This window comes from Brachycentrus maculatus, unplaced genomic scaffold (genome assembly GCF_059751285.1).
Source record: "Brachycentrus maculatus isolate JH-2025_06_01 unplaced genomic scaffold, ASM5975128v1 h1tg000010l, whole genome shotgun sequence".
Classification (NCBI taxonomy): Eukaryota; Metazoa; Arthropoda; class Insecta; order Trichoptera; family Brachycentridae; genus Brachycentrus; species Brachycentrus maculatus.
This window is the reverse complement of record NW_028280764.1, coordinates 1,713,987-1,858,165: the sequence shown is the minus strand read 5'-3', so window position 1 is coordinate 1,858,165 and position 144,179 is coordinate 1,713,987. Positions and strand designations below refer to the sequence as shown.

At 33.2% G+C, this 144,179-nt stretch overlaps 7 protein-coding genes across 8 annotated transcripts; 4 read left to right on the top strand and 3 right to left on the bottom strand.

Annotated features, from left to right (window-relative positions):
- Positions 1-51,452: 51,452 nt before the first annotated feature.
- Positions 51,453-61,148, bottom strand: LOC148313559 (endoplasmic reticulum transmembrane helix translocase). Its single transcript, XM_088261755.1, has 10 exons — positions 60,864-61,148; positions 60,702-60,791; positions 59,507-59,707; positions 56,959-58,914; positions 56,285-56,606; positions 55,304-55,500; positions 53,967-54,109; positions 53,161-53,293; positions 52,430-52,573; positions 51,453-51,866 (listed from the first exon to the last, which is right to left on the bottom strand). Exons 1-10 carry the CDS (start codon positions 61,131-61,133, stop codon positions 51,759-51,761), a joined length of 3,564 nt encoding a protein of 1,187 aa, XP_088117881.1. The 5' UTR covers positions 61,134-61,148; the 3' UTR covers positions 51,453-51,758.
- Positions 61,149-62,073: 925 nt separating this feature from the next.
- Positions 62,074-68,191, top strand: Tmem18 (transmembrane protein 18). The gene is made up of 4 exons (XM_088262020.1): positions 62,074-62,240; positions 62,610-62,727; positions 63,526-63,674; positions 64,714-68,191. Exons 1-4 carry the CDS (start codon positions 62,169-62,171, stop codon positions 64,831-64,833), a joined length of 459 nt encoding a protein of 152 aa, XP_088118146.1. The 5' UTR covers positions 62,074-62,168; the 3' UTR covers positions 64,834-68,191.
- Positions 68,192-71,766: 3,575 nt separating this feature from the next.
- On the top strand, positions 71,767-79,557 carry mRNA-cap (RNA guanylyltransferase and 5'-phosphatase mRNA capping enzyme). 2 transcript variants are annotated; one of them, XM_088261705.1, is made up of 13 exons: positions 71,767-71,936; positions 72,041-72,236; positions 72,814-72,950; positions 73,068-73,235; positions 73,882-73,985; positions 74,110-74,179; positions 74,747-75,001; positions 76,244-76,379; positions 76,796-76,941; positions 77,380-77,545; positions 78,418-78,518; positions 78,603-78,793; positions 78,879-79,557. In XM_088261705.1, the coding sequence occupies exons 2-13, from the start codon at positions 72,057-72,059 to the stop codon at positions 78,992-78,994; spliced, it is 1,770 nt and encodes a 589-aa protein (XP_088117831.1). In that variant the 5' UTR covers positions 71,767-71,936; positions 72,041-72,056; the 3' UTR covers positions 78,995-79,557. The 2 variants fall into 2 exon arrangements, with proteins under 2 accessions (XP_088117831.1, XP_088117825.1); XM_088261699.1 differs by having other exon boundaries at positions 71,767-71,941.
- Positions 79,509-81,495, bottom strand: LOC148313556 (beta-lactamase-like protein 2 homolog). The gene is made up of 4 exons (XM_088261742.1): positions 81,239-81,495; positions 81,002-81,162; positions 80,604-80,929; positions 79,509-79,815 (listed from the first exon to the last, which is right to left on the bottom strand). The coding sequence occupies exons 1-4, from the start codon at positions 81,358-81,360 to the stop codon at positions 79,546-79,548; spliced, it is 879 nt and encodes a 292-aa protein (XP_088117868.1). The 5' UTR covers positions 81,361-81,495; the 3' UTR covers positions 79,509-79,545.
- A 112-nt stretch (positions 81,496-81,607) lies between these two features.
- Positions 81,608-89,215, top strand: ND-51 (NADH dehydrogenase (ubiquinone) 51 kDa subunit). The gene is made up of 8 exons (XM_088261718.1): positions 81,608-81,674; positions 81,907-82,104; positions 83,002-83,294; positions 83,839-84,069; positions 84,555-84,787; positions 85,251-85,454; positions 86,526-86,593; positions 87,778-89,215. The coding sequence occupies exons 1-8, from the start codon at positions 81,629-81,631 to the stop codon at positions 87,909-87,911; spliced, it is 1,407 nt and encodes a 468-aa protein (XP_088117844.1). The 5' UTR covers positions 81,608-81,628; the 3' UTR covers positions 87,912-89,215.
- Positions 89,216-90,046: 831 nt separating this feature from the next.
- Positions 90,047-128,146, bottom strand: LOC148313554 (tribbles homolog 2-like). The gene is made up of 5 exons (XM_088261730.1): positions 127,939-128,146; positions 127,228-127,692; positions 120,000-120,289; positions 93,148-93,339; positions 90,047-91,697 (listed from the first exon to the last, which is right to left on the bottom strand). Exons 2-5 carry the CDS (start codon positions 127,510-127,512, stop codon positions 91,436-91,438), a joined length of 1,029 nt encoding a protein of 342 aa, XP_088117856.1. The 5' UTR covers positions 127,513-127,692; positions 127,939-128,146; the 3' UTR covers positions 90,047-91,435.
- Positions 128,147-130,422: 2,276 nt separating this feature from the next.
- On the top strand, positions 130,423-137,527 carry TfIIB (transcription factor IIB). Its single transcript, XM_088261683.1, has 5 exons — positions 130,423-130,519; positions 130,730-130,840; positions 134,697-134,997; positions 135,351-135,707; positions 136,251-137,527. The coding sequence occupies exons 1-5, from the start codon at positions 130,503-130,505 to the stop codon at positions 136,410-136,412; spliced, it is 948 nt and encodes a 315-aa protein (XP_088117809.1). The 5' UTR covers positions 130,423-130,502; the 3' UTR covers positions 136,413-137,527.
- The last annotated feature ends 6,652 nt before the right edge of the window (positions 137,528-144,179 follow it).

Sequence of the window (144,179 nt, the reverse complement as noted above, 5' to 3'; positions counted from 1 at the left end):
AGCGAAAGAAAACTTTATAAATCAAGACTAACAATATTTCACGGTACGTAGATTCAAATAGCGTGAAATTCCTCAGTAACTGACCATTTTCATTCAAAGTAATATTTATCCCGAAATATCTCGATATCAAATATACGAACAATTTTCGCAAGAATTATTTTTAGGAGTTATCCGACGCAATCATTCGTGACATGTTTCTTTCCTTTTGTATAATAAGCCAAGGACTAGTTTGTGTACCGTTAGATTCTGGACCGTATATAATGGCTACACGCGAGTGCCCTACCTGTTCCCTCCAGTGACCATTATGATACCTGAAGATGGAAGGAATCGCCGAAGCATAAAGAGCAACTGCCCATTCTGCCGGACAATATTTACATACACATTCTTTCGCCCAGTTGGACTTTACGCCAATTTTTCCTGTTTATTGTTTAGAAAGAAGTCACCCTTGCAAAAGAGATGACCGGATACGTGGAGCGGAAGCGTACCCAGCAACCCTGCTACACCACTGGGATCCTGACTCGACTCCCGCCGGCCCACGACTCACGCGAGCGCGATACACTCGACAAATTCTCACAAGAAACCTTCATAATGTAATCACTAAAAGTAAATTGAGATTTTTTATGACATTTATTTATAAGAGTGATTGAAATTGATTTTATTTTTAGTAAGTATGTATGTGTTGATGAGACGTCATTACAAAATGTCCCTCATTTAATATGTATTTGACAAATTTATGAAAATGAAAGATTTAAATTGGAAACAGAGTAGGCCAAGAAAACGGTCACTGTACACACCCCTAGTGTTTATGTTTCTTATTGTTTTCTAGCACGATGAGAGGAAAAAATAGAGCAAAGGAAAGAATTTTATTATAATGAAATACCTTTTCGAAAATACTCCCCGTTACTTTTCGGATGTGTATTATTACTGTTATATGTATTGCATTCGAGAACCAACCCTTAGTATCGTTATAATGACCTTAGGGCACCCCATTGTACTAAATCTTCGACTTTTTATGTTACTTCTGAAAATATTATCTATACATATCTTATATGTAAATCAAGACAACCCGATAACAACCAAATTCTACGGCTTTATTTAAAAATGTATATTTATGTAAGTGTGTGTTTGCATATCTACATATATATATATGTATATATATATATATATATATATATATATGTATATATATATATATATATACATATATATATATATATATCTATATATATAAATATATATATAAAAATATAAATATATATATTGATATAAATAAATATATATAAGCACTATATTTATATATATCTACATACATACATATTTAACTATCTTCAATTCCACTTAATTTTATTTTTAACACGTTATTTCTTTTAATCATTTTAATTTTGCTTTCTTATTTTAAATTGTATTTTATAAAATGTATGTGCCGTATAAACTGTAGAAAGCACACTTCACCGAAACGTTAAGTATATAGAGAAATCAAGTAAAAATAAATTAATTGATTAAACTGTTTAATGTTAGGTTTTCGTTAATTGACAATAAAAATCTATGTACTTATTTTTTTTATTTACTGAGGTTTAGTAATGTACCTATACGAAATATTAAAAAGATTCAACAATAAAGCGACCATCAGTGATAAATACTCTGAATCCACCTTTGTTGTGCAAGAGTACTAAGTCTAAAATTATTACGGTTAAAGTTCTTGGTGTCGCGGTGGGTTGGTGTTATGCTTACACCACTTTATTTTAAAACGGAGCGCAACCCTTCAATTTAATCACAGCTTAATAATATAAGTAAGACACGTACAACAAAATAATCAAATCCTTATTTTTTGTGGAATTGATCAGTTATATAGTATAATATAGTATAATAATAACATTAATTTCATAATCCGTAGAGAACATCATTCGTCTGTGAAATTAAAAAATATAAATGTGTGATATGTATACCAGATATAATAAAGTAGAGATTTGTAATCCGTCATCTTTGGGACCTGTCACGAATGGTCGGATTATCAGAAATTATAGAAAAATACGAATTTACAGTATTACAAACATAGCCATAAACCGTACAAAAGTTGTTATTATTATTGATTCGTGGTTTGTAGTTTATGCTTCTCTGCATATACGAGTAGGTACGTAAATAGCACCATTAAAGTCATAAAATTTGATGGATTTTAAATTCTAAATCCATACTGTTTCTCCCATATAATTATATTACGTATAAGTATGATACAAGTACAAGTATGTCCGTACACTAAATAAGGTTTTCCTTTTCTAGCCCTTTCGTATTCTCGCTCCTTTCCCCTATCCTCTTTCCTCCTCCCTAGCCGACCACCCCTGACCGCCCTCACCCCTAGAAAGCTACAATGCAGATCCAATTATGATGCGAATATTTTACTGGACAATACTGCGTGTACCTAACCATAACAAGCTCGTACCAAAGCCTTACATGTTCATATTGCTAACGATATGGCTCAAATAGGAAGAATTTTAATAATGGCATAGCATTATACATTTTTAAAAAAAGACCAAAGTATTTTCACAAAATATGATACACTTATTTTTAAATTTAATTTTATATAGTGACCAAACTATCAATGTAAAACAACTATCCCCGATTTTCTTCCAACGCCGAAACGGTTAATAAAAGCTCGTTTTTTATGAACTCCTCACTAGGCAGAACCCGTGACGTGGCGTTTATGTACATTATAAAAAATATTTTGAAATTACAAATATTACAGCATAATGTATAAAATAAAGTAATGTTAACATAAGCGTAGTTTAGCACAGTGATTAATTGATAAGTAGGCAACAATAATAATAAAATTAGCTAACTTTATTTAAGTGGGACAACTTTAGACATCTCTTGTGTCCCATATCAAGAAGCCACTTTTTAACGTTTTTTTTTTAATTATTTTTAATTTTATTATATGTGTCGCAACATTGTACAGTTTGGTGCTAAATATAAGTGGCTTCTCTGATCAAATACGGTTAACATTTTTGGTACATTACATATAATATTATTGGTGGAGTTTTCGTTTATCTGCATTTATTCCATTTTTACCAGATTTATGCACTTATAACTTATGCTTAAAATGTAAAAAAATAGCACATCCTCGTAACATGTAACTTTCAAAAGGAGAAATCTATAGTTTGATCAAATATTTAGGTACTTACAATGACAATTGATTTTGGTGGAACCTTTCAGATTTTTTTTTGACATTTTAATTTTCACACACATGTCAGTAATAACAAGAATCACAAAAGTACCAATTTTTGTACCAAAATCTAAGGAATCTGACATACATTTTAATTTCTTAGAAATGTATAATTAAGAAAATTCAATTTAAAAAATGACGGATACCTATTTTTACAAACACAAACACCACTAATTGACAATTATTTTAGCCATAGATTTTTAAATAAACGATACCCACACTGGAAAAATGTTTTGTTCGTGAACTTTATTATAAACTAATACATGTATAATAAAATACGAATAAAAAAGCGATGTAAAATTGTGAAACAATTAATGAAATGCCAATTAAAATATTTAATAAAAGGAGGGTGAATTTGGACTGCTCGTACCTACGCGGGAAAGAAATAAAAAAGTTCAGATGGTTAAATAGATTATTTATACATAAGTATATATATATATATGTATTTCGTTCATACTTAAGTTTTCTATCAACTTGCATTATTCAAATTTACTTTAAATAAATAAATATTTTAATGGGTTTGTATCATTGATACAAAAACGCATTAAATAATCCATGAAAAAATATGAACAGAAAATACTCGGTGCTACTAATGAATAATTTTCTAAGAAAAAACAGAATATAAGTTTTCTTCGACATTTTTTGCACTTTCATCAATAAAGCATACTTTTAAATTTGTAACATATTACAATGTATCCAATATCATATATATTTGATTATGTGAATATCATAGACTGTGTAATTTTTGGTTCAAATTATTAAATACATACTTCTGCTGAAAGTTGGCCTTCCATCTATTTCCACTGCACCTTTCCAACATTTTTGTAGGCAAACTTTTTAATGAAATATCTAATCATGTAAGCGGAGCTGTGCGCTGGATATATTTGAAATTTTTGTATTTCACGTTTTGAAGTATCTGATTTACGGGAGATCATGGATGATAATTTTGTCTGAATCTGTGTTACATATCACATAATATAATATAATATATGCACAGATGCACTATCATTCCAAGTTGTATCTTCTGTATTGATTTATAAACATGGGTTTTAAAAATTAATCTTGCTGGTTTTTATTCAGTTTTTCAGTATGTAAACTATTCAATTAGATAAAAAGTGCAACTATCTTATAAATTTTGAATAAAGTATTTTAAGCCAATACAACTCATATTTTCTTTAATGTTCGCATACAAATAGTCTATTTCATTGGAATAGGAATTAGAAAAATTAAAACTAAAAAAAATAACCGAAAAATGAGAAATAAGAGCTTTAAAAAGCACCCAAATAATAAATATTACCACACTCTTTTCAAAGGATTAATATTAAATATCGCATTAGACATTGATTTATCTCACGCATCCAAAAGTGTGTACTAAAGCACAGATTTTTTTTTATATTAAGGGTAAGTATTAATACTTGGAATAATTTGGAATACGTGTTTTTTAACTTTGAAAACTTTTTTTCCTTGTATTTTTATCTTCTTTCTATGCTTTGAGCTACGATAAATATCGCACATTCAGTCAAAAAATAAATATAACTTTTTAAATTTGATATTAAATTTATTTCGATAATTAAAATAACGTAAGCCTTTGAAAATGGGTAAAATTGTATTGAAAAGAAATAAAATATAAAGTGAGGTGGAATAACGTATAAAATACAGTTCCAAGAAGAAATGTCAAAAGAAAAATTAAATCCATTGAAATATATTGAATTGTTAGCAAACACTTATATTATATGTTATATTATACTCGTCAACATCCCCGGCAACATACTCGTAAATAGCCAAACTCGTTAAAAATATAACTTTTTTTTTCAGTTCATTTTAAGACATTTTTAATTTTATGCTGTATACGTATAGGTATATGTATACTGTACATCGATGAAAATCTAATTTTAACATTAAAAAAAAGTTATAAGGGTTTTTTTATTCGAGATTTTTAAAAAACGTTTAAAAGTGAATAAATCCTTTTTATTTTGATTTTTTGTGAATATTTATTTAGTAAATAAAATAATTTAAGGCACCATTAAAAAGTTTATTATTTAATTAGAATAACTTTAGTGTAAATGTGTGTGTACCTTTTTGAAAAGAAAATGCTTCATAAGCCCAACCTACATGTTGAAAATAATAGGAATTAAAAAAGGTTGAATGTGAAATGTCTCGATTATTCCAGAGTTTGAGGTTCCAGGAGAATGTAGAGGAGATTCTGTCTGGAGAGCAGTATTTTAGCAGAGCCGGATGGTATATTTAGGGCGCGGGCGGCGCAGTTGGGCACTGCCTTTAATTAACAGAAAGTGGTTCATTAAAGCTTATTCATTAAAGCAAGGAGTAATTAGCGAACTCTAATGAATGCCGTAATAATCTAACTGTCGGTACGTTCTTGTTCCACCCCCCTCGCCTCGGGCGCCCCCCGCGCCTCCACCCCCGCACCCTGTGTAGCAGCCCCGCGGGAGGGAGAGGGTTGTTTTGTATTTTTCAGCAGCTTATTGCTTTATTATTTGTCAATTAAAATTATACTCAGTTTACAATTTATGCTTTTAAGCCTAAAAATACATTTAATTTCGGAAAGTAATTTGTACCCAATTATGTTCACAATTATAATAAGATTTAGTCATTTGACTCAATTGAGGCTGCCTTCGTAGTATAATTGGGTTATTTTACATTCTTGAAAACAAAAGTAGTCTTTTTTTATTGACATTTTCATGTTTACGATAGTATGTTGCAAACAAGAGAAAACCGACACAGCTAACTTTACGCCTGGCGCAAAATCCGTTTTTAAAGAAGTCAATTTTCTTTTCTCTTAAGTCTTCATTCATCGTTAAATTACATCAAACTTATATATTTCGTAGTCATATAGAATAAAGTGACCAAGTGCATTTTTTACAAAAACGTGATTATTGACTGTTTGATATCTTACTAGCTCAATATTGCCCTGAAAAAATATCACAGCGATTTTAAACTCGGAATTATAATAAATTGACTTTAAAAATTTCTAACTGCATGATGATGGATGGAACGTTTCACTATCCTGACTCCTTCACATCCATACATCTACTCATACACGCCCTCCGATTACGTAGACATTCGATATCAGCAGATTTTAGATTCTGATTCATTAGTCCTCGTTCTCTCTTCTCGTTCACATTTCCCAAATACACTTTCTTGGTCAAAATATGACAAAAAATATTAACACTACCCCAGGCTGTATTTAAATGATAGATGTTTCGAATTGCTAACGCATGGGGCTAACTCTGATTTTTTAAACGAATCCCTTATATCGATCTCAGTAATTAAATTTCTGAGATTTTACAACGAATTAGCACGATAATCCTTTGAAAAATACAGCCTATTGCCATTTTGCCGGGACCTCTTCTACCCTCCTCCCCCCGTCCCCCTCCTTCTCTGGTTCCACCAACCACCCCCTCTACTCCGCCCGCCTCACTAGGACCCTTACACTAATAAGGTTGCGCTTTATTGTAAGAACAAACTGGAGCGAATTGAAGTAATGAAATAAGCTATTCATCTTAATTAGAGATATTTTTGTGATAATTTTTTTTGCCAACACTGTGAATTTTATCGATTTCTTTTGCAAACCTTTTTGATCAAACCCTCACCCGCACCCGATGGTGCATAGGGGACTACATCATATAAACGCAATGTTATTTTGATCGCTTAACACATAAAGGGAAGGTGCCCTCCGCTTCAGGTACCAGTCCAGGGTAATATGGAATAAATATATTAGACTGAATAAATCACGTTTATTTATTTGACCCTGCCATAGCAATCGAACCCGGGACGTCCAGTACAGTAGCCGAGCTTGCTGACCATTACACTACGGAGGCGGACAAAAAAAACCTAAGATGATATTTTTTTGTTAACAGTTTATTAACAATATTTTATTTTATGAATTCTTTGACTGTTATTTTTTTTTTAAATCAATTTTAATACTTAATGACCCATGTACGTCCACGGTTGCCGCTTTATAATTTAATATTATTTTTTAGTTATGGAGACAAGCATTTTAGTAAATAAATAATAAAACAGCATTACAATTGAATTATTGGCTAAATGGGAATACGATTCGACTCTTTGGCTATTGATATTTACTTTCTATCATTAGATTCCTAACTGTCCGTCAAACCTCTTCCCTGATTTTTCCCTCTACCTCTTTCTCAAACTCTCTATTTTCTGTCCCTTCCTCATTATCGTGAACTTGTAATTTGTTTTTTTTTAATGTTCAAGCACTATCTACCCCCTGATTGCAAACAGCTACATACAGTATCAAACGTTTTGACCAATATCACTAGTCTGTTTTTGGTTGGTTGGAAGATATTTCTTTTTAGCAATAAGTCCGCCAATGTACTTATTTATTTTCTGTACATGAAATATAAATAAAAAGAAAAAAATATTTCCGAGTTTTAAATGGTATTTATGATAAATAGTCATGTCTTTTTAAAAAGTTAAAATAAAAAATCTTATGTTGCTGTTATTATTTTATGATATCTCATCAAAGATGAAGAAGAATATGGAAGTCTGGGCATTTACGGGGCTGACGATCGTCATAGACTGTAATTGGAGATAATCCAGATTTGTGAACAATTATTTGGACACACTTAAAATGTTGTTGTTGTTAATAATCAGCGTGTGCCGAAACTAAGATAAAAGTATAAAAACTAATACAAAAATTTGAATTCAATACCTTGAAAGCGTATCGGTAGTATAAGCTCTGAGGCGAGATTTAATCACGTTTTGGTATCCAGAATGTAAAGTAAATTACCTGATAAACAAGATGTTCAGAAACTGATCGTCATCACTGGCCGGCAGATAGCCTGCACTAGAGGGATCGAATGTATCGGAAGTACTCGGAAGGGTGGTTTGCCTTATAGCCAGCATCCCTTGTACGGTGCACGTACAGTGTATATAGTGTATAGCAGTCCTCTGCAACCGGTGTGCCGTGAGCCAGATACAGATACGTGTGCCGCGATCAAATTCAATATATTTGACATTTTACAATATTTCATTATGTATTTAATAATAATAATAATAAAAATAAAGACCTTATCCGCACCCCAATGGTGCATAGGGCACTGCTTTATATAAATGCAGTGTTTTCTTGATCGTTTACACATAAAGAAAAGGTGATCAGCCCTCCGCTTCAGGTACCAGTCCAGGGTAATATTGAATAAATATTAGAGTGAAAAAATCACTTATATTTACTTGACCTCACTAGGAATCGAACCCGGGACCTACAGAACGGTAGCCGAGCGTGCTGACCATTACACTACGGAGGCGGATAATATGGTGGTATTTAATAAACTATGACAATTTTTTTTTCATAATGTAGGATATAATAACTCTCTCTCTCTCTCTCAACCCTTATCCGCACCCCAATAGTGCATGGGGCTTATATTGAATAAATATTACAGTGAAAAAATGATTTATATTTATTTGACCCCCTCCCCCTGGACACCGAGCACAGGACCTCCAGAACGGTACCTGAGCGTGCTGACCATTACACTACGGAGGCGGATAATCAATACAATCAAATAATTTTTCAATAGTCCATATACTTAAGCTTTTGGCGTGCCGCGGAATACTAGGAAGAATTTTTGTGTTTCGTAGGTGAGAAAAGGTTGCAGAGCTCTGGTGTATAGTGTACCTACATTATACTCCATGTTTACACGTTCTAATTTATTAGACGTTTCCGTGTTCTTGAACCCCGCCGCTGCCGCCGATTTCTGCAATCTCCCTTCGTAACAACGACCTTAGTAATGGACCCTATTACCGACGCATTTCAATAAATCTAAACTCCTGTTTATTACAATTTTTTCAATCTGTTTAGAGACAATTTTTAACATTTGGTTAAATTTATTGTTAATTTGATAATCCGTCAAAAAAGGTCGAACCCGTTTCAAGATATTTTACAATATATTGGATTATTGAAAAGGTATACTGTATGTTATAAATTTCATAATATGCAAAACTACGAGTACGTACCTACTTATTATTTCAATGTAGCGCTTATTTCATTGTATGATTGGATTATATGAATTAAAAACGATGATATAAGAAAGGAATGAAAGGCTAAACAAGGGATAGTTGAAAAGATTAAGAGTTCTTCAATTAAGAGTTATTAAGTTCTTTATGGATATGTGGAGCGAATAGATAACGAGAGAATGACTTATAAAATATATGTGGCGAATATGAGAAGATGAATAGAACGAGGACAGCCGAAAAAGACTAAGCACGATCAGATCAATTTAAACCTAAAATCTGGTGATATCAAATGTCTGTGTAATCGGAGGGCATGTATGACTAGATGTATGGATGAGAAAAAAGCGAGGAGAGTATGTCAGAACAGAAGAGTGTGGCGTTCCATCCTTTTTGCATACGGTGTTATGGTGTAGTAGTAGTAGTTGGAATACACGATAATGGCAGCGCATATATGTATTTGCATGATACGATATGAGGCAACTGAACCTCAGTCATCTAAACATACAACCACACGTATGTTTGTACGTACTGTACATGTGTTAAATTATACCTGTAGGTACTGGTTTATATTTTACGAAATTGCTAAGTCATTACATTTTTAGTCCAATATTTACAATCAGCCTAATAAAACAATTTTATGGGCAGTTTAGCCCCAACGAATCAAAAATATGGTATTTGACTTCTGCAAAAGCAATCATTAAATTCCTCCTAATAAATGCATGTTGAAAATGTATTAATATATTTATAATAAATACTACTCTGTTCAGCAAAAAATAATAGAAATATAATTTTTTTGCTTTTCCAAGATAATTTAAATTGAAAATGTAGTACGATTTTTGTATTGGTAATTTACAGAAGAAATACATAATATAAAACAGTCGAACTCGGTTATTTCAAGAACGGTTATAGCGAGATCTCGGATATAACGATGAAACATTCATTGACATTTTGGTTTCTGATTTTCTCCATACATTTATTTATTCACGGTTATAACGAGCAACTTCTCGGCTGTAGCGAGCAAAAAGAGATCGTCTTTTTTAATGTTTTAAATACATATTTTACAATAATATGTTCCTATGAAAAAAAAATATTCCTATTTTGCTATTATTTTTTATTATTGTGTAAAATCACAATAATGTGTTCCTTTGAAAGCTTACTTATTTTAAATATTTTAATTGTTATTGTTATTATATTTACGCATTCAAATTCAAAAACATACACAGGTGTATAGTTGAGCATCAGTTGGTATGACTGTTGGTATATTAAAGCAAAATGTGTTTAAAAAAATATTTTTAATTTATAATGAAAAGTAGGGTCCAACTCAATTTTTAATGAAATTAATCTAAGACTAACTACCCTACCACGCGCGGCTGTCGCCCAGTTTGTTTAAATTGAAAAGAAAGATATGAGTATATCAAAACACGCCAGTATTCAAATACAATGTTGTGTCGAAATTTCAATGCAATCGGTGTACAAAATTCAGGTGAAATAATATATTGAACAATTCCATAATAAATGTTTTTGATTTTATTAATTTATTTTAAGTATTTGTATTTTTTTAAATTTTCTATTTTATTTTCTATTTGCAAAACATTAACATCATTACCTAATCATTATACATTAAAGGCAAAATAGAAGGTCGACGAGGTATGGGCAGAAGACAGATATCCTTACTCCGGAATACAAGAGGTTAGACGGAGACCAGAACCGCCGAGGCACTGTATGGAGCTGCCCAAGGCAAGGACAATTACTGTCTAATCTAAGTGATAGTGGACGTCAGGGAGACCTGACATGACATGCACAGAAGAAGAAGAAACAACACTGAGTGAGAAAATAAATTCAACAATTTTAAAAAATTATTTAATATTCCTAAAAACTCTATTTTTTTAGGTATATTTTCTCATTATTTACATTTTTTGTAGCTAAATACTTGAACTTATTATTTTTTGACATCTCATCAAAGATGAAGAAGAATATGGAAGTCTGGGGCTGACGACCGTCATAGGCTGGTTTAAGAGTTTTCAGTTTACACACGTGTAACATTCACCATTATTGACAACCACACTACTCAAATTCTTGAAAGTTCTATATTTACGAACTATTTTTATTCTATTTTTTAAACATTATTCTTGAATCACTAGAACTTCACTAGATACATCTATTGGTGAGACGGTCGTCAGCCCCGTAAATCTCCAGACTTCCATATTCTTCTTCATCTTTGATGAGACGTCAAAAAATAATATGAAAATAACAAGTGGAATTGGAGATAATCCAGATTTTGTGGACACACTCAAAATGTTGTAAATACTTAAACAATGTTTTGACGTGACTTTATTGTTAGAATTAAAAATATATTATATGAAAACTTATAGACTGAATTAACATGCTGCGCATCCCTATTCAACCCTCGCCATTCGGGATGCAGGAATATTCCCAGTTCTACTGCATGATTAATAGAAGGGCAATTCATCTTCCACCTTGGAGTATGTACTATCTGATCGTTCTATTACTTCAATTGAAATTTACTACTAAACATCGTACGGCACGATTGGTTAGTGGGTGCATTAGGATTAAATTAAACTTATTGAGATACATGTTTAAACGTAGACGACGTAGTAAATGGATGGAGAATGATTGAATTTCGAAGTCATGTAAGTACCTAACGACGAAATTATGCAAATATGCAATTTTTTCCTTTCAATGAATATAGGCCCTTAGGCATTGTTTTAGTTACTGTCGTCATGCATTCAACAAAATATTATGAAAAAGTCCCATGCGTTTCCAAATATATATATTGTATGTATGTTTTACGCATGGTCTCCAACTAAAGAGTCTATCTGCCTGACTGTCCGGCTTACAGATTCTTACTCCCTGTTCCCGCGAACGACTTTGATTTGTATGGAGTGTCCACCATAAAATGAAATGCGTACACCATATATCATCTGCATATATAGATAACAAAATAATATAGCATAGGTACATATTTGTACCATAGAACATTTTAGATATATATATATATATATATATATATATATATATATATATATATATATATATATATATATATATATATATATATATATATATATATATATATATATATATATATATATATATATATATATATATATGTATATATATATATATATATATATATATATATATATATATATATACATATATATATATATATATATATATATATATATACATATATATATATTTAAAAATATATTTATATATATATATATATATATATATATATATATATATATATATATATATATATATATATATATATATATATATATATATATATATATATGTATAAATATATATATATATATATATATATATATATATATATATATATATATATATATATATATATATATATATATATATATATATACATATATATATATTTAAAAATATATTTATATATATATATATATATATATATATATATATATATATATATATATATATATATATATATATATATACATATATATATATATATATATATATATATATATATATATATATATATATATATATATATATATATATATATATATATATATATATATATATATATATATATATATAAAATACATTTATTCTGCCATGCAGAATTCAAATCATTACTAGCTTTTTTACCACTCAAAGGCATGTTAAGTATAATAAATGAACTAACTTTATTTGTTTGATACCATTTTAATCTTTAACATATTTCCTTATCTGTTACGATTTTTTTAACAGAAAATATTAACTCATCACCTTCTTTCTGAAATAAAATCAGCTGTATACCATATAAACCATTCTTAGAACTTTGGTTATATTTTATTTTATTTACATTTTTAAGCCATTTAAGGGTTCCTTAAATAACCCTTATTATTTTTTCTTGTTTCAATAATTGACTTGTTTCGATAATTGAATTTATCGCAAATGGTCAAATCAATATATTAGATTAGGTACTTTTACACATATATATTTTTTCTTAAGTCGCAATTCACAAACATTTTTTTGTCAGCAGAGACAATTATTTTAGGCAACCAATTAATATTATCTGGACCCTTCGGTAGACGTATTTATGTACATATATCGTCGATAGTATAATGTAAGTGAAGTACGACTATATACTAGAATGTACGTACGTACTTCCGCAAGTAAGCTGCTAGTAATGATGCATCCCTCGGCGCCCTTTATTTATTTTTCTTCTATGTACTCACGTAAGTAGGTACTTATGAGAGACAGTAAATATAATTTTTACTGAACCCGGCCACGAGTCGCTGTGGCTCAGTCTGCTTAAATGGAAGAGAATGAAAGTAGAAAGCGCACATTTTTAATACCTATATTCATTTTCTTGTTTACTTTATCTTATGCTATGTATCAACTCAACACTTTATTTGCCAACAACTTTTTTTTAAATTTACTCATAAAACTAAAAATGACGTGTGTATAGTGAAACCGTATGATGAAACAGCTGTTAAGAAACTAAAGATGATAACTGAGTACTGAAAAACTTATTTTTGTAAACAATATACACACGAGTGCGTCCTGGAAATATGTGTATGTGGATTCATGGATCGCAAACCATATTTAGAAACATTTTTTGATACGAAAATAAAAATTATCAATGCTCAAATTAAAAATCACTTCTAAGTGGTGAAAACCCAGTTATGTGAACAAGTACCTATTTGGACACACTCAAAATTTAACATATGTTTGGAAAATATTCAAATGCTAGTTAAAGTAAACTTCATTTGTAATTTAGTAACAATAACACTAGCCGGCGTGAAATAGCCCTCACTCGAGAACGTATGGTTTAACATGTGCCAGTTAAAATTATGAGCATAAATCGCTCACTCCTTTCAAGAACGTCATAAATCAAAAAACTTGATTTTTCAGGAGAACGTTTTTAAAGTTTAAAAATATAATACAATGGATTAAAAATAAATATCAAGCCACTTATTGAACTTTTTACTGTGCAACAGATCTTTTTAGGTATAACCTAAGGTTTTTTCTCCATTTGTAAAATATTTAGTATATTTTAAAAAAAATATTAAACAACACCTTTTCTTCAAAATGCAAAAACAACACTTTCTGCCCTGTAGCGGGTAAATATTATGTTAAAAATATGTCTCTTTTGCTGGGATAAAGTACATTTTCTGGGCATTCTGAAAACATGCACAGCTAAAAATTTACGAATTTTGATTTATGACGTTTTTGAAAGGAGTGAGCGAAATATCTTCTCGTGATTCATTCTAGAAACATTTCCTATTTATTCAAAATATATGTCACTACCTGCTAAAGACGCATGAGATAACAATTAAATAATATATATATATATATATATATATATATATATATATATATATATATATATATATATATATATATATATATATATATATATATATATATATATATATATATATATATATATTGTATATATATATATATATATATATACATATATATATATATATATATATATATATATATATATATATATATATATATATATATATATATATATATATATATATATATATATATATATATATATATATATATATAAGTATATATTTTTTTCAGATTTTTAAAGACTTGAAAGCACTTGCAAGTGGCTATAGCATCAAAGCCCGAGTGATTTCATCTTTTCTTTTACCCTTTATTCGCACCAAATGTTGCATAATGTTGCACTGCATCGTAGCGACGCAGTGTTATCTTGATCGTTAATTGCATGAAGGCAGGGGATCAGCCCTGAGCTTATTAAACCAGTCCAGGGTGATAATAAATAAATAAAAGAGTGAAAATCACCCATGTATATTTTAACCCTCCTGGGAATCGAAACCGGGACCTTCGGCCAAGCGCCCCGACCACTTCACTACGGAGGTGGACATAAAAAATGTAAATCAACTAATTTAGTAAATTTTACTAAATCATTTAATAAATAATGGTATTAACTAATTTCTTAGTAATATTGAAAATTGAAATTACATTTCGACTGACAAGTAAATAATACAAGTGGAATCGAACCCGGGACCTCCAGCATGGTAGCCAAGCGCGCTCACTACTACACTACGAAGGTGGACAAAGCCCAAGTAATTTAGTTACATGATAAACGGTGTTGCATTAATCGTAGCCAGATCATGAAGGCACTGAGACGCCAGGAATGCAGAACAATGATGGAGATAATGAACATAGAGCTCCTCCGTACGTATTAGATCGGATGAACCGCGATTAAAGTAAACAACATATCGGATTTAGTATGAAAACGAGTGTGTTATTTTCGAGTGGTCGGTATAAGGATGCAATTAAGTTAAACCGGCCGCCATCGAGCGCTATCCATTCCCAAATTGGCAATTTGTATTACACATCTCTCCTCTGCATCGGGTCTGCGCTGGACTCTAGGGGGCCCCCACCCTCGCGGGGAGGGGTGCAGCACTAGGGGTGAGTTTTAAGGACGTAAAATGGTATTCTATGATTTAGAATTGCATTATAGAAAATAGAGTAGTGGTAGAAAATTCATAATACCAATATACATATATCGTGTTATGCTGTGGATACCTAACTTACTTATGTGATTAAATTTTGTATCATATTACTATTACTGTGCAGGAATGTATAATAAATTACATAAACAAATAAAATAAAATTGACATCTCATCAAAGGTGAAGAAGAATATGGAAGTCTGGGAATTTACGGGGCTGACGACCGTCATAGGCTGGTTTAAGTGATCACTTTACACACGTGTAACATTCACCAATTCTACCCATTATTGACAACCACACTACTCAAATTCTCAAGTTCTATATACATGAATCAATTTAGAAACCTTGTTCTCGAATCACTAGAACTTCATCAGAGACATTTATTGGCGAGATGTAAAGAAGCTTTTTTATTAAGCAGAAACTCTTATATTAGTATGTGAGGTCCGAATCCTGGATTATAATCACACACATGAGAAACACACGTGTGTAAAGTGATCACTTAAACCAGCCTATGACGGTCGTCAGCCCCGTAAATGCCCAGATTTCCATATTCTTCTTCATCTTTGATGAGATGTCAAAAAATAATATGAAAATAACTCCTGTAATTGGAGATAATCCAGATTTTGTGAACAAGTATTTGGACACACTCAAAATGTTGTAAATTTAATGCATATATTATTTTGTACCTACATGAATCCTGTTTGTGAATATAAGGGGTAATAATTTTTTTTATCAGGAAGCTTTAAAGACTTGAAAACTTGGAACTAGTCGTAGATAAAGCTTTAAAAAATTAATTTAATAATTATATCATTTAGAAAGTTTTTTTTTCAAATCTAGTACAACATAATTGCGCAAAAATATCGTGTATTTATAACACTTGCATTATACAATCTTCTGTACAACTAACGTCCCTAATGAAACGGTGTTTAACGTTAAAGCTATATAATCATAGTAAGTTGTTCTTTAATTAAAAACTAAATTATAAAGTCTTTATTTCTCGGGGACAGCTAATTATCTCTCCCCAGACGGACCCACCCTCCCCTCCTTACCGCTCCACCCACTCCCCCGACACGCCACCCCCTCCAGCGTCGAACATCCCCCGAGAAGAGGTTAACTGTTAAATATAATTATGAAAAGTTAAAATTTAATATATTTTTAAAAGATTTATTTTTATTAAAACAATATATTAAATAAGAGGTTGTTTAATATTTTGACTGCCAAATTGATTATGTTTCAGGGCCTGAAAGTGATATCAAATTATTGTAGTATTTTTTACGATTATTTGAAAGGGAACAAACATGAAATCATTCGTTATTATTCTTATTCGTTTGTATATTTGTATTTCCAGGTAAGAAAGACTAAATGGCTTTTATTTGTTGAAAATGCTCATGTTTGCAGTTATGAAACATAATTTTCATATAGAGGACCACAGATTGTATATTCAAACGTTTATCCACACCCAAATGGTGCATAGGGCACTGTATAACATAAATGCAGTGTTCTCTTTATCGTTAACATATGAAGGAAAGGTGATCAGCCCTCCGCTTCAGATACCAGTCCAGGGTAATATTGAATAAATATTAGAGTGAAAGAATCACTCTCATTTTTGACCCCTCCCCCCCCTGGGAATCGAACTCGGAACCTTCAGAACGGTAGCCGAGAAGGTATATTAGAAGAAGGTAGTTAGATTGTATACGAGATAATATATTTACAGTATCAGAAACGAAGCTTGAGTATAATAATATAATATACAATCACAACTCTAGTTCAATTTTTATATACATGAATCATGTGATGTTCATCATGCTTATAATAAATACATCACACTTGTATCCCTATATTATTTTATAAACGAGACTTATATTTGCACGTATTTCATAAGATATTTTACAACTTCATATATAAATTAATAAATTTTATTATTAATCAATATTTTTTATAAGTATTTTTTATTAATCAATTTTCTCACTTGATAATTGAACGATGAAACTGTCTGTATAGATGTCTGTATAACTATATCTAAGCCTTGAGGATAGCTACAGTAATGTGTTCCGAAACTTTGCAAGGTCCTAAAACTTACTGCTACAAATAATATTAATAAAGGTGTTTTTCGTGTTTTTGCCGACATGGGTCGTCTAGCTGGGGTCATCTTCAGAATGAAAAAAATGTAACACGATTACTTAGTACATCATAAATTATTATATTGGTAACCATCAAAACATATTTTACCTCTGACATCTCAAAAAAAACATACATCGTAAAAAATAAATTGTAATTTATAATTTATTTCCAGAATTATCTGGAATTCGTTGAAGTTATTTTTTCGTTCTACTTCTGTTTCACGCCAGCTTAACTGCGTAGTGGAGGTGGTATTTAAAATACTAGTATTTTGACTTTCCAATTAGCAAAAGAAATTACTTTTCCGATGAGATCATTTCATATCTCTCTCCAACCAACCCCATAATATCTCTTCTCTCCCTCTTGAAAGTTTCCTTCAAACCGTATCTGTTTCATGATTTTTCGTAAGTATTTCGTTTTATGAAATTTACTCATTAATGAAAACAGGTTTTCAATTTAAAAACTAAATAAAAAAATTAATTATGAAAAATCCATGGCTAATTTTGAATCTACGTAATATATTAAAAGAAATAGAAATATTGTTTTAAAATACATTATTAAATGATTTATTGTAACATGATTAAAAGTAACTTTCTGAAGTTGTACTTACGATTTTGGTCTTCTTAATTTTCCATTTTAATGAAATTTTAAGAAAAATGTATACTTTTAATGGCATCCATAATATTATGATTTCAAAAACTTCATATCGTATATCGCTCACTTCTCTCAAGAACGTCATAAATCAAAAATCGTCAATTTTCAGTTATGCATGTTTTCGGAATGCTCAGAAAATGTACTATATTCCAGCAAAAGAGGCATATTTTTAGCTTAATATTTAACCACTACAGGGCAAAAAGTGTTGTTTTTGCATTTTGAAGAAAAGTTTAATTGTTTTTTAAATATGCAAAATATTTTTCAAATTGAGAAAAAACCTTCAGGTTCTACCTTAAAAGATCTGGTGCACAGTAAAAAGTTTAATAAGTGGCTTGATATTTATTTTGAATACATTGTATTATATTTTTAAACATTAAAAACGTTCTCCTAAAAAATGCAGTTTTTTGATTTATGACGTTCTTGAAAGGAGTGAGCGATATGATAGAGGGTAAATGGTTTATATGTCTTTGCGTTTTCTGTGTCGCGCGTTATTGGTCTTATTACATTTTTACTCAATAATAAATTTAAATTCAAAATTGGAAAAACTGTTCGCAGTCAAATGAAATGCCAGTTAAAAAGGATTTGTATTTGCTTGATACATTTAAGATGATAATCGATTTATACTTTCTTACGTATTTCAAAATTTTATCCTACATACTCCGCGGTCAATTGTTTTTACGCACGGTTGTTCAGAAAGGAATGGAATACCTGCTGGTGTTATTTGTACTAACTAACCAACACGCAACTTTCCCGCAGGGGCAGGCAGAGAGCATAGAACGCCTCACCACTATTTCTTAGCAAACATTCTTCGCCTCACGCCATAGAACACCTCACCACTATGTCTTAGCAAACATTCTTCGCCTCTTCCACATTCATGCATCTCCTCATACATACCCGTAGATTATTTCGACTCTTGACCCGGCCGCTTTCAAGTATTTGACATACCTGATAGTGTAAGTTTTCCTCGGTCTTCCTCTGCTTCTTTCATTCATACCTTCACCTTATTCACCTCGTTCACCTCATTCGTTTGTTTAACCGTTCTTTCCTCACTTATACGTTCCACATGTCCAAAAATCTCAACACACCTTTCTTAATTGTATCGATTATGCTTATCTGAGCCTTGTATTCTTTCCTTCTTTCACCATTCGAACATCTATCATACATCGTTGCGTTATATGTATGTATTAGAAGGTAATATGTTGTATCGCTCTCTGAGAAATACCGACATCCGGAGCATGTGTAAGACGGAGGATATCGTGAGGTGGGGACGACAACGAAGGCGATACTGGAGAATGATCATGTAAACAGAATGTCAGATGACAGACTTATCGTATCGCCCTCCAAAGAATCCCTGAAAGACGCAGACCCCAGGTAGACCTCCAAAAAGGTGGAAAGACAGCTGGGAGTCAATATCCCAAGAGCTACAAGCGAAGGCACAAACAGATCCTTAGGATCTAGAAAAAGAAGAAGAAGAAGAAGCTCTCTGATGATTAAAAAAAAACTATTTTTAATTAATTATTATTACCATACACGCCTTTCAAATTTCTGATTTCAATCTTTTAAAACATTTTTTTCCTTCTAGTTCATGTCGGTACCACTTGTACATGTGCTTGACGCTGTTTGCCAAAGCATACGTAAACAAAGTACACGCTTTCTGTAACGGAGCTTAGTTTGATTGGATTTTGAAGGAAGTAAATGGATTTTCATGTGTAATGGTGTATGAATATGCAAGTGTTTACCAGTGAGATATTCAAATATCCCTCGAAACAACAAACTTTTCATACATTTTAAACAGGTTCTTGTATTTTATGCAAATGTGTTAGCACCGTTTAATATTCTCTTTCCTTTTTCTCAATTTCCTTTCCAAAATAAGTTTTTTAGCTCACATTCCCATCACAATAATTTCTTCATCTACGTTTAGATATCAATTGAAATCTTAATAACAACACCGATAAGGGTTGAAATCCAGAATTTAACAAAATTTGGTAACACTCAAAATATTGTTAAAAATATTATTTTTCTAAAAAAGTTTTTTTTAATGATATTTTTGTGTATATTTTTTAAACCAATCGGGATCAAATCTCGGTAACCTTAAGAAAAAGTTTTTGTGTGAACAATGTGAAAAAAACATTTTTATTTGAAATATAAATAATTTTTAGCTTCAGTAATATGACTGTCAATCATGGAAGGAATAGTTAATGGTACACAATATTTAAAGTGATAATTTAAACCAGACCATAACATATCGCAAGACCTATAAACACCCAGACTCCCAAATTCCTATCTCAAGAACATAATCTTTGTAAAGATATCACAGAAAAACTTCATAAATTATTGTTGAGAATATTAGGTACATTTCAAAGATATATGTATGATATTTTAATTACGTTATTCGTGTATCCTTTCCCTTTTGAAAAATAATTGCTGGGCTACTCCTCATAAGGTCTTGGTTTCGATTCCTAGGTTGTAAAATGTAAAATGTTGTATTTTTTCAAATCAATGTAGTAATATGTTTATCCAAAACACCCGAAGCGCAAATATTTATTTCCTCCTGAATAATTTTAACGCTTAAATACAGTATCGCATAATTTAACGATTGACAATAAGTAATCGAAGAAAAAAGTGTTGTTTAAAAAAAATATCTGGTAAATTAGTCATTTTATGGGTAACCTCACAATATTCGCAGGACATGTCGCCGCATCAAATGTTTGTCTAGAAAAGAAGAATGGAAATTTCTGAGCGATTTTGATTTGTAGGTTTACACTGTTCTGCGCGCGTGACTGTAAAGTTTGTATGGGTGAGTTTTATTAGCTAATAGCTCCGACGGGAGAGTTCCTTACATAATATCTATAATGACATTTCCCTGTTTGCTGATTTAAACTACATTAACGGATCGGCGCCATTCCGCTCATCCTATAATACAGTCAACCAGCCATCTGAAAACTCATCAGGCAAAGTGACAACCGTAAAAGTCATGACTTAATTAATTAATTCCGGAAACGCTAATGAAAGGCATTACAGAAAATGTATACGACTTTATTTTATGGTTTTACGTGGAAGTATCTTGTTTGAAATTACCGAAAACTAAACGAAAACTAGACGTTCAATTATAATTTTACTAAAAAAAACACAGCTTATTTTTTAAGTTTCACTTTTAATAATTCTTGATTTTTTTTAAAAAGGAAATTAAGAGAATCTCCAAAGAATAATTATGAATGGGCTTTTCAAAATATTGGTTTAATGTTTGCTGCTTTGTCTTTTACTTATTTAAATATTGATAACTTACTTCGTAATAGTGATGACGATTAAAGTAATAATTAATTTTACGTAAATAAATAATTTTCTAACAAGTTTGATGGTAAAAATACTTTAAAATCATATATGAAATAAAGTAATAATGAACGTAAACATACTTTTTTTAAATATTAAACGTATTAATTAATAAATTGTGGTTTTAGTAATCAATGCCCTATTAATTTAACTAAAGTCAAAAAAATATATCACGAAAATCAATATAGAAATCGAATATCAGTTTAACTTAGTAAATACCACTATTTATAATTTAATAAATAATGGTATTTACCAAGTAAAACTTAATAGATTAACTTTGTATAATGGATATTATTACAAAGTGACTGCCGCATCAATTAGTAAAATCGAATATTATGTCTATGATATGTATTTCTCTAAAATATTAAAATACATACATATATTAGAAATGTAAACATTCACGTATTATTCTCATTGTTTACTGAAAATTTATAAACGAAGTTAAATACGTTAATTTTTATATAAGAATATAAAATATCCCCCCACATGTGAAAAAATACATTTGCCTGAATTTGAGCGCCTGAGCCATCAATCTGATTGATTTCCCATAGCTAATACTATTATTTTTCCCTTTGATTTATTTGTTTACGACGAGTTTGTCAACTGTTACATTAAAGAAATGAATAAAATCGTCAAACATTTATGGGTTTGTTCTCGCAACTACTCGTACGCCATACAATCAAGTTAACCGTTTTCGAATTTATTTCGGAGATTTTAGTGTTTTAATTTTACTGAAAGTAAATTCATTAATCCATTAGACGAATTCTATAAAAAGCGCCCATAAAAACAAAACGGTATCTTAAATCAATATTTGATTAATTAACCCTCTTTGCAATGAAATGAAGGAGAACAAAATATAGTAAATAGTCTTCTCTTCTTTTTCTTCATTTACTCTAATGAGGCATAGTACCTACCTACCGTTTATCAGATTAGGTTATCATGATCGTACTTCAATAAAAACAATGTGACGAATGAATTATTTTTACTGTAAGTTCCTACTTACATATTTTTTTCAAAAACAATCTGGAGACACCGAGATCTCCGAACTTTAATGAGAGATATTAGAAATAGTGGTATTTACTAAGTAAAACGTAAATCATTGATAGATTTTTACCACAAAGTGACTGCCGAATCAGTTAATGAAAAAATTAAAGATATCAAACAGTTATTTAAAATAGTTTATTAATTTAGACATTAAACCATAAACTTCAACCATGCTATTCACTATACTATAGGCGAAGAATATTAAACTTTACAATTTATAGGAATATTAACAATACATATGTTATGTTGGTGCGTCAAAAAAATTGTATACACATATAATATTCATCGATGTATTGTACCTTTTATCAAGACAGATATCTCAACAGAGACGAACTCATTTTAAGATAATAGGAGACTCGTCATTGACTGTTTTAAGTGATTCTGCCTATAAGTGATCATCCAAATCATTTTGAAATACTGAGAGTAAACGATTATTGTAATCAAAGTATAAATACCTTTTAATAAAGAAGTGTGGCAAGAAGAGATATGAGAAATGCATCACAAATATCCGTGAAAACCAAGAGTGGATAATTATTGAATTCACTTTGCAATAAGCGAAAATTTGAACCCGTAACGCCAGTTTTATAGTATAGCAACTGCCCAAGTATGCCTATATTTAGAAAAAAAAATATGTTTACAAAAGTACGATAATTTGGCAATATTTCCTCTTTTGTACTACGTATCGTACGGTCATGTTATAAGTAAATACGGTAGCCGCTGTGGAATATTCCAACCGTAAATAAAAAAGAATTAAAAGAGGAAAATAAACGTCCGCCGTCAGATCGTCAATAATTCAATGACTAGCTAAATGCAACAAAAAAAATCTCACAACCAATGCGAGAAAAATGTCCAACAAAAATAAAAGAAAAAATCTTGACTTTTCACACTGGTCTGATGCAGATATAAATTATTCCTTTACCTAACAGGCGGCTGTTGGCAATTCCCGAATTCGGGGAAAAATGAGCTGCTTCGGCCGCCACGCCAGCGGACTAGCGTGGTTTATTGAAAAGTTGTCAAAAGCTGCCATTTCAATTCTCGGCCATTCTTTACGCAGAGCTTTGCGGACAAATAAATATCGGGCTATTTTTCATTATGTGGTCTCGACTATCCTTCGAATCTCTCACTCAAAATTTTAAAAGTATTAATTCATTGGTATACTATCAGTATTCATCCCGTGGCATGAATATACGAATGATACTAAATTCACATTTTTCAAAACACATTAAATCTCCATGATGAATAATAGGTAATTATGATAATTTCGTCGTTTGATCAAACCAAATTCATAATAAACCGAATATTGTACTTTGTTCTCAATGTTTATCAAGTGAGTGATAGTAAGACAAATATACACCTTAAATCTGAAACAATTTTCAACATTGACATAATTAAATTTTCTGATCACCATCAGTTTAGAAATACGTATATACAATTTGTGAAATGTATAGCTTACTCCAATTAAACATAGGTGAGATTCATTCCGAATTAGTTCACATATGTTTTTTTATGGGAGAGAAATGACATTAAACTTTTCAGTTAGGAACTTCTTTTTCTTCTATTTGAAAAGTTGATTAAAAGCATTTTTAATTATTTATTCTATCAGGCACCGGATTATTCACCTTATAAGTTTTTATATACCTGCTTAAAATAATAATATTTGGAGACCAGAATGTGGAAAAGTGAAATGTTAATTATCGCACATTTTTTTCTTTGCACCCAATGATGCATTAGGCACTGCATCGCAATGTTATCTTGGTCGTTAATTGTGCAACGAGGCAATTAATAAAATATGTGCTTCAGGTGCCAAGCAAGACTGACATCAAATTAATTGTAAAGAGAAAAATCACTTATATATATTAATTTTTTGAAAGAAAAAAAATAGTATTTTTTTTATTATTTTTTTTTATTCAAAGCTCCGTAAATAATTTCCATCAGCGAACTTTATTATGTACTCGCATGTAACTGCAGAATATTTGAGTAACATCATTGGTGTAGTGAGTAACATTTTCAGTTAATACTGTACGTTCAATAAAGGCTTACATCGGTAATCATAGATTAACTGGTGATGCAATCACTTTCCCAATATCACAATATGGCTGAATTCGGGAAGATTTAAATAATGAAGTGACCGCGGGTAATAATACTCATCAAAAGTGATCCATTAAATTTGTAGGCGTTCCATTTGCTGCATTGCGATGGTTAAATCATGTTAATGGGTAAGCCTTATTTATGCATATTGTTGGTATATGCGCTGGACTTTGTATGATATCAAAAATCCACTTAAAGGACACCTAATGTATCAACTGTGATTTATTGAAAAACTAATCGTCTGCAATTGAAAAAGAGACTAATATTCATGAAAGATTTTGAACATTTGACTGTAGTGAAGATGAAAATGATTTTCTTTTTATAAATATATTTACTCTGAAAAGTGCTTTAAATAAATAACATTTGATGTAATGTGAAAGAAAGTTATGGTATGTAGGTGGTATATGAACGATAGAATTTTTTTTCATCCACAATAAAAATTCTAGTGAGTTCATAACATATTATGTTATATTGCAATGCCAAAAAAATATAATAATTTTTGGGAAAATTTTTACCTGTTTTTTAGTTTGGAAACTAAAATTACTTTTTAATAAATGCGTAAATTTATATTATTATTATTTTTTTTTATATTGTTTTTTGACATCTCATCAAAGATGAACAAGAATATGGAAGTCTGGGCATTTACGGGGCTTACGACCGTCATAGGCTGGTTTAAGTGATCACTTTACACACGTGTAACATTCACCAATTCTACCCATTATTGACAACCACACTACTCAAATTCTTGGAAGTTTTATATATATGAACCAATTTAGAAACCTTGTTCATGAATCACTAGAACTTCACTAGAGACATCTATTGGTGAGATGTAAAGAAGCTTTTTATTAAGCAGAAACTCTTATATTTTGTGAACAAGTGTTTGGACACACTCAAAATGTTGTAAATTTATATTTGTTAGATAACAGAACATCACAGGTTACGTTTATTACGTATGTTTCACAAAAACATAAAATGCTTACAACCTGACATCGGCTGGATGAAGTAATCGCTTTATACACTTGTAAAGTATCTTTATATGTATGTTTATATATAAATATATATATATATATATATATATATATATATATATATATATATATATATATATATATATATATATATATATATATATATATATATATATATTATATATATATATATATATATATATATATATATATATATATATATACATGTATATATATATATATATATATATATATATATATGTATATATATATACATATATATATATATATATATATATATATATATATATATATATATATTTATAAATATATATATATATATCATTTATCTGTTGATATCGCCTCTAACACGAATGTGGATGGCCACTTGGAAACTAAATATTTACAATTTTCAAAAATCAAGTGGGATGCATAAAACACGGGCTGAATTCTGAATGTTATACGAGCGTAAACAGGCATCATATAAGCCAATATATGTTGGTGACTGACTACCGTTCGTAAGAGCTATTAATACTTAGAACATTAATTTTCTTTTCCCCTTATCTTCCCTTGGTGAAACACAGTTTCAATTTCAACAAACACAGTTCCAGAAAACAATATACTATGTATATACTCAGAAAATTTTACACAGCCGCCCATAGATCTGAAAGCACAGATCAAATTGACTGAAATATCAGGTGGTACGTATTCAGTTCCCGTAATGCATTCGTCGAATAATATATTAAACGCATAATGGTCCAAAATGCTTTATCTCTTTGCCGATATACTCAGTCCTCACGAAACAAGAAAGCCTATTTGAACTCACCACGGAGACAAAGGGGAAATGTAACAAGTAGAATGAATATATTCAATACTCTGATTGATTGGGATCTTTTAGCAATATACAAGATTTTTCGGTCCAATTTGATTCAGGTAATACTCTATTAGGCGTTGCACTTTATTAGGTAGTGCCCTAATGCCGATCTAATGGACCATAGTATTGGCGGACAAACGAATGGAAATTCGTTTAACACATTTGAGAAAAAGCTGCGTTGGGAATACTCAACAGAATCGCCATTTTACGTTATCGATGGGCAATATCTGTTTTCAAAGGCTCTCTGTACTGCTCAGTAAAAATACACACCTTTGGCTAAATAAACCAACTCTACCACTGGAAGTGTGTGGTTCGCGGAAAATTCCTCTTTATCAGTTTTGCGTTTTTCCACTTTGCGAGCACAGTTCTTTGGTACGAGTACATTTCCAATATGTATTCTAGAAAAATTCAACCGCAGAAGCCTTTTTTCTTCATTATTCAATAAAATTTAAACGATAAATTATCTAACAATATTCTTTTATCCAAAAATACCACTAACTGCCTCTCAGTGATGAGTGTTAATTTTTTTAAATACAAAAATAAGACTACTTCTGAATGGTATTATAAAAGTGTTTTATTTTTACATTTACTTCGTTTTGTTGTTCCACAATGTATCAGCCTTAATTAGGTACTTAACAAGAATATCTACGATAAATCCATTAAATTTTTGGTTTAAAAATGTTTCATAACTTTTTTACGGTTTTTAAACCCGTTTTTACTTGTTTTTACTTTTAACCCGTTTTTACTTTTTTTTTACTTGGTTTTTAGTTGTTAATGATTTGCAACAAAAAATGAATGTTTATTTTTTTTTAATATACTTGTAATATCTTCTCCTTCCTGCTAAATCTATTATTTTATATAATACCCTTTTTTGTTTTTGTTTTTTTGTTTAATCTCTGAATGTTTTTTTAATAGTTTTATAACATAAATGTGGAATTGTTTAATTGGCTTTTTTTTACTATTTTTTGTTAATGTAATGTAATGTTTATTATTGTTAATGTAACTATTGTTTATTATATCATTTTTTATATGTAAGCTGTACAATTCCCGAATAAATAAAATAAAATTAAAAATTAATGAATATACAAATAGGAATACCTTATATGCATCATATATATGCTTTACTGTATCAGCAGTTAAAGCTGAGAGCAATTCGCTCTTTTTCACCGCTCGCTGAAAAGAACCTTTTTATGTCGTTTTTTTCGGCCATTTCGATTGAATGTGCAATTAGTCTCACATGCACTTGTCATACTCAGGCCTAGCGGACAATGGCCAGCGCTGGGTAGCGGGTAGCGGGTAGCGGGCCGAGAGGACGGACGGTGCCTAGCATTTAGTTCTGTAGTAATAGGAAAGTATCGGGCCGCGGCCTGCTCCGTGCGTAATGCATTTCACTGTGGGCAATGAAAGCACGCTGAAAAAAGACTGCACCGCGAAAACCGCCACCTCAAATAAGAGTTTTTGTCGACCGCGCGACGCGATGCCCGTTGCCGTATCCACGGATTCAAAACAGAATATTATTTAGTAAATTTAATGGAGAGATACTATGAAAACAGAAATAAATTTTTACATCATTTTGAGCGTGTCCAAATACTTGTTCACAAAATCTGGATTATCTCCAAATACAGGAGTTATTTTCATATTATTTTTTGACATCTCATCCAAGATGAAGAATAATATACCAGCCTGTGACGGTCGTCGGCCCCGTAAATTCATAGATTTCCATATTCTTCTTCATCTTTGATGAGAAATCAAAAAATTAAAATTAAATAAATTGTTCAAGTAATTAAAACAACATACATTTTTTATCATTTTCACCATTTAGTTCATTGAAATATGGTTGTGTTACGACATTTGTAGTCTAACGTAATCGATTACACTATTTTTACCTTATTACCTTATTTACCTTATTATTTTGAGTTATTAGTAACTGTGAAATTAAAGATGTGTTTTTGTATTTATTTGCTCCAATCTTCAAAAATATTATTATATATTTAAGAACTGATTAAAAAAAATTAAGGCTAAAAACAGTTCTTAATACTGATTTATCGAAATCATTTTTAAAAATAGAAGATTTCACGATGGCACATAATAACGACTGGATACGTCTAGAATTCCAAATACAAGTACCTACATATATGTCCGCCTCCGTGGCGTAATGGTTAGCGTGTTTAACTACCGCGCTTCAGGATTTCCAGGGAGGGTGAAAATAAATATTAGTGATTTTACACACCAATATTTATTTAATTTATATATATTACCACGAATCCAAATGATGTTAACGATTAACACTAGTAAATTAAATTTGGAGTAAAGTCCTTAAAATATTTTGCCTGTACCTAAATTAACCAGCTGCCTGACATATATAAAATAGGACCCATTCGGGCATCCAAAATAAATTATCTGAATAGATACTTTATGGAAAGATGTAGTGTTTAGTCATATTTTCTTATTTTATTTTTACCTTATGCTTTTTTTTATATTTTCTCATTTGTTATATTTTCTCATTTTTTATATTTTCTCATTTGTTTATTTTAAATACGCTTCTTGCCTTATGTTTTTCTCATTTATTTATTTAAAATACGCTTCTTACGCCTATTTATTATACCTGTTTATTGTTTTTATATTAGTTTTGGTTATTTTTTAAAAATCTTTAATGTAACTTTATTATTTGTGTTCCAGTCTTGTTAACCTTAATCCCATGTCCCAAAATGAGAAATATAAATTACTCATCGTGAATATTATATTGCTCACTCCTTTCAAGAGCGTCATAAATCAAAAATCGTCAATTTTCAGTTGAGCATGTTTTCGGAATGCCCAGAAAATGTTCTATATCCCAGCAAAAGCGGCATATTTTTAACTTAATATTAACCCGGTACAGAGCGGAATGTGTTGTTTTTGCATTTTTAAGAAAAGGTATTGTTTAATATTTTTTTTAAATATACTAAATATTTTTAAAATGGAGAAAAAACCTTCAGGTTTTACCCAAAATGATCTGTTGCACAGTAAAAAGTTCAATAAGTGGCTTGATATTTATTTTTAATACATTTTATTATATTTTTATGTATTTAATATGTTTTGAAAAATAAATAAATAAAATGCATATATCTAAGGTAAAACATAAGATTCTTAAATGAATGGCATGGAAATTTGAAATACTTGACACAACGAAAATTTTCTGCACTTTCTGAGCAAGTGGGTGCTGGTCAACATCACATACTCGTAATATGGTTAGTGCACATTCTGCAAAACGTACTCGCTCTCCCGTGATTTTAATGATAGCCACGTATCGATATGGCCAATTATCTTTGACACGCCAAATATGGCCACATTCCAAAGTATCAATTAAGCCGTAATCATTGGTATTTGACATCCGACCATGCAATAGGATAATTGCCACGAGAATTGACATTTACCCATTTGGTGTCAATATTTCAATCTTAATTGAGTTTGTCTCCATCGAACTTAATATAAATAAATGTACGTTTATAAAATGAAGTTGCACCAAGAAATGTAAACAGAAAATTAAAAATGTTACATTTAATTATCTTTTAAACAAGTATTTTAGTTTACAATCTCCAATTAGAAGCAATTTTATTTATTTATTTATTTTGGATATAAAAATGGAAATAGTCTGCGAAAAGCTTTCCTCATCGATCACCATGGATGGCTATTATGAACTCGCGCATACTGTGTTACGAGTTTGATCAATATATCTAGAAGTTTAAAATTTTGGGTAGTGTGGTTGTCAATCATGGCAAGAATATATATATATATATATATATATATATATATATATATATATATATATATATATATATATATATATATATATATATATATATATATATATATATATATATATATATATATATATATATATATATATATATATATATATATATATATATATATATATATATATATATATATATATATATATATATATATATATATATATATATATATATATATATATATATATATATATATATATATATATCTATATATGTATATATACATAAGTATAAATATGTTTAAACATACATAACCAGGTATCATCCAAAATTGGGTGCTTTGCCAATAAATTTTAAAAAAAAAAACATACATAAATCAAGGGCGTGCCTTCCATATAGGCAGAAAAGCAGTGCCTATCCTAACTTACCCGCATTATGTAAAAACGTATCCAGTACCTACCTTACTAAGTAGTACCAGCTTACCTTACTATGTACCTACCTCTTCTGCCTACCCTAGTACGTAGTACCTAGCTTACCTTTCTACCTACCTCTACTGCCTACCCTAGTACGTAGTACCTAACCTTTCTACCTACCTCTACTGCCTATCGTAGTACGTAGTACCTAGCTTTCCTTTCTACCTATCTCTTACTGACTACCCTAATTAATTCTCGGTGCACGCCACTGCAAACATATATATTTTTTATTCTGTCTCTCAACTGTAGTAAATACATATCCGAGTATAGTAAAATATCCGCTGCTTAAAAATGGCAGTTTCGGAAATAAATCCGACACTTGTGGTTCGAATCGATCTTTTACCAACGAAAAAGAAAATATCGCAAAAGTGATCATTAGCGAAAAGTGGCCGGACAAGGTTGTAGCTCCTACGGGGATGGAGTGTGCATGATGTACTCGCTGCTATAGGTCTGTGTATGGATGCCATTATTTCGAGTCATTGTTGTCTGAGTCAATTAGAATTGAGTCAAAATTCCCACACAAATCAAGAGTATCTTCCTAATTGAATCAAAAGGTTTTGCGCACAAAAAACATTTTGCGATTATTTTTAATAGCCCAAACATGAAACACACTTATGTATTCTACAGATGGATGAAGAAACGTTTTATTTTTTAAACATTTAACTTTAGTAAAATTTATAAGTTGACGCTCACCGTAAATAAAATATTAAATATCGGGTTTATATTTTATTTTAACCCAGATGGTTATTGATCATTGAAAAATATCAGCCTATCAAAATAAATAAATGTATTTTTTTACTGTAATATTTATTTAATATTACTCTGATACCCGAAGCACAAGACTAATAACTCGACACTGACAAGAAAACTAAAGAAGGGTGAGAAGCCATTGAAAAGAAGAAGAAGCAGAATCGTAAGAGTTTTTTTATCTATTTAATATTAGAAATATGAAATAATAAATATTTATTATTCATATATACTTAGATAAATAAATATTTATTGAAATTACAGCTTTTGATCATTGGCACGCTTTATAGAAGCTGTAAAATATATTTAACATTTTTTATGACTATTCTTCTTATTGCTATCCGCACCCTATGGTGAATAGGGCACAGGATCAAATTGATGCAACGTAAAATCTTATTTGTTGAATTGGTGTAATGTTCACTTGATCGTTTATTATATGAAAGCAAGGTGATCAGTCCTGCGCCTCTGATACCAGTCCAGGGTAATATTGAATAAATAATAAAGGGAAAAAAAACACTTATATTTATTTCCTCCGCCCCGTTGCTCAAAAACCCGAGACGTCTAGTATTGTAGCCCAATGAGCTAACCATTACACTATGGAGGCGGACAAATATATACATATATATATATAAATATATATATATATATACATATATATATATATATATATATATATATATATATATATATATATATATATATATATATATATATATATATATATATATATATATATATATATATATATATATATATATATATATATATATATATATATATATATATATATATATATATATATATACATATGTAGTACAAAGTAACATAAAATGCAATTAAAGAGTATGTTTTATGGAATGCAATATTTAATACTCATGTAGTAAATTTATTACCTTCTTATAAATGTAGGTACTTTACTTAATTAGTATCTGCTTGTTCCCACGACTTTAGAACCTTCTCTCGTCCCTCATTATTATTGTTTTATTAATTATTCCGCCGTTCGTTTAATTAATAAGTAGGTATAAAAAATTCTCGATGAAATACAATTTATACCACGACGGATTATGTAATTGATTGGAGTAAAATTACACTGCACTTTACTGAGCCGCCTCTCCTGCATACATAAATATGTGTGTGTTCCGCCATTAATGTTATTATATCTTCATAAATAAAAATGTAAGTGCTTTTTATTTCTAATTATCATTGTTATTGTAAATAAAACTGTATTTAATGTTATAAGTGAAAATATTAAATTAAATTAACATTCGTTTAAAATGCCATAACTAGGCGAAACAGTTGTCACAATATTATTTTTTATGTGTTTTTTAACAATAAATTAAAACTCAGTAGACTCATACAATTTATATTTGATTTAACGTTAAATAGGTACGTAAATATTGAATGTCCAAAAATTTTATTTATTCATATCATTTCAAAATATATATTTTTTTATATGTATTAAATTCATTCTCATATAAAATCAAGTTTTCTTACATTATAAACGATACATTTAAGCTTCTATCTTTTTCAATAATGCGTGTACTACGTTGTTAAAGTTTCTTTTTGAATGTAATTTAACTTTTTTAAGGATATATAATTGTAACTGTCCGTCCCAGAAGAAGACAAAGTATTTGTCGAATCCGGTTGGAATAATAATTGTTGGGTTATATGTCCAAAATAAGACAAGATTGGTTGGATTGAACTCTACATTTATTTATGTATATGTTAATACGTGACGGGTTTCGTCTTCTTAGGACATTATCAAACACTATTGAATGATCAAACATTATTTGAGTGAGTGTTTGATAATGTCCTAAGAAGACGAAACGCGTCACGTATTAACATATCCATAAATAAATGTAGAATTCAATCCAACAACCCTTGTTTTATTTTGGATATATTACCCAACAATTCAATATGGAATAATACCAACTGTCTGCAGTTACAAAAAATATGGAATAATAATAACTGTTACCAATAATAAAAGTGGTTGAAAACAAGGTTTGTGTTTTATTAATTATATTATTTTTTAACATAATTTTTATTTATCATTTATTTATTTATTTATCGACAAGTATTTGGGTACACTCAAAATGTTGTTTATTAATTAGGTTTATTAAATGTGCCACAAAGTAAAAACATTTTTTCAAGCTATAAAATACGTACTTTCAATTCGCCATTGAACCGGTCACAACAGCACCGCAATACTGAAACAAAAATTCAGGTGGTTACTAAGCAAGAGAGAATTACTTTTATAAGCTGATTGAGCATACCATCCCTTCTCTTTGTTTGCAGAATAATGAGCTTAATTAAAAGCTGCGGTTTGTATTGACTTAGCCAATCTACAACCACTCAAGACCTGGCTAATTAAGAGCGAGACATCATTTCCTATTTCAGTATTTCATTTTCATGATAATTATTTATATTTTAACATTTTAAGTGTGTCCAAATACTTGTTCACAAATCCGGATTATATCCAATGGATCTTTGTCAGACGGGAGGAATATCTCATTTAACATACTCAACCTATAAAGGATTGTATTAGACTCGTTTTGGGTTTATTACAGCCGATACAATAAATATTTTCATTCATCATTTTATTTTTTTATCATCCTTTTTTTACTACTTTAATTTCTCTCTTCTTCTGAACTCCTTTCAATAACTCTTTTTTTTTTTAAAATCATATAATTATTTCGAAAAAAAACTTATTTTTTCAATACGTCAAATATTACGAGTAGGTATATTCGTCCTGAAGAAAATGGAAATTCAAAATATATGATTGAATTTAATTATTTATTGATAAGTCATTAACTTTGTGGAATAACATTATTGATCCGTCTAGGACCCTGTAATTATTAAATAGGTAATTGGATGGACATAACGGTGGATATTTATTTAAAATCCTTAAAATAACCTTATTAATATAATAACAAGCGCTGTAGTGTAGTTGGGTAGACGCTATACTGCGAAACTGGCGTCGCGAGTTCGATTCCCGCCAATTGTAAAATAAATTCAAGAAAGATTTATTTTCAATTAGTTTGGGTATTTGTGATGAATTTTTCTCATTTACTTTCCCTTTCCTTACTATCCTACCTGCAGACAAGCATCTTAAATAGACGATTTGCGGGTTTTTCTTTTTTAAATTAAAAAAAAAACTTACATACCGGGTTCAATATATTGTAGTCGCACAAGAGAAAGTGACCAACTAACAAAACGTAAAATGTTCAGGGGGCCATTTAAGTCACTTTTGCTTGCCAAGAAAATAAACATCAGTGCAGTTAGTCATTTTTAACATGTCAATATATTTTACTTCCATGTTAAGAATCGCTTTGGGATTTTTTCCGGGCAATATTAAACTAGTAAGATATCAAATAGTCAATAATCACGTTTTTGTACAAAATGCACTTGGTCACATTATTCTGTATGCTTACGATATATTTACAATACAATATATATTTACATATATATTGTATTGTAAATATATCGATATATTTACAGTACAATACATAGATTTTTTTAATCTGGTAGTTGAGATGAGACCCACTCCAATAGGTTATATGTGTCGAATTGTAATACATAAAGATATGTGATAATATGTAAAGATATGTGGCACCGTGGAGGCACGTTCCACTTGGTCCGCCGATGGCAGGATCAGGACCAAATCTCGAGGCGTCCCCGAGCCGCCGCGGCCGCTCCGGGCGCTCGTTAGCGAAGAAGAGCGGTTTTGATTAGCGCAAACCGCCGTCCGATGACGCTCCAAATCTGCTTTGTATTCCGTCAGCGGGGCCGATTAAAAATGAAACGGCCGCAAACAAAGGCCGCCGCGGGCCGGGCTACTTTTTGTGCGAGGACAGCAATGCTAGACGAAGCCTAATGTCGCTAATTGGGAAAATAGAAGGACACTTAGCGGGGATTTCGGGTTGGCGCGTTCAGAAATTCTGCGGTGAGCGTACGTTAAACAAAGGGGATAAATTCAGATACGCCGGTAAATACGTAGCTACTGGTAGGGCGTTTGTGCACTACACGGAATTTTACCGTCCGGCACTTCAGTTAGCATGATAAAACAAATGATTGGCTTGTGCTTTTGTCTTTCTTTCTTCGGATCGGTGGGCTCGATCACACTAAACTGTCGTATTCGCTTTTATTTATAAAAAAACCGGACTGCCGGACGGTAAAATTCCGTGTAGTGCACAAGCGCCCTTACACTTGTATTCTTATTTTCTCAACCTAAATGAGATGATTTAGGTTTTTTTAAAAAAAAATTAAGTTTATAATTATTTTTAAACTATTTATAAACTTTAAAAAAAAATTCTTCGCAACATTTTGAGTGTGTCCAAATACTTGTTCACAAATCTGGATTATCTCTTATTACAGGAGTAATTTTTCATATTATTTTTTGACATCTCAACATACATTTTTTTATTTCCATTAATTGTATACATTTATTGAAATCACAATTTTAAATATATTTAAAGCAAATTTTTGAATGAAGAATATGAAAGTCTGGGCATTTACGGGGCTTACAACCGTCATGGTGGTTTAAATGATCACTTCCCACACGTGTAATATTTACCAATTCTACTCATGATTGACAACCATACTACTCAAATTCTTGGAACTTTTATGTACTTATATGTATTATATATATATATATATATATATATATATATATATATATATATATATATATATATATATATATATATATATATATATATATGTATATATATATATACATATACATATATATACATATATATATATATATATATATATATATATATATATATATATATATATATATATATATATATATATATATATATATATATACATACAAGTTCATAAAATGCGACTAAATCATTTATGATAATCTACGATTAAATTTACTGCATGGTACATTATTTTATCCAAAAATACGTGTAGTTCTAATGGTGCGGTCACCCGCTGTATGTACCACACGTGTACATATGTGTGTAACCTGCCCTAATTACCGACAACACAATCGAACCATTGTTCCTTCGAGTCGGAGCAGGCCTAAATCACAGTGTTATCGAAAATGCTCGCAAAATGACGCCAATGACGAACAATGAGAGTCAAATTTCAGATTCCACGATCGGGATATATGAACAGGCACCTCTAGGACCCAATTATAACGCATTCTGTCACGTCAATCAACTTATAATGGGTTTGTGATCTGCGAGTATATACAATATAATATTAAAACTAGGGAATCATGTGATTCTGGCAGTTTTCGTTCGGCTACAACAACTGCCATAGGTAAAATGATTTTCTACTCCATCTTACTCCTCATTAATGAGGGTTGTAGAAGCAATGACTTCTTCTGTTATGAACTAAGTTGTGAAATGTATAGAAAATGTGAAACAAAATTGGATTGCGATTTTACTGTGAATTTACATTTAAAGGCTTTCAATCAATTTTTTTTCAAAATAAGTTTTAAAATCACCATCAAATTTTCTAGTTGTGTCCCGGTGTAGGCAATGAAAGGAATTATTAGTTAATTAGTTCAGCTCGTCAGCTAGGACGTTGACGTTGGGCGGCGCACAGATGCCTCCACAACCACTGGTTACGGCGAAACCTGGTTCCTGGTCAAATAAAATTAATGTGGAAAAAACTACATGGTTTTTATTTTATTCCATAAAATGCAGTTCCACCAAGAAATGTCAGTACAAAACTTAAATTTTTTGTCGTGTACGTACGTGTATTTCTCTTCATGCATTTTTTTCTTTTTATGAATGCTATTCAAGGAAGGTACATGTATAGTAGTTTATATGAGATTGTAAAAAGTCGTAAATCAGATTATTCTTTCTGAAGTTATAATTTGAGGCATCGTAGAAGCCCACCATTAGCACTAAGCTCAGACAAATTATTCGATTGAGGTAACAAAAAATCTCCACAAAATATTTAATTGGTTGTAGTTAAGAATTAGACGTTATCATCTGCAACTGTATTGAAACAATTATTCAAATCTTGTGTGTTTAATAACAGCAATCATGATTTTCCCATCATTGAAAGTACAACTTATAATTTAATATAAATGTGCGAATCGCTTCAAAAATGAATCCAACGTATCATTATTATAAGTATTATGATTTTTTCTGACTTGTGAGAGATTTTCAAAAACTCCTAAACTCTCATTACAAAGTTCTGTCTATTAAACCAGTATTTACATAAATACATACCGCAAATAAATGGTACCGTAATCACAACTATTGTTTTTGGCATTACAAAACTAAACTTTTAATTCCACGATAATTAAATACGAGATGTAATTTGTATAAGTACTTATAATATTAATTATTTTAAAGATTTATTGCAGTTTGTAATTTGTTATTATCTCACCGTCACGTTCTTCTCAAGTAGTATTCGACAGTAAATAAAAATTAAATGTACGTTTTAATCACTTGATAAGAAGGGTTTTTTATTTTTATTTTAAAAATTCTATAAAATAGTGTATGATATATATTGCTGCGTCTGACTTACCCGTTCCAAGACAGAATCAAATTATTTAAATGCTTTTATCATCTAAAAATATTCGCCGACCTTTTATTGTATTTACTCAAATAGAGTGATTATTCCTATTATTGTCATGTCAAATATTATATTAAACTGCCCGACAGCTGACAGCCGATAGTCACTAAAGCGTAGTAATATCATTACTAGGTATTTGGGAGAGGCAGTATGTTTATAGTGATGACATTGAAAATATATTTTGGGGTTTGTTTTCTAAATACAAAAAATATATAAGTATATAAAGAAAAGTAGCGGCTTATTTTTTGCTATTTATATTTTTGACATCACTTTTAATATGGTATTATAGATGGGAAGACTGCTCTTCCGAAATTAGTAATGATAATTTTAAACCATAATTTAACAGTTATAGTTCGTCAATTAGTTTTTTCTTAGTAAGAAAAAAGTGAACCAAAAGTTATAAAAACATAAAATCAAATTTGGTCAAGGGAGTATTATCTATTTTATTACCACATGCAGATAACCTCTCGATTTATCAGGATTTGAATAGGATGCGGATAATTTTATGTTTTTTTTATTTTATTTTAAAAATCGCTGTAAATGTAGTAGGTTCAGATTTTTTTAATATTACACGTTATCGAATGGTCAAACACGTAATAAAGTACATACATATGTAATATTATTACCTCCTAAATGAGCATTTTTATTATTTTAGGTTTCAGTTTGTTTTTCAAGCAAAATAATTGTGATTTTTGCACTTGGTGACGTGTTGTCGTAACTTCAACTAAGATTTCGATAGAATACAGAGTAAATAGAACAGATTTGCATTTAAATGATTTTTTGTGCAATATTGGAAATGTAACATTTAGGTGCGGACCTCCACATATATGCCTGTTCTAAATTCGCTCAAATCTCTTGAAGAAGGGATGGTCGTTGGCAGGGGGTGGTGGAGTGGAGGGTAGAGGGATGAAGCCGCAAGCTCCGTATTAATGAGCTACAGATGAAGTTAATGAATCACGGTCATCATTATCGAGAGATAGTGTCATAGAGGAGAGACATAATAGCCATTTTTAGTCACATATTTCAGTTTTATATGTATATTTTAAATGGTGAAAATAACGATAAATAGATAATCCATCTAGCTTTGTAAGTATGTGTTTAATGATTATAAAATCAAGAGCCTAAATGCTCAGTAAATTCCAATTAGTCCCTTCGTTAAGACGTAGAAAGTCCCAGAATTATAAATGAGAATTCTTCACACAAATTACGGCGCAACAAGAAATGTACAAGATGTAAATTTCGACGGTTGACAAGTGTTTCGTTAAATGTTAAATTCAATCTCATCCCGAAACGCCAGGATAAAGGTACGGAATATAGGACGCTACAGGATACAGACACAGACTTACCTGAGTTCCCAGCATAAGTCAAATCTCCGTTCGCCAATCCAGCGATAATCATTTGTGTGAATACTTTTCAATACTTCAGAAGACTTTTCTCCAACCACTGATATAAAAAAAATATTATATTTTTATTTAAAGCAAGGATACCTATTGGTTATTTTTTTCTTATCTACATAGGCGAAAACCAAACAAAACTAATAAATTAAAGTGAAAAAAACATAAATGTTTCTTGATTTCTCGACAGCATTCCGTCATTAATGAAATGAATTTTCAATCTAATTATTTTAAATCGTGGTTAACCACTATTTAAAATAATAAGATTGAAAATTTTGAAATCCAAAACTTAGATTTTATAAATAATTTAATACATAATATACTATTTAAAAATTCCTCACCTTTACTTGCCATTTTCCCTTTATTATTAAACTTTACCCCCTTATTCACCTCCCCTCCCCCTCCTCACTTACAGAACAGATAATTATTTATGCTTTAGTTTATTTTTAGACCCAAAAATGGAAGCATCTGTAGCTTCCGAAACTAGTCGTTAAAATAAATACCTATAGCTCAAGTGGTAAAAAAAAAAGTGTTCATTTACAATTACATATTTTTAAAGCTAATAAACAAAAACGATATATTGACGAACAAATGACCATCTGACTCATGCCAAGGCCCTAGCGGAGGTTTGGTCTTCTCTCAAGTCAACTTTTTTTATGTGGCCGCAATGCCAATTTAATTGGTAAACTTGGTAACGTCTTTGTTTTGGCGCGATGGCGGAGTGCGGGTGGTGGCCGCGGGACATGGCGCGTCGGTGTAATGCGTTACTAGAGTAAAGGTCCCAAATATCGAACATGGCTGTAATATCGGACATCTCAATATTGAAATAAACTCAAATTTATACATATCCTTTAATACACCGCCGCCAGGTCAACTGAAAAGGAGGAATTCTTTTCAGGTTTATATTTTTCGTTCTTTCAATTAATAAAGTGAAGAATAAACAGTAGTTTTTAAGTAATCTGTTCTGTATTCTTTCCTCTGACTACCATATGCAGTCAATAGAGAATAGGCCTAGTTATACGAGTATATTTAATGGTATACAGATGTCGCGGAGGTTAGGGGAAAGGACATTATCGATAAATGGGTCAGGAAATAGAGGATGAATAAGACGAGGAGGATCTGATATTTTAGGACAATTTGAATAGTAGAAATGACACTAAAGCACCCAGAGTTGCATAATATAGTATAATTGTAACTTGGCCATGTGTAAGAATCAATTGTTTATTTCAATGGCTTATAAATTTACCAATACAAACCATTTTTCAATAAACATGACGTTTCAAATTTATTTTTTTTCAATCATTGTCAAATATAGTTTCGCAATTATGCATTTAATAACTATTGTACGCCATTATTTCAATTGTAATTATTGTACGCATTTATCAAAACATAATGAATATGTTGCTTTATTTTCTTCTCATTTTTTAAATGAAATACCATGTCAATAATGTAAATTAACATTTTTTAAAACGTGTTTGAATTTCGCTACCTTTACTCTACATAACCACAAATTTTATTGCTGTACTCAACATGTGAACGAAATACAAATCACGAGACTACTGAATCTAAGTCTGCGTACGTATTTCATGGACTCTGATTTATATGTAATTCGGGTATGGTACTCAAAAAACATCATTCAAAATAAGAATCAAGAAAATTTAATGATTGAATTTTCACAGAGGTTACAAAAAACCTTAAGATTTTCTATTTATAAATTATTCATTTAGTATCATCCATCATATGAAATTTAAAATTTTCATTAATTAATTCGGCAGTCACTTTGTGATAATAACTATTCATTTTTAATTGAAGTTTTAGTTGATTAATACACTATTTCATGTACAGACGATGTTTTTCTATAAAAATAAAAATAACCATGATTACATTAGCACTATATCCAAGACTTCGACATAATATTTCGCTCACTCCTTTCAAGAACGTCATAAATCAAAAAACTTAATTTTTCATCAGAACGTTTTTAAAGTTTAAAAATATAATACAATGTATTGAAAATAAATATCAAGCCACTTATTAAACTTTTTACTGTGCAACAGATCTTTATAGGTAAAACTTGAAGGTTTTTTTCTCCATTTGAAAAATAGTTAGTATATTTAAAAAAATAATTAAACAATACCTATTCTTCAAAATGCAAAAACAACACTTTCTGCCTTGTAGCGGGTAAATTTTATATTAAAAATTTGCCTCTTTTGCTGGGATAAAGTACATTTTTCGGGCATTCCGAAAACGTGCACTACTGAAAATTGACGATTTTTTATTTATGACGTTCTTGAAAGGAGTGAGCGATATGTGATGTTAATAAAAAAATGAAACTTAATAATATATTCGTTTCATTTTAATGGGATTGCGTAACGAACATCATTATATAACACAAATAGGGAAGACCGGCTAATTTTATATTTAAAAAATATGTATTTGTGATCTCAACTTTTGGATCAAAACTTATAGGGACGCGTTGCATTCAAACCAATCCGGTAAAACGGTAAGGTTTTTATTGTGCCTATCTCGATTTTTTTATAAAGTGTCACTACATCCACGTTAGGCATTGGGAAAACCAAGTACCAATGTAGATTCACACGGAAAACAGATACAGACACTCGTATGACGAGAAAATATATAATGTGTCTCGTTAACAAACAGTGTTCACCGTTTTCCCAAGTTCCGATGCAGAATTCCAAGGGCGTAGAATTTTTTTTTATTTGTTCGGAAATTGTACAGCTTATAAAAAAATTATATAATAAACAATAGTTACAATAACAATTATAAACATAACATTACATTAACAAAAATAGTTACGTTAAAAAAAGCCAATTAAACAATTCCACATTTATGTTATAAAACTATTAAAAAACATTCAGAGAATAAAAAAAGGGTATGGTATAAAATAACAGATTTAGCAGGATGGAGAATTATACACGTTCATTCTCCATTTGATAAATTAAATGTCACACACCATTTTTTTTTACGAAATGTAGAATAAGTGGCATTAAACGCCACAAAGATAATAATTTCCAAAAGTAAAAGATTATTTTTATTAAAAATTAGCCTCATGAAATTATATTTTTATTTCTTCGTTGTTATTATTAATAAATAATCAAATTTCTAATGCCATTTTCAGGCTCTACTCTGTATATGAAAATAAGAATGAAGTTGTGGTAAAGTGGGGATCAAACAACAACACCACGACAATTTCACAGGATGCAAGTCCAACTCTTGTTTATTTTCTCTCTTATTGAACTCATTTATATTTTTTTAATAAAAAAACAAAATCACAATGAACTACTTACATAGAATAATTTTAATTAATGTTTAGTGTTTTTTTGTCATTGATAGTATCTATAGATTTTTTATTGATACGGGTATCTTAAAATATACAAAAAAAATATGGAAGCTTACGATCTGTAATAGACTTGTTTGAGTGATAACTTTACTATACACGTGTGACATTCACCATTTTACTACTAATTTCCCACTCACTTACTGATTTCAACCATAGATGTCGCTGATAAATTACGGCTGTCCAAACTCAAAACACAGTAAGGGACATTTTTTGTAGTACGTTTTTTTTTACATTTTTGGACTAAGTAGATTCTACTAAGAACAAAAATGCAAAAAAATGTCCCTTACTGTGTTTTAAGTTTGGACAGCCGAGTAGCTTTGCAGATTTTCTTCATTTATTTGCTCCAGCGCGAAGCCCTGTGCGTCTGCACTCATACGGACGTTTCTGCTCACGAACCGCCACTGTAGACGGAAGGCGACACGAAGATAATGATACCCCTCCCCCTGCCCCCTTACCGTACCCCGCACCCGAGGGATGAATAGGTATGCGTGGACTATTTCTTATTGAACTAATTTGAACAAGCGCGGTTTAGACGGCATGATACGTGCGAACTGATCCAATTATTCCAGCCGTAATAACACTAATAAAATTGCGGCCTGAAAATATCGACGGTTTCAGTATTTCCCGAAAATACGATATAAAAAGAGGATTATTTTAGATTGTATTGGATTTTGCTTTGCGTCGAATTTGAATGGAAACTTGTCATGGACGACGATCATCGAAAATTGTATCCTCTTTGTGAGTTTATGATGAAGTTATAGTTGGTTAAAACAGTAAAACCCCCTACAACGTTGACATAGGTACCCCTTTATCATAAGGAATTTTACAATGGGTTAATATTTTTAATTGTTTTTAATTAATGTTTTACTTAGTAAATACCACTATTTCTTAAAATCTACTGTGACACGTGTTTCGATGCATTCCGCATCATTTTCAAACACCGTATTGTATTGTTACATTTTAACTAGCGAAAATTACTGTAATGGGTCATTTAAAATCGAAATACAATTTTCAAACTTTACTTTCCTATAACATCCCCTCCGATAACGGTTTACTGTTCTCGACAAATTTAGCTATCTTTAAACGAAAAATTATAAAATGTCAAAGGGTTAAATGTACAATCAAATAACATTATTTTAGTTTTACTGTTATTATTTTGAATTTTGTACATGTATATTTGCGTCCGCCTCCGTAGTGTAATGGTCAGCATGTTCGGCTACCGTTCTGGAGGTCCCGAATTCGATTACCGGGGAGGGTTCAAATAAATATAAGTCATTTTTTCACTCTAATATTTATTAAATATTACCCTGGACTGGTAACTGAAGCGAAGGTCTGATCGCCTTTCCTTCATGTGCTAACAATCAATATAACACTGCGTTTATATGATGCAGTGCCCTATGCACCATTGGGTTCGGATAAGGGTTTGAAAAAAATAATAACTCGCAATTAAAAATCAGTCGGTTTATTCAATAGGTCACTGTCAAGATAACACTGCGTTTATATGATGCAGTGTCCTATGCACCATTGGGATGTGGATTGAAAATTATTTAAATAAATTTTATTTGTATGTAACCACAACTACGAACAACCCTTCTATCCACCCATCTATCCCTCTTTAAGTACATACTATTCCTCCTCCATTTCCTTTCTCATATTGTAAAAATGTCCTTCACCCCAGTCTCCCTCACTTACGTCATTTGAATTCCATCAAGCATATTAAAATAATATGCCTTGTAAATCCTTTTGTTTAATTTATTTATTTATTTATTTACGGCATTACTGCCTTTTACAAAAAGAACATAGAAATTAGAAATTAAGATAGATTACATAGAAAATAATAACAAATGATATAAAATAAAAATAAAAATAATGAAAAACGAAAAGATAAGTGTAAGTAATAAAACAAATCGCTCACTCCTTTCAAGAACGTCATAATTCAAAAATCGTCAATTTTCAGTTGTGCATGTCTTCGGAATGCCCAGAAAATGTACTATATCCCAGCAAAAGGGGCATTTTTTTAACATAATATTTACCCGCTACAGGGCAGAAAGTGTTGTTTTTGCATTTTGAAGAAAAGGTATTGTTTTATTATTTTTTTGAACGTACTAAATATTTTTCAAATGGAGAAAAAACCTTCAGGTTTTACATAAAAAGATCTGTTGTACAGTAAAAAGTTCAATAAGTGGCTTGATGTTTATTTTTAATAATATTATTTAATAATTTTATTATATTTTTAAACTTTAAAAACGTTCTGAAAAATCAAGTTTTTTGATTTATGACGTTCTTGAAAGGAGTGAGCGAAATGCAAAACTTAGTGGAAAAAAAGGTTTAAAAAAATTGGTACAAATTAGGAGGGCTAATAATATAAATAAAATTCATACCAATATGTGCTACCTCAAGGGTGCTCCGTTCCACTCCTTTATCTATTAATCTGGACAGCAGGACCGAGCACCCTGCGGAAATATCTATCTTTGTAAACCTTACCTCGTCCTTATGTCTGTAATTGATGATGAAGATATTAATGCTACATTATCTCACGAAGTGTCCTATGCACATCAGGTGTGGATGAGGAACAAAGAAAAAGGAGAAAAAAAGATATCGCTTATTGAACAATAAAAACACTAAATATTTTTTTGACACATTTATTTAAATACAATTATAAAATATTTATTTACATTCATAAAATAATGAAAACAGTATCGAACAAAACATTCTAGTTCAAATAATAAATAATAAAATAAAGATTTTTCCACATTGAGAAGATACAAGTTCACTTGCAAACCACGTTTTGTTAGAAAATTAAGTTTTTTAGCCAGTGGCTCCAGTCGGTAGAAAATTAAAAATATTGACGTAAATATTTAACATAATCTGCCAAAACTTGTTAAAATAGGAATAAAATTGGATAGAAAAATTCATACTCTTGCAAAACTCGCTATGACAGTTCACTTTCTAAAATCTCTCAAAAAAGCTTGATTCGGTAGAAGACTTAATATTCTATCGGTTGCCGCTAATGGCTATAAAATTTAATTTTTTAACATAAATGGTTTACAAGTAGACTACTCATATAAAAGTATATAAATCCCACAATCAATAATCTAAATAACATCAATTTTCCCCAAAAAATACTTTATATGTATTTTTTTATTTAACCTAATTACCAACCTTATAAAAAAGGAAATAAAATAAAAATGTGATTTTGTAATTGGCTGCAATTAAAAATTTAATAATATAAATATTTGATTTAAATAATATATCTCCTTATAAACCTATTCGATAAAGGTAGTCTAATAGATGTCAAACAAAACATGAGTGTACGATAAATTTATTGTACATTGTGCGTGCACAAATAGTTTTAAAAACAAAACTAGGGCACATTTTTTTTAAACCAACTTACCAGCAGTTCGGAAGTGAGCAGCAGTCATCCCCCAAATTTAACATTTATTTGAATAATTCAGTAAATATTTGAGAAATTCAGTACATATTAAATGTATCCTTGAGAAAATGTTTAAACTATTTCGGGGAACCATACCATTATGAAACTATTATTATTTATCAAAATGTTAAAATGCATCATCTCAAATAAGTTACCATTAGCTATGCACATCCTTGCACATTGACAACCTGTTGATATTTGCTAATTAACTTCTATTCATTCACTCCTAATCCGAACCGCAAATGAGCAGAAGGGAGAAGAAACAGTGTATCTTAGTTCATAAAGAAATGTCCGAATTTCGCTTAGAAGCATTCTTCAAGATTGTTTCATTATTTTTCATGAATAGTTTTTTTCCAACTTTGATCCAGCGCATATTTTGTTTTGCTGTTTGTTACTTAAACAGCTTTCAGAAATTGTATAGTGTTTTAATATATTTTTCATTATTTAATTAAGTTATGTATGTGTATGTATCAATATATTAAACTACATAATATGTAAAATGCAGTCATTTTAATACTGTATATTCTAAATCAACCATGTATTATTTACCTTTTTACTATTTCTCTATCACTAATTATGATACTGATTATTTCATCCTGCTATTTATGTCATTTGTCTTATCGCTCACTCCTTTCAAGAATTTCATAAATCAAAAAACTTGATTTTTCAGGAGAACGTTTTTAAAGTATAATACAATGTATTAAAAATAAATATGAAGCCACTTACTGAACTTTTTACTAAGCAACAGATCTTTTTAGGTAAAACCTGAAGGTTTTTTCTCCATTTGAAAAATATTTATTATATTTAAAAAAAATAATTAAACAATACCTTTTCATCAAAATGCAAAAACAACATTTTCTGCCCTGTAGCGGGTAAATATTAAGTTTAAAATATGCCTCTTTTGCTGGGATATAATACATTTTCTGGGCATTCCGAAAACATGCCCAACTCAAAATTCACGGTTTTTGATTTATGACGTTCTTGAAAGGAGTGAGCGATATGTCACAATGCTAATTAGCAATTCCTGTCAATCTATTTTTTCTCTTCAATATCTGAATGTATGTACATATTATTTTATTCCGGTCTCTAAAAAAAGTTTTCCGTTATTTATTTTATTTTTATTTTTTATTTATTTTAAATTTTTTGTATCCATGTACTGCTCTACCCATGGGTGATCTATTTATGCAGCATGGCAGTCACTATTTATGCAGCCTTTGACCATAAGGAAGAGGTGACACACTCTACTTTTATTATATAAAAATGCAACAAAAAAAACCATAAATAATTTATGGTTTACATACATATTAAAACATATTTACATGCAAAACAAATAATTATTAAGATAAAAAAAATAGGGTCACTTTGTCCCCCTGTTCTGATTTTGTATTATATAACTAACTAAGGTTCTGCAAGGAAACGGTTGAAATAACAATGACGAAAAGTAAAGTAAAAAAAAAAAAACATTTTCTCCGCTGAAGTAGAAAAACAAATGAGCATAAATTAGCTTTCTAAATGTGCAATCCAATGAAACAAATATAATTTTTCATTTTTATATTTGTGTATTCGTATCATTCTAAATGTAAAAATTCACTACGCCCAAAAACAATATAAAATTTTGTATCTACTTTTACGTATTGCAAAATAAATAAATTTGGTAAGTTGAAACCATTCAGTCAATTGTAAATTATTCTATCATAAGTATTACACATTAACATGATGTTAAATTAAGAAAACATGACTAAATTCATAGGTTATTCACAGGTTTTGATTTTATTAAAATTTTTGCATGAGGAATTGATTTGTGGATAATGTCTTTGGAATGTACATGATACTTTATACATATTGTGGATGTTCACAAAAAACAGCTCAAAAAAAGTTATTTAAAAATAAAAACTTTTAGGGGAGTTGGATTTTTCAATCTTTTTTGGCTTCTAAAATTTTCATGAAAGAAAATACATAAATACTGCAAAATGTTTTGGGAATACAATACCATACATATAATATTTCCTTTCATTTCAAACATAGCTTTTGTGCTATTTTGTTTCACTTTTCTAAATAATACTGATACCTTAGCACTCAAACATACTGATTACAAAGGTGGTAAGTTAAATAATTTTTTACATTTTTATAAATTGATATTTTTTATTGGAAATATTTTTTTTCCTTTTCAATAAATATCTTTTAAATAATATATTCAATGGTCAAAGAGTAAACTAAATAACTCACACTCCTTTTGACTTTACCATACTAAACTATTAATTTTTCCCTTTATGTTTGTGCGCTAAGGCATTGACATGTCATTTTGAGTTGTCACTTTTGTGTATATTACGGTAATTGAATAATATTTACTTTAATTGAAAACACATGTAACTAAAAGTGTGCCTACACTGGCTGTGATAAAATATGTAATACCATAACATAAATAATAAATATTTTCATTTTATTTAAAATTGGTTGGGTAAAGTTATTTAATTTTGTTTACAATTTAAAAAAAGTAGAAAGTAAAAAAAGTAGACTGGGGCTATATGTAAAAAAATATATTATTTGGAGAAATAATATAACAAAAAGCATTTTAAAGTTATTTTATTTCTTCTCATTATATATTACAATGATCCACAAAGTTAGTGCTTTAAATATTCAAAATGTAAAAAAAATAACTTGTTGCACATGACGATTTGAGCAAATAAGCATGTAGTGAAAAGTCGCTCACGCAAGCGCGCAAAAAGCACAGCTCATAAAAAGATTTTTCCAGTGCAAAGTACATTTGCCTGATATGACTTGTATGTGGATGGTATACAAACAGAACCTTGGGTCATAAAATATATTCTGAAGGGAAAAAGCTTATCCGCAGTTGCAATTTTCTAAAATTATTAAAATTATTTTAAATAACCACGCCAGTCATCTGGTTTTTCTCACTATCCCTTTATTAAATTAGCATGTGAATGCATATTTCTCTTTAACAATCACTTTTTACTCTGCATATTTTTCTAACTCTTAAAAAAAAAATAAAAAAATATTGCTTCCAATATGTCAGATTGATGATGTTTTGTGTTTTGTTTGCACGCTTGTACCATGTAGCCACACATATCGCTCACTCCTTTCAACAACGTCACATATCAAAAATCATCAATATTCATTGTGCGTGTTTTCGGAATGCCAAGAAAATGTACTTCATACCAGCAAAAGCGTCATATTTTTAACTTAATATTTACCCGCTACAGGGCAGAAAATGTTGTTTTTGCATTTTGAAGAAAAGGTATTGTTTAACTATTTTTTTTAAATAAACTAAATATTTTTCTAATGGAGAAACGACATTCAGGTTTTACCTAAAAAGATCTGTTGCACAGTAAAAAGTTCAAAAAGTGGCTTAATATTTATTTTTAATACATTTTATTATATTCTTAAACTTTAAAAATGATTTCCTGAAAAATCAAGTTTTTTATAAATGTCGTTGTTGAAAGGAGTGAGCGATATACCATATAAGGTGTTTTGCAATTTTACACAAAACAAATTGCACACCAAATGGGCAAGTTGCCTTAGTACACAAGTTTAAACATACTAATAACTCAGTGAGAATTTACCATTATTTCAAAATATTATGTCCTCAACAATTACAAAATAGCCCCCAATCTCATTATGTACTTCATTTCTTTGACAGTAGTCAAATAGTATTAATTATGAATTGAAAAATTATATGAAAGAAGCTTGCGAATGAATTAAAATCACAACAAACATCAATTCCACAATATTGCATTGTGATAATTTGGTACAAATTCAACAAGTACAAATTCTAAATATTCAGCCATAACCCAGAAAATGGATTTGTATGACAACAGACATTAGTTACGTCATTGTAAAATATTACTCAATAAAATATACATATGTAGATATGAAACTTATAAGCACATTTTACAAAACTAAATAAGCCCAAGGAATGTAAGATGCGGTTAATAATATCATATATGTATCTTTGTAATTAAAAAAGGAAAAAAAAAAATTATGTGTATGTTGTCTATTCTGAATGAAAAAAATATATACATACATTCATAATAAGCCAATATCTCTATGATTATGCTTTTGTTTCACATTTTTTGCCTTGCCTGTGAATTTAGTAGGAGATATTGTTTTATCATGAGATATATTTTATTTTTGACAGTAAAATAATAATTATACATAAAATAATAGAAATTGATTAGGTACATATATTTGTTTTTAACCATAACATATCCCGTGAAAAAAAAACAAAAATAAAAAATTTATGGCAAAATCCCTAACGGGATTTAATTAACTCAGTTGAATAACCATGAAGCAGACTCAATTCAAAGGAATGAATGGCGAATAAACTTTGCAGATAATTTAAATACAATTTTAAAAAATGTCCAAAAATTTATTGTCGATTTATTATTAATAATAATTGAAAAATTATTATGATTCTTTTGCTGTTTTTCAGCAACAGAAATCTATGTTACTTCTTAAGGGACATCGTTGCAACTTAGTACGTTCATAGAAATTTCTTTCACCTTAAATTCATTACTTACAAATGATATATTATAAAATTGGATGATTAGAAAAGTACAAAAATTTGATAACCATATAATGAATTTAATTAATAAAGTAGTTTTAAAAAACCAATAATTTTTATCTTGAACGCTAATTATATTAACAACTATAAAATTATTTATGTTAACAGCATAAATAAACATCTTATTTTAAAAATACATCATTTAAAGCAGAGTTTATAGTAAAAGAAATAAGTTATACATACTACATTGTGATGCGCCTTAAACAACCAAATTTCAGCCATTTTTTTTATTGTTCTGATCTAAATAATGTGGGCTAGATGAGACAAAGAAATCGTAATCCTAAAACACTGACTGAAATATTAAATAATTACACAACAACAACAACAGTGCTCGGCCATCTTGATGCTTGAAATCGAGTGTTCGCCGTCACAAAAATGAGGAATATTTATGTTTTTTATAATTTTATAAAGCTACTTTAATGCATTTTTTCAATTATAAAACAACCCAGATAATCAGCTGTAATTTAATTTACATCTTACATACACGCTTTCCTCGAAAGGAAATCCAATATTGCAGGTGCAAGTATTTTGAGAGACTGCACTGGTCCAGTTGCAAACAATAGCCAAACATCACTTTATGACAGACACAAAGTCCACAAAGTCTTATTAAATAAATTAAACAATTTCACTCGAGAAGAATAGCCACCATTAACATAATACAATGTCACAGTTCACAAAACAGAATTTCATTTTGTAATTACGGAGCTCGTAATTTACCTTCACCGAAAAACCAGAGCGACGCTCGGTCTACTACATAAGCTAATACCATGTCGGCCACCAACACTTGTATGAGGATGTGTTTGAACTGAAAATGAAAATTTATAATATAAGTTTTTTTTTTTAAGGAATAACCCGCAAACCCTCTACTTCTAGAGGCTTATCTGCAGGTAGGATAGTAAGGAAAGGGAATGTAAATGTGAAAATCACATTACAAACACCCAGACCAATTGAAAGAAAATCTTTCTTAAATTTATTTTACAATTGGCGGGAGTCGAACCCGCGATGCCAGTTTCGCACTCGAGCATCTTCCTAACTATGCCATGGCGCCTGACAATATTTTTAAATATCAATAACAACTAATTGGATGATTTAATAATTGTATAATTTATCATGACTCATTAATTATCAAGTATTTTACATATTTTTATGTAAAATACTTGATAATTAATGAGTCATGATAAATTATACAATTATTAAATCATCCAATTAGTTGTTAATGATAATTAACAAAAGTTATTAAAGTACCGTCATATTGAAATGATACAGTGCCAAATGAAGAAATTGAGAATGTTTCAAGCCTCAGTAACATTTCTTATAATAAGTGCAAGATGAATAAAAGTTGAAATAAATAAAAATTAGAAAACATACCTCTGTTGGGAAAGGAACTATTTCGAACATATTGGATAGGTTGGGAAATGTTCCGAGGGCTAAAGCAAACACTGCTCCTCCAGTTAATAGTACGCTATACATCAGCGGTCGATTTGCTGCTATACTCTCCATGAACGGTTCACCCTGAAATATTTTATTTATTTATTTCAAAACATATTACATACATGCATAAGTCATATATATAATATTCCCGATGAGTAATTTTCATTTCTCATTTTGGGACATGGGATTAAGGTTAACAAGACTGAAACACAAATAAGAAAGTTTAAAAAAAAAATATATATATATTTTTTAAATTAAACAAAACTAACACAGGGCAAAATATAAAACAATAAACGGGTATATAAAAAACATAAGGTAATTAGCATAGTATAAAATGCAGTCCCACCAAGATTATCAGTACAAAATTTATATCTAGTAAGAAGCATGTTTAAAAGAAACAAATGAGAAAATATAACTAGTTACTAACGCAAATATCTTTCCATAACAGATGGGAATTGGGTTTACGGTTAGTTGTGATTAGTGTACGACCCTAGTTAGTATACTAGTTAGGGTCGGGTTGATGAAAAAACCACCTGACAATAATGTGTTAAGATAAAACTAAGTGTATTATGCCCAACTGACATGGTCATACACACATAGAAATTATGGTATATTATAAGAATTTGCACACGATTATAACATAGAAATATTGTGTAGTGCATACATACCCTGTAATTAATGGCAAATGTTGAAACTTGCAATGCCATTGAAATGATGTACACGGTGCTGTTAAGCAAATCTGGTACATACTCTATTTCCTCATCATCTGCCAAATCCAATGCAAGCTTTAGCTTTCCATCCCTAAAAGGAAAATATCAGTTAAGTAAAATTAACACATTTCTACGCCTACAGTTTCAATAAAATCATAATATTATAGGTGTCTCAACTTGGAAGTCTGTGTATCCCAGGGCTTACGACCTGGCATTTGGCTGGCTTAAGTGATCGCTTTATACACTCTTGAAATGTTCATCATTCTGCTCATTATTGAACATATATTGCATTAAATTTTAAAACTTGTACATATGCAATGCTGGTGAATTTCTTTCACATACTAGTTCTTACGTCATAGATTTGGAAGTATGCTGAATGTGGCGCTATCAGTTGAGAAATTTGCGAAGTATACATACAACTTCCTCTATTAGAACACCTTGAAATGAATATAACGGGTGGCAAAAAACCTTAATAATCTCTGTTATTTAAAGCTTTTAGCCTGAATAAAATACCCGCTATTAAACTTAAAGTTGAATTTACTTTTAAAACCACATATATATGACATTTCAAACTACTTAGTGTATTTTGCCAGTTTATAGAACGTTAAAAACTTTCTATTCATTTTGCATATTTTCACAATTGTATATTTTCGAGGTAACGTCTTTTGCCAGTACACCCACGATATAATATTGATATATTATATGTAGGGCGATTACTCTACTATCTTAATAAATAAGAATAAATGATCAAAAATCAAATTTACCTTGGAGGTGATCTGTCTGTCGCTTCTTTTACTAAATATATTAAACACAGAAAGTGTACACTAAATTGTAACAAAACTGTGACTATTGTGTACAAATTAAATATGTTTGGCAATGGCCTCTGCTTCGACAATTTGTTTAATGGCTAAAAACAAAAATAAAAGAACCTATAAATTACAACACAACAAAGAATGTTTCAATAACATAATATGTGGATAATACGGAAACGAATTTAATGAATCATTTCTACACATTGATAGTCTAGACGGGGATGAACATAGCCGACAGCCGTATTCAACTAGACACATTTTTATGCAGCAGTAAGTTAGTCGTATTTCTGGAAAAGATTACTTAGTGCCCTTAACATCTTTAAAAAAATAACAATCATGATGAACATTTTCAACAAAAGCTCTTTGCATTCAAGCATCACCTATGAACATTTATAAGCCATTTTAATAATCCAAATAAGATCACCACATGAAGTTTTAAAAGGGTTGAAAGATGTAAAGTTCCATTTGTCTAATCAAATTGTTAGTTATTATGAGATTATTGATATATTTGCTTTAATTGTTTTTTCATAGTAATAATAATTATTTCAAAAACAGTATTTCACTATTTTAGCATTCATTTTGAATTTCTGATGTGGCCTTTCATCAAAAAGTTTGCTTAAACTCGGTCCAGATTGTTTACCGAAATTACCTCCAATCCTAAAACTCTGTTTATAGTAATAATAATTTGGATAATTTAAAAAGCGCCATTTTTGTAAAATACTACCTCAACGGCTTATATAGACTTGGATAATAATAGGATGATGATAATGATAAAAATAAAATAAAATGAAACGTCGTAAATCAGTCTCGGGGCGTCGAGTGGGCTGGGGCTGGGTCAGGGAGTATACAAATTGTTAGGCCTTTCTCTAGATCCTCTTGGGCTGGAGAATGGCCAAGATGTTGGGTCTCAAAGTCTTAAGGCCCAGTATTCATTAAGTCGCAAACTTAATTTTCTCTAAATCAGGTAACATTTTACGTAATTATTTTTTTTCTTTTTAAAACACCGTTTTTGCATTGCAAAAATAAGTTTTTCTTCAAAATAATTATATGGTATTGAAAAGAAAAGAATTATTGAAAAGTAAAGAGATAAAAAAAGTTATACATATTTTTTTTCTTAAAAAAAACAAAAAAATATCTAATATACATACATTCTTTAAAAAATTTGGGCATGAAGAGACGTGTGACCTCTCTGGTAATCGGCCAGTGATTGAATTCTCTGTTTGCTAAGTCTTAAAATATATTTGTAAAGTGTAATTTAGTTGCGAATAAAGTTAGAAAGGCTTACAAACCTTCGACCTGGAGATGAAGAAGAAGCAGGAGGCTAGTAGTAGTCCCTGAAGCGTGGATTGAACATCACTGAACTTAATGCCCTCCAAGTACAATACAGATTGACTGTAAGCCAGAATGAGGGCGTTCAGTGCCAATATTTTGAACATTTGGAGAGTGGTCACAAGAGTGCACCTTCCCTGCTTTATTATGTGACAAACTGCAAATGAAATAAGGCAATAAGAACTTGTAAATTGATATAAAAGCGTACACGTTTAAATTGTTCAACACGAATCTGATAGAACATGAAAACATTCTAGTCCTGACAAAACATTACTTATATTATTTATTGATTCGGCATTAACTTTGTGGAATGACATGTTGATTATTTTTTTTTAAATTAAACACTAGTAATAAACCACTTAATGAGTTTTATTTTTAAACACGACTAGTTTCGAAAACTTACAGAGTTTTCATTGACAGGTGAAAATTAAAACTAGTCGCGTATAAAAATAAAACTCATTAATTGGTTTATTACAAGAGTTTAATTTTTAAAAAACATTACTTAATTTCATGAATACTTTTCGTGTAAAATTTTAAACTTTGTGTTTCGGGAAAAAAAAAAACATAAATTTATACTATCACAGTCAGCGTAGGGGTAGGGAGAGGATGGAAATAATTCTTGTCTGTCCTCTGTCCTGAGACACAGCTAGCTTCTCAACTTCCATACATCTTGCCATACGTGAACTCTTGTTACAGAGACTTTTGACATGGCCAGATTTCAGTTCTGATTGATTTGGTCATGCCAAGTGTATCGTAAATGCATAAATTACTAGAACACTTACAGAAAATTCTGAGCTATGACAATTACACTATGAAGGTGGATTATTTATATATATCGATAAAAAATGAATGCAACATTGTGTTAAGATTTCAAAGCTATCAGTAAATTTGAAGAAATTTAAGATTTTGAAGAAAGGCACATTTATATAGTTAATACTCACTACACATTATACTAGATAGACGACTAGTGAAAGGAGCTGCAATACTGGCATCTCCCAGCTTCACAACTTGGTTCTTGTCTATATCTTCTATTTCCTTGAAAAGTTTTTGTATTCTAGCTTGAACTACATCTGGAGGTGGTCCACTGCTGGAGGAGTTGGGCGATTCTGCTCTTCCTCTAGACATATAGTTTCTAAGAATCTGACTATCTCCAACGTCGGCATTCTCTAATAATCTACGTTTCTCCCTTTCCTTATCTTTCGCGATTTTCTCTTTTCTGTCTGCCATTCTCTCTGGAGCATTGGACAAGATAGCTACTCCAACCTGAAAATTACAAATAAATAATAAAATAAAAAATATATGATATATGGCAAGGGTCTACGAGACAGAATCAGAAATGCCATAATGAGGGAAATATGCGAGATCTAAGATGTCGTTAGGTGGGGAAGGCAACGAAGGAGACAATAATATGCGCATGTGAGGAGAATGGTACCATCCAGACTCCCCCACATCGCACTGTACGGCCAACCCCAAGATAGATTACTTCCGGGCAGACCACCAAAGAGATGGATCGATGGCAGGGAATCGACATCGCAGGAGGCTAATCCCTCTTAAAAACAGGCCACAAAATCCAATATCTAGATACGAATGCTTCAAGATAAAATGAGATACTTACATCTGCATGTTTTAGAGCTCCCACATCATTTGTTCCATCTCCACACATCAAAGTACTAAATCCCAAAGATTTTAATTTCAATATGACAAATTCTTTTTGTTTGGGGTCAAATCTCGCAAATACTCGAATAAAAGGTAAAACCTTGGAAAGGAAATCCTCATAGTGATCCACCAAGTAAGACAAACCCTCTCCCGTTATGCAGAGATCGTAGTTGGTAGTATATTCCTTAATGTCATTCTTGGGTTCAACAGGTAGTTTGATGGTTTCATCGATAGAATGCCAAGCCCATTTTTCTTTGACTTTTGAAAGAATTAGAGTATGCGACTTTCCTGTGAACTTGAGTTCTTTAGCGACGTGACACGCTGTGAGCGGGTTGTCTCCTGTTATCATGGTCACCACATGCGAGGCATTTATAATCTCGGCTATTGCTTTCTTAGAATCTGATTTCAATGGACAAGATATAATGACAAATCCCACAAACTTAAGTTTAGATTCAATGTCTTCTCTATTTAAATCTCTCACTTCTTGCGAGCTCAATTTTCCAAATTGCCTGTGTCCCAATGCCAAAACTCTCGCTCCGCGTCTGGATAAAGAAAGATATGTATCGTCATAATGGGGTGGAATGTTACTAAACATAGTTTTGAGAACCTCGGGCGCTCCTTTCACGGTACTGATGTAGCATGTCTCGATTGAGCCCATATGATCAACTTGGTAACCCGCAAGAACTGACATTCTCTTAAGTGCACTTGAAAAATGGTTACGTTGAAATATTTTGAGTCCGGGAGATTTACCTTTCTTGGGAATGACCGCTTCTGACTTAGTGAGATTCCATTCCACGGCGGTAAGTGTAGCCTTTTCCAACGGATCCCCTACTAAACCATCTTTCAATTGGACTAGAGAATGACAAGTAGCTAACACTTGTATGGTCTCCATAGGAGCTTCCGATAGAGGCAGAACCTTCAGAGGATTTTCCATTTGAACACCGGCCACTCCTTCCACAACTAAATTATCGCTAGTCAGCGTACCAGTTTTATCAAAACAGCAGATCTCAATTTTTCCAGCAAAAGGTATTCTGAATGGTTCTGTACAGAAAACTCCCAAGTTCGTGAGGGACATCAGAGAAGTATTGACCGCTAAAGAGAGCTCTATGGGGAGTTCTGGCGGCACCACTGAAGTCAGTATTAGTGTACATTCCAAAAATAGCTTGTACCTATTCCTTTCAGGATCTTCGCATCCCTTTATCCAAACATAAACTGCCGCAGCAATAGCGAATATTAAAAGGAATAAAATGAAACAAAATGTTTCCAAATTGTTGGCTGTAATACGTTTTACACCGAATAATATGGTTCTCAGTAATTTGCCTTGTGACGTGTTGAATCCAGTACGGACGACATATCCGATACATCCATTATCGGGTGAACGCAACCCAGAGAGAGACTGTTTACTGGGTGGAGAGTGTTGAACGATTTTCGTACCACCAAATAACAGATGAAGTTTTCCATCACCCTCGGGATCAAAATATTTGTTGGGGTTTTTATCACATTCTATCTCCAGCGGTTCTTTCATTTGCGGAACACTCTCTCCGGTCAACATCGACTCGTCAACAATACACGAACCTCTCAGTAGAATGATATCACAAGGAACAAGAGTATCGTTGAGAGATCTTATCAATGAAACTATATCTCCAGGAACGAGCTCATCCGAGTTAATGGGTCTCCATCTTCGGTTTCTATATACCGATATATTGTACGGTTTATTTCCCATTTTCCTGATCTCAGACATGTTTCTCAATTGCTGTTGTACAAGCGTACATTCAAAAATAACCAGCATGATTAGAGTAAACAAACTGTAGTACCAAAATTTATCTAGGCACCAGAGACCCACACAGAAAACTTGGAATACGAAGAAGGGAGCTGTTGCGCGTTCTTTGAACAATTCCAAAAACTCTGGAACATCCTGTAACGTAATTATTAAACTTAGTCTTATTGTCAATTTTCAAAATAAAATGAACTTGAATTTTCTTACAAGTTATAATTATTTTTTTAAATATTCATATAGGTGAAGATGAATGTAGAACATCTGATATATTGGCTTAATGACAAGTGGGACCATTCCTAAGAAATCAAAGTCTGGATAGAAACGGCAAGAAACTGCTTCATTGAAATGAGTAACCTCCTAAGTAATAGAATCTTCAATGTCAATCTCGGCATGAGAATTGTACGATGCTACATCTTTTCAATGCTTTCTTCTCTGTGGCGTTGTAAGCTGGACTCTCACATGAGCTAGGATAAGAAGTATATCCCGGCTTGTAAAAACTTGAGAGGGGTTTCACTGTAGCACTGAGCCGTTGTTAAGAGCGGCTGCAAATAATGTAAAAGTGGCCATGAAGATTGCCAACCTTCAGTATGGAGTGGCACAATAAGAAAAATGTGGAGATGAAAATAAAGCGGAATATTTACACAAGAAGTAACATCGAATAATAGAATACCTATGTTGTAAAGCTAAGCACACAAAAAAACCTACACAGTTAATATGAATTAAAAATTACCATATCCAACAGATTTTTTCCATAATCAAATTCCGCCTGTGAAATTTCTTGGTCATCTTGTAATCCTTTAGATTGTAAATACTGCTTATTTACCTTATCTATAGGAAATTCTATGGTTTTAAAGGATTTTTTATCCCAGTCATATACATACTTGATTTTTTGAAACATAAACCATATTTTTGGCAACTTCTCATCAGAGTTCTGTAACATAAAGGGAGAGTATTAAATAAAATACACGGCCTTTTCCATTTTTCAAATACATCAAATAAATTTTTAATTTGTAGATACGTATATGCATCAGCGAGGGATCCTATGTAATATTTGATAATTTGCAGATTCATTTACATTTTATTGATTTATTACAAAACAAAATAAACCCTCATTCACGTAACGTACAAATAATGTTTTCAATGGCAATTTGCAGACCCAAATCTATTTTACACGCAGTGGTTCGAGAAAACAGTTTAATGTATGTATGTTATATAGGTATATGTATAATATATGGTATATAGGATATCTAAAAATTTACTTTGGAATTCACAATGCTTTTGTGTCAGTTGTTTTTCTTAAATAACAACAATAAACAAATTAAAAAACAAAAGATTTGTTAGGGGTATTCATTGATAATTCAAGTCCAAACTCCAACCAAGTTACGTTAGGCACATCTTGAAACTAACCAACCATCACGCTGTGTAACCGCAGGGGTAGGCAGTGAAGACAGAATGCCACACCAGTTTATCTTTGCAGACATTCTTTGTTCCACATTCATACATCTCCACATATACTTGATTACTCTTGACACGTACACTTTCAAATCTTTGAAGTACTTGATCATGCCAAGTTTTCCTCAGCCTTCGCTTCATATACCTGTTTTACTGTTCTTTCTTCTTATTCGTTCCACATATCTAAACAATCACAAAACACCCTCCTGAATTTTGTGGATAATGCTAATCTCAGCCTTGCAATCTTTTCTTTTTTCACCTTTTATACATCTCATCATGCAACATTTTGCTGAATATTTATCTATCTAGATCTCTAGACGTGGAATTCATTCAAAAATATTTTAAAATTCTTTGCTTTGAAACACATTAACCAAATAGACTAATTAATTTATTACTAAGGAGGCCTAACATAAGTTGTGGTAAAAACGAAGGTTTCTGAAGGAAAATGACTGTAAAAATAATTAAACATTTACCTGTAAGTGATATAGTCTCACAATTTCTGCAAATCCATTGTTAGACGTGGGTACTACCTTCGCAATTTTGGCTTTGAAAGGATCTGTCTCCTAAAATAAAATACATTTTTTAACAGTCCATCTATAAGTGAATACTGATTACAAAAAAAAATATAAACTTACGGAAAAGCATGACAAGAAACATTGTACATGTACACTCCAATAACAACAGAGACACATTAAAATTTGTAATGCTGCTGCAAAAGCAATGGTCAAACACCCTGCTTCATAATAATCATCGAATCCGTACACGAAAATCCATGTGTACAATATGATTGGATATATTATAAGGAAGGGAAAAATTTCTCCTTGGAAAACAGGAGAAATTGGTCTGTATAATTGTACATATTTAACCAACTCGTCCAGCGACGAATTTTTCGCCGTCACCGCCATCCTTCCCAAACTGGCAAAGTAAACCACGGTGACACGGGTGACACCAAAGATTTATGGTACGCCCATAGACAAAAGCATAATTCGGAGTTTTAGGGTCCAGAATTAGGGAGATCCGGGGTGGAAAGGGGTACCGGAGCGGAACGGAAAAAAACTGTCATCGGTAGTGGGATGGTGAGGAATGAAAGACGATCGTATTTTATCACTCAGAAGCAGGCCGCATCTCATTTCATATAGTTAGTGTCGGTGCTGCATTGCACCACGTCGCGATATTCCAAATGCACTAAAATTAACACAACATTTGTAAATCGTAGCTGTTGTCTTCTGAGGCATATCGTCTCATTTTAATATTCTATTCTAATGATATTTAGTCATGTGTTTCGGTGCGTATCAAGTCTTGCATATAATATAATACCTCACGTGTCATAGAATTTTCTAAAATCGTTTTATTTGACGTCAAATTCAAACATTCATATTGAGGCAAAACGAGATGGGGAGGAATGGGATATCTCATTCTTGTCCATTTTCTTGTTCTTGATTTGTAAATTGCTACAGATGGACTCATTTACTATGAACTGACCTAGACAGTGATAATAATGATTCTGCTCCTCATAAATAATTAATAATAAGTTGAAATATAATTATAACTTAATTTAACTTTAAAATTATACTTTTGTTTTTGTTTAATATTTAAGTTGTATGTTATAGTTTTTAAAATATTTTTCTTACATCATATTGTCCAAAAATAACTAAATAATGAGAATATAAACAAAATCCAAGCACTTTTTTTTAATTCATTGTCAAATTTCACATCAAACATCAGGTATCCCGTTCCGCCCCGGGTTCCCCTATGTTGTGAGCATAAATGCCATGATAGCCTATCGGTAATTTTAACCATAGAAAAAGTCGCAAATAACTAATATGTTCTAAAATGTCATTAGATTTCTGTCAACTGAGTTGAGTTTGGCGTGAACGCCGTGAGACTGTACTGGTAGAATAAAAATACGTTTATTATTGAACTATCCAGTCAAATTTTAAATGTTATTCAACATGGATACAGATTTTATTGAAATTAACGAAATCAATGGATTTATCAAATATTTACAAAGTGTAAGTACAATTTAAAAATTTCAGCGAGCCGTGTTTCGTTGTATTTTAAATACACTCACTTTATATGTTGATATTAGTTACTGTGTTTTACCTTATTAAAATTCGAAAATCCAATTCTCAATTTACGAATTTAGCTTAATCTTTTAAAACTAGCCAGAGCTTAGCTTATTCAAGACATATTATGTTCTTTATCTTGTATTTATAGTGTTCATAGGTATATATGATGGAGTAAAAACAACACAATTTCCAGCCATAATTATACCTATTGCGGACAGACAAAAAATCTTTATTCATAGTAAATTGTTCTCTTTATGTACTTTCTTGTTTATGTACTTTGTACAGTAATACAAATATATATATTTTTTTCAGATTGAATGGAGAGATCCGTGGCTAATGGGATTAATATTTTTCCACGTTTTAATAACATTGACTTGTCTTACTACTAGAAACTATGGAAATTTTCAAATAGTTTTATTTTTTTCATTATGTAAGTAACATAGTCATATTTTTCCTCAAATGAGTTTTACACAAGTTTGTATGAATACGGTGCCCCAGTGCTGTACCCATTGCTTTTATTTTCCTTTTCCTATCTACTTTTCCTTCTCCATATATTTTCCCTTGCCGCGGAAAGCTATTTACAAAAAAAAACTATTTAGTTATGATAAATATACTGAAAGTCTCTGACATAGTAATTAAAAGTTTGCTGTACTAAATTTTATTCAGATTCTAAAGTGATGTTCTGGTGTGGAAAACTTGTTAAATATTCCTAAAAAACATTACCGCATTTAGATACAGTATTCTTTCTGCAAATAGCCAGTTTAAAAGGTTTAAATAATCAACTAAATACTAAAAGAAGTTCGTCACACAGTAATTTACAAATCTCTGCATTTTTAACCTATGCTATAAATTTTAACTCAATGTTGTATGTATTAACTAATATATATTTAGTGTTTTACATATAACCTCAGTATTGATACTGGCAAACAGAAAGGCTTGAATTTCGGTTTTAAGAATTTTGCATTCAAATAATTTACCCATAAAAAAAATATGTATTTAAGAAGAAAAAAAAAACAATTACATTTAGTTACTATTTAGTAAATTAGTCATTAATCTTCACTTAGTTATCATTTTGACACCTTTTTTTTATATAATTCCGGAGAAACTTCCTATCATGTATAACCAAATTTACGCAATGTCGCAACATTACTAGAAACACCGAAAAACTTTTGAATTACATAAAACTGGTCAATTTAATGTTGAAAAATAAACTGCATATTTTTTTTAGTGCTAATGGTATTTTTCTCTGAGAGCATCAATGAATTCGCATCCAAAAACTGGACACTCTTTTCACGACAGCAATATTTTGACAGCAAGGGTCTTTTTATCTCCATAGTGTTTTCAGTACCATTGCTTTTAAACTGCATGATAATGGTGGTAAGTAGATAATATTTTTTAAATAATAATAAAATAATAATAAAACCCTTATCCGCACCCCAATGGTGCATAGGGCACTGCGTCATATAAACGCAGTGTTATCTTGATCATTTACACATGAAGGAAAGGTGATCAGCCCTCCGCTTCAGGTACCAGTCCAGGGTAATATTGAATAAATATAACAGTGAGAAAATCACTTATATTTATTTTACCCCCCTTGGGAATTGAACCCGGGACCTCCAGAACGGTAGCCGAGCGTGCTGACCATAACACTACGGAGGCGGACTAAATAATAATATTGAAAATGTATCGATTTTAGAATGTTTATTCTAAATATATATGCATACATATACATATAACTAGTTTTATTTCATTAATTGATTCGGCAGTCAGTATGTGATAATAATTATCCATTTTAAATTTAAATTTTACTTAGTTAATACCACTATTTCTTCAAATCTGTTGTTACATGTGTTTCGATGCATTCCGCATCAATTTCAAACACTGTGTACAGTTTAAAACATTGTTTGAAAATGATGCCGAAGGCATCAAAACGCGTGTCACAATATATTTTAAGAAATAGTGGTATTTATCAAGTAAAACTGAAATTTTAAATATTTTGTATTCAATTACAATACAATTTTCAAAAGAAGTCCAAGCACAAGTTTATTAGTAAATAAATACATTAAAGTAATTTTATATTCCTTTGCATTTTACGTTCGAATGTTTTTGTCAGCAAAAATTCAAAAACTTTAAACTTTATTACAATATTCCTTATGAACAAAAGAATCATTACAAAACAGATTTTGTATGGGCCACAACATTGGTGGTCATTACAAGGGGAGGTCATTACACATATAATAAACTGTACAAGACAAGAGGTTATTTAACAAAATATGTATACTGCATATTTTATTGTGAAAGCTTCTTCTTTCCTACTCACTTTATATACTTATTTGTTCGCCTTTGAATTTATAATAATCACAAATGCAAGCATCGAGTAATGTGACTTTTTATAATTTCCTGTTTTCTTTTGTAGGGAAGTTGGCTGTACCAATCTACTCAACTTATGATGAATTTACGTAAAGCTCAATTGAGGGAGCAATTAAAACGACAAAACAGCAGAAATGTAACCAACTCGCACGAAAAATCTGATTAGTCAATTTGGCAGTAATCATCGTTGTATTTCATATTTTTCTAATAGAGAAGTATTATTGCAACAAAAATGTTAAAATTACTATCACATGTAGAAAGTCACCAAGTGCATTATCCACACTAACATATGATTATACAAATAGGCCATAGTTTTTATTTTTGATTATACGAGTGCATAATTGAGTGGAGGTCTTGCCATATATAGATTTGTACATAAAGTATTTTTAAGTATATAATTATAATATGTAATTAATTTTTAAGAAGAATAAAGTTTAGTTATCGTGTTTCTTTGTGTACCGTATATTATAGTGACACAGTTTTTCATGTTTTCTAATATCCTATTGCAAGTACAATGATTGTATATTTTTATTTCTCACATTATTGGAAGACGGCTTTTATCACCTAATTTAATGTTATACATAACGCCTTTTTGTCCCTGTGCTACAAAATGTGTTTTAATGTACAGTAAATCCTCTATTATGACGGCAATGCATGTAAATAAAATGCGTATAGAAATCGTTCATTTACATAAAGTACAAACTTAAACTTTTCTAACCGAGTAGCTATAAGTATAGGTTTGCAGCAGTTATTTTACTAAGTCCATATTTGTTGTAATGTTGATGAAAAAAAAATATTTTCATAGTCTACTGCTTTCTTGGTACTTTTCTTTCACGTAGTATCTCAAATTGCTACAGTTAGCATGATCTCTGAATGACCTTGTTTTGTTATTTGTCATTGTCATTGATACAGTTTATAACAAAATTCTACTTCTCTACCCACATCGAATTAGAAATTAAGGGCAAAAAAAGAGGTTGCTGGGATATTCAATAAAGAAGAGTTTATGATAGCAAAAATTTTCAACAATTTTTTTTTCTCAAGCCATCGGATATTGTCGCCGACGGGATTTATAATTAAAACTCCTTCCCCGACTCTTTTTTTGGTATTTTTTTTCACTAGTCATGTTATATTGATGGATTGGGCGCCATGAAAACTTTCTGCACCAGGTCCCAAATAATTTATATCATTCGATGGAAAGAGTCCGTATGGTGTAATAAGGCTCATTTAACGCATAATAATGATGCATTTCAATTCATATACTTATACCTCTATTCAAGCTAATTTCTTTAGTCAAAATAGTTTTGTGGTTATATGCCATCTTGTCTTTGGGAAAAACAATTCATAGTAATCTGAATATGGTGTAATTAAGGCCCTTAATTCTCTGATGTCTATTTGAATCTAAAAAATCACCTTCAAAATAAATTTACATAAATGGAGATCTCATAAATAATGGAATTACTGTACATTAATTACATATATTACATGTGCTGAAAAAGATGATGAGATGATCTGTCAAAGTTTTTAAATTTTTCAAAAGCAATTTTAAATATTTTTTTATCCAATCAAATAATTATTTATCCTAAAGTTGTGACATCTGTTTACCTACTATCTAAAGTGTAAGGTTTTGAGGTACCTTTTTATATTCTTAATACATTATTTTAAAAAAATTAAGTGACTGGAGCAATCCTCAATTTAACATAAAATCAATTATGTACGTGTATACATATGTGTGTGTGTATTTTACAATCAGCTTTAATAGCTTTTTTATGCATTATTTTTTAATGATTTTTTCTGTATATATATATATATATATATATATATATATATATATATATATATGTTGAATTTATAAATTCGGTTAACTTCCATGCTCAATCTGACAATATTTACGTTTATAAGATTAATTATTAAATTAATATACATGTATGCTAGGCACTAAATTTCAGATTGAATCTAGTAATGAAAATACATTTCATCCACTTTTTTATGAAAACAACCGCCTAATTCTAATGTTTTCATTAGTCATGATAATATTTTTGCAATAAGTTTAGATGTGTCTAGTCAGCCAGATTGGCAATTAAAAGTAACTTGATTTCTGCACCACAGTGTGTGAAGTCCTAATTTAAAATAGAAACAATGAAAACTCATGTGGTGCTACTACAAATGTATCTCACACGCAGGTTTTTTCTGGTTTGTTCGAACTCATGCATTCATAATATACAGGCTGTCATGTATACTACTTTTTAAATTAATTCTTATTTTGCAGTAAAGAGACCTATATCAAAATCATGTGCATTTAAAGATATATTTTTTTAAAGTCACCAATTTGTTTCTATAATTATATCTATTGATTACATTTCCAGATAAGGATTAAGTTTTTCTCAAAGTATATTTTATACTTACATTTATATGTGAGTAATCTATCATTCACAATTGACAACGAAAATATCATGCTGAAATTTTATAAAAAATCATTTTGGACATGTCAAATTGATTTCATTTAATATTTTTGTTAATTTTTAATTAGAATTGATTGATAATAATCTGTCTTCAATTGTTCTATGCTCACAATTTTTATGGTAAAAGAGTGGCTTTTATAAATCCCTTTTTTATAAAAGTGAGAAAACTTGATATCATATTAGTCACTGGTAATATGTACTGGGTAACCACTTTGATATTGAATGTATAGGACTTTGTAACACTGCAATTTCTCCTATTGAAACGCTGTGCTTGCAACAGGTGCAAACGTACTGCAGTCTACTATCTGTTCATTATTGGAGGAGAACAAACTATTTTAGATGGAACGCGAACCATTGCACTATTGGGGTATGTGAACGCATTGACTAGTTTCATTGGCATAACACTACTTGTTTGTAATCACACACAACTTAAAGTGGTACATTTTACTACCAGCTTGTAATAACTTCAATTGTATATGATTATTACCAGCTTTGTTTTCGCAATAATTAAGTATTGTATTTTAAATAATTGGGCATTAGATCTTTACGCTTACTGAATAATTAAGCACTGTAGTTTTTTTTGCACTGTAGTAAATATTTACTAGACCTTGACTACTTCAGTTAAGAACTACAATGTTTTAGATTGCGTCTTGTATTTATTTTCTTGTTCTTAGCAGCAGTGCATACTTTTAGAATATGTTTTAAATTATGTGTTTTAAATACTAAACCTGACATAAAGTGCATCCCGAAAATGAGAAAATGATGCATTTCAATTCATATACTTATTAAAACAAATTTATGTAGTCAAAATAGTTTTGTGGTTACATGCCATTTTGTCCTTGGGGAAAAAACATTTTTTACTATTATTTCATTTTAAGTACTGATACATCGATCCCATATAAATATCACTAAGATATTTATCCTCAGGTACACATTGATTACTGTACCCAATTGCAAATGTTGTGGAATCTTGATAAAATTATAGAATTCATTATTATTATTGCCTTGCCTTGACATGTACCATATATATATATATATATATATATATATATATATATATATATATATATATATATATATATATATATATATATATATATATATATATATATATATATATATATATATATATATATATATATATATATATATGTATAATATATAAATAAAACCCTTATCCGCACCACAATGGTGCATAGGGCACTGCGTCATATAAACGCAGTGTTATCTTAATCATTTACACATGAAGGAAAGGTGATCAGCCCTCCGCTTCAGGTACCAGTCCAGGGTAATATTGAATAAATATGACAGTGAAAAAAATCACTTATATTTATTTTACCCCCCTTGGGAATCGAACCCGGGACCTCCAGAACGGTAGCCGAGCGTGCTGACCATTACACTACGGAGGCAGACATATATATATATGTATATGTATATATATATATATATATATATATATATATATATATATATATATATATATATATATATATATATATATATATATATATATATATATATATATATATATTCAAGGAGCAAACAATTTGTACTTATCTTGTACTTAACATATTCTGGTTAAACATCTGTTGGTAAAGGTTAGAGGTCTCACATTTATTATTATTTGTACAAAATACTCTTTATTATCTTAAAAATAAAATGATCTTAAATATCTTATTTATCACTATTATGTAGTTGTTTTCTTGTAACCATAACATTTGTCTATTTCATTAAGCAATTTAAATTAATGGTCATATTAGATACTTAATAATCTTTTTTATTCAACCACATATTTTTGTTTTGTGTAAATGAAGTCATACTTGCTTTACTTATTTATTAAGAATCCATAGTTAGTAAAACCTTCATGTCATTTTTACTTAACTAAAAATAAGGAACTCAATCAAGGTTTTTTAGTTTACATTGAAATCAAGTTTTTTTATTCATGTATCTCAAATTTATTTATATAATATGTATACTTCAGCAAAAAAATGCATAGATAATAAATATGTTCAATTATGTAATCTTGTTCTTTGGGATAATGGATATACACAGCAATTATGTATGTATGTACATGTAAATACGTATTCGTTATTACATTCTTAACAAACAGAAACAAAAACATAATAAATATATATGAGTATTGTACAACACATTCCGATGATCTAACATTATCAGGGTTCAAAGTGGCCCAGAACAAGCTAGAACACCACTCCGGTCCATATTAGGATATTGTAATTTGCTTCGGTTAGTTTAATTTTCTATTTCGAATCATGAATATATTCAAGTAAAAATGTATTGTAATAATAAATAAGAAACATTTATTTACTATTACAAACTTATTTTTTTACCAGTTTATGTTTTTAACTAATTACAGGCATTATTTGACAAAGTATCTGAAAAGTTCTTAAGGTTAAATAATAAAAATATAAATATCATATAAAAAAAAATACAAAGTTTTTGTAATTAAATTTATTTGTATTGGTAATCTATATTAATTTGTACTAACATCCAATAAATAGGATTACTGCATTCAGTGTTTTGTTATGAATTAATAGAATAAGGATCTTTAAGGGCCTCTAAAAACATTTGGTAACCAAACATGTTCATATTACATTACATATATTTTTCATGTGTATGTGCTTACAGTTTTCTTTGGTAACCTTTGTTTTTTTGCTACCTGATATAATAGCTTCTATTTCACTCAACGTTTTACTACTCACCTGTATTCTCAGTAGAATAAGATGTACTCTACCATCTTTCCAATTTGGTATTGAAGCTGATCGTTTAACATGCTCTTGATCATCTTGCATGCAAATATGAAACAAAGATGGGTTGCTTGCAAACTTATATAGCCCTACCACTAACAATCATCCCGCTGCTTGAAATTATTGGACGTGTGAAAACCAATAAGCGAATTAATAAAATGGCCGTGTTTTATAAATGTGATATAGACATAGACTGAATGTTATTGGTTACCAAAAAGTATTTATGTATTCACATATTGATTGGAATAATAAAGTAAAATTCATGAAACACGTCTTTGCATCTAACATATAAAAATATATTTATATGTGTATACATCTATGGAATCTAATATTATACATTACTAACAAATTCGAAACAAAGTTTATTATTTAAGTTTTTTTTTTTAAATAGTGTGTACAAGAAATGAAAATAAGAGAATCAGGTCACTCGTAGGAATGTCTCTTATGAAAAATGACAGAACTTTGCTTAAACCTTTTTTTGTACAGGGTGACGAATTTGGATCTGACTTTTTGAAATATATAGTACATTAGAATGGGACATGGTGGGAGGTTCCTGACTATTTCACATTGTTTTTGACAGCGGGAAGTTTGGTAATCATAACTACCCAGTCCGTTAAACATCATGTATTTATATGGTGGAACAGAAGAAGAACACGTGTTTCTCATGATTTCAAACTTCAATTTAGTATTTTATTATACTTGAATATACGTTTCTCATGACGTCAGGCGAAACTCACTTTTATTTGGATGGGGCAGTGATTAAGCAGAATTATGGGGTGACAATAAATCAAAGAGAAGTATGTATATCAACAGCCTCTCCATAGTAATACAGTAGCGGTTTGGTGTGGAGTTTCTAAGGTGGCTGTAATTAGACCCTACTTTTTACGGTTTTGGCAGTTACAGTTACCCCTAGCATTATGTTACTATGATCGAAGAATTTCTGAGGCCACACCTGTAAGAGAATGAATACGACACCGAAACAATGCGGTTTCAACAGGATGGAGCCACTTCACATATGGCTAAAGTATCCATACAGCCCGTTAACGCTCTGTTTCCTGGACTTGTGATCTTGCGCAGAGATGTCCCTTGGCGCGCTTACTCGCTGGACTTGACGATGTGCAATTATTTTTATGGGTTTACCTCAAAGCGCTGGTCTACAAGAATAGATCAGCAATCTGGTATGAAGTTATTGCGATTCCAGTCGACATACTACAATAAGCAATGCGGAACTTTCAGAAAACGTCAATCAACTAGGATGGCATTTGACAGAAGTTATTTTCCAAAAGTAACTTGTGCCACTTAAAAAAAATCTTCATTTTAAGAGACTGAATGAATATCTATACTGGTGACCAAAGATTATATACTCTGGTGACCGTGTACTCCTCTCAAGGTCGTCCCTAGAGAAGGCGAAATCTTTATAAAAAAAATTGGGAAGCTGACAAAGAAATGAAAAGGCAGCTTCTAAAACTAACTTTTAAATTATTCTTCAATTTTCTAGCGACCGCTTTTTGGGTTTCTTTAAAATTTTGACATGATGAAACTCAACGTAGAACTGACGTAATTTAGGCTTTCTCCAAAAATTAGTGCAAGAAAGATATCGTAATTAAGGAATTCGGTAATTTTATCCTCAGCCTTTCCTTAAGCGCGAAGCCCTGTGCCGCCGCATTTGTTGCACCTCTAAGCTCAGCTTATTATAAATAGTATGAGTACTTTATATGGTCATTACTCCAACTAGTAAGCAATTGAATTTGAAAAAAAAAGTATTTTTGTAGGTAGATACTTTTTTTTAACACGTAAGTACTTGTGAATATTTTTTTTTTACCATATGGCAGGAACTTTTGACAGAAAATTATAAAATATCAACCATTTTTTTCTATGACATTTACGAATCGTCTCGTATTGTGTAGAATTTTGCATTTAAGTTTGATGGATTTAAACCGTAATGTGATTGAATTGACGTTCCGATATTTTTTATAGTTCATAGTTTTTTAAAGCCTACACAACGATTACGTTTTCGTGTGTAAGGCAAGGATTAAAGGTTTTGTGTACGGTAATGCTTACGTGTTTTGTTATATCGTCCTCCAATATACGCATCAACTTTTACGCTTAAATACAGCAGGTTATGAAAATAATACGTCTTTATTTAAAGGTGTAACCTCTGAACAATGGGCGATCCCGGTCCAATACCCAATAGGTGGTTGGGATGTCCCAGAAAAGCTACCGACCTCATTGTTGGTAAATTTCTGGCGTTTAAGACTCCTCTGTCAACAAAATTTGACGCTCAGGTACCAGAGGAATGTCGTTTTCCACCCAAGATGCTACTTATGAGTATGAAAAGTTACAAGGTAATAAGACATATCTTTGCTTTTGTGACATTATGATATAATGTTTCTTTTGAATGTATTGTACGATATATTTTACCATTATATGATTATATATTATCATTATACATCGATACATGACCATTATAAGACCCTTCCCGCCTTGGCCGCCTCCGTAGTGTAATGGTCAACACACTCGGCTACCATACTGGGGGTCCCAGGTTCAATTCCCAGGGGGGGGGTCAAATAAATTTAAGTAATTTTTTCACTCTAATATTTATTCAATATCACCCTGGACTGGTACCTGAAGTAGAAGGCTGATCACCTTTCCTTCATGTGTTAACGATCCAGATAACACTGTGTTTATTATTATGCAGTGCCCTATGCACCATCAGGTTCAGATAATAGCTTAGGCATTTTTATGTTGAATTAATTTTTTTGTTATACTTGAATATCATTGCATTTTATTTCAAGCAATCATTACTATGCACAATTAAAGATAAATTTTATCAATTGATAGTTGTGGGAACAATATTTGGAATGCTGTTGCCTCATATTTATTTTTACTGTTCTATGTTTTAATGTTATTATAAATTTTTAGGTTAAACTTGGTCTTTGGATAGATTTGACCAACACTTCAAGATTCTATAGTAAGTCTGAAGTTGAAGAAACAGGCTGCAAATATGTTAAACTCCAATGCCGAGGTCACGGAGAAACTCCTTCAGAAGATCAAACAAGGTGAATATTACAGATCCATTAAGAGAGAGAAAAATGATAATAATTTCATAAATATTGTACTTCTTTACTGTTTATTTTTAGTTAACTATTTTTTTAATACTTTTTTCTGTGTTTCAGGATGTTCATTAATATGGTTTCTATATTCATCAGGAATAATCCATTGGAAGCCATTGGTATTCATTGTACACACGGGTTTAACCGGACTGGTTTTTTAATAGTATCATACATGGTGGAACAAATGGATTGTGGTGTCGACGCTGCTATACGAGAATTTTCAAGAGCGAGGTAAGCTCGACTAGCCCAAGAAGAATAACATTACATACATACCATATATTTAAAACACATGTCGCTGTTTGTCTCGCTTTAGTCAGAGTATAGGGTAACTAAAAATATGATGCCTCTTAGTTCTTCGGCAGGCGATACCCACGCTATGTAAAATTCACTCCAACTTCTATATTCGGTGTAAATAAAAATATTGTGAATAATTTTGGTTCAAAGGATTAACTAGTCCCTAAAAACAAATTAGTGACTTTATTCTTTACTTTTTGATTGTTATTTTTAGTGATTTGGAGTTTTAAATGAAAATGTCAATTACATTTGAAATATCTCCTTTAAATATAAAGTATCTCAAAATAGATATTCCTCCATAAAATATACCATGAAAAAGTTTGCAATTTATTTTATTTTCTGTTCATAGTTCATTTTTAATTAATGTATTACTTAGTAAATACCACTTTTTCTTAAAATCTACTGTAACACGTGTTTCGATGCATTCCGCATCATTTGTACGGTGTTTTAAGAAAAAGTGGTATTTTCTAAGTAATACATTAATTAAAAATGGATAGATTTTTACCACACAGTGACTGCCGATTCAATTAATGAAAGTCATAGTTTACTTAGTATACATAGTTCATAATAATATCTCTCCTAGAGCTCCTGGGATATACAAAGCTGACTATTTAGCCGAACTCTTCAAGAGATATGATGAAGTTGAAAGTACCCCAGAACCTCCACCACTCCCATCTTGGTATACAGGTATTGCAATGTTTTACGTATATTATTTAATGCTACATCTGGTTCGAATTGTAACATAAATGATTTCCAGTATTATTTATAGATCCATTTTGTATATTTTTAATTGTTTTACTTCTTTTCTTAGAATCTGATGATAGTGAAGGGAATGGAGATGGAGGTGGTGACCTTGTTGGCTCAAATGACAAAGCTGAGAGGTAATTGTTGGCTTACAAGTTATTACATTCCTGTGATTTATCCATCTTTAAAGTATCTAATGATCAATGATTAAAGAAAACACTTTGTTTTTTACCACTTGAGTTAAAAAACTCAAGTGGTAAAAAACGAAGTGTTTTCTTTAATCATTGTAACATGTCTTACCACAAAGTTAATGCCGAAACAATAAATAAAAAGATCTAATGATCAGTGGCGTGCACACAGTTTTTAATCAGGGTAGAGAGTAGACTTGGATAGTAAGATAAGGTAGACAATACTTAATAAGGCATAGTAGGCACTTATCGTGTTTCTATATGGAATGCTGGTAATCCAGGGTAGGCACCGCTTTTCTGCCTATATAAAATGCACGCCTCTGCTAATGATGCACCAAACCAGTCTTAACCTTCAAGTACTTGCTTACAGTTGAATCGCCTGCATTGTCGGTTATTATCACAGATAAATCTTTAGGTTTTTTTAAAATGATTGTCAAATAAATTAATCTGAATTACTAAGTTATGTATTGAATACTCTTAATGCTTTAATTTATTATGATATAATTCTATTTACAGTGGGAGTTCCGGATCGAAAGGAAAAAGGCGCAGAGAGTTTGTAAATAAAAATCCCGTATTTGTGCCGGGTGTGAAGGGTGTCAGTCACTTCACAGAACAGCCGAGGTTGGAGGAGATTCAGAGGAAAATACAGCACATGTGCGGGTGGGATAAATCTGGTTTTCCGGGATCTCAACCAGTGTCCATGGACACTCAGAACATTAGGAAGTTGCACGAAAAACCATACCGTGTTTCTTGGAAAGCAGATGGAACTAGGTAACTTCATGAACCTAAAATATTACCATTTCTTAAAATAATTGCCGCAAAAAAAAATATATTTCCTTGCGCACAACTAATTTTTTTTTTTATAATGAGGAGTCTTTTTTAGGTTTTGATTTTTAAAATTTGTTTTAGCAAAAATATTTATTTTGTATTTTTTTCAATGTTAAATAAATTTTCAAAAATTTTCAAAATATAGACATTTCAAATAACCTCTAAAATGTGCACGGATTTGTCATATCTCAGTAGTTGTTTCAGATATTTCACAAAGGATTTCCACTTTTGGGAAGAAATTGGAATAATCTTACTATTCCAATTTCTCTTATTATGTTCTTATTAATAATCTTATTATTCCAATCATAATTGGAGTCATGACTCAGTCCGGACAGGGGTAGGCAGAGAGAATAGAGCGCCACACCACTCTGTCCTTGCAAACATTCTTCGCCTCTTCCACGTTCATGCATCTCCTCATACATACCCGCCGATTGTTACGACTCCTCACCTGACCACTTTCAAGTATTTGGCATACCTGATCGTGCCATGTTTTTCTCGGTCTTCCTCTGCTTCTTTTCCCACTAACATTCGCCTCATAAATTTGTTTTACCGTTCTTTCCTCACTCATGCGTTCTACATGTCCAAACCATCTCAACACACCTTTCTTAATTTTATCGATAATGCTTATCTCAGCTTTGCATTCCTTCCTTATTTCACTATTCGCACATCTATCATACATCGTTTTGTCGCACATTCTTCTGAGAGATCGCATTATTTTGATTTAACATTATTTTGATGCACAATACATAGTAACAGGATTAGGATTTTAAAATCTCCTTCAAATATTCAATACTTTTTAATTATCCACGATTAGTGAAAATGCACTATTGTGTTCTTTCAATACACACCCTTTGAAATTCGACATCAGCTCTACATATTTGGACACGCATCAACATATTTAAAACTGCTCACATTAGAACTATTTCATAGCTTAATTTGATTATAATCTCTTATCACAGTCTCACTTCGGCAAGAACATAATTTGATTACCAGTAATGCTGTGAGAATTTTGATTAATACTTTTCAAAAGTTTAATAATTTGCTAAATATGGAAAATTTTCCATGTGGCATTCGTATGGTGTGTTCTTCCCATTGTCCCTAAAACAGGTGTTGCAAAATGCACTAACAGGAGAATTAAAATTTGTATTTTAAAAGATAATATGGATTTTTTTCCTTCCTCTTAAGGTACATGATGCTTATAGATAAAGAAAATGAAGTTTATCTATTTGACAGAGATAATTGTGCCTTTCTGGTGAAAGGATTCAAATTCCCAAGGAAAAAAGATCCTAATTCTCATCTTGCCAATACACTTATTGATGGAGTAAGTAAATAAATTGTTCATTTTGTTGGATTATGTATGTATTATGTAAACTTACATTATTGCTGCCATTAGTCCGCCTCCGTAATGTAATGATAATGTTAGTAGTGTACTGGAGGTCCCGGGTTCGATTCCCAGGGGGGATCAAATAAATATAAGTGATTTTTTCACTCTTATATTTATTCAATATTACCCGGACTGGTACCTGAAGCGAAGGGCTGATCACCTTTCCTTCATGTGTTGATGATCAAGATAACACTGCGTTTTTATGGTGCAGTGCCTTATGCACCATTGGGTGCGGATAAAAGTTTGAAAAAGGAAGAATATTATTGAATCTATAAATACTGTACCTGACACTCGCAGTTCTTTCTGATTACATATGCCATATTATGATAATGAGTGATTTGATACAATTTTAGGAAATGGTTATTGATAAATTGAATGGACAAACCTTCCCTAGATATCTATGTTACGACATTATTAAATTTGAGGGACAGGATGTGGGTAAATTAGCTTTTTATCCTGACAGACTAAGATGTCTTGAAAACGAAGTCATCGGACCGAGGTAATCTTATTTGGTTATAATTTATATATTCTTCAAGTGCCTTGTCTTCTTTTGCGGAGACTGGTGATTACCATGGCTTTGGTGTCCCTGTCTAGCGCCATCCAAAATAGTTATTGGACTCCCCCAATATTTCCTCTTTGATTATTACGATAATTTTATAAAAATATATTTTTTATGTGAAAGATATTTTCATAATTTTCTGTATTTTACCTGCGTTTTTAAATTTTATAAGTTAAAAAAAAAGTTTTTTACCTGATATTGCTTGCAAAATTCAAATAATTGCCTGCGTTCTGGCCAAATTTGTCTGGAAAATATCCTGACAAAATGTGTTAATGTCAACATTTCAAATGCATCAAGACAATTTTTTCAATGCAATGAAATAAATCCACAATTATTTTGGTAAACGTGCTTTTCATTCCATGAATTATGTTATTTCAGAACCCAAGCAAATATGGATGGACGAATTGATAAACTCAAAGAACCTTTTAGTATAAGACCAAAACAATTTTGGGATTTGACACAATCTGCTTCATTATTAGGAGAAAAATTTGCTAAAATGTTGCTTCATGAACCGGATGGCTTAATATTCCAACCATCCAAAGAAGTGAGTATCATTATTCCATATTCTTCTTCTTCTCTTCTCCGTCTTATTCCTCATTGCTGAGGGTTGTGACCCTTGCAGAAGCAATGACTCTTCTCCAGTTATCCCTTGACTGCGCTGCACGTAGCGCTCCAATAATTCCATATTACAACATACAATATTACAAAGGTCAATATGTAATACAAAACTCAAATATAATCTTTTTTATTTGATTGAATGAACCCCTGAAGGCAATATGTATATGTATCAAGAAATATTAGATGTCTCAACAGATAAAAGCAATTCACAGATCTTACAATCTGGCATTGGCTGGCTAAAGTCATTACTTTATACACTATGTAACGTTCTGCCCATTATTGAGCATCCATATTACCCCAATTTTCGAATGTTGTATATTTTCAGCATTGTTACAACTGCATTTGTATCTCAGATGGAATTGACTGATGAAACTGCCACCTGTAAAAGTGATTAGAAACTTTCCCCTCTAACCATAGCCGACAATTATACCCAATCTGATGGTCAAAATCTGAGTACAATGTAATAAAAAATATTGTTAATAATCAACTGGTCAAAGAAATATATAATTTGAGAAAATATTTGAGACATCTAATAAATGTTGAAATAGGTGATAATAAATGTTGAAACACACTATACATATATAAAAATCCAGACAATAATCAATATGGGCAAAATAGTGCACATTCTCAAGTGTATAAAGTTATCACTAAAAGCCTGTCAATGCCAGGTCGGCAGACTTTCATGTTACCTTTGCATAAAAAAGATGCTTCATCTCCGTCGGGGCATCTAATATATCTTCAATTATAGATCTTGTGATTTTATGACTGTTAGATTTTTATATACATGTATCTTTTTAGTCCTATATGGCGGGAAAGTGTGATGATGTTCTAAAATGGAAGCCTCTGAATATGAACAGTGTTGACTTTAAATTGAAAATAGTTGTTGAAGGGGGTGTAGGGTAAGACATATTTCTTATAATACATATTTTGTAGAACATTATCAATATATATTTCTTTGTTACACTATTATTTTTTTGTTTTAGAATCTTGCCGCGTAAAATAGGACAGTTATTTGTAGGACAACTAGACATACCATTTGCTCAAATGAAGTACACAAAGAACCTTAAAGATTTAGATAATAAAATTGTTGAATGCAAATACGAAAATAACCAATGGATCTACATGAGGGAAAGGACTGACAAGTCTTACCCTAACAGTTACACAACAGCGAAAGGTCAGCTTAACATTTACTGTTTTTACTATTCATGTAACTAATTTATTTATTTTAATTATCTAATTTTAAAATTTCAACATTTTAGCTGTGTGGAATAGTATCGTTGATCCAGTAACTCAAGAAAAACTTTTAGAGTTTATAGATAATCATCGATTCATAGATGACTCTGATGTTATGCCCCCTCCTAAAAGGCGGAGATAAGACTGCAATCTCAACTAAAATTTATCTTAATTTAGTCACTCTTTAAATCTTCTTAATGTAATAAGAAACGTGCATATGTATTATCAAGTGCTGTTTCACGATCATGGAGAAATACTTGTGTTTTTGGTCGATTAGTAATTGCAGAAAGATATCATCAAAATATTTATTTTTATTTATATTGATTTTATTTTACTATCGAACACAATACTTGTGATTTATTATTGCGATGCTGGTTTGAAGTTATTAATTTGTTTATTAAATAAGTCTAACATTAGTTATTATATAACAATTATAAAATTTTGTAACAATATGATCTTCATAATTGTGATACACGTTTCAAATATTTCAATAACAGAAAATGATACATATTTACTTATGTATTTATTCAGTCACCTACATGAATATTTATTCAGACTATGTATTTGTAACAATTTAAATATCTTATGGAGTATGAATAAATATAAAGACCCATTTATTATATTGTGTATTATTATTAATTGAAGTAAATACAACAGCGTTTATAGTAGATTTATTTCCAATAAATAAAGTGATTACAAAGATGATTGACTGTTTATTATCTGCCACCTACTTTCACCATTTTCACTGGTTTCCAAAACTTTTCCTTCTTTGGTAATTTTTTTAAGGTGATGATTCACATTAAAAGCAGCCGCTGGCCATAATTCCTTTGGTGTATCTTCGTATATAATTGCTACCAGTTCCATTTCAGTCATAGGTTTGTACATTTTATTAAGAACGTCTAAAATTTGTTGTTCTCTTTTATTTCTATGAGCTATATAATATTCAATCCTTTCGATTGGGTCCTATAATATAAATATTATTGTTATTAACATTGTGATTAATATACAAATACCTACATTATACTTTTGTTATTTTAACTTTATGTAGATTTTTCTCAAAAAAATATTTATTAAAATTATAAAAATACACTATTAGGAAGAAGAAATAATCAACAAAAAAAATAGCTTATGATATATGTATTTAATATACTATAAAAAGTTTGCAGAAACCACTAATATGAATATAAAATATGCAATGTACCAATTTGCGCAGTGAAACTCGGTCATGACCTCATTCACATTACACATAAAATGCCTGACAAAACTGCGACTTCTATTTGTACAATTTCAGTGTCTTGTGTTAAAAATAGTCTTTCTGCTTGATGTGTTTATTGCTTAGAACTTATTAAAAGTAGTAAATAATAAAAAAATTGGCTATTTCTTAGGACTAGTTGGCTAAGCCAACTATGTATTGGGTCTTAGGAAATACAATATGTATGAGGATTAACAGGCGCTATAGCATAGTTAAATTGTCGACAATTACAAAATGAATTTAAAAAAATATTTATTTTCCATCAGGTATTTGTGATTTTTTTTCACATTAACTTTCCCTATCCCTACGATCCTCTAAAAATAGAGGTTTTACGGGTTAAAATTGCTTTTTTTTAAATTGGGTCGAAAAGTACAAGCTACTTAAAAAAAAAATCCGGTTTAACGATTAAGCTGGCTAACCGCAACTAGTGGCCAACTGCCAACTAATTGGCATTGGTCAACCGGTTCTTTAGTTAATAATTTATGAAAAAAGTATGTACCTCAATAATGTTACCATGGCCAGGATAAATAGTTTTAGGCTTCAGTTGTAGAATTTTATTCAAACTATTCATATAGGTGTAAAGGTCTTCGAATACTGCAGTTCCTTCACCGAGGATACAATCTCCGCTGAAGAGGGCGGAATCCTCTTTCAACCCAATTACAACGTGATCCGTGGTATGTCCAGGAGTGTGGTGGATTTCCAAGGTGGCCCCTTCTACCTGCATCACCTGACCATCGTGCAACCAGTTTAAATCAATTGATTTAGGAAGCTGTTCGTCAGGGTTATCTTCTAAACTTCGTTTATGTTTCCATATTTTACAATCGGCTAGAAGAATATGGCGTTTATAAAAATAATTCATGTATGGACAAGCAAAAAAAGAATGAAAAAAATACTTACGCGGAAGATGTTTCAAAATGTCCTTTACTCCACCAATATGATCATGATGCCAATGTGTTATTACAACATGCTCCAAGTATATATTTTCTTCATTTATAACGCTCAATAAAGATGACGTATATTGTGGGACATTTTCATCTCCAGTATCTAATAAAATTCGCCTTTAAAAAAGTGTTAGAATATGAACCATCCTGATTAAATTTATTGTAATACTCAAGAATTAGAAGAAAAAAAAACCTTTTGCCTGTTCCTACGATATAAGTGTTTGTTCCTTGAAGAGTCATGGGACCAGGATTACATCCTAAAATTCTAATTACTCGGGTAGATAGTTTAGAAAGAACGGGAATAATAGCGGCCATTATTAATTAGGTACATATATATTACTAAACATTCAGATTGGAGAATATTCCAAAGGTCAAATTCTAGTTAAATGTTTATTCGCTGGTGATAAGACGATTTCTATCTCCTATATATTTTCTATTTTGACAGGGACCAGCGATGACGATTTTTGACAGTTGAATAAACATTGCCAGACTATAAAATAAAAAATTTAAAGTTTTTTTAAACCAAAATAATTGTTACTTTTACTAAATGGCAACACCCTGCATTTCAGTCAAAAAAATAAAAATGGCAGGTGCTCTAACCAGGTTTACTCATGTTCCACGCAATTTAGGTAAATAATATTGATTTAATAACACCAAAACTTATATAAAATCTTACCAGTTGCATTCAAACATTATCTGTACTGTTATTTAAATATTTACCTTTGTCTTACGAGTTCTCTACTGCTCTTACATAATTACTGTTTTGATATTAGGCACGCAATAATCGTCACTTAAAACGTCATTTCGTATTTCGGCAATTATTTTTTCTGTCTTCATTTAGAAACTTATTAATTATTACAGGTGCAGTGAGCCCCTTGATAAACAATGTCTCTGTGCGGCATAACCAGACTAAGACAAAATTCGGTCCTTTGGCCGACGAAGATAGAATTTTCACCAACCTGTATGGTCGTCACGATTGGCGGCTCAAGGGAGCAGTAAAGCGCGGAGACTGGTATAAAACGAAGGAAATTTTAACCAAGGGAGCAGATTGGATTATTAGTAAGTCTTAATGGCGTTGTTATTAGAACAGCTGTCACCGCTAAAAAACTTTAAATTGTTTTAAAAAATAATTCTTTACTATCTTCCATGTTTGAATGTTTAAAAAATATTAATTTCAGCTTCAAATTGTCCTTAAACTTCTGGAGTATTATTAGATTCTTTTGCCTATAGTTTTAATGTGGTACTTTAGCATTAAATATTTACATTATGTAAAGGTGGAGACTGACCGGAGCATTTTGTCGTAACATTGCTCGCGTCGAGCATCAGCGAGCATCCGAAACTATGGATGGAGCACTCCGCTCACTGTACTGACTATACGAATGCTCGCATCGTAACGTGTTAGGTTACGACAGAATGCTCCGGTCAGTCTCCACCTTAACAGTAATGTCGAGTATAATTTGTGTAATCAATCGTGATTTTGTCCGCCTCCGTAGTGTGATGTCAGCACGCTCGGCTACAGTACTGGAGGTTCCGGGTTCGATTCCCAGGGGGGGGTTAAATAAATATAAGCAATTTTTTCACTGAAATATTTATTCAATATTTTGGACTGGTACCTGAAGCGGAGGGCTTATCACTTTCGTTTACATGATGCAGTGCTCTATCCACCACCGGGTGTGGATAAGGGTTTGAGAAGAAGAAGAATCAATCATGGTAACATTCTGGAGGGTGAAGTTGTAAATAAATAATTTAACCATTTAACTGTTGAGAGATTTTCTATAAAGTATGCTAAAACTGTTGAAACTTGTTTGCAATAATGGTTCATTTCAAATTTAGTGATTGAAGGGGGATTAAAAAGAGTTTTTACAACAACTACAAAAATTATTTTTTTTCATTGGTATTTTACCAGAAAAACGTCGGTAAATGGTACAGAATTTATTAACTAATATGTTAATTTAGATGAGATCAAGACTTCTGGTCTCCGCGGGCGCGGAGGAGCCGGGTTCCCCTCCGGGATGAAGTGGTCCTTCATGAACAAGCCGGGAGACGGCAGGCCCAAGTACCTGGTGGTGAACGCGGACGAGGGGGAGCCGGGCACCTGCAAGGACCGCGAGATCATGCGGCACGACCCGCACAAGCTGGTGGAGGGCTGCCTCATTGCGGGTCGAGCCATGGGGGCCCAAGCCGCCTACATATACATCCGCGGCGAGTTCTATAACGAGGCCAGCAACATGCAGGTTGCCATTGCTGAGGTTCGTTCTTTTCTACTTCATACAATATTTTGCTGTCGTCCATTTTACGCCTCCGTAGTGTAATGGTCAGCACGCTCGGCTACCGTACTGGAGGTTCCGGGTTCGATTCCCAGGTGGGGGTCAATCAAATATAAGTGATTTTTTCACTCTAATATTTATTCAATATTACTCTGACCTGGTACCTGAAGTGGAGGGCTGATCACCTTTCCTTCATGTGTTAACGATCAAGATAAGAGTGTGTTTATGCAGTGCCCTATGCACCATCGGGTGCGGATGAGGGTTTGAAGGATGAAGGAAGGAAAGTCACATTACAAATAGCCCATACCTGACCTACGGAGGCGGATAATGTGACTTTCAGGTAGCAGATAATTGCTAACTATGGGTACACACTAATGCTTGTCTATCGTGCAACTGTCCCTCTTCATATTAAAGGGGCCTACCTGTCTATGTTTATTGTAAAATGTGACACATGTTTTAAACCTTTCCGCTATGTTATTATGTCACAACTTATATGGTGGGTATAATTCTATGAATATCGTTTCAGGCATATCAAGCTGGACTGCTGGGCAAGAATGCCTGTGGATCTGGTTATGATTTTGACGTGTTTATGCATCGTGGTGCCGGAGCCTACATCTGTGGTGAAGAAACAGCTCTCATCGAATCCATCGAAGGAAAGCAAGGCAAGCCACGCTTGAAGCCTCCATTTCCGGCCGATGTGGGAGTGTTTGGATGCCCAACAACCGTTACTAATGTAGAAACCGTTGCTGTAGCGCCTGTGAGTATTTTTTTGGCATCTATATTATTTGCAACACAACTCAAACCAACTTTATAATATATTAAGTGGCAATGAAGTTTTGTTTAAATTATCTTGTGTCTGAATATTAAATCGGTAGTGTAATTAACGGCAAAGGGTATATCTGTCAAATTTTTCATTTTCTAATTTTGTTCCACAAAATGTGTAAAATAGCGTATTCCATAATCTAGCAAAAGGATATAGCTGTAGTTGCAATACTTATTTAGTTTTATTAAGATATGTACATATGCCATCCGAATAAAATATTTGATTTCACAAGTTTGTTTTTGCTCTCCTGTAAAATTTGGTCTGAGACAGATATACCCCTTTGCCTTTACACTACCGAGATAATTGTTCCCATCCAATATCTTCAATCCTCTACTTTCACTATAAGTTTCTTAAATATGTATTTTTCATTTTCTTTATCCAAAATATGCATGTTTTTTATAATATTTCTCAAATTCCAGACAATTTGCCGTCGTGGCGGGGAATGGTTTGTTTCCTTCGGTCGCACTCGTAACTCCGGCACTAAACTGTTCAACATATCGGGGCATGTGAACACTCCGTGCACTGTAGAAGAGGAAATGAGCATCCCCCTGAAGGAACTCATTGAACGCCACGCCGGCGGAGTCATCGGAGGGTGGGACAACCTTCTTGCCATCATCCCCGGAGGGTCTTCCACGCCACTTATCCCCAAAAGGTACCAATCCATTTATTTATCACTTTTATACCCGACTAAAATTTAAACATTATCACTACGTACACTTGTCTGCAGAGATCTTTGATCTCCTTATACCTATCCACATGCTACGACTGCATTGCTGTATTTCTTTGTCGGTACCAGTCTATTCACCGTTTAGGTTAATAAAAAAAGTGAATGAGAAACCTCTCTCACAGCTTATATAACAGACACTATGGGTACATTCTGGTTTACTCCAAACACATATACTAGTGATATCATCATTATCAATAAGCCTACCCACATAGTGTCAAATCCTAATATGTAAGCGCAAGTAGTGAATCAACACTGCATCGATCTTACACACCATTAGCTGCAGATTGTGGTCAGATGAAAAGAAATTATGCATTTTCCCATTGATAAAATGAAATAATTATAGCTTTGTAAAATTGTATATTTTATAAAAAAATCATTTTTTTTTTAGTGTGTGCGAAGACGTACTCATGGATTTTGACGGCTTGGTGGCGGCGCAGACATCTCTGGGTACCGCAGCCATAATAGTGATGAATGCACAGACCGATATTGTGAAGGCCATTGCGCGCCTCATTATGTTCTATAAACATGAGTCGTGCGGACAGTGCACTCCGTGCCGTGAGGGGATATCCTGGATGAATAAAATCATCTACAGGTTAGTTAAAAAGTTTATCATTGCCATGAAATTTCTCTATTTGTAGATAATATACCCATATGCTCCACCTAGGGAGCGAATGTGGTTTAATAAAGATAATATTCATAACCAATTTAGCATTATTATATGTGTAGAACGAACCACCCAGTTACTTCATTTCATCATGAATTTGATGAAGCAAAAAGGTATTTTTATTGATAGATATTTTTATAAGTAGTTTTCTTATTAACTTCGGGTGCAAGAAATATTTTTTCTTTCGAAAATTGAAAAATAAAATTTCATTTTCAAAAATTGTAAAAAATAAATTGAGAATGTTTATTTAACGAAATTAACTTTTTTTGCCGTCTACAAACTTCCAAACACAACATAGAACTCCAAATAAAATACCACTATGTATGGCAAATATTTTATAGTCTGTAACATGAATGACTCTTCGTAAGGTTCACCTTATCTTCGTCGGCCTAGCGCCATCACATCTAGTCAACCAGGTTTAATTTATCAGAAAAGATAACTCTTTTCTGATCTTGAATGCTCCTAATCTTTTTTCCTCAGCTCATCAAAGTCAAGTAAAAATACTCCTCCTCAAAAGTAGAGGGATTTTTTTGATAGGCACTTTGAAAAGAAACCGAGTTCATTCAATTTGTATGTATTTAACTTTCCTAAGACTGACTAAGTTAACTTTCCTAAGTTTTTATTTTAAATCAGTTCATCTCAAGTATTTCTCATTTTTTACTCTTTTAACATTGCTGGGTCTATTGTTTTGATAAATTTAAGAATAAACCTGCTCAGTGTAGTATGGTTGCAATGTGTTAGCCGGGAGATTTCTTAAAGTCAGATAGTATCTGGCTTGAAAAGCTACCGTTAGTAAAGGGTAGTATTATGTTGATACCAACGTAAAATTCCCTAAAGGTAATTAATGGTTCCAAGAGGTAAGACCCTAACCTACAACCAATTACCTGTTGGGGTCAAATCAACCAGTGGTGCATTCCATTCAGCACAGAATGTATATTGTCAGCTTGTTACAAATTTCTAGCAATTACTATATCTAGTAAAAATGCATATTTTTTGCAGGATGGTAGATGGCAATGCACAACCTAGTGAAATTGACATGCTTTGGGAATTATCTAAACAAATTGAAGGTAAATATTTATCCAAAATAAATAATAAATAAGTTCATTACATATATGGCAGTTTGTGAGGTGCGTGCTTTGGTTTAAAGTTCACATGATACAAAAGCTTATTGGAAAGTGCTACAGTAAGAGCTTGATAATTTGAAATTAATTCAAATTATAAATGGACCAAAATAATAATAAAATTAAAAAACAATTTTAAACTATCGAAAATGAAGAAAAAATGCCCTTTTCTTGTGATTTGTATTCTTTTGTTGGTATTTTATAAATAATAAAAAAAACTGTAAATGAATTTTGGTACTTTAAATTGATTTTATGTATGTATGTATATTTTTATTATCATTTATGTATTTAGTAATTTTCATTTTTTTATGTAAATAAAATGATAGATTTATTTGCAATTGTTTAAAATGTTAATTTTTTAAGACGCATTCACTAATTTATAGATGCCAACATGGTCACCACATCAGTTTTGGAATTTACAAACTTTTACAGAACTTTAACATTTAAAAAAAAGTTTTATGTAGTTTTACAGTACAATACAAAAAAAATATACAAATATAAATCAGGTTTCTCTCTCTAAATCTTCCAGAAAAACATTTATTTATCACATAATACATTTCTAAACCCTCCCCTGTACTATGTATTTTTTTTCAGAGAAATAATCTACTAAAGCCCCAATATACATATCGCTCACTCCTTTCAAGAACGTCATAAATCAAAAAACTTGATTTTTCAGGAGAACGTTTTTAAAGTTTAAAAATATAACACATTCTATTAAAAATAAATATCAAGCCACTGATTGAACTTTTTAGTATGCAAAAGATTTTTTTAGGTAAAACCTCAAGGTTTTTTCTCCATTTGAAAAATATTTAGTATGTTTAAAAAATAATTTAACAATACTTTTTCTTCAAAATGCAAAAACAATATTTTCTGCCCTGTAGCGGGTAAATATTAAATTAAAAATACGCCTCTTTTGCTGGTATACAGTACATTTTCTGAGCATTCCTCAAACATACACAACCGAAAATTGACAATCTTTGATTTATGACGTTCATGAAAGGAGTGAGCGATATGTATTTATTTAAAACCTTCATTACAAAAGCAAATGCAATTGTAAATATGTACAATGTAAAAAATAAGAACTTTCTCAAGATTACAATAAAAAAATGTTTTTTTGAAATTTATTACAGGGCACACAATTTGCGCTTTGGGAGATGGCGCCGCATGGCCGGTTCAGGGATTAATCCGCCACTTCAAGCCTGAACTGGAGCGTCGTATGCAAGTCTTCCATGATCAGCAGCTACAAAATCAGGCTTCTAATTAGACCTCTCGCACTTCATCAACCTGTTAAATCCTAATGATTTTTGACAGTTTAAAATGTTTCATAGAGATTTCTATAGATTGTAAATTACAAGTATGGTTTCACACTTCTCGTTGAAGAACTTGTAAGAAAAATTTAGTGAATTATATTATTTAAATAATATTCCGCCTTTCAATTCTTTAAATTCGTTTGACTTGGTCTTCTGATTATTCTTTATTTACACTTCTCAGTCCTACATTCAATGACCTTTTTCTTCAAAATGTTAATTTGTATTATCTTTTTTTTTTAAGTGGTGCATATTACAAATAAGTTATTAATTTGATTGTTAAATTAATATTTTATTTATAAAAGGCACCATTGCAAATTTTTTGGTTGTCGAAAATTTTGAAAATTATTTTTATTTCACGATTCTTTAGTACCTTAAGTAAAAATGTGCTCTTTAGAATTTTTTTTTGCAAGTAGATACGAGGGCCGACCCAAAAGTAACAATAAAAAGTAAATTTTACACACTTAATTAAATGATTTTTTATTTTAAATTTACACACTTATGTACCATGTTATAAGCCGAAAAATAAAAAAAAATTGGTTAAAAACGGAACGTTTGGAAGTTTTTTTGACGTTTTTAGTCTCCCGATTTTTACGTTTCAGCTATTTTTTAAAAACAACTTTTTTTAAACAAAAAAAAATAAAAATTATTCAAAACCTTTACTGACCCTCAAAATACTGTCCATTGCACGCAATGCACTTGTTCCAGCGTTTTTCCCACTGCCTAAAACAAGTAAAAAACTCTGAAATACTGATTGATTTCAAAGCTTTGAGTGACTCTTCTTGAACTTCTTGAATTGTTTGAAATCTCCTTCCTTTCAATTGCCTTTTCATCCTAGGAAAAAGAAACCTTCTTTAAACCTTTTTAACCACTTGTAAACTCTATCTTGACTAAGAGCTTGGTCGCCATAAGCTTGCTGAAGCAGTTTCAGTGTTTCCTGAGGTGATTTGCCAAGCAGAATTTAATGTTTGCGCGCTGTTCCATTTCTTTACGTCAAAATTTCGCCGAAACGTAAAAATCGGGAGACTAAAAACGTCAAAAAAACTTCCAAACATTACCGTTTTTAACCAATTTTTTTTATTTTTCGGCTCATAACATGGTACATAAGTGTGTAAATTAAAAAAAAAAAAAATTAATTAAGTGTGTAAAATTTACTTTTTATTGTTACTTTTGGGTAGGCCCTCGTAAAAAGAATTTATTCATAAAATTTTATTAGTCTTTCATAATAAATCTCATGTTTTATGTAAATAATTTGTAAATTGATACATTATTCGTTACTGTTTAATTTGTGTTTTACGAACCATTATATATTTTTTTTTCATAGAAATTTTGTTTTATTCATAATGCAATTCGTTTTTTTACATGTTTTTTTTAAACAAGCCATGAGAAACGTGTGAAGATAAAACAATCAAAAGAATTTTGTTTATATTATCCACATATTTGATGGCGTTAATTGCGTTCTATTTGCTTTCCAGTGACAGTATTTTTAATATAAAATGTGATGTTTATTTAAAGTATTTCTGTTATTTTTTCTACAAAATATGATTTGTATTATTAAATTTTTCTTTACCTACGAGTTGTGCAGAAGACACTACATTTAATTCATGCAACATTATCTTGACCATAAATTATTTAGAGACATATAGACTTCAGGTCCCGTCTAGGTTATGATAAAAAGAAATCTGGTTGGGAATCACTTGCATCCTCGTTTGTCATAACCGAATGTGCTTACCATGGTAGACAAATGTTCTTCTTCATCCAACCCTCATCCGCACCCAATGGTGCATAGGGCACTGCATCATATAAACGCAGTGTTGTCTTGATCGTTGTTAACACACGAAGGAAAGGTGATCAGCCATCCGCTTCAGGTACCAGTCAAGGGTAATATTGAATAAATATTAGAGTGAAAAAATCACTTATATTTATTTGATCCCCCACGGGAATCGAACCCGGGATCTCCAGTACGGTAGCCAAGCATGCTAACCGTTACACTACGGATACAAACAAAATGTTAATGTGAAGAGAAAAAAATATGCTGCCCTTCAAAAAGAAGAAATGATTTACTTAAAAATATTGCAGGTAAATAAAAAGATTTTTTTTTATTTCAATTTAAATAGTTTTATTTTCATTGGTTTTTTTTAAACAATAACTTGATGGGAATTTCCATTCTCACAAAATAAGGCTATGTACAACTTAATGGGAACTAATGTACAGAATATCGGTTAGGAAAAAATCAACTTCTTACAGCCAATTTGTTACACTGGTAAAGAAAAACAATTCTATGACAGCGAAGTAATTGCAAATAAATAATTGAATATATAATTAATCCGTTGACACATTCATACACCCAGTAAATACAAACGACCTCAGTAGCTTTCATTCATTGCTAATAACGCATCCATCATATAAGGTTATGACTATTTTTCTGCATTAAAAATGGCAATTATACAAATATATCCAAAAGACCTACAGTAAAATCATTCGGTGGAGATCAAGATATACATTAAATTATATAAATATACAAAGGGTACATTTGCAAACATTAGCGATACCTGATCCATGAAGCAAACTAGTACATAACATTTCATAAATACTTAACCAATAACATTTGGAACTGCGAACCTCTGACTTGTTCACTCTCTGCAGCGGTATCCAACTCCGCATAAACAATATATCTGGAAGTCACTTCCTCTGGTCACTCGGTGAACTGAGGCCAACTCAGTCTCGCCGCAATAAATACCACACTCCATCTCGGCTTACAACTAACTATTTACATTTTATCTCATCGCACACTTAACAATAACAAAATCACAAATTATGGTGTAAGATGGCATCTGCTAAATACCACAGAATATTATTTTTTTGTAAAAAAAACATCCATAAATAGTAAATTTTTGGCCAATTTTCAAAACCCTTTTCAATTAATAATTCAATCACTATCAAATTCACTTTAAAGATTACATGAATTTCAAATTATTTTTTTCATAGATTAACAAAAAGTAAAAAATAATGATTCTTTTTGGAGATTCAACAACGATTTGATGAATTCATTATTTTCAGTTCCAAAATGATTTACGAAGAAAAAATCCCAAAAGAAAAAAATTCGGAAGAAAAATATATAATACAATGGATATGTACACTTTGCGTGATAAAAATATAATTATAAAGAAAAGAATAATAGGCATTACTAAAAACGTAATTTGCCATACTTCAAATATAATAAAAATTATTGAAATAATGACTTCTAGAAGCTGGTCTCCATATACAATACATACGCGATAAGAAAAAATAAAAATACTGGAAACGAGCTATTTTTAAAAATTAATTCTGCGATAAGTATCACCAAGTGTACGTATACAAAGTTCGCCTGGATATTCCGATAGGTGATCATTGGATAATCTTTCGAGTGAATTGATCATATTTCAGCCTCGCTCACGCTGCCTGTGGGCACTTGGCGGGAAGTCGGTGGGGGGGCGGGGGCTCAGAGGCGCTCGTCCTCGGGCAGGCGCACGCAGGGCACGCACTGGTCGGGCGAGCGCGAGCGCGGGGGCTCGGGCCTCTCGGGCTGCGCCAGCCAGGGGTGGCACAGCACCTCGCCGGCGCCGAGCCGCTCCGAGGGGTCCCGCCGCAGCAGAGAGCGGATGAGGCACTTGGCCCGCGACGACAGACACTCCGGCACCACGAAGTAGCCCCGAGAGATTTTCGCGAACAGGGAAGCGTGCTCCGAATCGTTGAAGGGATATCTGGAAACAAAGATATTTATTAGTGACTCCAAAATTGGCGACAGCGTGTCTGAAATTTTTTTTTTAAATAACCAATTTACAATTATTAAATATCGCAAATTACTAGTTTTTAAGATAGCGGTATAGCACGCATATAATCCGACATTTTCGAACTTAAAGAAGCCAAAATAATATTCTAAATTTCCGTATTATTTTAGTTACGGGAGCTTATTATGTTATAAAGTGGCATTTAAGAAAAGCGATTTTGAAAGCGGGTAATTAGACCATCGCAGAAAGCACTCGTACATAACAGCGAAGTACCTACGTATGAAATTGCTAACGACAATTCCCACAGAAACCCCTGTCGGACAACTCGGCGAAGATTCCTAATAATTAAGGCAAAGGAAATGTAAATTTAATAAACAAAGCTACCCACCCTCTTTATTAAAACAGGTGAAACATAAAACTGAACCCTTCTTCGAGTTAGACCCCTCTTATCGAACTGATTTGCCAGTTCTACCTGCCGAATGCGTATATATAAATATTATATGCGCTACCCGAACGAGTGCATCGAGAAAATAAAATTAAAAAAAACTAAGGCTCCACGGCAGGTGAAATATTTTTTGTTGGAAAGTTATCGGCGGGTATTTTGTACATTCGCCCGTACACCGGGAATGCGGGGAGAAGCGAGAAGGGTATAATGACGGAGTGAAGGATCCTAACGTCTTCCGCACATGTCGCGCCCTGGGCGAGGTAGCAGGCCGACGCAGGTGCAAATATCGGAAAGGGTGGCGAGCGAGATTCCTAATATCGAGGTAACAGGTCGTCCAACGTCTTGCCCGTATGCCCTTTCGAGCGTAACAGCAGGTGAATCGATGGAGTTTTAATGTAATTTATGATGATTTTCTTTTCATTTCTGACCGCGATAAGGATCAGTTCGGGTGAACTAGCGGAAGCGGTCCCGAGACCGGATCTTCCGAATACAAAACGGAGAATTCGGAGACAGGTGCTCTCGAATATCGACGGCTACACCTTACCGCGTATAACTATAGTCGAATAAAATATAAAAATATAGTAAGAAGTCACAAAGTAAACACGGAATTGCGGTTATCTGTTGTATTCAAGATATCGCGATTATCCGCAGTATTTTGGAACAGTAAACGGCACAAGTTTGAAGCCCTCGTCTGTTCGGAAAGTTTTGCAATATATGGCGGCACGAAAATAATTCGGAAATTGTTTACTATATCTTAATACGAGCACGCGAGTCTTTAACGAACCGACCGTTTACTGAAGATCTGGTGCGCAATTCCATTCGGAAAACACCTGCTTTCTTTCTGCCCTCATTATGCGAGTAATTGATTGAAAATAAAGCTAAAAAAGATTACATTCCCCGGAGCTGTTGTTGTCTCTCGAGACAGGTGCCTCGTCGGAGGACTGGCGGACGGATAGATGGGAGATGCGGATAACTAACCTTCCGACGAGCATCGTGTAGAGGATGACGCCCAGAGACCACATGTCAGCCGCCTTGCCGGAGTATGTGTGGTGGGCGCGCAGGATCTCGGGAGACACGTAGGCGGGACAGCCGCGCTTGTCCTGCAGCAGGTCGTCCGAGGAACGCTCCAGAACCACGGCGTCCTCTAGCGATTCTAGCTTTAACGTACATCTGTTGACAAAGAAAAAAAACGTTTATTTCTAAATCGAAATTAGATCGGCGAATGACGCGATTTCCACCAATAACTAGTTGCCGAAAGTAATATATTATGTGCACACCGATATAATCACGCAGAACAATACGACACAAAGAGGCATTAGCAAATAATGTAACACTAGTATTAGCAATAGCATTCGCCTGTTTTAGCTTGGAGCCACAGTTTAGTGTCGAAATGGAGCGAGTGGGTGTGTCTCGAACGGCTATTGATATCTGTTAGCTTTGTTTCATCGAGATCTGAAAACACACGTGCGGTGGGTTCACGTAAAACGGAATCATAATTTATGTGCGCAAATCTCTCTATGTCCTCCGCAGTATTTACCGAACATTTATCTTCCGATATATACGACGATATTATTTCAATAGTTCTATTTACAAATATATCATTTCTACGTAAGAAAATTATTTCGACGTTAGTACATTATTTCGTAAACATAAATGAGCAACAACCATTATCGCCCAAACCGATGAATAACTATTACCTCATTACAGTTCATTTCAATTATTATTTTAGATCATCAAAGTAATTTAGCAATGTTTTGTTCGTTCGAAATTACACCAATTATACATACATACGTCGCACAAATTACTTTAGCAAACTAATGCCTACTGTATAAATACGTAACTTATGTTTGCGTACTGTGTGTTCATAATAATTACGGTAATAAAGTGATTTGACGAGGACAACGTCGAGTGGCGAAATTGCATCGAGCATTCCAGCTGGTTATAAAAAAACCTCAATGGCAACTCGAGAATTATAAACGAAATTTAATATCGGTAGCTATAAGAGTGATATGTTTCGACAAAAAAACACAAGACAGCCCTCGTAAGGTGATCCAGTTTTGAAACAGAACTCAACATGATCCACGAGCAACAAGTAACAAGGAGATTGCACACACTTAGCGCAAATGCACCTGGCGCAATTCGCGGCTGACATGAGACACGGCGGTGTTAATGTAACGCGAGACTATCGGACTGCCATACCTATGGCAAAAAAACAAAATTTCCAAGCTAGGAGAACCGATTAGCAATCCGGAGGAAATGCCACATTTCCAGTAAATCGACACAATGCCTATCCCGAAAACGGAAGTTGCGAAATTCCAATTTGGTGGATAAAACCAATGTCGGTAAAATTAAATCATCGCTTTACTGTACAAACCTACGGAGCAATCAGCGTGCATCATAAAATGGAATATTTATGAAATATTTGTTTATGAAGTAATTTTAAGAGCCCAAGTTCAAAACGACGTCACGATTACGAAAAAATTGAGAAACGAAACACTCGAACCGGGTTTGGTAAACCTCGGATGAATAGTTGACAAAGGCGTGTGTTCGAAATGATCTTTCGTATTGAGTAATTGGTTGAGAGCGCAAGAAGGCGACATAGCGCTCCAGCAGTCGGCGGAGGCTGACTTGCTGACGGGGCACTATCCCCATACCTAACCTTATGCACGTAAAAGGCACATCGGACACAGGCTAGTGCTAAACGTAGATAACAAAAATAACTAAAGGTGATAATGAGAACAATAATTCCAAACGTTTTACACCGTTGATCCAAAATGTAACCTTGATGAACATGTTCTGAAGGAAATCTTGCATCACACGCGCTGTAACGCAACCAGACAACATTGTGTTTAAATATTGTAATTGGTGCTTATTACACCATCATTCATGACAGCTTTTCAACTATTTTAATAGATGAACTTTACTAGTGATGCAAAATATTACGATATTATACTATACGATATTAGTAATGCAGCAACGTTAAGAAATCGTTAACTTTCGTGATGAGCATTCGCAGTACGAGCGGTTGAATACTATATTCTAGTATTATTGTGACAGAATTGTTTTTTTTTTAAAGAAATTTACTGACCAGCTAATCATAATTTCGGAAAAAAATTACACCATTAAATGTAATCGTTATTATTGTTTAATATAAATATTTATGTACACATTTAACTGATTACAGGCTGACGGTAAAAACGTGAACTGATCGTTGCTATGTGAACAATAAACTATCATAACATAACAAGTCATCTTTATTAATAAATTATATGAGAATTCAAAACCTTCCTTTTACGTAAATACAGAAGAGATAGTTCCTGAATAAAAATAATATTAAATATAAATTATGTGTGTATTATATGGAGATGAATGCGGGATGAAATGAAGATGACTCCGTGTCTGAGAATGCTCGGTATTCACTAGCCATAAGGGCCGATGCGCTATGCAAGAGCTTCCTTGAACAGGAAAACGACGCATTTAACCCCCTTGGCAAGAAGGCTAGGGCTGCGCACTCTGCGTATGCGTGACCTTATAATATTATTAACAATTTTCCTGTATTCAACACATATTATAAACCGGCATCAAAAATTAATTTGGTAATACCAGTTTTCCGTGAAATTAATTTCAAATTAATGGCATACGAGCGAAAATAACTCGAAGTAAATTTATGTTTAAAAAAAATTGTTCCATGACATTTTATTTTTTTTAAACATGTATATATATAAAACATTCTAGTCGCTGTGAGGTAATAATTATTCTCATAGCGTACAAATATTTAAAAGAAGTTGAGCTTGAATGTCCTGATTTATAAAGAAAAGGTATTTAATCAAAACGATGCCTGAAATGTGGCAAGTGCTCAAGGATGTAAGTTGTATGCACAATAGGGCCTACGTCACTGCAGCGCAGTTCCAGTAGTACAGCGAGTAGCGAGGGAGTGAGGTAACTACTATATAGCAAGAGCAGGCGGGCTTACGTATTTTGAAACCGAAATCTATGAAACGGCATGGCATAGCTCGCTCACTGCGAAATATGGCAGGTCAAGTGTTGCGAAAATGCAAATGCGTTGTCGGTTTGCTGAATTTTGAAACGACAATTATAATTGTGTTACACGCTGACATTATGATGTATTGGGTCATAATTTGAACATATTGTGTTTCCCTCCGATGGCATATTACATATTACGACAGTTATTAGTCGCCCAGATATACGGATGGCATTATATAATCGAGAGCTGATGAATACCCGTAATGTAGCAATAAACACAAGCGAGATGGGCTCTATGCAAAGGAGCCCCGCCGAGTGAATATGGTACGGAAGAAATCAGCCGTGTCACATAAAGTGCGAAACCGGAAGCCGCGGGCGAATGAACGAATGACTTGTTGAGATGCGACAGACTGAAGGCGGAGATGGTAATGGAAGTATATCCGATAGATCGAGGAGGCCATCGAACCCGGCGCCGGCGCTTCGCGTTCGGTAGTTTGGCAACCCCCCGCTGGACAAATGCTATTGCGAGACTTCGACAAGAAATGTAACAGGAAAAATGACACAAATGAAGATAAAGAAAAGTACGATTTGTATACAACAATAGAGATTTCGCGGAACTTTCTCCCGCTCAGCATCGTAGCTGTTTAGGTAACAAATATGTACGTAATCATGTTCGTTTCCATCGCTCAATAATGGCACTGTAATAACGTTACGAAAGTATTCCTTTGTGTACCGAGATTTGCAATCGACTGTCTTTCAGTTAAAACAACAATCAGATGAAATCGTTACTTAGAAAGTAAACATGCAAAAAACATTAAGCATTTCGATTGCATTTCGTTGCATACAAGTTACACCATCAGTACGTCAGTACCGCAGTACCGGTCAGCGGTCAGTAGTTTAAGCGAATAAGAAAACAGATAATAAAAGAAGGAATGGGAATTTACGGGCACATACTTCCACTTATTTCAGGAAACCAAAAAGATATTAATAAACATTTTACTCGCATACATTGAGACGTACGTATTGAAATAAAAAAACGACACCCATTACCAGCTGCTCAGATTTTGGTTAAGATGGGCCAGTCGTAAAACTATATTGTATCATCTGCTACAAAAACTCACGAAAACGGAGGTTATATATCAACGGCACGAAAAATCCTGTCAGAGGTTTGAAAAGATTTTTGTTATATTGTGGACCCTTCGGAGACCATTAGAATAACATTAAACCCAGTTTAAAGGACGTTAATTGGCAGCTCGTTAAGGAACACGGACACATAGGGAGTCCGATAATGCGCCTATAGATACAGCTTGCACAATTCCTTCTACAACAGAGTTTAGAGTACCTACGCAGGAACAGGTGCTGCATCTTAAAGGTGAACTAAAAAAACAATAAAGGTACGACAAAAGATCGGTCAACGGTCCGGGTGTTTCTTACACTTTTTGTATGATGCGTTATTATAAAATTGGGTAAAAATACGTAAGAAGTGTCGCAAACGATCCGTTCATTTCTATTACACTTATTTACTTTCTATTCGAGGGCAATGATCGAACGATCGCTAGTTTAATTTTTGTGAAATCGTTAGAAATGCAAACTCCCGTCTCCGCCGCTACACGGCTATTTCTCAACGTCGCCGTGGAATTTCACCTTTCTCGTACATATTAACTCTCGCGGAGAACAAATCAGCGGCTGACGACTCGCGATAAGCGCGGAAGAAAGCGCTCGACCTCAGAACGCGCGCACCGTGCGTTGCACTCGCTGGCGGGGGTTTCGCAACAGACATCCGGTGCTGGAGAAATGAACAGGGAAAGAGGCGAAAGTTCGGTCGACGTATTACGGGATGTCCCGCACGACGGAATACCTTCACCACGATCACAATACTATCCCGGAAATCCTGACTCCTACGCTTCCGCGGTAAACATCACTATGCCCTTACAACATGGGAGCTCAACCTTTACAATCCCAAGTTAATCGAATCCTAACATGATTCTCGTGCCAAACTGGCAAGTGAAGCAGTGCTCAGTGGTATATCGCATATCCATTTTTTCAGGATAATCTACCAAATTTTTCTTTGCGATTGACCGTTCAATCCAATAGACCAGTTAGGCATCTCGTTTTAATGTCTATATTATATAAAGGGATACAGCCCTATCTATGGCTGACCCCCTACTACACAATATGAATGAAATTCCTCGGGCTCACTTCACCGATGAATTCTGTCGAATTGAAGCGTTTAATTTTCCGAATGAATTACTTTAAAAAAAATATTTGTATGGAGTTTTGGCAACAAAATCAAATATTACCAGGATTTGCGAATACGGGTGATGGATTAAATAATGAAGTCACTGTACGCCGATAAACGAATCGATATCGGCGTACAGGTGGCGGGTCAGGCAGAGGGCGCGGTGAAATGGTAGATACCAGATACCGAGTACCTACCTAGCGCATAACTACGCGTGTTGTGCAATATTACTTGCGCATTACTAAATCGAGTAGGTAGGTGCTCAATTAACAGTTTTTAAAATCCACCGTTAAATTCATACTTTCTGTACTAACGGAACACGGAGAGTAGATGCCGAGATAACATTATACATACGATCCGTAAAAAGAATACTCAAATTGTAATGCCTCCGCGAGACACCAGGTAAGCAGATGTATGAGAGACTCGGAAGCAATAATTATTTGCGTCCCGCAACAATATTCAGTTGTCGCCAGAGAAGGCATCTCTCGGTGGGAACTAGTATATTGTGAGGCCTATTAATAGAGCTAGAGGGCTGTCTGTCGGGGGCGCTTTATGAGATTTGACCCAATTGATAAGGAAAGCGCGGCACCCAGATGTTTTGGAAGATCACGTGCAGATCAAATGATTAAATCACACAATCGCAAAAAAATATATAAACATAAACGTATGTATCTAATTATATTCTACAAATATTAGTAGACATTAGTTCCGGGAAAATAAAAAGTATCCGCGTGAGCCGAGAGTAGTGCTAGAGTGGCGGTGAAGGGTTTAGTAACCCCATGCAATGCGGAAAAGCTCTCGGTTTGGCACGTTGCAGCAGCGAGCAGCTACTGCGTGCGATGTTTGTTATCATTTTTAACTCACTTTGTTAATATCGGTAGTTTATTGCGGAGGTTCCCAGTGTGCGAATTCCAACGGAGCTTTCTATATTATACAAGTAATCGAGACTATGCTCATAATGTGTGTAGTAATGGAGTACATGTAATATTTTCAGATCTGTGTGTAACATTATATTAATGAAAAAAGAAATATTATGATAAAGTACAAAAAGAAAATGTTAAAATATGTATTAATCGAGTACTGTGGAAATGGGTAACGTAGAAATTAAGCAGTTGCGCAACAGGTCGTAATGTCATTGTGTAGACAAAGTACCGGCATGGCCACATTGTTGCACACGCGACGCCGACGTCCTCCGCGACCAGCGACTAGCAACGTGCGAGGGAACGCTACCAAATGAAATATCTGTTCAAATTGTGAAAACCTTTTCGAACAATAAGCGATATAACCGTCGATAGCGAGGCGAGGTATTCTAACAGGGATATAGAAACATTCGTCGTATTGTGATTGCGAGACAAGTCCGATAAGCCATAATCGGGAAATGAAGCAACGCTCTCGACGAACTATCTGCAGAAGAAATGTACGTACCTGAAGTTGATTAGTGCTGCTGCCGACAGTTAGACGATGCAACACTATCACCGAGATATATTCCGCAACTTTTACCGTTACACGCCCGTACATAACGAGCTATTCGTTCACTTAGTTAGGCAAGTGTTCGCGTTATACAACCGAAATCCATCGATTACAGTCCGCTGAAGTAAAAAAAAAACTTATCGATCGCCCACAATGCAATTATTGAATAATGCATGTTGTTTCACAAAGCCATATTGAAACTGCGTTGAAAATCATGCGCATAGTGTGTAAGTATGCGCGAATATGTATGCACGCTTGACGCAGAACACTCGATGTACGCAAATTTTATCGATTTCTCATCTTGTGTAACATTTCCAAGATGCCGAGTAGTTGCCAAAGTATGAGCGAGATTATTATGTAAAATATGCCTAGAAATTGTTTCCGCGTATGCACTGCAGAATACATACCATTGCGATGCAACATCTACGTCAGAGGCGACACGAGGTTTACATATGCAAAATGAGGATTATATTACATGTAATTCTTTTCTACAACGATCATTCACCCTTAGTGAACTTAATCTTCAAAAAAATAATGCAAGGTTGAACCTAATTAATTAACTAGGAATACAAAGCGCACTCTCTAATAGATTTTTTAACATTTTATTTAAAAATTGAATCATTTTATATAATAGGATAGATATACTAGTATTTATAGACAAATCAATCGGTTCGAATAAAGATATGCTATTGCCACAGAGTTCTTTGATTACAAAGTCAAATAGAAGAGACGACCTTTCAACATCTTCCGGGTATTAACCATTAGAGGTAATTTAATATGTGTATCTGCAAACACACGATACTAATGTTTCCGTTTCAGGTAGCGAAGCTAAAGATTTTAATAGTTTAAGTATTAATAATTATAGTATGTTTTATGTTGATTGCATGGATTTAAAAATAACTTTAATATAAGACACAGAGAATAAGATATTGAAACACCATGTTGTTCATTCATATTGCGACCGTATCACATCTTGTCTGAAATTTATTTACATTTCTGACGTCTTCTCGAAAGTCAATACGCGGTAAATAAACACGCACATTGCAACACGGTTGCAATAATAAGAAGCAAACATTAATCTGGGTGCATTGCACTTCTCATCAGACAGCCCGCAGGGGTGGAGTCTGGAACGCTCAGCTAAAGTTATCTAACCATTTTTAATTAATGTTTTACTTAGTAAATACCACTATTTCTTAAAATCTACTGTGACACGTGTTTCGATACATTCCGCATCATTTTAAAACACCGTATGTGAAGCTAATTCTAAATTTTAGAGTTGGGTCCTTGGGACGTTGAAGGTTGAAGAGGGGGTAGTAGCTGTTTCTTATTTTTATTTATTAATTTATTTTTTTATTTTTTTATTTCTTATCAGTGGGAACATAGACAATAGGGGGGAGGCTTTAGTCATTGTCACATTGTTAATTATGGGTTTATTGTTATTTATATTTTTATGAATTTCTCTTGTTTCAAAATGTTGCAGTTTATAGCTTTTCGTATTAAATATTTTTAGGATTTCTACGTTATTGTGGTTAAATTTGTGATCATTATCTATTAAATGGTTAGCGAATTCCGAAAATTTATTATTTCTCAAACATAATTCATGTTCCCTGATTCTTGTTTTCTATTTTCTGGAAGTCATACCAAGAAATAGTGGTATTTACTAAGTAAAACATTAATTAAAAATGGATAGATTTTACCACAAAGTGGCTGGCGAATCAATTGACGAAATCAAAGTAATTTAAATTAATTAAATTATTCTAGAATAAATGGAAAGTTAACTTATTTGTATTCCAACGTGATAAATGTGATGAGTAATGAAATATCTCTCCGCAACGTAAACATATTATTTTAATTCTTATCAAGCCACTTCCTTATCAATTTGTCAGTGGGGTATTTTAGTTTGTTTTCATTGGAAAACATGTATTTGTAAGCGGAAGTAACGAGGTTTGACGCAATATTCTCACGAACTTGCGAAATGTCCAATGCACGTATTTTATTAAAATACAAAAAAATGCTACTGTTGCGAGAACGCTCCGACTTCCTAGTGCAGTCATCGAGTTTTTTCTTCAATACTTTGTCGGATATTTACTTTTTACGAAAACAAGATAAAAAAGTATGTAATTCCAGAAAATTGTAAACCTCGATTTTAATTATATTATTTTAGAGATACAGAATTCACAATTTTCCAAGAATACGAACACAATGGGGATAATCGTGGAATTCGGGGAATGGGTATCCAGTGGTTTCCATTAGAGATATGTGGTCAGGTATTTAAGGTTATCTGGTAGTCGAGTGATAAAAATGGGTTATGTATACACTTAGTATTTATCAAGGCAAAATTCTGAGAAATGGATTTCATTTAAGCTGCTATATATTTTCCATATCTCGGGTAGTTTTGTGTTGCAAATAATAAAAGCATAATGTCACTATATAAAAAGGTCAGAGACTCGGAGTTCCCGGACCATATATATTGTAGTTTGTCCAGGGCAGGGTGTTGTCTACGCGACCTTTTGTTAATTTCTGAAATTCTGCAGTTCATATTCAAAAGAGGTAGGCGGATTAGGCGATATTGGTAGAAATCTCTAACTTTTATTGTTGGGGGGACACCTCCGATGAACCGGCAAAAATGCACTTATTTTAATAATAATATCTGGAATACATACATTAGAAAACCCAAGTCTATTTTTTAAAACCCTTATCCGCACCCCGATGGTGCATAGGACACTGCATCATAAAAACGCAGTGTTATCTTGATCGTTAACATATGAAGGAAAGGTGATCATCCCTCTGCTTCAGGTACCAGTCCAGGGTAATATTGAATAAATATTAGAGTGAAAAAATCACTTATATTTATTTGACCCCCCCCCCTGGGAATCAAATCCGGGACCTCCAGTATGATAGCCGAGCGTGCTGATCATTACACTACGGAGGCGGAAAGTATAAAAAATCTTTACTACTGCGAAACTGTTATCGTATTAGTACACGTAAAATAGATTATGTTCGGTGCTATCGCGAATTATTTTATCCAAAGTAAAGTTCAAGAGCGTGAGAACGAGATCTGAGAAGCTATTTGGTTGTTTCTGAGCAGAATGATTGTACGGCGCTCGGAGTGGTGCGCGGCCGCGGATAGGCAACAGCAGACGTTGGGAGTGTCGAGTGTTCAGGCCGCGAGCCGCGGCGGTCGCGGGTGACTCGCTGCGGATATCGCCGCAGTAATGAGAAGCAAACACAAATCTGCTCGTCGCAAAAACTACACCTCGGGCCGACACGTGACGGTGGCACAGCGGCCGAGATAATGCCTCCTCCGAGCGAACTGTAAATCCGCGAAGTCAAGCTCGGTCGTTCACCTAGTGGGTCAGAACTTTCTCGGCCGAATGACAGAGGTGTTACGCTAAAAAGAAAGTCACAACATATCGTAATACTTTGCAATTGCTAGTAGGAAGTAGTCGGTCGGACGAAGACAGGGAATACTACTCACTAGGTTTCGCATATCCTGGTTTACTGTGGCCATTTGGAGTAATTCAACTTCAAAGTACCGCAAGGAATGGGCACATTATAAGAAACATCTACATATGATTCAAGTATTTCATTTCACACTGTCGAACTAGATTGAAATGTCAGTAATTTAAGGCGTTTATTTGGTAATAACATAACAAATGAGTTTGAGACTGGACATAATTTGATTTATACTCATATTCTGTTCTGCCTAACAAATATTCTGACCCGGGATGTTACAGAGTGACTGCCATCAGTGCCATCTGATATCAAATAAGTTAAGCGGCTTTACATACACCTATTGAAAACCACCCAGTGAAATAGCTGCTAACCATACTTATACGAATTTAATTAACCATGTAAAAAAATGGTATTGCACGTCGTAAGTACGAATGATATTTTCAAAAATAAATATGTTTATTATGTTCCGAGTACAATAAGTCTAGGGTTATGATAAATTACAAGTTCGCGAATGAAGCTCGAAAATACGGACTTTCGTTAAAAAATAATATAATAGGTAGTTACGTAAGAATAATGCGGTACTTTTTTTGTGGAAGAACGATAATAATTATTAGTAATTACGTTTTAGTTCATATCCGAGTATTCAACGATCATACAAAATTTAATGCTAGGCGAATCGTTCTTAGCTAAGAGGCTAATGATACAACATGGATGATTTTATTGCTACGGAATTTCCATCCAATTTATAAATTGAGATTTAAAATTTTATGTTCGTCCAATCGTACAGAAAACATATAAGTACCTAATTAAAAATTAAATATAAAAAACATATTTACGTTTATAACCAGAATGCAAGCCTTTAAAAAGTATGATATTTATTTATTTAGTGTTTAAATACATAGGCATATACGGAATAAAATTATAAGTTGTTATTTTATTATATAAAATGCAGTTCCACCAAGAAATGTCAGTACAAAATTTAAATCGAATAGGCATATATGTATTGAAAGCTGTCCCACCGCTTTCCCAGACCTGATACAGAAGCATCTAGGCTTCTTGATAGACCTTCTCTTGCAAAGTAATTAGCAATTAGTAAATAAGTTGAACTAAGTTTTACGAACAATATAAAGGCATACTTTTTATTATAGATACGTATCCAAAGTTACTTCAAAAGATGTTTAGATAACATGATCGCAAGTTTTCCCGCCGACCGCGCAAACGGCCGTGCCACGAAACGAAGCAACACATTTTCGTAATGCGAATGTTAAATCGATTGGCAAGAAGGTGGATATCCGGTGCGGCGGTGCGGGTGTCGCCAGAGCCGTGCCGTAAGGTTAGCACCTCGGCAGAGTGAGGTGCGGCATGGGGTACGGAGCAGTGTGCCACACTAGCGCGGCAACTGGGTTAAGGCTGACCGTGGATTTCCCAACGGCTCGTGTGCAGGACCATTCTTCCGCCGCGCGGTACTGGCTACAGGCTACACACAGGCCATGGTGTACAATGCACAGCACTACATCGCTGGCCGGAAAACTCCGGTGCGTCTGCGTGCACACATCGCCGCAAGTCTATGGGCCGAGGTCTCTTCTCAATGACAACAATCGCACAGTCGGCTCGTTTCAACGTGGCTCAGGTTTTTCATCTATTATAGTTTGCTCGGTATTAATCGATACCGCGGATCACGCGATACAAACACACTTCCTTCTGAGTGATAAATAGGTTTCCTTATTGCACTGAACCAGAGAATTATCTAAAAAGAATCTTTTTGTTTTTCGAGAGGTTATTGTTAAAAAGACTTCTTATACTTGATAGCGAATTGGTCAAAATATGATAGCAGATCCCACATTACATTGAAGTTTGCTGCTCCACTAATTAAGGTAATACCGAGGTTAATTATTATGCCTAAGAATACAACGGTTAAAGCAAAAAAATATGCATAATATTTAATCAATTTCTCCGGAATATTAAAAAAATAACGATACGTAATTACAATTTTCTTTAATTTAAAACGAAGAACACAAGTCAGTATTGCACCATTATAATGAAATAATCATACGTCAGTAATGTGTACAAACAATAATTAATTGAAGTGTACAAAAGCAATTAGAAAATCTTATCTCGTGTCGTCATCTACGAAAATCGCAGCTTTTGTTAACTTCAAGCTGTTTAAACAATAAATGAAAGTACGTACGTCAGTAATTATTGGAATCAATTATATACTCAATCAATATGTCGATAAAATGTTTGAGTTAACTTTATAATTTAGTGAAATATCCTTATCAGTATTATTTGTGAATATAGGTAAATCTATTTTGGTGAATGTGACTATCGTCATTTGTAACTCCAGATTGCATTATGATGATAGATGACTTGGTTTCATTTCATCATAGAAATAATTCTTTTTTTAGTCGACGAAGACGAGATTAAAAGACCTTTCGAAACATTGTAAGATAATCGAAACGGCAGATGCTCGATTGGAAGGATGCACCTTGTGTTGATTTAATGGCGAGATCGGGAGAGCAGGTAGCAAAAAGGACCGAGTTTCGCCGATCCCGGAGAATGATATAATAAAGGACCAGTCGATAAATCCGGGACCGGGAACATATCGGGCGAGTGCGAGGGAGACGAGAGATACACCCGCAGGAGGTTTTTTCTGCAACGAAATGCTGGAGGTGAAGGGATGCGTGATACGGCCCGTCCACCCATCTAATCGCTCACGGCAAGAGACGCTCCAAATCGAGAGCAGATGTTTCGCGATGCATTCACTCGGCTTTATTGTGCCGGGCCAGGTACCGAGCGGAGGGTGACTCCGCGCTCCGCGATGCCATCTGACCCGGACAGAAGACGAATAATCCCCGCGCAGCGCTCCTATCCTTATGTTATCAGTTATCACTCTTCGAAACCACAGTGTCAACAGAAATATATATGTTACACCTAAGTGCCGGTTGAATCTCGTCATTTCCTTTCCGAAGGGAATATTATGACAGATGTCCATTTGTATAAATCTAAATGATACTGTCCCGATGACGAGTTTCACGCGCAACATGCCAGCTGGCACATGGAGAACATATTTATAGGAAAAAGATTCCCTTACTATTTACTATTAGGTACCGAGAGTCGGGACACCAGGTGATACACAGCAGTTGTCATCTGTATATGTGTAGACCAAGTTACGAGCATCATATATATTACGGATAATAATTATGTACATACCATACATGTAATTTAATCGTTAAGCTTAAGCATGTAAATTATTCTCCTAAAAAGTTTGCATAGCACACGTCACATAAATATCGGAAAAGTAAATATTAGATTGTATTGATCGGATACAATGCATAGAAATTCTTGACAAAAATGTAAACTGACAAAATAATGAACTAGCGTCATAAGCCACGTGACAGCGGGAATTGTACACGTGACAAAGCCGAGAGAATCAACAGGTAATCAAAGGACATTTCAACAATGAAACTAAAATCATAAATTTCGACTAAGAAATACGAAAGACCGGTTGAATAAAAAGATAACGTAACAATGAAGCATGTCCCATTCGCAAGGCCAGGTAATTCTCGGTCCGCAGGTGAGGGAACAATGGTCCCCCCTCGCCTCGCGAGAAGCACCTACAACTACGACTACCGACTTACCGGCAACTTGCATTTTTTTGACGACCATTCTCAAGGTGTTTGCACAAAAGTAAGGTCCGTCCCGATTTATTTTTTTGTTCGCGAGCTGTACCGATGCTAAAGAAAATAGTGACACAATAGGAGCGCAGTGTAGGAGTAATATTCGTACGTTTGTTTATAAGGAACATCTGCCGTATTGGCTTTTCTTTTTTGTGCGTAAAAATATATTCTCGTCGGGGTACGGCTCTATCTGGCATTCTCATAGAGGACAAAGGATTCGAAAATGTTGTGTAAAGGTCCACCAGGTGACAGCGAGTACTTTGTACCGCAACAGCTTTGTATCTACAGTCCACGGTCATACCTCCGCGCCACGAAACAGCGTAACCCGCACCTGGCGGACGACCCTAACCTCCTTCCTCCTCTGCCGCCCTGTTCCCAACGTGACATCGAGTCATGTCGCATGCCCGAACACGTTACGAGAACCTAGTAATTGTAGCGAGTAATCAGTTTCCCCGGCTATATATATCTAAACAAAGGGAATATAATGATACCGGATATTAAAAATGTTTGGAAATTGTAACGCACTTGTTTGCCATTTGAGTAGAATATAAATAAACTTAAAGGACGCAAAATTTGATTATAAAAATAATCTTATCTGCGCGTGATATAGAGTACAAAATAAGATTGTGTAGGCTATTGTAAGAACTATGTTGTAAGCTACGAAAATTGCGAAATACAAAAATAATAATCATATGATACAACGAGCACATTTTCATTTCGTATAATTAATCGTCGAATAGCGGGGTATTATTATCCCACAAAGACACGCGAGTAAGATAATATACACGGGGTAAGGAGATTATATAAAAAGATAAACAAAAGGACCGGATATAACGGGGCTGGCAGGCCGGCAGACGGAGGCTGCGCAGTCAGCCCAGAAGGGAATTATAGAACATAATAAAGTAGCGGAACCATCTGGTAATCGAGTGGTTCCAATCGCTATGTAGTTCGCGAGATCAAGGACCTAAAACATACGCGAGCGCGCATTGTCTGACGGAACCGATGTTTTTTGCAGGAAATTAACGAAACGCTCGTGTGTGAAACAGGAACTGAAAGCTCCGAATTCAAAGCGTTGAATTAATGGTACAACAGCAGCTGGATACGAACGTCCGGGTGCTTAAAATACATAACCAAGCGTCGCAAACATTAAACGGATTCAAGACGGAAAATATTAAATCGGCGGAAAATAGCATTTGTTGACCTTCGCTAATGAATTATTGACAACAAGATCAGTGCAGGGGGTGAACCGAAGGAAAAACTATGAACTCTAAGAAATTCACGGTGAAACCAAGTCAACCATCCAGGTCGCTCAGTCAGACGTGACGCAATACGAATCACGTCAAACCTTGAAAATGATTTTAGCGAGAAGGTTGCCGCGTGCAACTGGTCGCGGCCACATCACCTCCGACTGGTGGAGCCGGACACTCAAATTTCAATTATATATATATATATATATATATATATATATATATATATATATATATATATATATATATATATATATATATATATATATATATATATATATATATATATATATATATATATATATATATATATATATATATATATATATATATATATATATATATATATATATATATATATATATATATATATATATATATATATATATATATATATATATATATATATATATATATATATATATATATAACATAAACTTAATGTCGATTGGTATACTTTATAACTTTATATATGGCTGATATTATTTTTGAGTACTTGCATGTTTATTAATTTTTATCTATATTATTTTATTCTATTCTTATGTGAAATACGCTCGTGTTAAAAGACGTTGATTTAAAATCTAGATGTACGCTCAATGCTTAAAACATAATACGAAATAGTACAACGAAACAACGGACGCTTCAAGGCTTCATATGCCAGAACGCGAATGTAATAAGGCTGCGTTGGCCTTTCGTATTTATCTGTAGAGGACATTGCGAGTATTAAACAACGAATAAAGGATTCAATCAACAAAATATCTCGCTCCTCAAGGTTAATTTTAATAACCGAGACGCGGAAATCACCGCAGAATAAATTATCGACGTGAAAAACGATCCGCATAATTCCGATTATTAGAACCGATGACGAAATATGGAAATTTTACATTCCGGAGATTGGAGAGGTAAACACGACGAGTGCGTCAGAAAAAAACATCCGACGAAATATCACGCGTGCGTCAATAGGTAAAATACGTTACACATACTATTACACTTACTACTGTTAGCGATTGTTGTCGACAGAATGTAATCAAATTGTCTCGATTTGGAAGATTAGAAGTGTACTGCCACATTTTCATCATAACATAATTTTATGATAGTGTTTACTGATTGTAATCCGGACAACAAACACATTTATTGTGAACTGTGAGCAATAAATTGTGTAATGGTAGGTACTATTAATAAATTAGCTTCCAACAAACGTAAAAAGTTCTGACTGCCAACCGTTATGCCAATGCCGCTAGTTTCCGCTTTAGATCGCATCAGGTAGTTTCATAAACAAATAAATAAACATAATATATATTTTAACTTAATCATATTTAGGAAAAAAAATCTATCAAAGTATGCACGAATGTTCATGTTACTTTTCTACGCCGAATAACATTGAAGGAAGGTACACACTAAAGTTTACCAACTGTACAAAACATGTGTCTAAAAAGTAATAAATAATCGATGAATATCGAATTTATTTTCCTACACATTACTTTCATAATACTCGATATTTAAGTGTACACAAATGAATCATTATCGCAGAACTTTGCGATTTTTGTTTGTACCATTAGGGGTTCTGGTAGGCGAATAAAAGAAGAGCCAAAAAATGCTAATGTATAAATTTTTTAATATATCTTATGACATGATAAACAAACAAATTAGCACAACTTCAGGTCGAATTACGTAGAATATGGTCGCGCCTTGCGAGCTGATTGCAAACGTACTGCCGCGGGGTAATGGTTGCAATATCGGGCCACTCGGGGCACACCACACACGCCCCGTGTTGCAAAACTAATAAGCCGAAAAAGCCAAAAAAGCCTTTGTCGTACTACTAGATCGGGCACGTGTTTTGACACCTATTTCAGTACCTACTGATACGGGAACATATGTAAGGGTGGTGACTGACCGTAGCCATTTCATCGTAACGTAACACGTTACGATGTGAGCATTCAGGCAGTTAGTACAGCGAGCTGAGCGCTCCATCCATAGTTTCGGATGCTCGCTGATGCTCACCGCGAGGGATGTTACGACGTTACGTTACGACGAAATGCTCCGTCAGTCACCACCCAAAAGCATACACAATGCCGAACGGATTCAAATCAAGGTGTTACTCGTGGTGAGTAGGGATATCTACTATTGACTCTGATCGCTTCCACTAACTATTTGTTCATTAAATCTAGGAAAAATTATAAATGGCCAATTACTAATGTCGGTACCTTTTTGTAAATAATAATATTTCATTGCACACATTAAAAAAAAGGCTTACGAGATGGTGTACGAAATATTGCCAAGGAGCGAGCATATAACATTTTGGCCGGTTTCGACAGTGACTCTTTTGTAATACTTTCAATTTATAATTAAGGTCAAACTTATGGCCGCAGTCTTGTTCTCAGATTAATCGAAGAGTTTTTAAACTGTGCTGTAGTTTGTAGTTATTAAGTAATAACATAAACACGTTATATATAAGAGCAAAGACGAGTGGGTACTGGTGTACGAGTGTGTGCGGTAGCTAGAGATACCGAGGGAAGTCATCGACACGCTCGATTCCGTGGCATCATCGCTTCACCTTCGCGGAGGATGCGGCCAGCCATCCGAAACGAGCGGACTGATCCAGAGCCCGGGAGCGCGTGTGAGCATTCAGCAGTCGGCTGTTTGCAAGAAGTTGCGATCTTTCTTCCCGCGTCAGTCTCGCGTTCTAACATACACAGCCGCGTCCCTGGTGTAGTCTATTCCAGCGGCGGGTCGGCAGAAGCGGCGGCCGGAGGTCGGGAGAGGCTCGGAACTGGAAGTTCGGTGAACTCCCCCGCCGAATTGCGACATGGCGAATATTGCATCACTGCACGCACTTCGGGCAGCGGCCAACTCGGCTCGGACATCTCGCATTAACCGAAAGCCGACTCTATTGACAGTCGCGAATTGAAATGCTCACTCGAAATCGTTCGCACCTGAACAATCATTCGGGCAAACATTTGCGCACCGACGATTGTTTATGAGTTAAAAGTACACATCGTCATTCCAGATCCGCAATTTCGTATGTCGACGTTTGTGTAGTTATCATATAAAATAATAACGTATATAGGTGCTGCAATGAGAGAGAACTGCAGAAATTAACAATACGTTTGAATTACCGAAGGTTGCTGTCTTTGAAATACAAGATTGCGGATCTGCAACGGCAATTTGCCTGACACGCATCAAAATAGCGTTACAATTCAGAATCGTAGAAAATTGAACGATGGATTTGTTGGCAGGGCTCGTAAATTGAAAGGGCGCTGTTTTGCAACGTCACTCGGTAAGTACCGAGTTGCGCAATATAATGAAATATAGTAATAGTGGTTGTGATAACGCGCTGCAGGCCGCCGGACGCGGAGCGCGGTGCACAGGGCAGGGGCCACCGCGCTCGGCGCTCGGCGCCCGGCACAACGCGCAGTGCGTGGCGTGGGATTTCATCACCGACTGTAACTACTAAAATAACCTCACTTACACTCATCGCGGGCTGGAGGACTCGAATGTATTAAAGAATGTGTGGACTGAAGCACTTCCCGAATACTAATACTAAGGACGCGGGCGGTAACTCAGTTAGCAGGTCTCAGATCCGGAGGTCGACAATTTGATACCCAACTCTGTCTAAACTCGATTACTATTTGAGCGAGTTAAAAATAGCCCTTGTTTTCCTTTATTCCCGAAATGGTTAGTCATTGCATCGGTATTATCGGAGTAAACGATAATTTATTCGATACAGTTCCACAGTTTGCAGGAAACTGGTCTCCAAGAGATAAATTCCTCTCGTTTCCCGAGACGGGGTAAAAATAGTATAAGAATCCATTTAATGACGTCACCTTTCCGGGTAGACGTCTTACAGACACTACGTCCGTAACAGGTTATCGATAATATTTGCCCCGGGAATGATTCATGCCTAATAGAGTCCGGGTGGATCACGCCATGACCATAAAACCGACGTGTTGATTCAGTGACCACCTACTCGTATTGTTCACGAGCCGCAGAGCGACCGAGGGACTGATGGTCGTACGTTAGGTTCCGAAATAAATATATTTTTAGGGAAATACCGATATATAAGAAACCGTTTGACACATGACCACCGAACTGATGGTCGTGTTCATCACCGGATCTGACTATAAAAAAGTTAAGTCAGTTTCGACACGGCACGCGGCACGCGGCACAGGCGAGAAGCTCGCGGCGCGGCGGACAGTTTGTTGGGCAACGCAATTACAACACCGCCACGGCCGCCGCCGTCCGCTACGTTCTTTCATCATCTCCCGAATATCATCCGAACCGACTATCCATCCACACTGTGGACCAATATCCCTCTTGCAAAACTCCGGCCCAGCGTCGGAACAAAGAACCGGCGGAGAAGCGAGAAGTTGAGAAACTAAGATGCGAGAAACGCTAAAACGTTCAATTTAATTTAATGTAATAAACCGATGCCGTCGACGCTGCGATAGTAAATGACCTTACCAAAAAAAATATAAAAGAAGGAAAATCAATTAGAATAAGTTAGAACATGCCTATTGTATTTTCGCGTCGCACATATGACGCAATGTTCCGACGATTACTAATGGCTTTTTGCGCACATATTGTAATAATATAAACAGTTTGAAAAAACATCGTGCGATAATTATTCTGTGTAGAAACTGCATTATAGCTTACGAATGTGCTCAGTTGAAATCTAACCAGAAGAGTCGGTTTTCAGAGGTAGACGAATGACAGCAAAGTATTCACATTCACAGTATGATTTTTGGCAGAGATTAATGTATTACTTAACGTTTAGTACGCGAATACTCGAATAATAAACAAAGATGCCGTGAGTTGCCAACAAGGTTATCACTTCTACGGTATAAATACGCTAAAATGAGCCACATAAATACATTTTCGCAATATTTGTTATTTACGCCGAATATCTTACGCTGCAGCGATAAGATTTGAAATTTAAAAGAACCTTATCGCGAAGTAAATATACGAATCACGAAGGCGGACGAAATACCTGAATACATATTTGCGTCGTAACGTGGAGGATAACCCTGGTGCTTATAACGGGAAGGTCAACAAACTGCCGTCAATCCTTCGTTGACGTTCCCGACGCATCCCGAACGTCTATCTATACGCGATTGAAAATCGGAATCAATGGCTAAGTTCGCTCCAAGGGCAAGAAGGGTGGTCGAAAGTTTAAAATACCCCGAACGTGACACATCAACGTCGCGCATCTCGAGCGTGCCGTAAATCAGCGTGACGCACGGTCTGGGTAGGTAAGGTAGTCAGGGTAGTGGGATATTCCAGTAGCGGCCGGGGCGGGGGCGGGGGGAAGGGTGGGTGGTGCGCAACCTCCAGATGCAACCTAACACCCACGATCTGGAGGAACCGGTTACAGACGCAATCCGGGACCAATAATACACCGAATCTGTAAATACACGTTGCTTTTTGCAGAGGATGAGCAAAATTTGTAATGTCTCTTTTGTAAAATGAAACAACTATAACAACAAGTATATAGATTTTTTCACTTTTATTTTATTTGACCAGTGACGGGTTTCGTCGTTAGCTACATCATCAGACCAGTCTGATGTCAGTAATGACGAAACCCATCATTGGTTAAATAAATTCAAAGTAGAAAAAACTATATACAAAGCTGTTTCATCACATAAAATGCAGTTCCACCAAGAAATGTACGTAAAAAATATTTTGTGTAGCTTGGTTAAATTTTACCACTTGTACAAATGTATTGTTTTACGTTTATCTATTATTTGCACATAACGCTAACTTAAGTAGAAAAGAGATAAGATAAACAACTCACCTCAATAGCAACGATTCAGCCTTGCCGTGCGATTTTTTTTAGCATAACGCACTATACAAAAATATTAATAAATATGTATCCAAGTACAATATATTTATAATAATAAAAGTCATTTCTAAGCGGCCAATTTTGCTCCTTTTGTCGTTTTATCGCGTCCAAATATTAAATTTAAATAATCCTAAAAAGCAATTTTGCACTCTTTGTTAAAATGTAAAGGAAAACGCATCGGACATTTTCGTTTACGGATTTCAGTATTATTATCCCTCTAGGTAGGCATATTTAAAGTGACAATATAGTTCATTCATACTCAAAATATAATGTAAACATTATTATTACTGATCTAGAGAAAAATGAGTTTATTACTCTAGTCAGCTTACTGCACGATAATCACAAAAGCCATTTACTTTACAGGTTCCTGGAATATAAACTAAACAACCCTAACTGCAATACTTGTTACTCATAAATGTTATAGCGGGCAATGCAGGTACTGCATTCTTCAAAAGATTAAAGCGTCATTATAATATTATAAATATATAGGGGACAATAACGAGGGGCTTCTGGGATTCATTGGGAATCGAGGGAAGTTCGTAGTTCAATCCACGTCATGCGGGATAAGTAACCTGAGTAAAGGAGTAGTGCCATACCTATGTAGGTAAAAATTTATTACAACTTGTATGGAGTCTTGCCCAGCCGGTCACGTATTGAATTGTATATTTGAGAGTACACCATTAACTAAAAACTATTACAGAAAAACAAACACAATCTAGTAAATTGTTTTCAATTCAAGGATTAAATGTTCACTAAAAATCATTATACTATAAGTGATTGATTCTAAGTAAATATTTCGAATTGAGAGAAATTTAAGTAATTCACTAAAAAAAGAATAGAAATCCCATCCTTTAGCATATCTACCCAAAACAAACATTACAGAAAGAAAAGGTTCAAACTCCGAACCGGGTAGTTGGTACCTGCCGCATTATCTCAATCTTCCTAAACCCATCCATCATGCACGCTTATCTTTGTCCTTTACAAAAATATTTCCGTCACAAATCTCACATCCGCTTTCCATAAATTGCATTATTCATTTTGTCAATGAGCTGAATTGCATACGACTGGACGCATTTCCGGCTAAAGCGAATGCGTACGTACACGAATATTCGGTACGATAAATCACAATAGGAAGTCGGACAACGAATTAAATTAACATTGTCAGCGGTAGAGAAATGTCGCTTTTTTTGCAATTGCAGAATAATAAACAGGAAGAGTTCTCGAAGGTCCGACAGCCGGCCGAGCTACGAAAATAAAGACCGACAATGAATCACCGAGCTAAATGTTGCAACATCCTCGGTAAGGAAACGCATCGATGTTATGAAAATGAACCGCGTATCCGCGCGGTAGATTCATTTACCGCGGCCAATAAATAGATTACGATCCAAAGGCATGACGCCCGGCGGTAGTTGGTGGCAGGATACAGGAGCTGATTGTATTAACAAAATCAAGTCGATACTTTATACCGAAGTGTTTAAATGGAAATTCAATTCAATCTATTTATTTATAATTAACATACACATTACAAACTTAAAATTTAAAGCGTAAACATTAACAAAAATCGAAAATAAGCAAGAATACTATTGCTAAAGTTGTAGAAGATTTCCGCTTCGGAAAACTCCTTGAGTCACATGGAACAGATCAATATCCAATGAGATATTATTCAGCATAGCGGTAGCTCTTCCTACAAGCATAACCATCGGCAGGTTGGTCCTGTGTATAGGAATGTGAAATAATCTATGCCTACGCTGTCTTAGGTAACTATCGGGAACATACAGACCAATGCTCCGGATAATTTCAGGATTATCGGTCATACCGCGCAGCAATCGATAAAAATGCGTAATCAAATACAATAATTCAAATACAAAAATTTCAATGGTATAAAAACATGCAAATGAAAAGAAAAGTGGTCAAGGATGTCACGAGGTGAATCATCTGAAGTGAAGCGAAGTTGACATACCTTCTACTAAAGCGAGGGTAATACGAAATGAAAAAAGCTTCATCGCAAAAGTACCCCTTTGAGAAACATGTTCCGCCAGAGAAAGACTCGTACCCTATTGTGATGTAATAGTCGCATTGTAGCGGTGCGCTTGTGACGACTACTTTTGTTTGTGTTTCCCCTTTTTCCGGACGCAGTGCGGGGGTCTCGGCGGCAAGATCACAGGCGAGAGAGGGAGGACTGAATCGAAACCACACGAATCTTCTGTACTTCTCTAGCGCATCTGATGAAGACCAGCAGCGACGACAAATTATCGAGACACAAATAATATTGTACGTTGACCACAATAACTCACCGATTACAATATATTGCGAAACAATATGAATCGTGACGAAAGAACTCAAACGTGACTTAGAAATGACGAATGGAATGTTTAGTGGAAACGGGCGGCTATGACGGGAACAATCATTATTTGGAAAACAGCTTAGTAATACGACGGATAAATTGAATATTTTGTATATGTTTAATAGAGCATTAATCAGCATGCGCGACAACCACTGGAGAAAGATTTCCGTCCGAGACTGCCCAACGCATCCTCTTGGAGAATAATGTTTTCGGGAACGAATTACCAATGCTAAACACTCGCTAATAATGTGACGAAACTCTCTTGGAAAGATAATAGGAAGTGACTAAGGGTCAACAAACCGAGGAAATGTGTATGACATTGAACTCAAATAGAAAGCGGATATTGAACTTGAGAAAATCGTCAATACGAATGGAATATCGATGAATGCGCATTAGTAAAAGAATGCTATTTGTTTCGATAATAATTGCTTCAAACACACATTTAATTTATCTTTTTTATTCATTCATGTCTCAAAAAAACATATTGCATCACATGGTTGTAATAACTTCAAAATATAACTTTTTCGATACATCAACAACCCATAGCAGTCCATTTTAATTTTACAACAAATATTCTTCACATAAAATAAAAAAATTAAATTGCTATTCCTACCTTATAATGTAATAAAATAATAACAACTTTTTATTTGATACATTGTATTTAAATATATGTATTGCGATAGAGTTTCATGTAGAACTATAACAAAAAATTCAATAGTATAAAAACACATACTTATTTATAATTAGCAATAGCGAAAAATGCATAGTTGAAGAACAACAAAAAATGATATATTTTAGGACATAAATTTTATTTTCTTTTTTCTCCTCAGAGATGCAAGGTCAAAACAAGAAAATTTCTTTCGCATTACACATTATTACAATTCATTACGAGTTGATTTTGGGCAAATGACGAATCAGTGTGTACTATGACTGTGACCTGTGACCCCAGCACCTTAGCTTTGTTTAGCAATAGTACACAATATAATAGAACCGTTGCACACAACTTTATATTATCAATTAAGTTCAAGTTAAGATTCGAACAATGGAATTATAATTGGAGGCAAGCTCCAATGGAGACAATAACCTACTTAGTAATATGCCATCGGTTGGTAGGATTATAATGGACCAGAGATTTAATCAACGAGAATTGCGCCAAGGTAAATACCAAATACCATACAGCCGCAGACTGGGGACTCATTAAGAAAATCTCACACGAAACAATGAAGAGATTGCGCGGTTCGAGCTTCGAGCCCGACGCCGCGCACCGACTTGTGGCCACCAAAATCGCCGTAATGTCATTTATTGTACAATTCCGACAGCCGAACGGAATCATGCGTTACGGTCCCGTGAGCAAGTAGCAGACAGGTTTTATGAAAACGTCACGAAGAGATCTTGGCCTCTTTACCTAAATCCAAATAAAATAAACAAAAGCATCCGACCAATTCGCATCAATCTTAATGAATCCGAACGCAAATAAATGTTAAATTATTTAAAAATATATCTCAAATAGTTGATATATTTTCTTGATTTTTGACGATAAAAATTTGAGTGTATTCGCAATAATTTCGAGTATGTTGACATTGGAAATTGTTTCGCACTCATTTCTGAGACACAATTTCGGATGAAATCTAAGAACGACTAAAATAAGCTACCATTTACTAGAATTTAAATAATATTTACTTTATACCAGGAAACAATAACAGAGAACAACAAATGGACTTTAATCCTTAATATTCAATAGGTACATAGGAACATACGTTCGAATCGACCTCTCTTGACTTTCAACTTGAATCGCCCGTCGTTAGATTGTTCATACAGTATAAAAAAGCAAATAACGTTAAAAAAAATTATTAAAAAAATATATAGTCATCATTTTTATTGTCTTTCATTGACGTTTATTATTTGAAGAATAATAAATCGTTTCTTGTAAAATGAAAAAAAAGTAATTTATAAAAAGGATACATACTTATACATATAAGGAAATGAGAAGGATAAGTCTTCGAGTGCTGAGCATTCGGCGATTGGTGACCAGCCGTGGAGACTGACAAGTGATGACCCGCTGCGGCCGACCAGACCTTGGCACCACCGGAGGCCGTCTGGGCCAACCCGTTTAGCCGGCCACTCGAAGTGCGCATTTCTCTCGCTCGCTACTTTACTATTCCACTAGAAACTACATCTCATTTCGCGAGCGAGCTTCCGCTACATCGACTGTTTGCCCGGCCTTATCCGCGAGCGATATGCCCGGAGATCGTGCCGAACGTCCAAACAGGTAGCGGTGGGCGAATTCAAACTACATGTACGAGAGCGGGCCGCCGAATAAAAATGGTTAAAAGCCGAGAAGGTCGGATATCGTGACCTCGATTTCATTCAATGGACGTACCGTTTGTTGGCGTATACAAAGTAACGTAGGTCCTCCGGTGTTTGCTTTCACAAAGGTAAGGTGAACTGACGAGATTTCCCCTCCAGAAATCATTATTATCCTTGCCCTTGACCCTAAATAGAGTCTATAAGCCCTGCAGTTTCTAAACGAAGGAGAGGATGTTCCCAGGAGAATTCCCATGCAGGTAGTTTACGATACAATACGATATCTACATCCTTTAAATATAAGTTAAAATAATATATTCTTTTGAGCCAAACTCTTTTTAGTCAGAAGAATATAATAAATGAGTGTAAAGTGTAAACGTTAGCGAAATAATGATTACGTATATATTTCTAATAAACTCAATATACTTTAACATGCTTGTGATATGTAGTACGGAGTTGCCTGAAGGTTTCAACATACAGCGCATTCGAAATACTCGATTATGTTTGATGTAATATTGTTTTTGAAATGATTAACCTCTCTCGGTATATGGTATACAGTGACGCGGAATAAAGTCATTAAAAAGTCAATACATGTAGCAGAAGACATTATTTATAAAACAACACGTGTTTCAATAATATCAAATAAAAAAAACGTATTATTACATTCAGAGTATAATAAACAAATTTTGCGACAATTTAATAAGTAATAAAAGAAGAAAAAATATCCCTCATTAATATAAATAATCGAATGATGTAATAAGTTTAACGTGTCTCTTTGATACCAAGGTCTTGTTTGATATACCGAGGTTACCAATTCCAGGGTATTGCAACACGATCCGATCAGCGAATGGAAATGACGTCATTGTGAGCATTCAAAATAAGCGATCAGTTACTGGTATTTTACTGATAATATAGAAAAGTACGAACACGAAAGGTGCAACGTCGTGAAACGCAACCTTTAGATGATGTCTATTAGCAAACCCGCACCGTGCAAGATCTCTGACCGATGTCGGAACGTATTCCGCAACAGTTTCACAAGTAAGCGTGTACTTTAAATATTTCAATAACTAGCACATGCAATGGATTTGGTTTAATATCAACCGTGTTTTACCGCAACACACTATGCGCTTTTATACGATACGAGTATACGAGTATATACGATGTCAATCACGAAATTCTATTTCATTTATTCGTATTCACGAACGGGAGTCATTAGCCATATGTGCGTCAAATGTAAGGCATAAATCGTAAAATGGTAAAAAGTTCTTACCTTTGAGGGTCCGCGAACACAAACTTTCTAAGTTTAAGGTCTCTAAGCACGATTCCATTGTCGTGGCACGCTCGCACGGTGTCAGCCATTTGCCTGAAGAGTCTCCGCGCCTCGGGCTCCCGCAAGCGTTTCCGCGCTCGCACGTGCGAGTGCAGGTCTCCGTGCGCGCGGGGGAACACCAGGTACGTGTGGCGGTCTCCCACGAGCACCTCGTGCAGCGGGTTCACGTGCGTCTGCGCGTCCAGCCGGTAATGCGCGGCCAGCAGCGCGCTGCATTCCCGACTCACCACCTGTAATACGCCATTACTCTAAACAAATGTTCATTGTTCCCGCTATAACACACAATACCGGGAAGTGTAATGAATAATGTCCACACTCAGTTACTAACTTAAAGCATTCGAGTCACTCTCTGCAATGTTCCCCGACGCTAAATTTCACCAAAAGGAAATAACGAAACTTAGCGTTGAGGAAATCCACTCAGAGAATGAAACAAAAATATATTATGACGATACGAATTTGGCCGCTCTTCGTTCGGCGCTTCAATTTTCGAGTCATCTTGGGAATTGTTGAGCGGCACATTTTTGTCTGAAATTTCATGCAAGTAAGTAAGTAAGAAAAACAACACCCTAAAAATAACTTTGACAGAAAAAAACTGTTTTGTGTTTCGCCATTTAACAGAGGACGACGAAAGTATTTTGAACATAAGCCAAAGATGTCCTAAAACACTTGTATTCTTAAGAGAATAATACTTTTGAGTAAAATGATTCCATAGTCTCGATACTTTGTTTTAAGTATGAAAATTCAACTATGGTAAATCGCTAATACGCTATCCCAATAATGATTGGGGAGACTACCTTTTGTCCATAGGGCTTTCACGGACACTTTTAACAGCTTAAAGTAGATCTGTAACTCTAATCTTTAAGCGTTATTCTTCAGATATAAGTAATATAATTCTATCATTACTACAGTCTCATCTTATATTGTATTCTGTTAAGAAAAAGCATCTCGATATTAGCTGGAAATGTTTGTCCAACTGCACGAGTTATCCTACACAGAACACACAACGAGTGAAGCAATCTGCTTTACATTGGCAATAATGATTAATCTGTAGCGTTGATGACATTAGTTAATGCCATTGCGCAAGATCAAACCGAGTATAGGCAACTGTGAACACAGTTGCAAAATTCCATAAATGGAGTGAAGTCACCGTATTGCTACACGGCCAGAAGGCGTTGCACTATTTCCCGGATAGCGAGCAGCTCGCTTGCTCGGAGCGGCCGCTGCAGTCGAATAAGGTCACCAGCTTGGCGCCGGGGGCTTATCTTCCACGGCTGTTACTCTCCCATCGTCGCATCGGCTATCAGCCTTCCGGCCTTTGGGCGCGATATCGAGCGTCGTCACACGTTCCTAAGGTTCTCACCCTCTGACTAACCTTTTTTAAATCGCGATTATATTTATCGTTTCCGATCATTACTAAAATGTATGACAAGAACGGGCGAATCATTTATTTTTTTCAAAACACGCAGCTGTACCATAAAACGGAAGCGTGCAGTTAAATATCCTATTGATAAAAGATAATTAAAATAGAGCTGTAACAATAGTCCGAAGAAAATGATTATCCAATAATTCAGTCGCTAGTGTTCGTAAATATAGGCGAGTGTGTGTTAGTATAAATTTGCTCAATAAGAGTATGTAGAGTCTACTAAGCTGGTCGGGAATTGCGCAGCGATCGTTTTACGAAATGTTCTAAACACGTTAGTGAGGTGGGCTCATGCTGCTAATAGCCGGGTATAATAGCTGAGGAGGTATAGACTATACAAACTACAGAACTAGGAACTAATCACGGGAGAGGCCACTAACATTAAAAGTAAACACAGACGTAAGTTATTACGCTTAATAGTCCTATTCCTGAGTTAGTGTGTAAGTACCTCCTCGGTGCGCGAGACTATTAATTCTTCGATGCATCTACCCGTGCCAAACCGGTCATTTCCTTTCGGAAACATTGACTGGAGTGGGTAGAATGAACGGTCGGATTTACTTACGGGGAAATTACATGTTATTATTTTTAATGAATATCTAAAACTCTCGCATGTAGCTTTCGAACCTTTATAGGCATTATCGCGTGAGGTACTTTACCAGACCGTGATAATTAAAAGTGCAGACTTCTCGGGTTAACATGATTCAGAATACTTCCAGTGGGTACAAAAATAACATATGACTGTACTGAAGATACGAAATAAAGATTTCGGTTTCCACGCGTTGATATTTCATTCATACTCGAAAGTACTATTTGTATAAACTTAATTTCTAGTGACCCTTGAATGAATATGTTTATTGGACACAATTCGGATTCATCTCCGGCGAGAAGCCGTGCAGAAATAGTGGAGGAGGGTTGAATGACTCCGCGTTGCATATAGCATAATGCGGCAGCGTAGATAGGCAGTGGATGGGCGCACTAACAGCTAGCAGCCGGCCGCGGCGCGCCGCGCAGGGGCCGAGCGCCGAGTGGGAGGGAGGCCGGTGGGCGATAATCATTTTATACCTTGAAAATAAAACGATTCGAGGGTCGGTCTTTAAATTTCGAAGTGACATTGGGAAGACGGTGTGACATTGGAGACTGGTGCGCGCGGAATATCGTATGTCCGCCGGTAACGTACACTTCACGCTTCGGCGGCTGATTTACACACACGGCTCTCTAGTCCGACTCGGACACACGAGACACCGAGGGCACGCGTTGGCTGCTGTTACAGGCTGACTTATAAGGATCGGCGATCACAGGATACCAGTATTTATTTCCGAGACATTCATTTTCATTAAAAAAAACTTTTACCAAGATAGTAGAACACAACCTTTATAAATATTTATATAGACTCGAAGATTGCGCTAGGATTTTTTTTTCAAAAATATTATTTTATATTTTAAAAACCTTCGGAGCGAAACCACTTCAAGGTCCAAAGAGAACGAGCCGAGCGTGAGATGTGATCGTTACCGTTTTTATAATGGCTCCGTAAATTCACATTAGCGCATAATGTACGATGAAGGTATCGCAGTAACCAGCGAGGAGTCTCGCCGTGTATAAATACTCGCGAACTACAAACTGTGTGTAATATTCAGCTGCATTGCTCATAATGTGGTACAGCTTTGGTCGGCAAAGAGATTGACATAGAAAACATTCGCAACCGACCAGTTGCCGAATAGCTATATTGCAGCAAGCTATCGTAATAGCATGGGCCGTAATAAAAATATTACAGTTAATTTCGAGGTTAAGGTAGACCTTGATACATACAATTCGAGATATAGTCATAACGCGATAATCTGAGAAGAACTGAAACTCGACTTGTTTATAACAAACGATCGAGTCTTATCGCATTTACTAAAATATTCATAAATTAATAAACACAATAAATAAATATGAACTGTGCATAAGTCCAGAGTACAAGGGTCTCGCGACAAAAGCATCGGCTTCTCTTGAACGTGAACAACGACATGAAAATAATGCAAGGAAGTATACGCATCATATGACTAAGGCAATAATTACGAATATTTGTAATTTATCGAGCTGATGATAAAAAACGGAGGATCTTTAAAGTAATTTGAAATAACAATTTCGTACACAGGAAACTTATCCCGCAATATTTATTACCCAACGGCGTGGCATGATGTGAGTCTATAATACATTATCATAATAAACCCACCTGTGGGCATGTCTATATTTCAGCCATCAAAAATACCACATCGAATGTTACTAAATTAGAAATTAGCAATGCGAAATCGAAACCACCAAAAAGCAATTGCATTATGCCATTAAATTAAGCAAAAAAGCAAAGAACGACTTATCAACTTGTCTGGTGTTAAAAATGCACAGCTCCCAAATCATTCATTAGAAAAATAACATAGAAGAAATACTTCAAAATATAATAAGGATTTTAAAAAGGAATAGTAATTTTAAATAAACGAGCTTCCGATTAACGACACGAAAAAATAGAGAAGGATGCCTTAAGTATAGGCCATTATTCGTGCGGAGGGTGTATCATACAGGTGGAACTTTGAAAGGTCGGTAGACGGTAGCCAACAATATTAATTACTTGACCATAAAACTGGATTACGCGCGTGGCAGGTTTCTTATTATAAACTCAAAGTGGAGAACACAATATTAATATAATGCGATTAAAAGCAGATATGAAAAACAATCGATAATCTCGACCTTACAGTAAAAATAAGGATAACTTAAAATAAAATAAAAATTCATATTTTTTAAAATTAATGATTGATATATATCGTAACAATAAGTTTCGCTATAATAAAGAGTAGAAAAATAACAAAGAAACGTTTTGTCAAAAATAGTTTACCAACAAGAAAATACAAGATGTAACATGACGGTACACGTTTTGATTTTGTTACGCTTCTTTCTATCGGTATGGAATGACCACGATGATGTCAGAGAAGCAGGATTGGTGATCAAGATTCCGCGGATCTCAGGTGTTTATAAAGAATACAAATCTTATAAGATGGGAAATGATTCATTTTTAAACAATGTCACCGTGGTTTCATACTCGATTACATGGGTATTGAATGTTTAAACATTGGGAAGCACATTATTCATAGATATTTATTCACTTAAACATACAAAATAATGTATGTAGCAATTTCATATTCCTAGCGCAATATAATGACAAAGGCAGCTAGCTCACATTTTACATCATTATTAGCGATGCGATGAATCGAATGAAAATAATCCGAGTTATTCGAGTAATCTACCCGTTCGAATAATATTAAATTAGTTATCGAAAATTAAAATGAATAAAAAATTGAAGTTGTTTTTGGATAGTCATCGTTGGGGCTAATGAAAAAAGGGGAAGAAGTAAAGTTCATTCGGACGAGAGAGCGATCTATTGCCAATTTCGTGATTCCAGGTTTTTTCTTATTTATTCGATTATAAAAATCATTCCATTAATCCTATATTTAGTTATTTTGCCTCTCACAAGAGCACGGTAAACGAACCGACCGCAAAGGCCGTGACATGAAAACTTTTCAAAACTACTCATTTTAAAAAAGAGCCGAAGAAACATGAAGTAACTTGTGGTTTTCATAAGTGCAAATAATATTGTAAAATGTGCAACAAGTTTTACGAAGACAATGTGTATGTGGTTCTGAAATGACATGGAAAGAAGGTGTTTCACGTACCTGTAAAAACTAGTATTTTGAAAGCATACACTATCGACACAAAAATGAACGAATACGGTAAATAATTGAGATATTAAATTCAGATTATCATTTGAAAAAATAAACACGAATGCAAATTGGAGAATGGATTTCGACAAAGTTAATGTTTGAACTATGTCATTCGAGCTTGAAATAGCGTCATTGACCGAAATAGATTCAATGACAGAAGTTAACCGAGAATATACATCGGTGGTCACTGAACGTGAACAGCAGTAAAGGCGGCTAACTGGTACTGCACATTGTACAAGTACAACCACTTACTGCAACTGGCCACGGGGAATGCAAATGGCTAATTAGCGGACAAGGCGACACTGCGCCAGCACCATACACACGAATGTACCAAAATTCGGGATATTGGAAACTTATAACTTAATGATATTTGATCTGACTGAAAAAATGGGTGATCAGAAGGTGGACTTGCAGTTGAAAATTAAGTTGATGGTCACAATAAAAATTCGGCAAGAATACGGGTCATTCATCATCCAATACGTATAGCATCGCGAAACAAAAGATCAATTGTTGAATATTCGTATATAAATATAATTTTACAGTACACAGTAAGTTTTAAGGGAATGGACACATAATGTGGTACAATGGAGACGCGGTCACGGTCAACCCTCCATGTAGTGAGAACGAGAAGGTGCCACAGCTATAGGCTTACAGATCTTGATCTTACCCCAATTCACACAATATGGCAGAACCAGTTTTTTCCCAAAATAGTGATCAAGTACACACATAAATTAAACAGGTATTGTTTATGGAGGAGTAAGACTGCGGGACAAACCTGATCTCCATCGTGGACCACGGCAGGAGAACACTCTCCCGCGAGACTCCCGAGTAGGGGTGCCGCTACGAGTACTTGTTACTCGATCTCATTAATATTAATTGTATGCATTTTCTAATAAAATAAATTAAAATCAAAGTACTCGCCTAGTCAATAGAAGCAAAAGTCCCCCTGTTGCGTGCATTGAAATATGCGTGTACTTCCGAAGGGGACAAAATTACAATGTTGACGTCGAGGACCATTGCTTACTGAATACCCCTTGCAGAGTCAAAATTTCCCACAAAATCAACACGTGGGAAACTACAACCATTGATAACACGTATGTATATGTATATACATATGTGTATATGTATATATATATTATATTTACATATATATTTTTTTAAAGTCGAGTACTAAATATTATTAAAATATGAACTTATACTCAATGGTTGGAAAAAAGCACTACTTCAAAAAGATAGTCGATTTTTCAATATTCCCAATGAGATACCAAAGTCACACATACCTGATATCTATGAATAATAACATACAAGCGGATAAATGTATTTAATACATAAAAGTATACACAACCTTTGTAATTTTGGTGCAGAAAAACATTGACTAGTAAATATTACTGGCACGAATGCTGATTACACCAATATCAGTAAGTATGATAATCCCCCTGAAAGGATAAGGGAGGGTTTAATCAAACTGTTTATTTAACCTTCAGCATTATAAAACCGTAATGAGTTTTTATCACTTAACAAGGCAGGAAGTCAGATACATCGCTCACTCCTTTCAAGAACGTCATAAATCAAAAATCGTCAATTTTCAGTTGTGCATGTTTTCGGAATGCCCAGAATATGTACTATATCCCAGCAAAAGCGGCATATTTTTAACTTAATATTTACCCGCTACATGGCAGAAAGTGTTGTTTTTGCATTTTGAAGAAAAGGTATTGTTTGATTATTATTTTTAAATATGCTTCATATTTTTCAAATGGAGAAAAAACCTTTAGGTTTTACCTAAAAATATCTGTTGCACAGTAAAAATTTCAATAAGTGGCTTGATATTTATTTTTAAAACATTGTATTATATTTTAAAACTATAAAAATGTTCTCCTGAAAAATCAAGTTTTTTTATTTATGACGTTCTTGAAAGGAGTGAGCGACATGGTAAACAAACGAATAACAAGGAAAATGGTGATTACAAAGGGTCTGATGAATCATGACATCAACATACCTTGCAGACGTATTCGTTTTGTGTCCGAACATCTACGCATCTGCAGAGGGACGATCCTTCCACTTGCTCCAGAAGCAGGTACTTTTCTGCCACCAGAGTGGCCTGGAACGGGGGCTCGGGCAGGCAAGGGCTGTGCGCGGGGCTCAGGCGGCCCAGCGGCCGCGGGGAGCCTGCGCGCTCCTCGGGACACAGCTGACTGCTATCCTCGTCCCCCTCTGGTTGCTTGCTGCTGTCCAGCCGACTCACTTGAGAGTTCGCCCATGGCGCTCCAGTCGCCATATCCATTTTGCTTATTTTCACGACACAATCACTACACAACACTGCAGTATGGCTGTACCTCACTCGGTAATAAATAATTTATAGACACAGTTCACGATTGATATTCACCAAAAATTGTAACTACGCGATTAACTACTAAAGGAACCTCGGAAATTATATATTATTAATCCTATAACGAGCCCCAGCCTGAAACAGACAAAATGTAAAATTAGATTCATAACACTAATGACATATTTTAGTAAAATTATTGCGTAAGTATTCGTCACTTTGGTACGAAATGTGTACTATAAATTGGAAATAAATACGTCACATATAAACTTTAAAGTCGTGATGTTATTCATTCGACGATTTCGAATGACAAAAGACATTTGTATGACGTGATATTGAAAAGGTGTTTCATTATTTCTGGATATATATTTAGAAATAACTAACCTTCGTTTTGGTTTACACTGCACAAGAAATCGAAACAAAATAAGACCTTCTTTCCGAATACGGATTGAAGATATTTAACGAGAACTGAAACTGATTAAATGTGAATTTCGATCAGTTGACAGGCCAATATTTTGGCCGGTGTCCGCTCGATCAAAAACTAGAACTAACAGAACACACAACCAAGCGCGACGGCCGCCATTACGATACTGGATTTTGAGTTTATTACTGAATGTCGTCACAGAACAAAATCGTGTGCTCCGCTAGTACATGAACTTGTATACCTACCTACCTACCTATGAAAAATATATTAAGCAGAAGTAAGTTTTCTATATTGATCTCTTTCTTCCACAGTTATTAACAGAGGTGATAGAGCGAGATGTGCATGTATGTAATATGCTTAAATGATCAAATGTATCCTTTTGCGTCCTTTTGTCATTGTCAATATTTTTAAACCTCGTTGCCAACAAATCGTGCATTGACTGGAATTGTTATTTGAGTAAAAATATTTTATAATTTATTATTATTATATGAAAGAAATAATTAATTTTATTTACTACAAATCCAGATAAAAGGTGAGGTAGGTTTTATTTTAAATATTTAATAACACTATGTATTCAGCAATAAATTATGGTTAAAACTGTAAATAAAATATGAGAAGGTAATTATTGTGATTACAAGAAATGTATTTATTTCCCCAAAATTAACGTCATTCAAAATCAACCCAATCACCGCGGTGTAAAAATGCCAAAATGAAATAAATTTCGGTAAAAATTACATTACAATCTTGGGTATTATGTTATTCTATTTAAAGTTTTTGAACGTATTTAATATTATAATTTATACCAAGTATTTACTATAAAATATAAAAATTAGATTTTCAATAAAGCGACCAGATACACCGTTTACATTGACTATCATCAAAAATGTATTATATATCTTGTAATATACGGCTCATGTATCATATTATATGTAATATAATATCGCTAAACAATCCTAATGAAAAATACTTTTTTTTAAATCCCGGGTCTAAAAACAACCTTTGCCATATGCAAAAAATATTTATACATGGCAACATTCATCGTGCATATTGCCCTTTGATAACCTACTTACATATCACAAAGGGCATAAATTATAGAGTTTTTTTTTGAAAAGTAACTTATATAATAAGGGTCAACCCACACGAAGGGTAAATTTATAGAATTGATTGGATGAAATTTTGCAAAAGAAAAAGTATTATTTCTTACATACAAATGGAAAATGCCATAAGTTGTTTATTGTATAAAATTAAACCGTTTTTCGATCATTAAATTAAATACCTTGAGAACGTGTTGGACAATTAAAGCACATGGAGATGTTATAATGGGGACTGGCCGGAGTCATTTCGTTGTAACGTAACACGTTACAATACAAGCATTCGTACAGTCGTTTCGAGTACTCAATGCGATGTTCGAATGCTCGCCGCGAATGTTGCGTTACGACGAAGTGCTCCGGTCAGTCCCCACCATTATAATACGATGAATGGAAAAGCTGCTTATCAGGTTCGGAGAAAATGGGTATTTAAACAAGGAATAATTGTCAAAACTTACTTAAACCAAAACGATTTGTACTCTTTGATTACAAAGACCATGAATTATTTTGACTTGATATAACGTAATAGCCACTTAAAATTAATATTCTTAGTTGTTTTCTATTGTAAAACATCAGTTTTGTAGATATGATGTACTTATGCAAATATTTCAATTAAATACGATTTTATTTTTTCTTATTATATTAAATCTGACGATCAGTTTTTTTCAAGAAAGTGTATGATTTTGAGGCCCAGCTATACTTTTATATCTTTGATAGTCTTTCAGAAAGGTAATGACGCGGTGGTATCTCGTTCACCGCAATGTATAGGCTTCTTAATTTATCCATCATGTTAACATGGTCTCACCAAAATCTTCATCGTTCCCATCGTACATCTTTGGTCTCACAAGTCCACCTAATATCTTCATAAACTATTTTATGGTGTTAAATGAGTTGTGTTCGAAAAAAGGAATCAAGTTGTAGCAGCGTGGAGTCGAACCTAAAAACTTGGACAAAGTTTGTGACGCTGACCATGTGATCAAAACTTGAAATCTACTTGAATTAAACTTGCTATGTACGTAAACATATTTTTTTTAATAACCTAACATCCAAGTGACTCTGAAATCTAGATACGGCTTATACAACATCGCTTATCTTGACCCTACTTAGGCTTCTACTTATTAAGTTTTAAAGCCTATGCCTACTCGTGAGTGGATTTACTCTTCATGTTTAAAGTCACTATAATTTCGTGTAATTCATGAGTGAAAATTGTATGTAAAAACACTCGCTATATTTATATAAACATATTGGTTTTCGTTATGCTTTATAGATAGGTACCTACGCTGCGAGGCTAGAATAAGACCTTACCCATATATGTCATAGATTGTCAAATTTTTTAGTTGAATGTTGATGTAGCCGTTCGAATATCATTCTATTGCGTGTAGTGAGGTAGCATAGACGATCAAATATTTATATTTATCATTTATCAAAAATTTAACATGGCTAGCTCTTCAAGGTTTGTTTCATTTTATTTTCCTATGAAGATTTGAAATGCTTTTTCGTAAAATAAACTTTGATGGTAAATGTGTATAACCAATAGTGCAATTAACTGTAATATAATAAGTAATGGTGCATGTAAAAGTTGTCAAAAAGCGAATTCTGGTTTTGTTTTCAATATTATCACCTCGAAGTTTATTTGAGAGTGAATTATTTTCTATCGTTTCAGGACTGATACAAATAAGGTGTGTTGCTATGCCCACCCTGAAGCTCCTCTTATTGAAGATTACAGAGCTGGAGATCAAATATGTTCCGAATGTGGACTGGTTGTGGGTGACAGGTATGTATCTCTTATATCAGCTTGATTTTATAGCCCAAGAAAATGGTTTGCCATGTATTTAAAACATAAAGTGATGGATATTATTTTAATCTACACATTTTTTTACATCCATAAATCTAAATTTTTACATAGTTAGGGGTTGGGAACCTTCTCAGGCTAGAGGCAATATGTATATTAGAAATTATAAACTGAAATTAAAATGGAAGGATGTGTGGACACAGCTTTGATGGTTTATATCATAAAAGAATTATGTAAACCATATCATCATCTGATAATTATAAATTGCTCTGTATTTCCCAAGAAAGTTTCTTTTGTTCCTAAATCACAATTCCTTATCCCCATCGTCATGATATTGTCAAATATTTTCTGCTCTGCTTTGTTTTTTTCAGTTCTATTTTACTGTTATTCGGCAATATTGTTTTTTTTTTTTTTTTTAAACTGCACACAATGTACAAAATAAGTAATTTAGCTAATGAATGATTTGTAGTGAACAACTTTATACTACAAATCACCTTATTGAACTTTTGGTTTGTAATAGCTGACATATTACTGTATATTGTAAATCATTATTGCCAGAAATAAGGGATTTGAGAAAAACTTATTTGATGAAATCCTCAATAGTTACTGTAGTCCAGAAATTAGTATACGTTTACATTTCGCACCGGAAGAACTCCAACTCTCTTCCTGCAAAGCTGCGAGGTTACTGTAGATACCTGCGCCGCGCCGCTTTTCATTGGATCAGTAGCGCCATCTGTATGCGTAAATGGGTACTAGTTTCTGGACTGTGCCCTCGTATGACGGCTCCCTGCAAGGGATGTATCAACTAAATGCAAACTCTAATGTGTGGGGTTATTACTGGAAACTTTATCTTCCTTAACTCTACCTTAACCTGAAGAAAAACCTCTTATCCAGCGGAGTAGTTTTATACTGGAATAACTTGGCAATCTTGGTTTCCAACTCAGATATTGTCGACCTATTTACAAATCACTTGAATGCTTTTTTGATAAAAAAAAAATCACAAACAAAATATCTTCTTTTCCGTCATCAGTCCTTATTACTGAGGGTTGTGACCCTTGTGGAAGTAATGACTCCTCTCCAGTGATCCCTTCACTGTGCTGCACGTAGCGCTCCAACTATCGAGGTGCCTGCTGCTGCCTTGATGGGTCCATTATGTGGGGGATCTTTCTTTCCCTCTCTTCTCCTCCAGGTTACCGATCACTACCAGTCGTTCCAAGCTATCCTCATTGCCACGCGCAACGTGTCCAAATAACTGAAGAATCCGTCATGTACAGACAGTGGCCAGAGTCAAGCCATCCAAGTGTAGTTCCTAATGAATGGACTCGTTGGTGCGTCTAGCTATCCATGGAATTCGGAGCATGCGCCTCCAACACCACATTTGGAAAGCGTAAATTTTTCTCCTTTCTTTTGCTTTTATGGTAATAGATTCCCATGTGATAAAATTAAAAGTGGCTGACCATTACACGTATCTTATGGTGTATAATGTACTGCATAGGATTAGCACTTTAACTTGATAATCAATAATAAGGCAAGGTGCATTTCAGATTCTTAGATCTAGGAGTGGAATATATTTGGTAGGATACAGATGAAGTAAGGACATGACACCTATGTGGGAATGAAAGTGTAGAAGGAGAAGGTAGTAGTTCGATCGAGCACCGCAATAGCTACTGATCAAGCTTGCTCCATCATTTATTATACCCACCGTACATTGCATCTTAAGTCCATACTTTTGCATATATGGAAGTATTATGATTAGTATTAACTTGAGATGACTAATAGTCAAAGAGTTCTTAAGGTTAGGTGTTATCTGAGAAAAGTACACCAATAATATCATTCCACTATTCATACAGGAATGCATGTCCGAGAGTAATACATTTCTAAGAATTTCTGTCGCAATAAACACATCTGTACTTTGTGTTAAGTACATCTCTTAAGGGTATTGTATGACCTTGTCAATTCACTGTAAAAGTGGTGTAATCTTTAAAAACTCCAACTCCTTATCCTGCTCGTGGATGAATGACTGCGATAAAAATATAACAATAGACAACAGCGATCATAGAATATGTGCTTACTCCAACGTTGATTTGTGCAATTTATTATTAAAGCTTTGTGAAAAAGAATATCGTCGCAGTACCGAAATACTTAATACTAAAAATTTATTGAATAGAGCGGCAATGTGAAACACCTAAAACATACCAGCTCACAGCCATTATCCTGCTGCTAGCAAAAGCAGAAAGCTTCAAAGACACACCACCATGTCAGGTCGTAGAAATGGAGGCAAAGTTAGTATAAATGTCCTGTTTGAATCGCGCCGGTCTGCGATTCCACGTCGACCGTACCCAAAGGCTGCACAGGGGGGGCAACAACGCTGAGAGGGATGGGTCTGGTATGCCCGTGTACCTCGCTGCCGTCACGGAGTACATGGTTACCGAGGTATTGGAGTTGGCCGGCAACATCGTCAGAGACAAGAAGAACACCAGGATTACCCCCTGCCATCTGTTGGTTATCAGCAATGACGAGGAGCTCAACAAGCTGCTCTCCTGTATGATCGTCGCTCAGGGAGGTGTCTTGCTCAACATATTGGCCATGCACCAGCTTAAGAAGATCGAGAAAAAGGCACAATGATGGCACCATTCCCCCTCCTCCCTAGACTCAGTCTAATCGACGCTCCAAGACCTTGATTTTTACTTTTATCATTATCCACGTCTTATATGCGCCCTTGAAGTTTTATTTTACGAAAATGGCGCTGTATAAATTATCCAAAATTATTATTATTTTTAAGAAATAGTAGGTACGAAAGCAGAATTGCAGCAATGACTAGGGCTTTTGGGGTTGCATATGCATACTCGTACAATGTTGTTTAAGTTGTGTACAGCTAGTGTATGGTCACAATAAACGTAAAATATATGTATACTGAATGAATATTTAAATTTAACTTTAAATGGATAAATATTATCATATTACCTTACCATTTGTTCATGTAATTGTTATAGTAACATGCTATACATTAAGCTATTAATATTGTATTTCTTATCTAGGAGGCAGTGAATGTAACTAAACATTTACAAATGTCTTTTTGTTAATATTAGTTATTAATGGGAGGACAGGTTACAGCTGATAAGCCTCTAATGTGGTATGATAACAACAACCTAACATATAGACAATACCCAATGTTGATGATTTAGTGTGGTTTTACTGATTGAATATTTTTGTTTGTATTTTTCTTTTATGAAAATTTATAGTTTATGTTGTAGACTTGAATAAGTTACTGCAGTACTTAATCATTAACAAAATAAACTTTTTCCATTGCTAACTGAAAGCAGAAAAATATATATCTACCAGGCATAGGATTAAATCCACAGTTTAGCCTGAAAAAACACACGCTAAATGCATAGGAACAAGGAGGAAGTGCCCTCTCTAGCTAAACATTTTTTTTCAATTAAAAAAAATCTTTCTGTTCAGAGGCAAACCGCTTTCAAGGCATTTTCCGATGTCTTGAAAGTGGTTTGCATATAGAATGTATTTATGTTTATTTTTTATAAACTTATTAAACACTGTATCTTAAAATAAGTATTCTTATTTCATATTCACATTCAACACAATGTAGGGAATAATTTTTTAATCGTACTTAGTAGCTGCTTTTATACATAATTTTAAAATAGCAACAATTCACTCTCTCCTGTGTCCTGTTCATGACTTCAGAGCTCACTACTTCACATGTGAATTTTCATCTACCATACTAATCCCACAGTATTTGGGATCGGTATATATCTAAGAACGTCTAATTTAGAAAATATCTAATTTTGTTACTAAAAGTAACATTTCTTTTGTTATTCAGGGTAATAGATGTGGGCTCGGAATGGAGGACTTTCAGTAATGAGAAGGCGGGGGTAGATCCTTCTCGTGTGGGAGGTCCTGAGAATCCACTTCTGTCTGGTGGGGACCTCTCTACAATGATAGGACCCGGTCGAGGGGACGCATCCTTCGACAGTTTTGGTGTCTCTAAATACCAAAACAGACGGACAATAAGCAGCTCCGACAGAGCCCTTATAAATGCCTTTAGGGAAATTAACACAATGGCTGACAGAATTAATTTGCCCAAAACTATTGTGGACAGGGCAAATATTTTATTCAAACAGGTGAGTTACAAAAAAAGTACAGTAGACTCTTGTCCTACAATCGTTATTGGCGCGCGGCTGACGATTATACCCCAAAAAAGTAATTTGCATGATTGATGCGAAAAGGAGGATGTTCTGGTTTTAAGAATCATCAAAATCACAATAATGAATTACATAAGATCTTGACCCCTGAAACTAGGCATTTTTAGTCAATGTGATTTTCAATCAGTTAGATGTAATATTTATAACGTATTTGGTAATGTATTTTAGGAATAATTTCGTCATTGTTATCTCTTAAAGAAACAAAGAATCTTAAAACAGATATTTGAGCGAAAATTTCGAAAGTAAACTCATTAATACAATTATTATTTCAGGTACATGATGGAAAGAACTTAAAAGGAAGAGCAAACGATGCCATTGCATCGGCTTGTTTGTATATCGCATGTCGACAAGAAGGTGTGCCACGTACATTCAAAGAGATTTGCGCCGTTAGCAAAATAAGCAAAAAAGAAATTGGAAGATGTTTCAAATTAATATTGAAGGCTCTGGAGACATCGGTGGACCTCATCACCACTGCAGACTTCATGTCAAGATTTTGCTCAAATCTTTCCCTTCCTAATATGGTTCAGCGGGCGGCTTCACACATCGCTCACAAGGCTGTCGAACTAGACATAGTTCCTGGAAGGAGTCCCATTTCTGTGGCTGCTGCTGCCATTTATATGTCTTCGCAGGTCTTTATATATTTTTTTACATTTTCATGCTTTCTAAATATATCAGGACTAGTTTTACACCAAAGATAATGGAGTTTTACATTTTTTTTATACTTATTAAAACATTATCAGTAAATTTTTCAAAATAAATAAATTGTCATATTAGTACTGCTATGATTTCTTAATATTGTAATTGCAAAAAAAATGTAGAACGTCACGGAGACAAATTATTGTTAATTTTAATCATTCATTGTCCTATTTGTATGGCTTCAACATGTCTATGTACAAAGGAGACAGCAAATTATTTTGAAAAAATTTCGCCATGTTCGCTTTAAGTGTAATTATTCACATTTCTGAACCAATCGCTTACCAGGTGACCCCATACTCTGTTTCATTTAGCGCCTGGTTTTCTAAATGAATCCTCACTGTTATTTGGGGTTTAACTGAACAACAGAAATAAAAATATGCGCAATTGTATAATAAAGCTTATGTCTTATATGGGTAATTGGTACTGTGTTGGAAAATAAAACTAGTGTTAAACGTTTTCTATTGTCACGTTTCCAGGCATCAGAAGACAAGCGAAGCCAAAAGGAGATTGGAGATATCGCGGGTGTTGCTGACGTTACAATAAGGCAATCCTACAAGCTCATGTATCCCTCGGCTGCCAAACTGTTCCCAGAAGACTTTAAGTTTGTGACTCCCATCGATGAGCTGCCACAGATGTGATATCGGAAACATACTCGAGCCAAAAGCGAGTTCCCAATATGCACAATTATACTCCGGCTGGAGTAGTTATTCCATTGGCTTTCTAAACTAAGTGTCTTGGTGTTGTAAACACCTATTTTGTAGTTATGGATACTCATATCCACACTGGTGTCGAGTACTGCCAATTGTACAATGCTGTTAGAATAATTATATTTTGAGATACTTTTATAAATATTTTTTTATATCTCGTAGGTATTATTTATTTATGTTGTATAGTAGTTCTTTTTATTAGGTCTATAAGAATAAAACAACAATGAAATAGTTTTTTCCACCATCATTTTAATCCACCAGTGTCTGAGTTTTGTCTTTCTAACATCGCCAGTCAGATGATCTCAGTCATTTGTCAAATAAAAAAGGTGGAAAAACTTTTTGATTTGTTGCTTTATTCGGATGTAAAATGCAATTCCACCGAGAAATTTTACTAAAAAATCTATATCAGGTCAACATCACACCTAGATGATTAGTTTTCGTAGCATAGCATGATTAGAAAACTAAATTGATGTCACTTTTATTTCTCCAACAACCATATTACATTATATGTTGCTATCTTCTATTGTTGATTCTGGAAATCACCTCTTACACTGTAATATGTGATTAGGCTGATGGAGAAATAAAGGCTACACCATTCATGGTAATGGTAGCCGGTTGAAATTTGGAACATTTTTTTTTGGTTATTTCGGTATTAACCAAAAAAAAATTGTTCCAAATTTCAACCTGCTACCATTACCATGAATGGTTTAGCCTTTATTTCTACAAGTAGCAATTTTTAAAACATTTGTAGATCTTTATATGAGCTGTCTCAAATCGTAATTGACTGTCTATTGGTTCTGTTATTATGTTTGAAGCAGCCTTCGAGGTTGGGAAATTTTTTATACATTTGCGGGAAACGCTTAAAAGCGTCTTTTACATACTGTTGGAAGAGAGCTGTAGATGCTTATAAGCATCCTATTTACTTACTTTTGGTAAAGCGCAAGAGATGCCAAAAAACATTATACAGATCGGAACTGGGTTTGCGGTTATTTGTGATTAGTATACTGAGGGTCTGAGTATAGTTAGTGTTGGGGTTGATGAAAAAACGTGTTAATATATATTTTATAATTATATTTAATTTTCTAACAAATTTGTCAGAAATTTTCCCATTCATTTGCTAAATCTTCCCATGCATTTGTAAGGGTTTCTAGAACACTTTTATACTCGCTGAATGACATTGCATTGAATTTTGAAATACAGCCATAAATATGAATGTGATCATTAATCTGTTTTTGTGGTTGGCTTTTTTGCCACAAATTTATTATAAAATTGAAGACTTCAGATCAAAATTAAAAGATGTGGTAATTCTCTCGATGTTAGACATGTCAGTTAGCTATTCAGTGAAAAATATCAACTTACAAAAAATATTCTACTCTATATTAATAATTTACACAGCAATATTTTCATAAAATTAAGGGCGTTCGTATAGATAGTGATGGAGAAATATAATAATAGATTTTTGTTGCATGATTCATTTTCATTTGGGTACTATGCAAGTGGGTTCATTAAAAATATTTATAAAGAAGAGGGTAGTCATGTAATCAAATTGATAAAATATCTAATATGGAAAAAAAAAATCCTTCAGCTAATTTCGATGTTGAACAATTACGGAGGACTGATAAGTATCCAGGAGTTATTTATTATTAGTGCTTGATTAAATTAAAAAGTACTTATGATTGCGCAGACAATATTTTTCTGTCAATAGTCTACAGGAATAAAAAAATATATATATTATAATTTGAAAAAAAAAATACTAAAAGTTCATTGCCAGATGGCTGACAAATTGTCTGTCACAAATTCCGCCCGTCGTATGTCTTAAATCCTCATAATTTTTTGAGACATTGTTGAAGAAGATTTTAGGTTGATCATTTTGTTATACCTAAAGGTAATAAATCAATTGTCAACTCAGCCGACCATAACGAATGGGTAAACATTTATAGTGGATATGTATTGTGATTGTATTTTCGTCCGCCTCCGTAGTGTAATGGTCAGCGCGCTCGGCTACCGTTCTGGAGGTCCCGGGTTCGATTCCCAGAGGGGGGTCTATTAAATATAAATGACTTTTTTCACTCTAATATTTATTCAATATTACCCTGGACTGGTACCTGAAGCGGAGGGCTGATCGCCTTTCCTTTGTGTGTTAACGATCAAGATAACACTGCGTTTATATGATGCAGTGCCCTATGCACCATTGGGGTGCGGATAAGGGTTCTATATATGTATTGTGAACGACATAAGTATTTTTTTTATTGAAAGAGGTTTTTTTTGTAATAAGAAATTGAATCGATATTGGAAAAAAAGTGTGCACATACAATGGATTTTTTTTTACATTTCAACGAAACTTATCTTTATAATAGAATATCTAGATTTATTTTGTTAGAAACATATTTTTTCTTTTGAATACATACATAGCTATAAGTCAGACGAATAATCTTCAAGGATTGAAGAATAAACACAAATAAATCACTGTTTTTGTCTTTACCATTTAAACTTTCAATTTTGTCTTTTGGAAAAAATTCATTAGTAAGTTTGTGCACTAAGGCAACAACATAACTTCAGTGGAGATTACTTTTCTGTTCCATATTATTCCATTTCATTTGTTGGAGATGATAATTCAATTCAGTGATTTCACATTGTGCATGATGGTGGCCAGGTAATTTATGGAGGAAATGATTATAACTAATTTATGCTAGAAAAATAAACTGCTTTCTTCGGGAATTTTGTTAGGATCCAGACTTTTGGATATCCCATCTGCTTCTCTTTAGATTGAGTTAGCCAGTTACTTTTTCTGAGATACATATAAGTATTTAATTTTGTTGTAATCATTTCCTCTATATAAACTTTTTGTACTTAAAATGTTGATTATTTTTAAGTATTGCTATATTCGAAGATGAATATGTGTAAAATATAAATATTAAATATTTGCAATAATACATAGATGTATAAATAATTTTCTAAAGTACCGTTTATTGGTGAAACATAAGCTAGTATGTGCATGAACATAAAGGCGTTGGTATACCAAAAATGGTTATCTTAACACATTGTTTGCGGGAAACTCTTAATTACATACTGTTGGTAGAGAGCGGGAGATGCTTATAAGCATTCTATTTGCTTACTTTTGGCAGAGTGTAAGAGACACCAAAAAACATTATACAGATCAGAATTGGGTTTGCAGTTACTTTTGATTGGTATACTGAGGGTCGGGCAGCAAACTGTCTGAGTATAATTAGGGTTGGGGTTAATGAATAAACCGCCTGACGACAATGTGTTGAAGTATCATATTGAGTGTTTCCATTTGAGTAGAAAACGGTGTCAGATAAACATCTAAGGTCTATACATATTACATTCTTCAACATTTTCAACTCATCACGGTATGCAGATCATCCATCGCTATCTTTAAGGGTAGACTGGATTAAAAGTGTTTTGGTTTTTTGAATTTTTGCTGAACATAAGACGAGGGAATAAAGTCATTTTATAGCATTTTGGTGTATCAAAATATTGTTTGATTTATATATTTTTTTAAAGAATTTCATAATAAAGTATAATTTTTCATTATTTGCATAAAATGCACAATAAACGAAAGCATACCTCAGAAAATGAAACTTAATTTTGTCAGAACTTTTTGCCAAATAAAAACACAATTTTTCGTAATAGTTGTATATTATGCCAGTCTGATGTCCATCAGTTGTTGAAAATACGTTTTGTTAAAATAAGTAAATGGGAGTATACTGTAGGTTCTTTTTCTTGTTATAATTTGTATTATAGTAGGTAATATTATAATTCAATTCCATAAATAATAATTGTATATTTTTATTATTGAATCTCACCAAGCTAAATCCACATTTTAAATTTGTTTCTGTAAATGTTTAAATAAAAAAATATATTGATTGACTTTGAATTTGACACAAATAGACATAAAAATTCAAATTGACAAAGTTAAAACACTATTTTTATTTAAGTTCCTTATTTTTGTTTGTTAAGTCTGTTATGTACATTTAGTATGTCATGTTACCTTTACTTTATATACGAGTATGAAATAGTATGTGTTATTTTTGCTCTCCATAATGCGCAGAAATCATAAGAAGACTTGACGTGTAGTATTTATGTGTATGGTAAATAATGTACGAAATAAATTTCTTTAATAAAATATTTTAAAAAAATTGCATTTTTATTGTTTTCTTCTTTGACGTTGGAACATTTTACAAAGCTATGGTATTTTTGACGGCATGTTACACAATTTATGTGATCAATGTATGAAAACCAGAAAACACATGTGTTGAAAAGGAATTAAATAAATGTTTAGATCAGTGATGCGCCAAATATTTTTATTTCCGACCTTTCATTTTGTGAAAATTTTAGTTTCGACTCGTTACATAAGTGTTGTCAACTGAATGGAGAAAAAATCGGTAAATGAGGGGTTGAAATTTTGGTAGATTGTGTCCAAATTTGTCTGGTTTTTTTCAGCCAAAATTTGTCAGCAGGCAGGGAGTTAATAGCTTTTGGCTTTGGCAGGAGGATTTTGACGTAATTTCAGAAGATGGAATTAAAAAATCACTATAATTTTTTCAGTAGAATAATAGGTTCAGGCTAATTTCGGTGGACCTGTTAAAAATAATTTATCTTAAACATGATTTAGAATTACAAGTATGGAGGATAACGAAACGCCAATCCACATTCTCTACAATTGTGACGCACTCACTCACAAACGAAGTCACTTCCTTGCAGGACCTCTTATTACCAAGACAGGTCGTGAGTTACATGACTCATGTAGGTCTTGGGAGTGAGCTGTAATACAGAGGGAAGTCACAATAGACCTAATATGGTCGCAGTGACATAAGGGATGCAAGATCCCTTGACCCCAAAAAAAATAATTTTTTGATCACATTATGAGAAATTGTAAGACACATTCTGGAATAGTTTAGTAGTATTCACTTCTCCGGAGTAGCTATAGTAGACAACATGAGTGTTCATTTGTAAAAAAAGTTTAAAACTGAAACCAACAGCTTTCAACGGTTAAAAACTTGACTGCAACTAATAATTAGTGTTTGAAGATAAATCTTTCATCTAACTTTTTTATGAATGCAGTGTGAACTCAATTGGTAATTATGAGAAACCAAGGTTATATGTCCTGCGCTTCAGTTGGCAGCCCAGGGTACCACATTAATAAATACTAACAGATGACAGTCAGTAATCGCTAAAAAAATAAAATACATACTTTAAAAAAATGCCGTTTTAATATAAAAAAAGCTTTTTTGACTAAAAATTCTATTTTATTAATGAAAAGTCTATTTCATAATACTTCACATACAAAAACTTTTAAAATAATTAAGGGTCTAATTCCATTCCGTGCGCTGGCCATGGATTTAAAAAGTTTTAGAAGCGGTGATTATTTTGGGATGTGCATGTAGGGATGATCATTTATCTACGAGTATTTAATATTTCATATAACAATTTTCCACAAAAATTGAAATATTTTTAACAGAATAATAAATAAATATTCAATTTAATATTATAATCAAACATTAGCGACGAATTTAGTTAGTAATTTTCTTCCATGAAAATCTATGCATATTTTTTTCTTGTTGATGAAAATCTGATAATGCGTACTGGGTATCTATATGGTTGGCGATTTTATTATTATTATTGTTAGTATTAAAGAGGAAATTTAATAATTGTTACTAAAAATTATAAAATACTTAGTATTATTAGTAATACTTAGTATACTAAGTATATTTTCCGCTAATAATAATAATCCAAGGTATATTTTTCCGTATTTTTATATCTATATAACACAAATATTTACATTTGTATGATTCTCTGGAAATATTGATCGAAAATTGCTGCAGAATTTAGCACAGGGGAAATTTGGAACGAATCGATAGCATGAAGCTGTGCTACATACTCTTATTATTTGTGCCAGATGTGCACGTGGATGCATGTTGCACGTGTATATGTGCAGTACATTATTTCATATGTAATTGATTTTTGTTACAAGCCTACGGGGCCTACGTGATAATTTATTTTTAAATATATATTTTTGTTTATGATATGAGCCATGTAAAAGCTATTCTGTCATTGATTTAAAATAAATGTTTTTGCTTATATGTAAAAATATTTTAAAAGCTACAAAATGGTTGATTTATTGGAATATTATAAACACATTAACAGACACATAAACCTATTCAAAATCATATATATTCCGTTCCTTTTTTATTGTGAATTTGTATGATGAATTTAAATAAGTATTTTTCAATGTTATGTAATCCAGGACTTCTTTTTAATCAATAAAGGTCCCGGAACTCACACCATGTCAAGCTTTTTAACAAAACAAATTATATTTAAATAAAATATAACTTTACTTTAATAAAATATAAAATATACTTTTCCTATCATTTTGAAGAATTATATAAATATAGATTGTAATAACGTAAGCGCAAACATTAAACAAATAATTAATTTTAAAAAAATATCCGTGAAAAAAGGTGCCGGAACGCCGTTCCACCCACTTAAAAAAAAGCCCTGATGTAATCAAATGTTTGCAAAACTAATTTCTTTTTAAAATCGTTAGACATTTCTACCATTTATATGTAGGTATAAAAACTACGATTGAAAAATCATAATAATTTCATAAATATAAAAAAAATATTGCTTGGATTAAAATTTTAGAGCTGGGTTATGTAATATATTTTAACCGACAAAATATACCGAAAGGGTACTTAGAAATATATTTAAACTTTGTATCGAAAACAATTAAAATATGAAATAATATTCCTTTTCAACAAAAAAATCCCTTCCCCTCACAAAAGACTTATCAATCATATTACCATGCGAATTCTCTACTCCGTAGTATCATTCGTATTACAGTATTAACTTCCTTTGTATGCGTGAATCCACGTGCCGAATTCCGAGGGGGTGATTTCACGAATCTGGCAAATAGTCACAAGGGGAGAGTTCGTTTTAGTCGATTTTATTTATTACGATGCTCTGGATGCTAGTAATAATGGTCCACAATTGCTTAAAATAGGGGAAAGTCTTATTATTTTTATGATATCTGTATCATGTTGATGAAATTCTTGCATTTTTCTGATTCTTTATACTGGACCACAGCAGATATGGCATCAGATTTACGCATATCAAAATAAAAATCTTTAAAACTACTACTACTACATACTACTACTACCGTCACGCCGTTTCCCGCATGGGTAGGCAGAGAGGATGGAACACCACACTCTTCTGTCCTGAGATACACTCTTCGCCTCCTTCACATCCATACATCTAGTCATACATGCCCTCCGATTACGCAGACTTTTGACACCACCAAAAAAACTTTATTATATTATAAATAAAAATCAGTCTAAAGCTTCCAGTGCCTTTCTGTTGCTCTACGTGCTACCGAAGTATTATATTATTACATTAATATATAAATTACATACTTCCAAAATCTAAGTTGAGTCAAGCATGGATTAATGGTAGAATGGTGAATGCTAAACCTGCCTAAAGTGATTACTAAAACCAGCCTATGATAGATCTTAAGCCCTCTAAATACTCAGACTTTCATATTCGTATTCATCTATGTTGAGATGTCAATATAAATATAAAATACCTTATTTCTTCTTCATTTATTTGATAAATATATGTAAATATAAATACATATACATACATATAAACATTCATTCATACATATACATAATTGTTTTT

Excerpts from the sequence above, each read along its gene's own strand:
- LOC148313554 (XM_088261730.1), bottom strand. The coding sequence starts at position 127,512 with ATGGATATGGCGACTGGAGCGCCATGGGCGAACTCTCAAGTGAGTCGG. Across the intron at positions 120,290-127,227 it reads AAAACGAATACGTCTGCAAG|GTGGTGAGTCGGGAATGCAG; the intron begins GTATGTTGATGT and ends GGCGTATTACAG. Across the intron at positions 93,340-119,999 it reads GTGTTCGCGGACCCTCAAAG|ATGTACGTTAAAGCTAGAAT; the intron begins GTAAGAACTTTT and ends CTTTGTCAACAG.
- LOC148313559 (XM_088261755.1), bottom strand. The coding sequence starts at position 61,133 with ATGGCGGTGACGGCGAAAAATTCGTCGCTGGACGAGTTGGTTAAATAT. Across the intron at positions 58,915-59,506 it reads GAAAAAATCTGTTGGATATG|GATGTTCCAGAGTTTTTGGA; the intron begins GTAATTTTTAAT and ends ATTACGTTACAG. Across the intron at positions 55,501-56,284 it reads TCTATCTAGTATAATGTGTA|TTTGTCACATAATAAAGCAG; the intron begins GTGAGTATTAAC and ends TTTCATTTGCAG.
- mRNA-cap (XM_088261705.1), top strand. The coding sequence starts at position 72,057 with ATGGGCGATCCCGGTCCAATACCCAATAGGTGGTTGGGATGTCCCAGA. Across the intron at positions 74,180-74,746 it reads TCAAATGACAAAGCTGAGAG|TGGGAGTTCCGGATCGAAAG; the intron begins GTAATTGTTGGC and ends TTCTATTTACAG. Across the intron at positions 76,380-76,795 it reads CCAATACACTTATTGATGGA|GAAATGGTTATTGATAAATT; the intron begins GTAAGTAAATAA and ends ATACAATTTTAG.
- TfIIB (XM_088261683.1), top strand. Across the intron at positions 130,841-134,696 it reads GGACTGGTTGTGGGTGACAG|GGTAATAGATGTGGGCTCGG; the intron begins GTATGTATCTCT and ends TTTGTTATTCAG. Across the intron at positions 135,708-136,250 it reads CCATTTATATGTCTTCGCAG|GCATCAGAAGACAAGCGAAG; the intron begins GTCTTTATATAT and ends TCACGTTTCCAG.
- LOC148313556 (XM_088261742.1), bottom strand. The coding sequence starts at position 81,360 with ATGGCCGCTATTATTCCCGTTCTTTCTAAACTATCTACCCGAGTAATT. Across the intron at positions 80,930-81,001 it reads CATTTTGAAACATCTTCCGC|CCGATTGTAAAATATGGAAA; the intron begins GTAAGTATTTTT and ends ATATTCTTCTAG. Across the intron at positions 79,816-80,603 it reads GCCATGGTAACATTATTGAG|GACCCAATCGAAAGGATTGA; the intron begins GTACATACTTTT and ends TTTATATTATAG.
- Tmem18 (XM_088262020.1), top strand. The coding sequence starts at position 62,169 with ATGTTATTCAACATGGATACAGATTTTATTGAAATTAACGAAATCAAT. Across the intron at positions 62,728-63,525 it reads AGTTTTATTTTTTTCATTAT|TGCTAATGGTATTTTTCTCT; the intron begins GTAAGTAACATA and ends TATTTTTTTTAG. Across the intron at positions 63,675-64,713 it reads TAAACTGCATGATAATGGTG|GGAAGTTGGCTGTACCAATC; the intron begins GTAAGTAGATAA and ends TTTCTTTTGTAG.
- ND-51 (XM_088261718.1), top strand. The coding sequence starts at position 81,629 with ATGGCAGGTGCTCTAACCAGGTTTACTCATGTTCCACGCAATTTAG. Across the intron at positions 83,295-83,838 it reads TGCAGGTTGCCATTGCTGAG|GCATATCAAGCTGGACTGCT; the intron begins GTTCGTTCTTTT and ends ATATCGTTTCAG. Across the intron at positions 84,070-84,554 it reads AAACCGTTGCTGTAGCGCCT|ACAATTTGCCGTCGTGGCGG; the intron begins GTGAGTATTTTT and ends CTCAAATTCCAG.